The 104,688-nt window shown below is 41.3% G+C and overlaps 3 protein-coding genes across 6 annotated transcripts; 2 read left to right on the forward strand and 1 right to left on the reverse strand.

Annotated features, from left to right (window-relative positions):
- The first annotated feature begins 463 nt into the window (after nt 1-463).
- npas1 (neuronal PAS domain protein 1) lies at nt 464-64,371 on the forward strand. 4 transcript variants are annotated; one of them, XM_044354666.1, is made up of 15 exons: nt 464-548; nt 3,609-3,724; nt 3,912-4,048; nt 4,135-4,275; nt 34,827-34,994; nt 36,425-36,663; nt 49,372-49,439; nt 51,178-51,267; nt 57,635-57,809; nt 57,982-58,094; nt 58,526-58,722; nt 58,892-58,998; nt 59,216-59,363; nt 60,724-60,836; nt 60,941-64,371. In XM_044354666.1, the coding sequence occupies exons 5-15, from the start codon at nt 34,900-34,902 to the stop codon at nt 62,032-62,034; spliced, it is 2,439 nt and encodes an 812-aa protein (XP_044210601.1). In that variant the 5' UTR covers nt 464-548; nt 3,609-3,724; nt 3,912-4,048; nt 4,135-4,275; nt 34,827-34,899; the 3' UTR covers nt 62,035-64,371. The 4 variants fall into 4 exon arrangements, with proteins under 4 accessions (XP_044210601.1, XP_044210600.1, XP_044210602.1 ...); XM_044354665.1 differs by lacking the exon at nt 3,609-3,724 and having other exon boundaries at nt 466-548; XM_044354667.1 differs by lacking the exons at nt 464-548; nt 3,609-3,724; nt 3,912-4,048; nt 4,135-4,275 and adding an exon at nt 25,625-25,716.
- Nucleotides 64,372-67,786: 3,415 nt separating this feature from the next.
- Nucleotides 67,787-72,943, reverse strand: tmem160 (transmembrane protein 160). The gene is made up of 4 exons (XM_044354997.1): nt 72,614-72,943; nt 72,358-72,382; nt 69,834-69,926; nt 67,787-69,220 (listed from the first exon to the last, which is right to left on the reverse strand). Exons 1-4 carry the CDS (start codon nt 72,833-72,835, stop codon nt 68,892-68,894), a joined length of 669 nt encoding a protein of 222 aa, XP_044210932.1. The 5' UTR covers nt 72,836-72,943; the 3' UTR covers nt 67,787-68,891.
- Nucleotides 72,944-81,777: 8,834 nt separating this feature from the next.
- egln2 (egl-9 family hypoxia-inducible factor 2) lies at nt 81,778-97,281 on the forward strand. The gene is made up of 6 exons (XM_044353385.1): nt 81,778-82,066; nt 82,607-84,095; nt 93,764-93,883; nt 94,281-94,417; nt 95,561-95,628; nt 95,770-97,281. Exons 2-6 carry the CDS (start codon nt 82,827-82,829, stop codon nt 95,820-95,822), a joined length of 1,647 nt encoding a protein of 548 aa, XP_044209320.1. The 5' UTR covers nt 81,778-82,066; nt 82,607-82,826; the 3' UTR covers nt 95,823-97,281.
- Nucleotides 97,282-104,688: the final 7,407 nt, after the last annotated feature.

Genomic DNA, 104,688 nt, shown 5'->3' on the forward strand with positions numbered 1-104,688 from the left:
ACCAAAGGAAATCCATGTCCATGACCTTTGTGGTGCATCTCTCTTCACTCTGGCACAGAAAAAAAAAAAAGAGCGGCTGATTGGGATTGAAAAGGGCAGACTCGTGTGCACACAGGACACACGACCCTTGAACTCTAACCTTTAAGAAGTGTCATGAGGGAGAGGGCAGCGCGGGATTTGATTGGAAGTCAAATATGGGGATCTTCAACGTTGCGTTACTGGCCACAGTGGGGATGAAACCAGTTGCAGACATGCATGTATGAGGTGAATTTGCACACTTTGTTCCTCTATAATTTCATTAAATCACAATCATCCAACCTTTTTTTTCCTTTGGATTTATTATAATACTTGTCTCTGCACTGGCATATTGCTGTTTTGCCTTGTGCGTACACACTTCAGCCGCTAGGAGGCTCACTTGTCCCACACTACCCGTCAGAGCCTGCCCTGCTGTATCTGAGTGAAGGAGGCAAACGCAAACCATGGACCTAATTGATTAGGTCAAGATTTGGATGTCAGGAGTGAGACGACGTTTTAATCCTGCTCTCACAGTGAGCTGAATGCGAGAATATGAAGGCCTTTACTCATTGATGTCGAGCTCCCACTTCCCCCTCTTACAGTTTGAAGTTGAAGGGGGAAATAGGTTTGACTAAACTCCAGAGATAGCGGGGAGGAAGATGAGGGGGTGCTCTGCTAAGTAAGCCGCAGAATAAAGACAAAGAAGTTAATTTGAAGTCGTTGTTGCTCAGCTTTAGAGGCGTGATGTGCTTTTTTAGTGCAAGCATGCCCCAAAAAAAGTTCTGAGGTAGACATAGAGGAGCAGGGAGACATATATCATCTTATGATGAGTCGAGGCACGTATCTCCGCTCAACCGTGTCTTTCTGGGCTTCGAGCTCGCAGCTGCGGCGGCGGGTATTGAATTCAGATGCGGCCTGTCTCTGCGCTCCGGCCGCTACAGGTGGAAATGCTCTTATCAGTACGGACTGTCCGAGTCTGACTGCCGGCCGATCAGTCTCATTGATGATTTCAGGTGCCCCTGCCCTCCCTCTCCTCCCCGAGGAACCCATTGATTAATGTCTGGGTCACAGTGGTATTTCCATATTGATACCTCGATTGATGACGGCACTCCAGCAACAAGCCGTATTGACCAGCTGGAGAGTGATACGTTTCAAACTGTTTGGTTGATGTATTTATGCATTATGGGCATAATAGGGGGTTAGATACATGTGGTTGGAGGCACAGGAGATCAAAAATTCAGCAATGAAAATGATTACATCAATGTTTCTACTATAACAACAACCAATCTGTTATATTAGTAAAACCACCCCTGCTAATTGGATAATATTAATAGCATATTGACAGGGCAACATACAGTGTGACTGCACTGTATGAGATGTTAGTGATATTACTATTCTTCATGGCATTTTTAACCTTTCCTACATTATTGCCAAGGTAGAATAAACCTTAATTGATCCTCAAGACAAGGCCACAAAAATGGAGGTGAAGAAGCTGGAAACAGGGTACAGAGAAGTATTATTTGCATAAAAATAATAAATCAAAGTTATACAGTACATTAGTCACCATTAGGGCTGCAACTAACAATTATTTTCATTATTGATTCATCTGTCGATTGTTTTCTTGATTAATCAATTCGTTGTTTGGTCCATAAAATGTCAGAAAATAGTGAAAAAATGCCGAACACTGTTGTGATGTCCTCAAATATCTTGTTTGACTCAAAGATACTAAGTTTACTATCATGGAGGACTGAAGAAACCAGAAAATATTCACATTTGAGAAGCTGGAATTAGAGAATGTGGACATTTCTTTCTTAAAAACTGACTCAGAGTGATTAATCTATTATCAAAATAGTTGGTGATTAATATAATAGTTGGCATCTAATAGATTAATTGACTAAACATTGCAGCTCTACACACTTTTGTGTATAAATGTAATTTATTGTATGTGCAATGTACAATATAGATAATACCTAATGGAAATGCATCACGTTAATTCTTTTGGTCCCTCGCTAAGTGTAAATCTAAGGGGTTGTGAGATTATCCAAGAACAGTAAAGAAGTAGATGCAAAACAGAAAATGATGCTTATTTTTTCTCAAATCTTTGATTTTTGTATTCATACTAGAGAGTTTTACATTCTCAGGACGCCAAAAACTTTTAAAAGGAATCACTCACTTTTTGGTTGAACATCTCACAGCTGATAGACATCTGCAACCTGGGATGAGAGGTTGCTAGTGGGCATTGCTTGGCTTTAAAGGGTCACAAGCCAAAAATGTTGGGAACCAGTGCTAATTGGCTAATACATAATCATGGTTTAATATTATTGTGCGTCATGGCATCTTTAACATTTCATATATTATTGCTACAAGATAGAATAAAGCTTCCTCAAGACAGAGCCACAAAAAAGATCAGTGAGGAGGATAGAAACAAGATACAGATAAGTATTATTTGTATAAAATATATACAAATAATAATATTCTAGATCAGTGTTCATAAATGTGATGTACTGTATGTGCAATGGACAAAACTACAAAATAGAAATGCCTCATGTAAAAAGACACCATGTTCTTTAGGTTAGAGTTTTCTCAAATTGTTCCTTTTTAAAAATGTATACTGGAGAGTTGTTTAACATCTTCACGACTCCAAAAGCTATTAAAAGGCATCAAAGCGGCAAAGGAAACCTCACCACCTTTGGTTGAACTTCTCATAGCTGATAGCCATCTGCAACCTGTGATAAGAGTTTGCTTGGAAGGTTGGGAACCAGTGCTTTAAGTTGCAAAATTGGGGTCACAACAATGTTTCCTAAATAAAGTTGCTCTGCACAAAAGAACTAACCACTTTTAATAGATAAATATCACTGCAAAATGACTACAAGGAAGGCAGAATCACATACAAATACCTCATGAAAAAGCACTTTGAAGTCACTAAATCATCATTAAAAACTCAAAACTACAAATATTAGGTCATATTAGGCTGCGTGCAAATTAGCAGCATTTGTCAGCTGCACCAGAGGCCTGGCAATCAGTACTGATAAATGAGTTTTTAAAGCAACGTGAGACAGCTAACAGAGCTTCAAATAAGCCAAATCATCAGTGCCCAAACTGCAGATGCAATGTTAAAGAAAGCAGCTGTCACAAGAGTACGGTATGATGGACACACAGTAGTGTACATGGGTTTGACAAGTGCTGCTAATTGGCATGTAACCTAATGTGACCTTTGCTGCCGTCTTTGCAGTGGTGATTTAGTTATTTCAGTTTTTTTCATGAGGTATTTATGTGATTTTGTCAGCCCCTTTACTGCAATGTGATCATATTGCTGTGATGTATCTGCGGTATCTTTCTAAAAGTGGCTAGTTTTTCTTTATTGGGTCAAGTGCACACAATGCATAATGCAGAACAACTCCACAGAGAGCCCAGAGTTGTGAACCCAATTTTGCAGACATCCTAATTTAAAGGACAGGGAGACAACAACATGATTCTGTGGGACTTGTTCTGCTTGTTGTGGAGATTACTTTGGAGGCAGAGGGCATTGTGTGATAGTCAGTGAGAGAAAAAATAAAGCGTTGAGCAGAACTGATCCCACTTTACGCTTTTAGGGTCAGTGGTCGAAATGGGTGCCCGGCCTCCAGGTCCCTGTGACACGGATCAGGGGCCCCGACGTATATATCTGCTGATTACATCTCCTGAAGTGGAAAAAATGCAAATAATAAATGTATGAGCAACGTGCTTGTTTTTTTGCTTGATTAATTATGCCGTTTAATTCCAGATCCACCACGCCGCTCCACCGTATAATTTCCCAGTGGTCTTGGCTGTTTCTTCTCTCACATGCGCTCTCTCCTTTTTTTTCCTCATTGCAAAATGAATCATGGATCCAACCGTCTACACCCGGGGGAGAGCAGCGAGCTGGCGAATGGGCTGACCAATCATGAGCATCAGAGGCAGACACACAGACGGAGGGAGCCTTTTGTTGTGCGCCGCACTCATCAAGTTAGAAGACAACTACCGATTTGGCCCGGAGAAAATGAAAAGATGGAGTGTAAGGAGACAAAATAACCAACTTCATTTGCTTTTGTCGGTCTGTTTTTACAATAAATGTCCTCTTCCCTTCTCCTTGCTCTGCAGCTTATCCAATCAGACTTGTTGGTGTGTGTTTATCTGAGTGGGTGGCAGAGTTTCAGTGCCATTCATGATGTCAACAGGGACCCTGACTGCTCTTCTATTCCCAGCCTGGCCTACCCTCTCTCAGCCTCCTGACAGTTCCAGGTTAGCCCTCACTCCTCTCTCTCCCCTGGCCGTCCTCTTCTCTCCCCCTCAGCTTTCCTCTCCAGCTCTCCCAGGGGCCCCACTGAGAATACTGCTCAGATCCAGGCCTCTGAGCCCCAAAGCCGGCCCTAATCCTCCGCATCGATCGCCCTGAGAATTTCCTCCCCAGCACAGCAGGCCCCGCTCCCCGGCACTCACACTCCTCGACCCTGAACAGCCAGCACTTCTCAGTCCAGGCACATTACCTGTGTCTTCTCAGCAATGTGTGTTATTAGGTGGTCGGTAGCAGGCTGCACGTTGCTCCTGAGAGTGCCAGTGTTGTTGTTTCTTCACTTCAGTTAGACTTGGCTGTGATTGGCTCAATGAACATCTCTCAGTTTTTCAAACTGAGCTATTTATAAAGTTTTTTTAACACAAGTTGCAGTCGGAACATGCCATCAAATTTCTAATGAACGTAGCGTGCTAGGTGTGTTGTAAATATACAGTTCATTGTTAGGAACTGAGAATTTTAAAGCACAGATCTCTTGGCATAAGGATAGGCTATATTTCCATCCATCATGCTGATGAAGATGGATTAATAGATGGTGGTATACGTTACACAACTCTGCTGGAAAGATGAGAAAGCATCATTACTAGAGTCCTCATGGGAAGACTCCCAACCAACAGTCTATCCCGTGTAACATACTTGTTCATAATTTATTTACAAGGCAAGCTTCCCCTGGACTCTGCTGTGTGTGTTTTACTGCAAGTGTGGAGGTATTCGAGAGGTATTTTCCTCTATATCTTTGTCTGCTTGTGAACCAGAGCAGCAAGGTTGTGCATTCAGTACAACAGTGTATGATTAAACCTCATACTTTATTAACACATTCGCTGTGTGGTGGGCATGCTAAGTCACTTACAGAGTTAATCCCCGATCATGAATGAGAGGGGAAAATCTGGAACATTTGGCCCTGTCAAAATGTTGCTCTGTGGACCAGTTAGAGCATCTCTGTCTATACTGGCATTTAAGAGCCAGTACAGATGGTAATGTATCAATACTCTGTTTAAACAGGGCTGGGAGCCACATTTCTAAATCAGCCCCAGAGATATTTTTGGCGAAATCTGTTTCCAGTCATTCTTGGGTAAATTTACCAATTTCGTTTTGGCTTTGCGGTTCGGTGCGTCAACCCAATATACTGCAGATGCATCTTCTATCTGCATTATAAATTCATTCCTGTATCCTTAACTCCCTCTGTCTGTCATCCTCGACCTCTTTGTACTTCTCATTTATTAGCTTTTTTCTACCTGAGCTGACCACACACCCTCAGCCTTTCCACACACACGCACTCTATTTTAGCAGCTTCTCCCTCCATTTCCTCTCTTCCAGCTCTCTGTACTTCAGTGCGTCACTCTTTCCTCTCACACTTCGCCTTCCCTGCCCTTTCCTCACGCCTGCTTCCTCTCCCCCCGCTTCCTTCCTTCCCTCACTCTCTTCCCATTTTACCCTTGCTCTCCCTGCTCTCCTCTTGTCCGCTCCCTCCCCTCCTTCCCCTCCATCTCTCCTCTCTCCCGCTTTCTCTTTATTAATTTATTGGGTTGTTATTCTCCTTGCCTGGCTCTGCTAATGAAGGCAGGATGCAGATGAGGGCGAAGGTCGTCTCCGTAGCGATCGACCCCACCGCCCCGCAGCATGGCACTCTGACTGGCACAGGTCAGTGGCAGCTGTCAATCAAAACACACGCACTCACACACATGTGCACGTGCACGCATGCACACACACCCCCACTAAAATAATTTCATTCACAAAGATAACAGACACGTTTTGTGACAATTACCAATTTATAATTAGCCATACAAATTCAGATACTTTGGAGCACATAATATGACAGTCTTTTGCTGCAGTGCTTCCCACCTTTTTGGTTTATGACCCTTTAAAAAAAAGCAATGTCCAAGTCAGTGAGCAGTGAGCTGATCAACTATAGTTGATAGTTTCTTTTTAATTATTTTTAGAGGCCTGAGGATGTAAAACTATCCAGCATTTCACAAGAAAAAAGCAAAGTTTGAAAAATAAACAGAATTTTGAGTAGCAGAAATACACTCAGTTGCCACTTCATTAAGTACACCTCGCTACCCTCTGTTAGTTTTACATTAAAAACACACAATACAAATCAACATCACCACAAACCACAACCTTGTTAAATCAACATGTCTCTAAAATTTCTATTTTTTAGTCTGCACTTGTTTTAAATAATAAAGTGGCAACTAAATTTATGTATAAACCAGCAGCATGGTACCTGTATGGCAATGTTGATCTGTCGCTCAGCTGGTCCACCACTTTGGTTCAGACTGAAATATCTCATAAACTATTGGATGGATGCCATGAGATTTCGTACAAACATTCGTGTTCCTCAGAGGATGAATCCAACTGACTTTGGTGGTCCCCTGAAATTTCCGCTAGCACCACCATCAGGTTGACATATGTGATTTTTATTGAAACTCCTGGATGGACTGCCATGAAATTTGGTACAGATATCCCCAGTGCCCAGAGGATTAACCCTAATGTCTTTGGTGACTTTTAATGCAGTGCTACTAGAAGGTCAAAATTCTCACTTATCTATGGCTGCAACTAATGATTATTTTCATTATCATTCAATTTGTTGATTATTTTCTCAGTCAATTAGTTGTTTGGTCTATGAAATGCCAAAAAATTCCCGAAGCCCAAGGTGACATCCTCAAATGTCTTCTTTTGTCCTGACCAACAGTCCACAGCCCAAAGGTATTCATTTACCATCAAAGAAGACTAAAGAAACCAGAAAATCATCATATTTGGGAAGCTAGAACCAGAGAATTGAAAATAATGAAATGATTGGCAATTAATTTTCTGTCAGTCAACTAATCTATTAATCAACTAATCGTTAATCAACTACTCTTATCCAGTGATATATCTCTGCGTCTGCCAGATGGATTACCAGTTAGTTTGTGAAAACATTCATGGTTCCCAGATGATGTATCCTACCTGATGATCCTCTGACTTTTACTCGAGTGTCACTAGCAGGTTGAAATTTGCGGTTTTGAGTGAAATGTCTTTACTACTATTGGTTCACACATTCATGTCCCCCACAAGATGAATTTTAATAACTTTGGTGATCCACTCACTTTTCATCTACCAGCAGGTCAAAATTTTAATTTGTCTGTGTACTTTGGGTTTAGTGCTAATTAGCAAATGTTAGCATTCTAACATGCTAAGCTAAGATGGTGAACATGGTATACATTATACCTGCTGAACATCATTGTCATTGTGAACATGCTAGCATTCTGACACTAGCATTTAGCTCAAAGCTCTGTTGTTCCCAAGTACAGCCTCACAGAGCCGCTAGTGTGCCTGAAGACTTGTTTCTTCTTTTTTATCTTCTTAATCATCTTGCGACCCCTTTGAGGGTCCTGACCCCCAGGCCGGGAACTGCTGCCTTATAGTACATCACATGTATCCAAAGGGCAACATATATGCATACAAATATACTCACAGGAAAATTCTTAATTTAGCATATTAGCACATACATGATATGTGTGCATGTCTGAGTATTATGGCAAAGTGTTTCACCTCTGCCCTGCCATTCATTGGCCTCTACTGTACACGGTGAAAACCTCTGAGATATGCTCCTCCCTGCGTCCTCTATCTCTGCACTTGTAGCATTTACAACCTCTGCTCTTCATCACAGCACATCAACATATTGTGTGTGTGTGTGTGTGTGTGTGTGTGTGTGTGTGTGTGTGTGTGTGTGTGTGTGTATGTGTGTGTGTGTGTTTGTAGATACACTGCGCTCAGACATCTTGTATGCATGTTGATTTTTGTTCATGGTTATTGTTGTGGGTTTATTTGTGTGCTCAGCCATGTTCATGAGTCTGTTCACCTGCATCTGGGTGTCTGTGAATGTGCATGAGCGCACAGCAACCACATACACACACACACACACACGCACACACACACACACACACACACACACACACACACACACACATATCTCTATTAGCAGTATAGTAGTGTTAACAGTGTTATGCCATGCGTGAACCTCCCCACCTTTCCCTCATATCTATGCAAAGCTGAGGTCCTGTCAATCAGTCACCTTGGTGACATAGAGCCCCACCTCCCCAATTAGAGCTGACAGGGCAGGATTAGGAGGGGGGCGGGCCCCCGCCGACCTGCCTACGTGTCAATCACGCGCCGGGCATCCACACGCCTGTTTACTGTCAGATCCCATCTCCGTCTGTCAGATTGCGCGGCAACCATCGCCCAGGGAGGAGAGGAGGAGGGTTGGGGGAGGCGGAGAGGGGGGAGGAGGAGATCTGATCGGAATTAACTATGCTTCTCCCCACAGACCGGCCGTGCTTTTAATTCATGAAAGGGATGAGAGGAAAGTGGGAAGAGAGAGGGAGTGATAGAGGGAGGAGAGCATTTAAAACCCAGAGCAGGGCCTTCTTTAGAAGTTTTCAGAGTGATGTTTCTTCTTTCCCTGACAATCACTTTTCTTCTCTCGCTAACTCTCCCTCCTGTCTTTCTCTCTCACTTAGACTTCTTTCGAAGGTGTGCTTCCTGCTGCTTTAGAGCTGCTAAGATTTATCAGCAGCCTTCCTCTGAAGTTGTTATTTGACCCTGGTTTTTAAAGTTGCACAGATATGTATTAGTATTTTTTTGAGACACAGAGTTAAGGTCAATTTGTTTAGTTCTGCACATGCTCATGCAAATTTGTCTCTGTTTCAGTGCATGTCTGGGGATGAGGGTCCTACCTACACACCTACAGTATGTGAATACATAATGCTGTTATGCTCCTCAGACTGTGTGCTTTAAAGCAGTGTCATGTGTGCAGAGTTCACACAATGCTAATGTGTGTGTGTATTGCTGGCTCTGTGGTCCCCAGTGTGTGTGTGCATTTCTTCTTTTTTAGGGTCTCTGGTGGTGGCCTCACTTTGACCCCAGTGCCCCCGCTCTAATCCTTTAGCAAATGAGGGCTGTGTGGGGCTGAAGGGGGTGTTTGGGGGTATGGACCAACTCGCAGTTTTAGGATTAGAGGACTAGAGTGAAGGTCTCGGGGTTATAAGGGATGAAGAGGAGGGAAACAATAGATTGTACTGGAGGAAAAGGGAGGGATATTGTCAGCATTGTGTTGGCCACCAGTGGTCATATGGGATGTCTCATTGCGTCTGCCAAGAAGGTCGTATTCTTTGGTCCCCTTATGTTTGTTTGTTTTTTAGTTAGGAGGATCAAAATCTACTTAACAGATTTCAGTGTAGTAGAAAGTTAGAATGTAGTCATAAAAAGGTTTTATAATTTTTTGCTATAGATAGTAAAAAATATTCCCACATTCCTATGAATATATATTCCCACTTTAACTTTTCACTCATAACTATAGAACTGTGTGGCGAACAAGCAAGATGCCTATAGATTCCTGAGTTCAAGACAAACGTTTTAGTTTAGACCTTTCTGCCTGAATAGAAGACACATTTCATCCAATCTTCATCAAGTTTAGTATTTTTGGATGACGCCCAAAACATTTATTGAATTGCTAAATTGTTGCCAAATAGTTGTAGACATGGCTTACTTGCACATTACCTAAACTGCCATAACATTGTGCAATATCTACCACATTTAAATAACACATGAACATGATAATTCCAAACAATCCTGCAAAATTTGATGGCATATCACCTATAGGTGGTGCTACAGAAAATGCCATATTTACATGGCCATAACTCACTGGTCATGAGTCAGACATGGCACAATTCATTCTTGTGCAATTAAGCCCTCATATTCCCCTACATAATTTAGGTAATGTCCACAAATCAGCATGATTTAAAGAAAAAATGTATATCAGCATTTTTTTCCCCCAGTTTAGATCCACATAGAGACTAAAACATCTTAACATTTTGTGTTAATAAAATGAAATATTTAGGGCATTGTGTCAGCCTTGGTGGAGATATCTCTATTTCTTGCTCCCACTCTGCTTCTTAAATACATATTTTGCATTTTGGCTGTATGATTGTCAAGGTGAATTAATAAACAGTTTATTTTGAATAAACTGTTTGTCAGCTATACTGCTGACAGGCATACATGTGCCATGTCATTTCTGCTGATAGATGTACTGTATGTTCCCAGTATTTGTTGGTACCAGGCATATGTGGGTTGAACACGTTTGTGTGTGTGTGTGTGTTTGCATTAGAGATGCGTTCCGGGGTTGTGTCTGAGACGCAGCTCAGGTGTCTGTTGGTGTCTGTTGAACGACCTCGCTGCAGGGAACAGGCTATCAGGCTGAGAGGGAGGCTATCATGTTAATTACTTTACACACACCCCGCCAGCCAAGCGTGCAACACAACTGCTGAGCTCACACACACACACACACACACACACACACACACACACACACTCACGCATGCACCTAAGCACATACACACAAAATCACCCGTCTTTCTCTCATTTTGTCGTTTTTCTGTCTTCCCACTCTCACTGTTGGAAGGCCTTGGACGTCAATTCCCTTTTGCTTTCAAGAAAGATTGTTTTATATTCTAATCAATTCAACTCCGTTCTGTGAAATTAATTGACATTCATTCAATGATTTTAAATTCCTCCGAGGCTGTTCTTTTGTTTCAGCCTGTCAGTGAGCTGCAAGTAAGATCGGGCTAAATGTTTTGTCATCTCACACTCCAGGGTAAGCCCACTCCAAAGCATGAGCCTGAGGTCAGCTTAACCTCCTCGCAATTCCGTCTTTACCGCTCGTGAAAAGACGGGGGGGGGGGCAAACAATACAGATTCTTGATCAGAAACTTGGATGAAGTTCATTCTTCTCTGGCAGCCTTCATATGTCTCCTCAGGAGGATTTCTTTTTTTTTTTCAGAATCATGTCAGGGGTTCGAAAGGCGGAGTCCGGCGCTCTCAGGCCGGGGAAAGAGAATAGTGGTATTGGCTAGGGCAGGTTGATGCCTTTAGTTAAATGATGCTGGCACGCAGAGGGATTGCTTTGGGAAGTTGTCATCCATCATGATTTTAGAATGACTCAAAGCAGCACTCTGCTTTTGGGGTTATGGTCTGGGATCTATGATTGATGTGAAGTGGATGTGTGTGTGTTGGAGGGAGGGGTGAGAAAGACACTGCGTATGTATTTTGAGTGTATGTGTGTGCCAAAGATAAGTAAAGATAAAGATAAGATAGAGATAGTTAAACTGTTCCTCTGGGGAAGTTTGTTTAATTTCCCTCTGCTCTTTTTTGCGTTGTTAATGGGAGCTCCATTAATTAAAGTTACTCTAAATCAGATAATAAAGATCAATTTAACATTTTGTGAATTCTACTATGTGGCAAAATATCTATACGGACTTCTCTTGATCTCCTCCAAATTTTGTGCGTGATCACCCGTGCATGGGAATGTTGAGCAATGTGCCTGGATGCACCCTTGTGTGTACGTTATCGTATCTCTTTAAGCTGAAGCATTTTGTCTGTCTTTGCCTTTCTCTCGTTTTCTTTCTCCAGGTCCGAGTCACACCTAAGTTAATTCTTCAATTAGTGTGATCCCGATATTCAAGAGAGATCATGGAGAGGGTCCCGCCAATCGATGTCCAATTAGCGAGGCTCCCTGGCCCAGAGGAAAGGGGGACGACCGCTGTGGTCATTTTAACGAACAGGAGGTTGGGGTGGGGTCCAGAGTTGAAGGTAGAGGGAATAAAAGAAGGAAGGGAGTTAGGAGAGGAAGCATGAAAGAGAGATGAAAAGAGGGTGAGAAGAAAACATCCGAGGTCTGCAAGTGGGTGGAGGTGAGGAGGGAGCATCGGGGTCTGAGGAGGTGGGGTGTAGATGTTAGATGCTCAATCAAGCCGTGTGAGGACAGTGTAATTAATCCATTGAAGATGTCTGATTGCAGATGACTTTGGGAATACCAGAGTGGTGGCTGGGCCTGAGGGAAGGGGTTGGAGGGGGGGTGGGGCAGGAACAAGATGGATGCAGGGATGCAGAGAGAGGAAAAGCGGAAGGGCAAACAGAGGGAGAGAGTGAGATTAATTGAGACAAGGGAGATACAGTACCTTTTAAATGAGAAGGATGAGTTTCAGTGACAATGTAGAAAGAAAAAAGAAACAGAAAAAAAAGAAAGAATTGATCATGTCAGGGTCAGGTCGAACCATCACTCACAGCAGTGCAGGGATAAAGACCTCCGCCAGATGTCACGTGTATGTAAAGAAAGTAAGAAAGAAACACTAGGCTGCTAACTCATCCCTGAGTTTCTGGCTGCTAAAATGCTTTCTTATGAGACAAATGAGTGTCTATCCTGTTCTAATGCTAATATGCTTTTAAGGCACTATTAGCTGGCAGAGTTTTGCTTTTATTTAATGGACTATTAATTTGTTTGAATGCATTTTGTCTCGGTGCCTACAGTACAGAAAAGGCTCAGCTTTAGCTCAGCTCCTGAGCAGCATGTGATTTACTTACCCACAGCTATTTCCAAGCTAAGCCCTCATAATCTAATTAAATTTGATAAAGCAGAGTAATCATGAGAGTATTATGGCGAGTACTCATCATACCGATATGGTGATTTGTTTCTGTCGTGATTGAATGTTTTCATTAAAGTCTTTTTTTTTTTTGCATTCCTGTTTGAACATGTTTTTCTTTGTGGCAGGTTGCAGTTGATGGTAAACCAAATGTGCATTGTTGTCAGGTAGAAAAAGACAGTAAACTGTGCTGGATTTCAGAAGGCATCAAATCTTGCGCACACAGGCAGAAAATGCTGACAAAAGTTGGATTCTCTAAATGTTTTATTTCTTTCATGGCAGAGAAGACAGACAAGTGGATTTTGACAAGTTGAAAAGCACTCATGGCTCATGGCATTTTTTCCTTTTTAAAAAAAAAATTCAAGTCAAACGGGTGAACACACCTCTACAAACAGTTCAGTCTGGAAGCAGTGGGACTTTGCTGTTTATTTTCTTCATTAGCATCTGAAATCTGTGTCTGTTGCTTCTGTCTGTTATTGTCTGGTATTGCAAATCACCTTGTGCCGTCTGTTTTAGGAAGGTGCTGTATTAAACTTACTCACTTAAAATCTAGCAAATTGGATTTGAAATGAAACAATCGCTATCAATTACTAACCGATCTGCTTTCAACTTTAATTTAAGTGTTTACATTTATATTAGTGAACAGTGTAACAACATACTGTTGTTGCTGAATAGTGGATGTAAGTAATTGCAGAAGTTAAAATAAATGAAAATCAAATCATCATATTCATTATAGAATCATCATATAATAGCTGGTGTGTAATCCTAAGTGGTCAATAACTGTCTGAAGTCAACAACCCACAAACATCATTTGCTGTCTTCTCTGATGATGCTCTGCCTAGCCTATAGGCTACTGCAGCCATCTTCAATTCTTGCTTGTTTCAAGGGCTTTCTGCTTTCATTCTGGTCTTCAGCAGGGGAAACAAGTGCACATACTGGGGACAAAGTCAGGTGACTGACTTGACAAATAAAAAATATTCCACCCCATCACAAAAAAAGATCCATCTCCTCTATTTTCCAATGTATAAAATTATGAATATTCTTAGCTAGCTAAAAGCTAAAAGCTGAAGGTCATGCACTCATTTCATGTCCAATGTGCTTCTACTTATAGACTTCACAGTAGGCCTACATTTATCCCCTTGCTGTCATCTTTTAGTAATGATAAGCATATGAATGAGCAGCATATTTTTCCTCAGACCATCTTATGATCCAAGAGAAGGAGATGGAATTTAATATTTTGGTTTGGCTGTGCTCATCTGTTTTCCTTCTTATTTACAGCAGGAATTACATTGAATAATTCATGCAAAAATAACCTCTAATACATTCAACAAATAATTGAAAATGAACGTGATACTCAATGGATTGCCTTTTTATGTATCTGCATGTATGGAATGGTCAAGGCTGGTGTTTATTAAAATCACCATGGCAACAAACAGGGAATTTGCCATCCTGAGATTCTGACTCAACAGCATTGGCATAGAATTCAAATTTAAATTCACCTAAATCCTCAGATTTCGTCTATAATAAATTTGCCATTTTAATCAAATTATCAATAACAAAACAAAATGGCTAAGCAGAGTCAGTGCAAGCATATTTCACCATTGTGTAGTTTGTGTATGAGTGAAAAGAGGCAGTAGTAAAGAAACTGCACAAAATGCTTGTTTATATTTGGAAGTATCTATTTAATTCCTGCATGTTACTTAAGAAGAACTTCTAAGCTTCAAGCACACACACCTGCCAACATCATGATACACTACGCAGCTTCACGACTCACTGCTGGCCCTCCTGGCTCGAGCAGTTGTGTTTTCTCAGTAGTGAAACGAATCATTTCTAAGGGGGAGCGAGGGGCACACGAGGTCCTGAATGAGAAAAAAGAGGTGAAGAGAGAAGGGGCAAAATAGAAATTAGTGGAAAGAAAGATGACAGTGTGAGACAGAGTGATAGGGAGATACGAGAAGACTGCAGAGGAAAACTGTCCAGAGTGGAGAAAAACAGTGACAGGCAGTGGCAGAGTAGAGGGAGAAATGTAACAGACAGACTCCGGGAGAGCGAGGGAGAGAGAGACAGGCAGAGACAGACAGAGCGAGAGATAGACAGTGACAGAAGGAGAGATAGACGAGCTGTGTGAGGATGCAGAGAGTGTCCCCCACTCTCGGCTGCTGCCAGAGGCAAACAGACAGCCTCTCTGCTGGTGGAATGCTAATGCAACAAGCTGCTCCTCTCTTGTCTTCCCTCCCTTCTTTACCTTTCTTCTTCTTTAACTCTCCTCTGTGCAGAAAGTTTAGAGACCAGACACAAGAATAGACTTTGATAATGGATAGACCCCGGCGCTTTCATATTATTATGTTGGTTCTGAAAATCATTTTCAACACATGGCAGAGTGTCTTCTCATCACAAAATAATTATTGTAATGGGAGGTTAGTTGTGTGTGAATATGTGCACGTGTTGAGTTTTTATTTGACCTTTCTGCTGCACCTCGCCCCCCCATAAGTCCTATACTGACATCATGTTTGTCTGCAGCTCAGTAGCCATGGATACCAAAGATGGGGGTGGGGGGGGTGGGGGGGGGTTGCCATGTCAGGGGCCAATCGCAGGTCAGCTAGTAGACCTTTCTCTGTCTGTGTCACAGTCGACTGACCTCTGACCCCCAGCTCTGAGCCTCAACGTGACAGAGAGACACAAAGCAGTTGTTCAGGGATGATAAATGTCTCCCGGCTTTATCGTCCAGTCAGGTTGTTAACTTCCATCATTTAAGACATTCACATCACATCACACAGAGAAATGCCCGCAAGTAAAGACGATGGTTATTTTCCCCCTGAACTCTGGCACATTTTCCTGCTGTGGCGACAGTCATCAGTTCTCAACTTCAGGCAGGACATAACCTTGAGTGGAGCAAGCCGGTTGAGCCTGTCTCCCCCTACACCCACCCCACCCCACCCCGCCTGCCTGTCTGCCTGTCTATCTGTGTGTCTGTCTGCACGGAGATGGCAGCTTCTGAGAAATGGTGGCACACTCTGAAGTGTGATCCATTTAGATAGCGGCGAGGTTCTCTCCCTGTGCACATGCTCACATGCATGCACACTTAACACTAAACACATACCACACAACAAACACAGGCGAGGGCATGTGTGCGCCGGCGAACACACAAACCTGTGTGCACACGGACACAAAGAAACAGAAACAGATCTCTCTTCTCTCCACATACACATACAAACACACACACATACACACACACACACACACACACACACACACACACACGACAGTCTCTTGACATGCACTTGCTTGGTTGACAAGTCATCTCAGATAAGCTTGAGTGACAGGTAGGGAGTGTTGACTAGTGTGTGTAGAATTCTCTGTGAGATATCGCCACCTTATGATTATTGTGTAGTATTTATTTAATCAGTTTTGTATTATTTACTCCTAAAATAACAATCTATTTCTAACAGATAATGTATGGGGCAGATTCATTTTTGCTCTTTCTGTAGAGTTCATCTTGTATCAGCACTGTTTTTTTTTTTAAGATGTTGCTTCTCTCTGTTTCATTTTGGTTGTTAATTTCCCTGCCACCTTTTTCTATCTCCGTTCAAACATATTGCACTGCCTCTGTCATCTAGAGAGAATCTTGTCAGTTTTTTGGCAGCAGATGTATGTTCAGGCTATATTTTGAGGATTCAGGCCTTGTATACCCGCTCGCTTACACTACTCCCCCTCCACTCCCTCTTTCCCCAGGCCTCTCCGTGCTCCATTCCTCTATTTTCTTATCTACTTTCTTCTCCTACTTGCTCCTCTATGTCATTGCCAAATCTCTCCTGTCTGCTCTCTCCTCCTCTCTTTCTGTCTTCTCCTCTCCCTCCCACCTCTCTGTTTCTTTTACACACCCTCTTCTCTCTCTATCAGTCTCTCTATTCTCTGACTGCTGTGGCTGGTCCCCTTGTGGCACACCGTGTCGTGTCCCTAATTTATTTATAATTAGTGCTCTTTGTCGGGATGCGCAGGGAATGTTAAAGTACACGCTACCTCGCTCTGGGTACAAATGGGGCTGGTGTTCCTCCATCCTTTCCGCCCACCCCAACTGCCCAGCCGACACGGCCACTGGGATGGACAGAGCTTACATCCCAAACCCAGACACAGACTCTTAAAATTATAACGACTCCACAGAGAAACTGGCTACACACTGCAAAAAAAAAAAAAATCTCCATCTTATCAAGTTTTTTCTGTCTACAGCTGAGTCCTAAAATCACTGTTTTGTCAGAGCAAGTGAGAATATTTGTTGTCTGTTTCAAATACAAATTGTTTTAATAATTTTCTAGAAGTGAGAGTTTGCATCTTGAAACAAAAAAGAAGAAGTCAGGTTGTTGCACTAGAATCAAAGAAAAAAGCAAATTCTGAAAATTTTTGAAACAAGTTGAAATAATCTTACTGCACTAGCAGATTTATACATTTCTTTTAAGAAAATAAGACTTAAAGATAAAAATGACTTAATAAGAAGGAGAGTTTGCACTCTGAATGACACCTGCTGAGATACAGATACACACATTGGCAGTGCACTCACCTGTGCAACGGCTGAATGCAAAACAGAATAACAAGATGGGACAACATGTAATCTGAAAGTGTAATTTATTAAACATCCTGTTGAATTTTAATGGCCATCAATTTTAAAGTTGAGTTGTTTTGGGCGTTCAGGTTGCAGGAAAAAAAAAAAAAAGATATATTTTTTTTATCGTGCCACATTAATGTCAACGCTCCTGTCACACATAACGTACATGACCAGGAATGACGGCGCTGACAGGGCCTCGCTGTGTGTATGTGTGTGTGTGTGTGATCAGCCAGGAAGAGCTTTTGTCCTTGGGCTGAGAGGGCACCTGGCTCCTCTTCCCGTCCTTGTGATCTCTCTGTTCCCTCTCTCTCGTGCCGCTCTATCCCTACTCTATCTGTCTCTTCCTCTCTTCTCTCAGCTTGGATCCCTTCATCCCCCCATCTCACGTTCTCCCTCTTCTCTGCCCAAGGCGATGCCGTCCTGCAGGCTTTGATCAGGGGGCCAGGGAGGAGAGAGGAAGTGGGTCAGAAAGTTGTGCTGGAGACTGCAGGCGAACAAGGCTGGAATATCGAGTAGGTGAGGCCGGGAGAGGGAGAGGGGAGCGAGAGATGGGGTAATCTAGTGAGAAAGTGATAGAGTGAGAAAGGGTGAGATAGTGGGGAATAAGAGGAGGGAGGGAGTGGGTAAAGAGGAAGGAGGAGGGGGGTGAAATGGGGCAACCGTGAGAGGTAGAGGGAGCGGGAAAGAGTGAGGGGGGGCTGCCTGAGCTAAACAAGTAGAAGAAGATAAAAAGAAAATGAAGACAGCAACAGGAGGAGATAGAGGAGAAGGACGTGGGAAAGGAGAGGTGTCTTCATTTACTGAGAGGAAAAAAAAGACAACACATTTGTCTTGAACGTGATGCTCAGCATTTAAACAGCAGGTTGGAGGATAAGGCCCTGTTTTAACTAATCTACGCCATGCAGGACAGATAGTTCAGCTCAGTGTGTGTGTGCAGGTTTGCATAGGCCTTTGTGTGTGTGTGTGTATGTGTGTGTGTGTGTGTGTATCCCGGCAGTATAGCGTTTGACTGTGGCTCTTTGTTTTTTTTTTAAAGATCATTAAGATGCATGGTTTATTAATATTCAGATCAAACCATTAATATTCGCCGAGTGTTTCTGCTCTCCTTGTGTCGTCAGCTCACCTGGGACTGGGGAGGGCAGAGGGGGGCGAAAGTGGGAAGAATGGAGGAGTGAGGAAGGGGGGGAGATATGGAAGGAAAAGGGGGGAGCAAAAGGAGGAGTTTAAGGGGTAAATGAAGGAGGAGAAAGACAAGATGATGGTAGAAGAGGGACAAAGTGGGAACAATGGTGATGATTTAGTGAGACTGCTGGAGATGAGAGAAGCAGGAGGTACAGTGGAGGTGGTGGAGGTCCTGTGGGGGGTCGGGTGTATTGTGATGGACAATCTGGCCATGCAAGGCGGGGCGGGGGGTGGAAGATTGGGGTGTTTGGAGGGTCCACCACTGGGACTGTGAGGTGAGAGGGGTGAGGGATTTTCGGGGTAAGCAGGGAAGCAGAGGGGGTTTGGTTCTGGAGTAATTGGGCCAATGGGAGGAAAACCATAAACACACACACACGTATTAAAAATACAAAAAACACACATGTGCACACATTAAGTACACACATATTCACATTTCTATGCACATAGTTGCCCAAATATTTGTGAAACGTACAAAAAAGGATTTATATTAGAAACATTCACACATCTTTTTATACACACATGCAAGTAAATGCATTTTTAGTAAGTGAATATAAGTATAAGTGAATAACACGCCTATTTATACACACAAACATTAATGTACACAAACAGTAGTTACATAGTGCAAAACCTTCATATACTCACATTTAGGGTTGCAACCAATGATTTCATTTTCATTTTTCATTTTTGGTTCAATGAATTTTCCCAATTAATCTTTTATTATAATCTTTTATCTTTCAAACCAACAGTCCAAAATCCAAACATATTCAATTCATAGTAATATAAAACACATAAAAGCAGGAAATCCTTACGTTTGAGTATCTGCAATCAGTTATTTTTTGTTATTAAATGACTTTAATGATTAATCAACTATGAAAATTGTTATAAGTTCATGTCTATCAACTAATCAATTATTGGCTCATTGTTTCAGTTCTACTTACATTTATATGAATGCATACACTTCATTGCCTCCTGTATGCATAGTACATGTGATGTACCCACACACACACACACACACACACACACACACACACACACAGCAAGCACTCCAGTCAGTTACAGATACACTCAGGCATGCACAAAAGCGGACAGCAAATTAAAGTGGTAATTACTTTTAAGCTCAGAAAGGTGAAGGATTGTATGGCAGGGAGCAATGGGTCACTGTTGAATAGAGAATAGCGGAGCAGACAGACAGTGTGAAAGGCAGATATGCATCTCAATGACATATGGAGGAGCATACTCAACAAAAGGCGAAATGGCTCCTTAATGGCCACATGCCCTCAAAGAATTATTGTCTGATTGATTTGGAATATTATCTACTCTATGGCAGTTATCTTTAAACACCCTTTCATACTTATCATCCATGTGAGCTGCTGCAGGGGAAGGTGAAGAAAATGTTGTGTTCTGCTATGCTGAATTTGTATGGTCTTAAATACTACGTTGACAGCTACTGAATCTGCTAATGTATTTTATTTCCAGCCAGAAAGAGATGTCTGAGGGAAAAAAAAAACAACTTTGCTGCAAGATTGCTGCATCATATCATCATGTATGCACCATCATCGACGATGATCTTAGACAGATTTGTATCAAGGTTTCCTTTTATTGTGATTAAAAGGGTATTCCAGTGATTTAGTATTGCACCTCCATAAAGCTTGGGGCCTACAGAGAGATTAATAAAAAAAGGTTGTAAGCAGAGGCTGACACATCCTAACTGAATTTCCCTAGTACAGGTCAAGCTAAAACAATGCTGGATCCTACACTTCCCACAATGCAACTCGATAGCTTCCTTTCCATCGAGTACTTTCCAAGACATTTAGACTTAAACATTTATATCTTGATGTGTAAAATTTGTGGATTTTCTTGACTCTTAAGAACAAAAATCCCCAAATCTTCTAATTATTCAAGATTATTCAAAATTTAAAACTTTAGTTTAAGTGATTGACAGTTACTGTTATCCTGTTATCCAAAGAAACATTATTATAAAAAAGAAGAATAGACTATATGGTTATTATTATTTATGTTGTCTGTGGTTTTCCATTGCGTAGTCTGTACACGTATGTTAAACAAACAATTCAATATGTGTATTTCTGATGTACCCAGGTTTACAGTATTTTGCAGAGCAACTTCATTCTCCTTCACTGCACTCACACACACACACACACACACACACACAGAGTTTTTATAGCCGTAAAAACATCTTCACTGTGTTTACTTCCTAAGAAAATCTAAAGGCGTCTGCAGTCGTACAAAAGACCCATTACTGTATAAATCTGCTAAATCTTTAACCTAAACCTGCCAGCGGTTGTCCCTCTATCATTTAGGATGACGGCCTCAGTTTAAAAAGAATTGTGAAGTTCTCCGTTTTTTTACTTTAAAATAAGTGAACGCTCAATTCAACTCAAAATCCACTCTCTGGAATTTGAATGAAGATTTTTTGCATCAAAGTACAGTTTCCAAGGTTAACAATAAACTTTCACTCAATTTCCATTCATGCCTTAAAGCTCAATTTCATTCTTTGTTGACTTTAGAGGTGGAGCTTAAGTAAGTGCATATTTAAATACTAGTCAGTATTTCTTTAAATATAAAATGATGATAATAATAATATAAAACTCTGAAAAGGGAAATTCTGCATAATGAGTACTTTAACTTTTGATACTTATTTAAAACTTAGATATATACCTAGTTACATTTTGCTGAAAATACCTCTTTACCTATACTTGACTTCAGTCAATTTTGACTGCAGGATTGTTACATGAGTATTTTTACACATGTTACTGTATTGCTACTATTAAGGTGGTTTTCTGTCACTACATCAAACTGACCGCAGCTGATAGCATGTGTAGACAGGCTGAGAAACATGATCAGCATGGGTGTGACTGTCTCACTGACTGCAACATTCATCATACGCTATTCCACATGCATGTACACACACACACACACACACACACACACACAAGAACACACACACTGACTAAGGATTTCTACTCTTATTTACCCACTCAATTCAATTACATTTCCCATTCATCAGGCTGAGTTAATTCTCCAGCCTGAGGTTGTGGTTTTTGTTACTTTCAGGAGCACCCTGATTTGTGAAGGGAACACCTGTAATTCTGCTCCGCGAGGCAAGCCTCCGGTACTAAACTAAGCCTGTGAGGGCTCAAACACACACAGACACACACACACTCACACACACAGTCAGATATTCCCTGCAAGTCTCCTTCAAGGACGCCTGGGGAAGACTTGGAGGACAAAATTACACACTCCCTCTCCCAGTGTCTCAGACACGCTGCACTTCTAATGCAGACAGAAAGCCTCCTCCAAAGAGACTAAGCACACACTCTCTCCCACGCAGACACACACTTATGCTTACACACACTTAAACACACAAATAGGCCCTTCCACCTCCCCATCCATGAGAGAAAAGCAAAACATTTTCTGTCTGTGTTGTTTCTCCTATTGTAGCTCTACCCTGCTCTCAGCTGTTTCAAGCTGTTGAGTGTGTGTGTGTGCATGTGTGTGTGTGTGTGTGTGTGCGTGTGTGAAGTGGAGGGGGCTCACTGGGACTCTTTGACGACCTCATTCACTCCCTTCTTCTCCCCCCTCGGCCGCGCCATAGCCGACATGCCCAACAATGAGGCGGGAGGGTGGGAGTCGGACAAAAACACTGAATGCGTCTTCATTTGCCTGAACTTTTCACACGTCTTTTCCCTTTTGTTGCCGGCCGCCCGTTCACTACAGTGCTGTGAGCCGCTCGGCCAGTTTCCGCTGGCAAGACAGCCAACCAAAGCAGCACTTTTCCTGCCCCCCTCCTCCTCTGTCCCCCTCCTCCCCTCCTTCGCACAATGTTAAGCCCATTTTTGGCTTGACATAATCTGAAATGGTACTTAAGTGAATTTATGTCTACCTCAGTGCATTAACTTCTGCTATTTCCTCCTTTATGTTGCTGTTTTTTGTAGCGGGTGCAGCGACGGAGGGAGTGTGAGGGAGGGAGAGATTTGAAACTCAGACCACGGAGTAGACAGCCTATCAGTATTCAGCAGAGAAAGTGAGTGATGGAGGGAGAGAGAGAGAGAGACGGAGAGAGAGAGAGAGAGAGAAAAAGGAGGAGGGGGTGATGTATCAATATTCTGAGTAGTGTTTGAGGGCAAGGGGAACGAACAGAGGAGAGAGAGGAGGAGGGAGGGAGATTGGTGGGAGAGAGAGTACTTGAGTGAGTCTCTGAGTGTGATTATTTGTTCACGTATACACATTCGCGTGTGTGTGCGCATCTTCAATCGCATGTGTTGTTTGTCTACGTGTATGTAGTTTTGTGTCAGTACATGGTTGTTCATACAGTAAATACAAAGTAAATTTACTTTAGTTTTGAGGTACTTGTAATTTACTTGAGTATTTCCATTTTATGCTACTTTATATGCTATGGGAAGGCTCCAGGCTCTGATGGTCTTACTAGTAAATTCTATAAAGCATTAAAATATTTATTAACAGAACCCACAACACACCCACAACACATCTCACTACAAGACCAACATTTAGGGAAGTGCCTTTTTATCTCTGTGAGATGGGTCTGTAGAAATGTTATCCAAAGTTCTGGCAACTCACCTGGAAAACATTCTGGCTTGTGTAATTGAAGAAGACCAAACAGGCTTTGTTAAAGGCTGCAATATATTACTATCAGAAGATTACTAAATGTTTCAGATATGTCAGCGATAGGTCTCTGTAGACACTGTAGATCATGTCAAATGGCCTTATCCATTTTACATCTTGGAGGAATTTGGTTTAAACAATAATTTTATGGAATGGCTGAAGGTTATATATTGGTAGATTAATGTCCAGAAACATTTAGATTTTTAGGGGCATCAGGCAAGGATGCCCACTGTCTCCACTGCTGTTCTTACTGGCAATGGAGCTCTTAGCTCAGGTCTGGCATGATGCTACTTTATAAGGGAAATGTTGTAGTTTTTACTCCACTGAACGTATTTTTTTAAGTTATAATTACTTTGCAGATTAAGATTTTAGATACAAAGCATATCAGCTTTTAAATGTGATGTTTTGTTATAGAAATGCTGCTTACATGGTAATGCATTAGTAATAATAATCCAGTAATATAATGTAAAATAATACAACACTCACAGAGGCTGCATGAGTACTTCTAATATTTTAAGTGTATTTTGCTGATTAAACCTATGTACTTTTAAATATGATTTTCAATGTAGAACTATTATTTGTAATGGAGTATTTTTACACAGTTTTATTGCTACTTTTACTTCCTCCACCGACCACTGCTACAGTGTTGTTGTGTGAACGGCTACAAGGTAGAGTGTGTCTGTCTGCCAGTGTGTGTTCAGGTTCCCCTCCTGTCCTGGCTGCTTGTCTTGCAGCTGCTCACTTGTACAGTATGTGTGATATGGGGTTGTTTGTATATCTGCACTTGTATTACTCATATTTACACAGTCACATTTATGGGGACTCACCTCCCATTTAGGGAAGAAAGTGGGCAGTCCTCACAAGAAGAATGAATGCAGTCTTCCTTTGTTAAAATGCATAAAATGACCTATGTTCAAGTTTACCTGACAAGGACCTCTTGTGGCCATGGGAAGGATGTCTTAAATGTATCAGAAGCAAAAGCAGAAGAAGTGTGGCAATATTATAGATTCTAGACGACCTGGTGAACAAGTTGTGTGACTGACATGACAGAACATTGGTCTCTTTTAACTTCACACTTAACTTTAACTTCCACAATCTTTTTCTAATCTTTACCAAGTAGATGCTGTGCCTAAATATAACCAAACCTTACCAATAGTGGTGTCGGATCATAAAAATATTTCACTAATTTTTTCAGTCAGTCATTTTTGTAAAGGTTTTGGGCAGGCATTGACAAACAATATCTGACTACTGGTAGAGGTGCATCAGAAAACGCCCAGATGGGATGTTTTGGAAGACACTGACAAATGTCATGCTTTGTCATTAAGTTTAGAGGACTTGTTGGACAAAAATTCACGAGGTATGCCCTAACATTTTAGGGGTAGTTTTTTGGTTGTGGTTAGGTTTGGATAAGTCTCCAGGAATTAATATAAGTCAAAGCAATGTCCTCATAAGTGACAAAAACAAGTTTGTGTGTGTAGCAATGTGTGTTTGTACGGGACGGGAGTCACAGTTTACAATACATTTGGATGTGATGGAATCTCCCACTTGTTTCAGCCGTTCTCCCTCTCTCTCTCTCTCGCTCTCTCTCTCTCTCTCTCTCTCTCTTTTACTCCGGCTGCTAATCAGCATTTGAAAGGCAGCTTTGACAGTGAGAAAGAAAGTGGGGGGGGGGCACATAGAGGTGGGGGTAAACGAAAGCATGAGACACAGCGAGTTAGGGAGGGAGAGCCAGAGAGAGACTGAGGCGAGGGGCTGTACAAGCATGCCTTTTATATTTACTAGTGACTGAGAGAGAGAGAGAGAGAGCGAGAGAGAGAAAGAGAGGGAGCAGCTGAAGGCAGAGACAACTGGTGTGCATGGCTTTCCCAAGAGGAAATGAAAAGAAAGAAGCTCAGCGAGGAGAGTGAATGAGTGAGCGGGAGAGAGGAAGGGTGGGAGGGAGCATGCCGGCTGGAGAGAGAGCTAGAGAGAGAGAGAGAGAGAGAGAGGGAGCGAGAAAGAGATTCTCACACTGGCTGTGTCCTAATCTGAGTCCATCTCCAAGAAGCAGCGGAGCAGAGTGTTAGTGAAGTGAGTCTGAGAGCCAAGGAGAGCTACATCAGCTAGCTCCACTGACACACACACAAACACACACTCTCTCTCTCTTTCTCGCTCTCTCTCTTTCACACACACACACACACACACACACACACACATAGACACACACACACATACACACACTTGCAACGGGAGTCCACGATGTGTCCGGCTGCACGGCCACGGCTTTTGTGAAAGTGAGGGGATTGACGCTGCCCCTGTCCCAGCCCCCTTGGCTCACACACACAGTGTTTGTTTGCTGTGTTTAAGATCGAGGTGGTGGTGGTGGTGGTGGTGGTGGTGGGGTGGGGGGGGGGGGCACCGCCAGGGCAGAGCAGGGGCACCGGAGAGGAGAAGAAGAGGAGGAGGAAGAGGAGGAGAGAGACAAAGTGGATCAGATCAACAGCAGCAGACTGAACGCTGGAAATGCCCTTCAGGTGAGTAGATAATGGATCTAACAACTTATGCTCAACACACACACACAAACACAGCACGCATGCACACACATGCATGCTTGCATGTACACACACTTTCTCACTTTCTTAGTCTGAATCTTTTCATCGGACACACACGCTCATAAAGTTGTTGCCTTTTATCCGATTTGGGCTGTTGGATAAATTTAAGTCTGTTAATCTGTTGCCATGTCTTTGAAAAAAAATCTTGATACAGATTAAATCTTGTGTTTTATTGTAGTTTCTTAAATCTAAACCTGACATTGTTTTTTTCTTTCTCTGAGATAAAAAACAGCATGTATGAAGCTGTGATAACTTTTTGCTATGTCTCATTTAGGACAGAAGAGAAATGTTAGAGTTATTACTTTTATCTGACTAAATTGGTACAGCAGCAATTAGTGGAAAGTTATTTATTTTTCTTAAAGTAAATAAACGATGAAGTGAAAATAAAATAATGTGAGTTTTATTTTAAAATTGAACTCTCCTCTACTTACTGTGCTCTCTTTTTACTGTGTGACAAAGTGTTACACGTTTGATTAAAGAAAATACATTATTTTGCACAAAAGCACAGATTTATGAATGTTTCATGTGATCCGATAATTAGTCCGATAATGTTAGCTCGCCCTTGAAAACACATTTCATCCACATGTGGCTTATTGCTTTTTTACACAAACTTTTGAGTGAATCTCATCCATTAAATTTTTGATTAACAATTTCAGTGCAAATATTCCAATCTTTGCTTTCCAGATAAGCCAAATAATTATGTGTATTTATGCTCTGTGCTAAATGACCTCAATCACAGCGGCCCACCACTTTCAGATAAATTGTATGTGCATGTGTGTGTGTGTGTGTGTGCAGGAGTTTGAGATATTGAAGCAGAGAGTGAGCGGCTGCGTGTCCGTCTCCACCTGCAGAGGCAGAATTGGTCACAGTTTACTGGCTCAGTAACATTCGGTGCCTTCAGGGTGTTTGCAGCAGGTGGTCCAAATTGGCAGAATGACTGTGACAAACGCAGAGTGTTCACTGCTGCTGTAAAGTAAATAACATCAAACCATCACATAGTAATTTTAGGTTTTCAGGGTTTTTTTTCATAATTTGTTGTTAGTGTATTTGGAGGCTTGTCACTTGAAGTAAAAATCAGTCAGAATAGTTTTTCACAAAGGGGAAAAGTGTGTGAGAATGCGCAAGTGAGCGTGTTCACATATACATCTTTCTATATATAGATGTATGTGTTAAGTGTTTGTGCATGTTTCACATGCTCTTCCTGAATGTTGCTACAAACCTGTGTTGTTTGTTTGCTTTAAATTGTGCTGCGTTTTGTACGTCGCCAACAGGATCATTTGCACACACACCTGCTGAGATGGCAGGTGCTTCAGATAAATTCACACCAAATAACTACCTGCAGTATGGAATAACTCTTTCAGGCGTGTCAGGATGAGGTGTCAAAATGTTACTGTTAGTAAAAAGGAGTTTTTTGCAGTTTTTTTTTTAGTTCCAAAATTTTAAAAATTTGACTTTAGTGTAGGCAGTGAGAGCTTCAGTAAAGATTGAATAGCGATACTGACATGAAACAGACCCGTGTCATCGCATTTGTGCATGGTACAGTTTGTGCCCCGGCCCACTGAGCCACTAAGCCTCTCCATCCGTTTCAGTTCTCGCATGTGCAGGACGCTTTGGTCGTGACCTACCTTTAGGCCTTTTTTATTAGACCCAGACGAAGGCTTCTTCTTTGGCTGGGATTTAAGGAGCTGCGGTTCATGCCAGCAGGCAACTGTGTGACAGACCATGACTTGCATTGCTTTATGAAAGTGAAAATGTTGGCAACGAAGTGTCCCGTTCAACGACTGCAGACTGAACGAAACTGAAGGAAATTTAATGAACGGTAGTTGGATCTGTTCTACAATCTATGTACTGTTGATGAGCATCACAGTATATTTTTCTGCCCATCAAAAATCAGCGCTTGGGTGTATTTCTGATGATGTTGTGAGGTCTAGTTTTTTTGCCACTACTTTTTGCAAAATTAACTAATAGAAGTCATGAATTCAGGGATACAACAGGGAGCAACCATGACAAAAAAGGAAAAGTACAATGACTTCATCATATTGCTTAATTTAGAAAATTTTCTTGCTTGGTAGACAGAAGCAGAAGCATTTTTTTTTCATGACTCATTGACAAGTTTGCAAGTAGACAGATACCTAAGCTCACTCTCTCTCTTTCTCTCTTGATATTTTTGTCTCTCTCTGTTGCTCTCTTACACACACACACACATACACACACTAAGGTGGTCAGTGTCTGGTGTGTTGACAGACAGCCGCTCACACACTTCTTGCTCTCGCTGTGCGTGTGTGTGTGTATGTGTGTGTGTGAGGAGCGTTGACAGACAGTGTGTGAGTCTGTGACAGAGGGTGTCAGCGCTGTGTCAGGGAGATGTGTTTAGTGTCACACTCTGCTGACCTGATCTCCGGTCGGACTGTCCACTTCGGCCCCGCTGTGGCTCCTTACATAACCCCCGCTGTCATTCACACACCGGCCTGAAGGGATCCACCAGCCTGTGCATACACACTCATACACACACATGCATCTACTTAGTGACGTGCACACAAAGTATGTACGATGTATAGGCATCCTTTCACCTTCTAAACTTGATCTCAGCTCAGGTGATGCTCTTCCCCACTGTCACTCTTTGTTCTTCTTCATATTTCCTCTCTCAGTATCTAATATATTCCATGACGCAGAAGTTACATAAATGAACGCTACAGTATATCTGGAAATATTCAAACACGGCGTTGTGCTTCAAGCAGTGTGTGGGAATATAGTATGAGACCAGTGGGTATCCTGGTTTCCCCAGAGTGCTACAAGACACCTACACAACTTGTGCAATTCTTATCAAGAGTTTGACACTGTTCTGAACTTTGACATGTGCATCATGCTAATTGATGTGACTGTATTAGCATGTAGACTTCTCTGTGCTTGTGTTCAGAATGAGAGAGTGCTTTTATGTCCTGTATGTGCGTGTGTGTGTGTGTCGGAGAGAGTGAGTGACCCTGTGTGCTGTGCTTTGGCCTGTGGTTATTTGGAGGTCAGTGCTGATGTGGTCCCTGCCTGCGGGAGTGGATTTACCATCTTCAGCCTTATAGAGAGCTGCATCCACTTAGCTGACTCTTCCACATTCAGAGGGAGAAGTTCCGTCTCCCTTCTACCTTTACTGTTTGTTCACTGATAACTTTTTACAATTTTGGGGAATATTAGAAAATCAAAAATACCGTATATGAATATTATATAATATTATTAGTGATTGCCTGACTCTATTGTTGTCTTTTTTGATTCTCTTGTAAGTCCCTCGATACTGGGGTTGAGGTATTTGACTCCAGAATAGATTGCACCTCTTTCCAGCACAGATATTCAAAGTGTCAGGGACTTTTTTGACTTTTTTTTTTACCCAATTATTTTTTAATTTATTCATTTAATTTCACTGGTGAACCGTTTGAATGTTTAGCTCATCATTTTGAAGTTGAAATTTACCCAATATCATGCTGTAACTTCTCCCGTTTATCCTGTGTGTCCTCATGCCGAGTGTAGTTTTAGTAGCAGGAGAAACTAACCACAGAGAGTTTTGTATTACTTCTGATATTGGCTTGACAGATTTTATAAAAGCATATAAATTTTATTTTTAGTGAATGCACTTGTCTACTCTGTTTGGACGAGTTTGTATATCCGGCTTCTCCGGCAGCGATAAATAAGATGTTACCATGTTAGTCCGTAAAGCTCTGAAGTAGGCACGTTGTTGCAGCTTATGGAATAAAGTCTGCATCCTTCTTCAAGTTATTAAACTTGTGGTGCAGCTTAAATGTTTTTCATCACTTTCAATACTGAGCGCAGATTGACATCCAGTTTATTTGAGAAAAGTCACTTGAGAGAATAGTTAATTTTTCAGGTAAATACAGCATGTATATTATAGGTCCTGTGCGCTGATCATTTCAACTTGATATTTAATACCGTGCAGGTGAAGTGGAGCATTTCTTTTGTGTATATATATACAGGCTGAGGTAGACGGTAATTATGACAGGCATGGATTGGATTCTCTGTAGCTCCATGCCCGTGAGGAGTGGACATCAAAGCACGGCTCACCAAAGCCCTCTGTAATAAAAGAGGAGGAGGAGGAGAAAGATATTGATTACCAAGGGTGAACATTAGCAAATCTCTTTCTCTCTCCTTTTTTTCATCTATGTCTTCATCCGTCCATCATTTCTCTCCCCCCCCGTCTCTCTTTCTTACTGCCTGATTTGCCTCTATCTCCCTCTACTTATGCTCCCTCCATCCCCCATCTCCTCTCCAGCCCCCCCTCACACTCCCCCTCTCTAATCATTTATTTATCGCTGATCTCTTTATTCTGTATTCTTCCAGTTTAGGGACGGTCCACACTGTGACTGTACGGTTGTATGGCTGTTATCATCATTCCTTTACACCTTTCTTGAACCCTCCTCTTCCTCCTGATCACCGCAGAGATACCTGGGGGCGGGCGGGGTCACACTGGTCCAATCTAACGCCATATTGATTCCATTAGATAATTAATGACCCAGGCAGGGGCCAGGGAGGAGCAAAGAGGGGGTTAGAGGAGGGGGGGGGGGGGGTGAGGAAGATGGGAGAGGCGAAGGGGATGGAGGAGGGAGAGAGGAGGAGGGGGACGCCAGGGCCCTTGAGAGTTGGAGAGAACCTTGGGTTGGGAATGATCCAGAGTCGTCAAGGTCAACCGCACCCGGCGCTCCGATACGGAAGCAGAATGCCGAGCAAGTCGGAATATGGAATACTGAGAGAGAGAGGGGGAGAGATCTTCATGTCCAGCAGCTGTCGATTGATCAGAGGCTGAAAAATTGTACATTAAAAAGTCTTTTGACTTCCAAATCCTGAGGTCCAACCAGGGCCGTAATGCATGATAAGTAGTTTTCAGCCCTCCAACCAGAATACCAAACTTCATCTCCCCAGACGCTCCAGACACTCATTTACAACTACTCAACAACATGAAAGGCAAGATAGAAAACTAGCTACATCAAATATTCTGTTCATGTTATTTCCAACCATGTTTTCTACATCTTCCATGATATTGAATGTTCTCTATTTGATAAAATATTATTCACAAGAATATCTTACATCGCTGTTGTATGTGCGCACCAGTTTTACCTTAAGTTGAATTAAAGTTAAGTGGGGGTTGGAGAAAGAGAGAAGAGCTGTCTAAAAAACTGTTCTCAGTAAACATTTATTTGAGCAAGCACTGCATAATGACCAGAGTGAGTGCTACACATATTTTTGTGTTCAGGGGAAAACCTTTTATTTGCAAAATGTCAACTTACTCTTAGGATTTTCTGCCTTTATTCGACAGTGGTCAATTGAGAGGTGACAGAAAACAAGGGGAGAGAGAACATAACAAAGGTCCCCGACCAGAAATGAATGGGGGACATTTGGATCAGAGTATTTGGTACATGTCTTAACCACTAGACCACCAAATGTCAGCTTTTAAGCAAGACAACGGCCTCATTCACTGTATTTTTTTAGTGAAAAGGAAAGCTCAAGCTCATAGATCCTTCTAATTCTTCAGAGGATGTCAAAAATAATAAAAATCCTCAGATCTGGTGCTATTCTATTATTCTTTTTGTTATAAACCTATACAAGTCTTGGTCCAGCTCTTTACCTTTGCATGATAGCAGCATCCATATCGTGTCCAGTGGGCTATGAGAGCTCCTCTGCCGCCACATTGACAGTCTTGGCCAGGCTCTGTATTGGGCCCCAGGGGTTGGGGAGATGAGGCATAAAACAACCATGTCTCTACCTAGGGGAGCTGGTGGCATGGCAGTGGGGCTATTGTCTGTCTGCGTGCTGTTTGACTTAAATGTGTTCATTTGCCTGATGCCTCTGACTCCCTACGGGGAGGGGCGGCTCGGGGAGAGGAGGGGCACGCTAACGAACCTCTGACAGCTGGAGGCCCTAATTAAACGTCCCCACTGAAAATAAACAGAGCAGGAGCCAAGTGAGCAGCCAGAGAAAACGCACGGCAAACAGCGGCTGTGAGCGCTCGCCGCAGTGCCCTCCTCTCTGTTGCTGTTGAGACCGTGCCAAGAGAGCATGGCTCTATAGGGTAGGGGTCTCAAACACACACTTACACATATACACACACATACACCACACTTATGAATATTTAGCACTGCAGCAACACATTGTGAACACCTGCGGTCACACTTGATACAGGTTGATCTCTACAGCTGTGGGCTCAGTATATTTTTACTCTGAGTGCTCTCTGAAGTCACACTTTCCTTTTCCATATATTTCCTACTGTGCCATTACGGAATAAGCCGACTCACTTCTATTGAGCGGATTGTTCCACGCTGAGTGTCTGAGATGACACGTCTGACATTCAGCCTGTTGTGCTGCTAGCTAGCTGGAGCATTAGCAGTCAAAGTGGCAGGGTCCATTTGGGTGAGTGCATTAATGGGCCGCCCAACCTGCGACAAGGTTATGAGGCTGATTGAATAATTACTGTGGAGGCCCTTGTCCATTACGCCCCTGTGTCTGCCCAGATAGAGGGAGCAGAGAGAGATGGAGAGATTGTTCGAGACAGAAAGATGGAGGGAAAGATTAGATAAGCACAGATAGGGTCAATGAAGAGATAAACATATAGGTAAGGGATGGATAAAGAGTGTGTATGTGTGTGTGTGTTTGTGAGGCAGTGAAAATTTGAGAGTAAATTGTTTCCTGTCTGTGTCTCCTTTTGATCTCCCCGTCCTACTGTACGCAGCCTACAGTAATTTGGCATGTAGGGCATTTATCCAGGTGAGATAGAGAAGGTGACAAAGGTGAAGTTGTTAGACAGAGGTGCACTGCCCTCTGCTCGACCCTGTCTTCCCTTCGCCAGACTCTCTGAAACGAGGACTGTCAATGTTGCAGACTGGAAGCTTGAAGGAAAAAGATATAGGCTTCCTATAGTCAAATGATTACAATATATTCTGCCAATTTAAATGTCCTGAGAAGAAGTTAAGTCTACATCTGGAATATTAACTAGATTTATTAAATTACCAACTCTATGAGTCTCCTACCAACTTAAATACACAGATATGGCAATCAACTTTAGAGTAACATTTCTGAATCCCATATAACTTCATGGTAAAGAGCTGCAGGTTACATTTTCGTGTAGTGCAGCCACTTTTTAACCATGCTAGCGGCGGTTTAGGAATGACAATGAATGGTGGTTGGTCAGTCAACCACTTTGCTCAAGACGGAAATATCTCAACTTATTTGATGGAGTTCCATGAAACTTTGTACAGACATTCATGGTCCCCAAAGGATGAAGTCTGCTAACTTTGGTGATCCCGACTTTTCATCTAGCTCCATCATCAGTTTGTGTGAGGTTTGTTTATGCCCAGATACTTGTAAAAACTGATGACATTCCCAGCTCATTAGCAAATGTTAACATCCTAACATGCTAAACAAAGAAGATGAACATGGTAAACATTATACCTGCTAAACATCAGCTTGTTAGCATTGTCATTGTGAGCCTGTTAGCATGCTGACATTAGCATTTAGCTCAAAGCAATATTGTGTCTAAGCCTCACAGGGCTGCTAGCATCTTTTTTAGTGGCCATTATGGTTGAAGGAGATATCGGGAGGTAGCCTACATATTCATAATATACCCACTTCTTAAGTTTCCACTGAGGCCAATCTTTCAATTGCTGACCTAGGAGCATGCTAGTGATAAAAAACATACATTTTTGCTTTACTATCGCTGCCTAAATACAGAATAAAACCACTAAAGGTGCGCAAATAACCCAATCTCTCCAATACAATAAATCCTCTCAGTGTCAAACCCTGCATTGACTCTGCTGCCTTTGAAATTGGTCTAGGAGTTTTTCATGCATACATTTTATGTTGGGCTGTTTTAACTCAGATTTGTGAAATGATATCTGCCAAACCTGCCCAGCTTCTGCTGACCCCTCTTAGCCAAGGTCAGCATAGCCATGCTCAAACTTGAGACATAATCCATTTTGTACTGCCCCGGCAAAGCTCTTCTGACTTGATTGTGCTGACCCAGCCAGGCCAAAGAAAGAGAGAGTTAGAGAGCGAGAAGCAGAAAGACAGTGAGAGAGAGAGGGCATCTCAGGCCCAAGGGCATGACACCACGGTGCTTGGGGCCACACTAGCCCTTTAAATGTCAACACAGCACAGAGGGGAGGGAGATGGGTGAGGAGCGGAAATCTGTTTGAGGATGAGGAAGAATATTGGCAACTTCCACCACAGGAGGTACAGTGTTGGTAGACTGGCAGAAGGCAGCAATAGATGTGGGAGAATAGGCAGCGGACTGCGTGTCTCTTCTTTGGAGATGTTTGCTTCAAACTCCAGTCACAGCCAAGTCTGATTATTCTCTCAGGGAAGAGGGCAGACATTTGGAGATCTGTGATTTTCAGTTTAATTGTGACTTCAAAGGAGGCTCAGTGTTTTGTCTCATGTCTATTACCTTGGGAACAGCCTCTGACCTTTAAGTGGGGAGGTACATACAGTACCTAATTGCTCTCTCTTAAGCTTATGTCTTTCCTTCTTCTCTCTTTCTCTCTTTCTTTCTTTCTTTCTTTCTTTTTTCTTTCTTTCTTTCTTTTTCTTTCTCCCCCACACTCTCTCGCTGCAGAATTAGGTCCTCCAACTTCGACAAGCTTTTTCAGAAATGCAATTTTTCAGATAGATGAAGTAAAAAATCATAAGATGAGTTTTCATCCAAGCATTTTAATGCAAATACTCTATCAAATTAAAAAGGCTGAATGGAAACTGCAAATGGAGATAAAATGTCATAATGTATCTTTTATTGGAAAAAAAACCTCTTCACGGTCACTCCCGGCTTAGGGTAAAAAGTATACTTTGTTGAAAAATAAATGTGATGGAAACACGTTTATTCATTAAAAAAATGAAAGGCTCCCTAAAACGTTCACGACTTTTTATAGCTATTACATGTATTGGTGAATGAGAATATTTTATGTGCATTACAAGGACACCTTTCTTAATTCACTGGCTCTCTTTTCCTCTTTCTCTCTCTTGTACCCTCTCTTATGGATCTCCAGGTCTGAGTCTGTCACGTCCTCAGCCAATCAGAGCCTTCGTTAACAGCGGCGTCGGCACGTGATTGGGAGAAGGATGGCAACCATGCCGTTTGTCAGTGAGGGGAAGTGTGTGAGCGTGGAGTGGGATTTCTTGCAAGGACTGCTGGCCAAGCCTCCCACCCTGCCCTGGTGAGACACGAAGCACACACACACACACACACACACACACACACACACACACACAAAGTGGCTGATACTGTATAAGCCTGCGTGCATGCCAATGAATTAATCTGAGCAAGGTGAAATCCATACATTAACACCCTTGTACACACTGACAGCCTGAAGAAGAATTTCCTATCAATGAAACACAATCCAGAAGACATAAGCCTGTTCTCCTTGGTGCCACGCATAACCTGTATTGTTGCTCACCTGCCAATCCTGTCAGACCCGTGAACCCCCCTCCCCTTAGTGGGAGATTAAGTAAATTTGGCTGGAATTATTAATGGGCAGTCATTTACAGGCGGATATAAAAACTAAGCAGAATCAATGTGTGTGTATTGATTGTTCTTGGTGGCTGGGGTCGAGGCAGTATAATAATGAGATGTTACAGAGGCTGGCAGCATGAGTCCACAGCACACACACACTCACACACACACAGAAAAACACACTGTTTACACTTATTAGAGAATAGCAAGGAGAAATACAACAGCTGTGTCAGCTGATTAAGATGTAAACATATGTACACACCCTATGTGCATGCTTTTTCTTTGTTCTTTTCTCTCTCTCTCTCTCGCTTTCTCACACAAACACACACACACACACAATACTGGTGGTCTATCTTAGGATGAGAATCAACAACACAGACACGAGGGTGAAATGCTGCTTCAATCCCACACACACAGATTCACACACACACACACACACACACACACACACACACACACACACACACACACACACACTTTATTCTTCCGCAGCACCGACACAAATTGTGAAGTGGCTGTGACAACATAATTCCACCACTCAGGCCCCATTGAGGAGAGTCAATACCCAATCAGAAAGACAGGCTACCTGAGCCCCGGCCCCCCTCTGTCACTCTGCCCCTCCCTCTCCTATTGATCCCTCAATCACGGCTCCAGCTCACCAGCCCGGGACCAGATGAGAGAGAGAGAGAGAGGGAGAGGGAGAGAGACGGAGGGAGGGAAAGTGAGAGATAGGCAGAGAGATTGTGTGTGTGTATGTCTGTGTGTTCACGTATGGATTTTGGAGCAAATGGCATTATTAGGACTCTGCTCAGCCAGATAGAAGAGGGGAGTTTGTCTGTAATTACCAGGCCAATCTGCAAGTGATGGGTCAGAATGGAGATTGTTTCACTTGAATTGCAGGAGCCATTACCATTATATGTATTTATGAAATGAGTTTTTCAAGATTGATGCTTGGATCATTTATACAGAGCATGGATCAATCAACAGGTGGTCACTTAAATGGCTACTATGTGATACCCTCACCAGTTTCATCTTACACAGTGCTGATTCATACTGTTTCTCTGCCCTTTCTTTCCTCTCCTCTTTGCTCCCCCTTTGTCTTTTTGTAATACACCCTCCCTGTTCACCTCTCAGTCTTCAGAACCTGCGTAAAGAGAAGTCTCGCAATGCGGCTCGTTCGCGGCGGGGGAAGGAGAATTTCGAGTTCTTTGAGCTGGCCAAGATGCTGCCTCTGCCCGGGGCCATCACCAGCCAGCTGGATAAAGCCTCTGTCATCCGGCTGACCATCAGCTACCTGCACATGCGCATCTTTGCCAGCCAGGGGGACCCGCCCTGGAGCCCTCTGCTGGAGGGAGACAGCAACTGCAGCAAAGGTGAGCGAAAGAGACACACCCAAAAGGAAAGATTAAAAATGGTTCACCTAAATTCACTGTAGATGAAAAAGAAATATTTTTTTTTTACATACAATAAGAGAATACATTCTGTCTCATGACCACAGTAATTTTAAAAATCCTGGCCACTGTGCAAGTATGCAGAGTTAAATGAAACATGGTTGCGATGGATCATTTCTCTGCTGATGATTCATGCAATTCAGCCTATAAGAAAATTATACAGCAGAGATGAATATGTTGATTTGTGTTGCCAATGAACACAAACCGCTGAAAATCTCATGTTTAAACTCGCATCTCTCCTTCAATCAGAAGCAATCCTCAGCTGTCTGATCTGCCCACTGATACTCCGCCCACAGAGACACCCAACACCACAAAAATTCATTTTGGCCTAGGACAATTACCCAGTCCTCTATTAGTGACCGTAATTACTTGTGTATGTGAGCACGTGCTCAACCACCAGCCTGTAAACATACATTCATGGGCGCCTGGTTATGGGGTTCTGGGGGTCCTCTGCCAGAAAAAAAATTGTAATTTAAAACAAATTTCCTGCATTTCTACACCACCTAACCTCTTGGATTAAGTCAAGAAACAGCCACCTGCACTAGTCTAGATTAGTTAGATTGGGGGTGCTATGAAAACCAAGAACAGTATATAATTGGGTGGATCAGGACAGGGGATGATTATTAGAAGAATGGCTATTTCCTATTTACGGTATGAGAGGAGAGGGAGAGACGCTGTGCTGCTGCTGGAAGAGCTGCTGACTGAGATTAGTCTGAGCAGCATGCATGGGACTAAATTACAATATAATAGATTTGTGTATATTTCTCGCTTTCCCCCTGATGGTCTGAATAACTCAATGCTGCACGGTGCTGCTGTTGCACTATGCTGCTCTGTTTTGTCTGTCCATGCACTGTCAGTGTCCCCTTTGCGCGCCACGATGTTATCAGTTATGAATTTGTTTTTCACTGCGTGAGAAAATGGACATGTGGTGTGAGAGTGTGTAAAAAGAGTCAATTGCATGAGTCTCACAGTCAATGCATGAGAGTTGGCAGCCCTCTTAATAGCCACATTACATTTAAAAGAGCCGACTGATTTGGCTCCTTCGTGAATGTCCCATCTCCACAGTTGAATCATGTCCAATCATTGAGCTAACGTTAGGTGGGCAGGCTGGCAAAGTTAGCTAACGTTGACCTGCAATTTGGTTTGACATTTTGGCAAGAGTACAATTTTTTAGCCAATTTAAAGTTTGCCTGGAGTCATTGGGCCATGCAGGTTCATTCAACGTATGCTGGCCTATATTTTCCTATGTTCTGTTTTCAGTCAGTGATCACAGTTAAGCTGAATGGCATGTTTCTCACCTTGGTAAACAGTCAGATTCCTGTGTGGATTGACAGACTGTGACTGACAGCCAAAGCATGCTGTGGCAAATGATCAGCAACAGGTTCGACTGAACCAACTTAAAGGGTGGTCCAAAAATGTGTGATTTTTTTATTACTTGTTTTAGTCAGTTGCTGAAAATGTCCATCATTTAGTTGTGTCAAATTGGAGTACCTTACCAGCACTCAGATTATTGTCTGTTATGACCTGTTATATACAGCTACGAGTAAAGTAGAAATTGTTTCAGTTATTATCTATAATTTCAGTCAATTGAGTCTTTCTTTTTTGGGGAAACATTACATAAGTGAAACATAAATGTCCATCACTCAGTTGTTCATCATCAAAAAGTTGTGTCAAATTGGTTTACTCACTTCACTGTCAACCTGTTAAACAAATAAATTAATTTTACAATGTTTTGTGTTATTCTGACATAGATTTAATATTTTTTTAACTTTACCTAAAGAAAACAATGACCACTTATAGTGACTCATAACCAGCTTGTAATGTATTATATCCACCTATGCCTCAGGAATTTCATTACTTCACTTAAAGCACCCAATCACCACTGTGTAAATTATAATCACATTATAATGCATTATAACAGTGATTATAATGTATTACAACTATGAGAATTATAATACACTATGATCCTCGCAAAAAAACCTGCCCAGCAATTATGAAGTATTATGATATTTGACCTGATTATAAAATACTTTATAATGTGTTATGATAATTATTATAAAGTATTATGAATATTTATGAGTGCTTATAACTATAATTATACAGCGCTATCAGCAGATTATAATGCATTATAAGTATGTTTATAAAGCATTATAGACATAGACATCATAGAAAGTTTTTCTCTGGCAGAAAAGTGCTGGGATGAAGCACTTGTGTGGTGAGACAAAAAAATACTGTGTGTGGGTTTTGTTTCTATGACAACAATATCTCAACAATTTCTATGACAACATATCACCACTCTAACCGCCATTGTATCACCCCTTTACTTTTTATTGTTTTCTCACCATGAGCACCGACCGAAGGATGCTTGCCCTCATACTTTGTATGGATGAGCTTAATAATGGTGATGTCCCCACTGTCACTGCTCAATTTGACAGCTGTAGAGCAAGGAGGGTGTGGGTGCATGACATGATCCTACTGGTTGCCTGAAAAGGAGCGGCAGTGACGACACCAGCAGCTTTCTGAAAAGCTCAGAGATTTTCAACTAGAAATCAGAAATCAGAAATCATGATTTTGTTGATGCTTAAGTTTTTTCAGTGATAATTTTCACCGTAATAGCACCGACTATGATCCATTTTCTGCTCCGTATGAATAGTATTTATTTGTGTGTTGTGTGTGTAGTGTGTGTGTGCATGTGTGTGTGTGTGTGAGCCAGAGAAAGCGAGAGAAATAGATGATACACAAAGAGGGAGGAAACTATTGGTGCAATTTGTAATTACAGAAATTAACTATATAATGAGGACAGTGTAATTATACAGCCTGTCTAATTGCTACTATTACTGAGGGGAAACGATGCAGCTACAGTACAATTAGAGGTGTGTGTTTGCGTGTCTCTGCGAGTGTGTGCCTGTTCTTGTCTAATTGGAGGAAATGTGAGCAAAAAACAGTTGTGTTAATGGCATGTTTGTGTGTGACTGTGTGTGGCTCTGCCTACCACAATGTGTACTGCACAGTCCAGCTAAGGCATAATGGTTTAAATAGTATAATAAGTTGGGCTGAGTGTAGACAGTGGTGCCAATATACCCACATTTTGGCACTTTTCTCAAAATCCATAAAGGGCCACTCAACTGATTTTACACATAAAGGTTAGTAAATAATGTTTTCTGTTTGGTTTGGAGATCACAAATCTATAAGAAAAAGCCTGAGTTACAAACTGGGAGTGTGGAGTTTGGAAGATGTGGTATTTATAGGTATAGACAGGTATTCTCTGATGAAAAAACACTATTGATTGCATTATGGGAAATGTAGGATCCAGAGTTTATAGAGCTTAACTCATATTAGAGGAAAAAAGTCATGAGATCTCTGCTGCTGCATAGATTTTGACCATTCTTTTCAAAATCAGTTTCTTATGAGTCCCCCAAATTAATGGAAGAGCAAAATTAAATAACTGGAATACCCCTTTAATATGAGGAACATACAGTTTTGAGTATGTAACGTGTTCACATTGGAAAAGTGACAAAATTACACTTGATCACAGTGGATAAGCTACAAAAACAAAGTTACAGATTGTGGCAAGACAGAAAGAGCTAGGAACAAAAAAACATTGTTTTCTTTGCCCAAGAGAGAAAAAATAAAATAAAATCAAGCTAGCTTTTTCTGAAGTTTTCAACAGCATCTCACTGTCCTCATCAGTGGATAAAGTTTTCTTAGTTGTTGTAGAGATGGCTCCGTTATCACATTAAAGATGGTCTCTGATATTGGATGTGCATGACCTCCTCTGATCTCTTGGCTGATGACTTTGACACCTTCCCAGATGATGCTGTGACCAGTTTTGGTCTGGTTTTCACAGACAGCTGATGTTGTCTGTTGCTGGTGTTCAGACCAGACACTTCTCATCCACTGATGATGAACATTAGATGTGATAGAATTTCTGGGAAGTTGGTGGATCTTGAGTCACATTTTTGTATACTAACTGCAAAACACATACTTCATGGCATAAGAATTTCGCAAAGCATTAGATACTTACTTTTGTTACTTATAAGTTTTTGATGTTACGGACGCATTTTCTGTATTTAAAAATACTGAGTTTTGAATATATAGTATAGTAGTAGAATACAGTGAACAATAGCTCACTGTAAAACAAAAGTGTCCCACTGAGTGTGCTCATATTGCATAAAACGTACATTGTGAGCCATAATGTAAAGCCATAGTGTCAGAATATATATATTCCTAAGGATGAATCCATTGGGATCCTTTGATATCATATCAACCATCCGCTGTACAATCTGAATCTCTGAGTGATATCCATACAGTAGCATACTTATACACAGCCATGGCCTTGACTGTGCTATACACATAGTGAATTGTTTTGCCTCTGTGTTCCAAGCTTTTCTTGGCCTTGAAAGAAAATACCCGCTGTTTTGAAGAGTAGGTGTGCAGGTACAGTAGTTGTGTTGTCCTGTGCATTAACTGGAAGTGCAGTGGAAAGACAGATGCGGTATGGTGCTTACACCACAATGAGAAGCGTGTCTTGTACAAATGTGAACCGTAGCTGTAAATATATAGAAGCCTGCAGCAGCTACGTGAAGGTCATGTGAAATTGTGAGGCACTTGACAAACACAGTGAATTGCAACATGTACCAGGTGCAAACTGCAGAGGGTACTACGGTCTGAGTTATCTTGAGCATTTCTTCCATCAGATTAGGCTCTAATATCTGGAGTATTTTATTAAATGTTTGGAGATTTTTACAAGCAGGTCACACAGTCTTGGCGAGGCCAAGGCTGAAAATGCAAGGCTAATTTGGACATCAGTTTGGACAAGTCTAGTACCCACAATGCATTGGCAGGGTTTTAAGTGTGATGCATGACTTTAATTCCGTTAGTGGAATGTGGTCAGAGATCCAGCTGAAAGGGGACAGGATGGAGAGGAGGGGAGACCAGGGGAAAGGGACAAATGTTGAAGGAATAAAAAGAAAAAAAGGGGAGGAAGGAGGAAGGAGAAGAGTCTGAGGAAAGAGAGAGGAGGGGGGTTGCATTCCTCCACACTCCCTCTTGTCCGAGGGTTTTTGGACAGGGCGAGGGGCAGCAGAGAGGGAAGGAAGGTGGAGGGTGGAGGAGAGGAGAGGGATGGAGCCAAGGGGAGGGGCCAATGTGGCTTTTGTCTGCTTCCCACGTTTCAAAGCCAGTCTTGAAAAATGAATAGACAGAGGAAAATCAATTGCATGACCTTCACAGAGAGAAAGAGAGAGAGAGATTGAGAGAGCGGAGGGTGGGGGGGTGGGGGGGGAGGGAGAGAGAGACAGATTATGGAAGGAAGGAGCAAACGAAAAGGAAAGGCTGAAGGGGGGAAAGTAAAATGACCCATGATGTTCATTCCCATTTGGTGTGTGTCTGTGTTTGTGTGTGCACCTATTTGCTCAGTGCATGCAAGGACTAAACCCTTTTCATTTGAAATCATTTATATTTCAAAACCTCTCTGTATTGAGTAAATTTTTCTTTGGGGGACAGTTTTGTTTTTTCTATATTTCTCTACGTTTTTAAATGTCCCGTTAAAGGATAGTTCCAGTTTATGTCCACTGCAGCCTTATTTTTGTTGCTTTATTGTGGCAATCATTTCTATTACTTACGATAACACTGCACTCACCACTAACACTGGGAACACAGCGACCATGCTAAAAAGCAACCTGACAGGATAAGAAACACAAGTGGTTAGATGATCAGACAAGTTTTGAACAGGCTAACAGTTTTACTAGATTAACTAAATCACTGTATTTGGGTCATCAGTAAAACTGAAAGTGAGGGCAACTACAATGTCAGAAATCACCCATCCCTGCACATGAAAACTGTGTGCACACAGTTTCGGTAAGTACAGTTTCTTAAACATCATTAAAGCCCCTTTCACACATAGTTCCCAGTAAATTACTGGGATAACCTTTCAGGCACCACTTCACTATTCACACATGTAGCTACATTCAGGAACATTTCCAGCAGTCCAGCAGATGGTGGTTGCATACAAACTGCCATAAAATTCAACAGAAGAAGAAAATGGGGCAGGGCCCAATATATGTGTAAGTGGCGGAAGACGTCTCTTATTATTTTCAGGAACAGTGCCAATGTTCTTGTAATGCATTTTATATTCAACAAGTTTGCAAGACAAATCACCGGCAAAAGCATCGACAAGGCAACTGTAAACAAGTTGCGGATTCACATACGTCATCACCGGAGTCTTGTGATTGGTTCGCTCACTCCATGTGAAAACGTCTTTTGTCAGACGGATGTAACCTTTTACGTGTTTGTCCCTGCAATGTTACTGCTTTCATTCACCACACAGCCATACCGGCATTTTCCCTGAAATGTCACTAGGTCTTGAAGTGGGAAATTAGCGGTACAAATTGTGATGGATGTTAACGACTTCTAGTTCGCTGCTCTCCTTGGTTTAAAGTTTCAAGTCTTTTGCACATCTGACCATGATGGTGTGGTTGTGTGTAGTCAGATGTGTACTCTCTTGCACCTGTAGCCACGCCCAGCAGTGATGTCACTGTGTACTGAAACATCCTGGAGTACACGTGTACATCACTGCAGCAAAATGAAAACAGTGGAGGTCAGCAAAAACAGGATTTTCAGCTAATTTTAGGTTGCTCATTAAAACCTGTGATCATCTTTTTGTAGAGCCTGGCTGCTACTGGTTTTTTTCAGGCCAATTCTAATATTGATATTTGAGAGTAAAAAAATCCAATAATGACATATTGGTTGATCTATTGAAGTTTTCAATAAAAAACGTAAAATAAACAAATATTTTTGATAAGGATCTTTTTAAATGTAATTATTAAAGATTGGGAGCAAGATATATACTAAATTTTACAGTTGAAAAATAAACTTGACATGTTCTCTGTAATGTAATGGAGACACTAAGTTCTAAGTTACCTCAGACATACCTTTGTCATTTCTACTGCAATTTCTCATCCAGCATATACGTGATACAGGATATCTGCGATAAGCTGAATCACATAAAAATCTGCTAATAATATTAGCCATGTCGATATAATATATGTGCTAGAGCCGATAGCCAATCCTATAAAAAAAAGATCTAAGTTGTAATAAACCAGAATTACCCTTAAAAGCTTCCATAGTTTGTGAATTTGAAATTAAGCAGTCCAGCTGATTCATTTAAGGTAATTTTTTGAAAGCATAAATTCTCTCTTTCTGCAAATCTGGAGCAACTGAACTTTTAACAGGTGCAGTATGGCAGCTGGAGAACCCCACAGTCTTTTACAAGGTACAGTACAATGACAACTCACCGCCAGCAACAGGGCCAGCTGAAGTGTTTTACTGTCTCTGTTAGTGAGGTCAAACACACCTCTCTCCTCCCCAGTGCTGGTGACATTGACTTTCATTCCGCCTCCACTCACTCCCTCTCTCCCTTCTCTTTTCTTTCATTGCCACCGTCGTCCTCACCTCCCTTCAGTCTCCCCCCACCTCTTCACGTGTCTCCCTGCGTCTGCCTCCCCTCTAATTCACAGTGTTTAAAGCAGCCGGGGCTTTTAAGGGAAGTTAATTGCACTCAAATTATGTTCGACCGCAAAAGGAGCGCAGGAGGAGAGACAGTGAGATAGAGGAGAGATAGAGGGAAGGAGGGAGGGATGGATGTCAGAGTGAGAAGATAATTGCGCCAGAGAAGGATGCTGCGATTAGGGTCACTCTTTCACTCTCAGCCAAAACGTCACATTTGGATGATTGTAAACAACTTGGCAGGTGATCAGGTTCCTGGTTTGAAAGGGTGAAACTATGGCGGCGGAGCCAAACTTAAGAGACAAAGACGGATAAGAAGACAAAGAGAGAAGGGGGCTTTAGAAAAAGAGAGAGGGGGCCTCTGTGTCTGTTATCTGTTTGGTTCCCATGGTAACATCCTAACCTGGTTAAAAAGGTTGACAATGTGGGGGAGGAAAGGAAGACGGTGTGTGTGTGTGTGTGTGTCTACGTGCATGTTGGTAGGGGTATGTTTGGGTGTGTGCTCGTGTGTGTGGCCGTTACTCATGGACTTAACTGGGACTAAATTATGTATTAGACAGAGGTATAATGAATATCATTCAAATGAAATTTCTATCTTTTCTTCTCGTGGAGCGCTGGGGAGACCCCGAGAATTGACCTGCAAGTCAGACTATAATTAACGTGTCTGATCGCGCCCCGTCCCATTCTGTCTCCTATTCCCACAATGAAATTAAACCTTGCAGCAGAGTCCTGGGAAGCCAATGAAATGGGAGTGTGACAGAAAGGAATGATCAAAGATTTCAGGTGCACACACATACACACGCACATATTGCATGCGTGTACACACTGCAAGCACAAGGGCAAAATATGTCCGAGTGTTCACATGAACCATTTTAAAAGATTATTACAATTTGGGTCTTATTTTCTTGGTTTCGCAAGATAACATTGCACTCTGTACTCACCAAAGTAATTGCTGAGATTTGGGAACATGGTAACAAAGTTACAGCAAAGTCAGACAAGGCAAGAAATGAGTCATCAGATGATGAGAAAGGTTGTAAACAAGCCAACAGTTTAGCCACATTATCTAAACCACTTTATTTGGAGGTAAAAAAGAAAGTGAGCTCATGTTGACTCACAAAATATTGCTAACAATCCCTTCAGTTAGGCCAGCATTCACAGGTATAGATGGCAAACTAGATTTATGTCAAGCTGAAAACTGTAACTAATTTCTTAATACTGCCACTTTTTAATTACCTTGCCAGGCAGCTGGACTCATGAGATCACAAGATGATGTGAGAATCCATCTTCAGCTTCAAGTTATGCGCTTGTGGCCGAACCACCAGTGGTTTGGACCAATAAGTGTCCTAGAATTACTGGCAGCTATGGGCATGGTCGTGTGACGATAGCGAGATGCGATAGCCCATAATAGACAGTGATAGACAGTCTGCCAAGTATTTTTTGAAAGTGCCTGCCCTTTTCCAAACAGTTGCCAAGGATGTCTTCTCACATGGTTCTGTGTAACAAACCATCTGGTGCGTCAGGTTAACTTTTTAATGAATGAAGGGACTCATGGTGCATTTACTATAAGTGTTGGTCAAAATATGTTTTCTGCTTGAAAAAGCTGTGTGTGTGTTCAGTATGAAAGCTGCTGGAAGATAGTTTAGATTTCTACTAGCGCCTCCAAAATATTCAGTATATAAATGGTGTGTTATATATATATAACCCACATCGTAATTTTCACCCTCAAATTAAAGGTACCCTGTAGAGCTTTTTAATCAATAGTAGCACTACAGAGCAGTGTTTTTATGAGTGGGTTGCTGCTTCCTTTTGTATCATGCACACACTCATGGACGCATGGTAGCACACGCTGATGCGATACACATTCCTGCCGCCAGTTTCATAGTTTTTATTCATAAAATCTGCTCTGCAAATGTTTTATGAGGCAGGAAATGCATTCAGCACTCAAGGATACACACAATACATTTGGTGAGATTCATGGCACAATTTTTATTACAATTCAGGCACTACTTATTCCAGATAAAAATTGTGTGCACGAGCAACTACGGCAAGTGTGATAGATCAAATTTAAACCAGGAGGTCAGTCTATAAACTGTGATGGATATTTACAAAGGACAGTTTGGGTGATAATATTCTCTCTTACAAATAAGTGTGGCTCACCTGGATTTGTTTAAAACCTGTATGATCATCAAACTTCTTGTGTTTCTTGCCCCATCTCACTTCTTTTCAGTGATATTGCTGCATCCCCATTTTATTATTCCTGATAGGAACTACAAAATAAAACAGCATACAGTTTGCCTGTCCAATGAAGAATCATTACCAACCTTTTGGGTTTCATCACATTTGCTTTAGGTAATCTGGCTTAAACGTTGTTTAGAAACTGTTACTTGCCCTGTCTGACATTGGTTGTAGTGACATTGATGAGTTCCCAGATCTCTTAAGTAGAATGAGGGCCAAACCTACAAAAATGAGAGAGAAGTAAGAATCAGATTGTAATGAACTGGAATTATTTTTTAAATGCTTAATTTTAAGCCACTTAATCTAGTTTATAATTTGGCAAGATTTTGTAAAAGTCATAATATGTAAAGATACAAATGGAGCCATGCAAGGTACTCGCTCACACACACACTCACACACAGACACACACACACACACATACATAGAAGTAGGGGTTCACAGCCCCACTACAGAGGGATCTTTGTTCTAGGGGTGAGATACCAACACCGCTGTGAGACTCTCTCTCTCTTCACATGTGCACATGATTGTGCATGCATCCACACACACACACACACACACACACACACACACACACACACACACACCAGGTCCAGTGTTTTGGTTTCCTGGCCGCCCTATTGTACCCTGGCAGTCTTTTAATAAATGGTCCTCTGTGTATTTGTGTGAGTGTGTGTTTAGACTCATCCGTCAGCCCCCCTGGCCTCATGTCACATCCAGCATTTCCTTCGCCCCGCTGACACCACTCAGCACTACTGATCACCCACCATCACCTCCACTCCTCCAGGGATCTGTGGCATGAAACTCCAGACACACACACACACACACACATACACATAGTCCATGTACATATTTCTTTAAATTCTTGCGATATGCACATACTAACATCCCAGTGTATGTGTGTCCTTTTTGATTCTTTCTCATATGGTCATGATGGGGGTCGCTTCCTCCAGACTCCCCAGCGCCTGCAGCTTCATCGTAGCCCCACAAGGGAGCCTGACAGGCAGGCAGAGAGCGAGATGGGCTCCCCATCCCCCTCCAGGCAGTGACTGGCTAGGCTGAAGGGTCCCAGCACCAGACCCCCTTTCATAGCCTTGAATGGACTTGCCTTATTTATATTCACACTCTGTCACACAGGGGGACCCCAATCTCACAATGCCACTGTGGCTTTGTCCGGCAACTCTGTATTTATGTGTGTGTGTGAGTGTGTATGTGTGTGCGCGGGTATTTGTGTTGTTTAATCGGAGGGCATGTTACCGCTGTGTAGTCGGTGCATGAGAATTCATTGCTGTGTGTATTCCTGAAGTGTGTGTATGTGTGTGTGTCTATAGCTCTAATGGAATGCCTCCCTCTTCTATTCACCGAACCCACATCACAAGCAGGCAGCTGGGCGATATATATATATGTGTGTGATTGTGTAAGTGTGTGTGTGCGTGTGTGTGTGCGTGTGTGTGTGTGTGTGTGTGTGTGTGTGTGTGTGTGTGTGTTCCAACCCTCCCTCTGTGTTCAGTTGTAACCCAGAGCAGCGCTTTCATTTCATCATAACGTGTATTGATTTCCCTCAGCCTCGCAGCGACACACACACACACACAGATATCCGATGATCCCTAAAGTCTAGCACATAGACTCACACACATGTACACATTCATATGCTCTTTCAGACACACACACACAAACACACACATAGTTTGTCTTTGCTGGATAGGGAACATGGTGTTCAAAAGCAGCCCTGTTGGAGTGAGATTAGTTCTCACATATGGTCCCCACTTTTGCAATCACATGCTCGCAGGTGCGCACACACACCGTCACATACTCTTTCTGACATAAAACAGTAAATACGGCTGATTGCTAAATTAATCTTCCACGTCACTGCAGCCCCTTGTGCCCGCGTTTGCTTGGGAGAAAGTGATCACTCTCGCCTTCCTTAGTGTTTTCTCATTTTCCCTGCCGTACCCTTTCTGCTTTTCTCATACCTATCTTCACCCCCCTCCTCCCCTACCTAACCACCTCCAACTCTATTTGTATTGTAATTGCCTTGGTAAACAGCACCACTTTGGCACTGAAGCAGCTCTGATAGCTTGTGTTTGGGATGCATTAAGAGTGGCGATGCAGACACCATGAGTGTGTGTGTGTGTTTGTTTGCGTGTCTGGGGGAGATTGAGTGGTGTGCGTCACGTAGAACCTCCTTAAGCTCTGGGGGGGTTTTTTTGGTTTTTTTAGATGAAACCATTTTGGTCGATTTTTCTGTTTATCGGCCATGATTGGTTCATTTTCTATTTCAGAGCAGATTTAAATATGTCACAGAGATGCAACATTATATCAAAACCCCACTGCTGAACAAGTTGTACTTACAAATCACTGTGTATAATTATTAATATCTCATAGCTGTATTAATCAAGTCCAAAAGTGGAGTCATTGTAAATGTCCACAGAGTAAATATACACAGCTTTTCTTGGAGTTTTTCCACCTCTCATATTCATTTCCTTGTCCAAAAAAGTGAGCTTAAGTGTGTAAGAAAACAAGACCCATCATTTCATGCTGGGATTTTTCTTACACTTCAACAAAGCAGATCTTTGGAAAGTGTTTTTATATCATTTTATTAAACAACAAAGCTACTATATTTTCCTTAGATATTTAGATATTATTTGATTTAACTCCAAGAAAATTTGTTGTCTCTGCAGTATGTACTAGTTTGACAAATTTGTTCTTAACATGGCAAAACAAATTTTGTATTTGAGTGGCAACAGTGACCAGGAATCTTGTAACAGTCCCTTCATAACAGCGATGTCATTAAAGTCAAAGCTTTTGTACATGGAGGTTTGTCTGCATTGTTGATTATTGAAATCAGCTTTATAGTCACAATATGATGATGTTTGTTATTTCTCTTCGCAGTAAGACGATCAACTCATTCTCTGGCCACGGACATTTTTGAACAGCACCTAGGGGCGCACCTCCTGCAGGTAACAACCAAAACTCACACACCCCTTTTCTGCCTATTTCATGATTATACTGATAATAAGTAACTTCTCATAATTGACGTAAAAATGCTCTCTTTTTTAATGTTTATTATTTTTATGGCAAGTGGATCAACTATTTATTGAGCTTATCAGTGACTGAAACATGCTACAGTTAGGGAATCACAGTTTGCACCAGCTTTACTCTTCCTCCCTCAGTCTCTCAAACTTACATTTCCAAGCAGACTCCTAATACATGCACACATGTGGACACACACACACATCTCATGAACCTCAGATGCTCGGACGATATCGTTGGCTGCCAAAGCATGCCTCCCTTTTGCACTGACAGACGAACAGAGCCTGAGGGGGGATTCTGGGGCAGGAGGGCTGTGGGGATGACAAAATGCAGGATGTAGAGACAAAGGCTCAGAGGAAGTGTGAGGAACGTAAAACTGCAGATAGTACTTGTGGGCTACAGCAGGAGGAGGCTGAAGGGGGACAAGCTGGTTGGGACAGTAACCAGAGCAGAGGGGGATAAGGAGAAACTGTGAACATTAAAGAGAAAACAAGTATAAGTGGGAACAGGTGGGGAGAGAGAAAAAAGAGGGAATAAAGGTGGAGAATTTAGAATTGAGAAGGTTGTGGTAAAACAAAGAAACGTTACATATGTCTGCTCTCCTCCAGCCTTTTAAAGAGGAAGGGAGGCTTAGGGAAACAGCGCTGATAGAAATCAAATTAACGCTCCAGAAAAACTGTATGATTCTTTCCTCCCAGCCGTCCTCCCGCCGTAATAGCCTGATAATTGCACTTTAGTTCTCCGACATTCAGGCGGCTGGTTTCTCCTCGCCGCGACACACGACGCCCCACACCCTGGCCACACATTTGCATACTGGATGTGTCAGTTGCATAAATTACCACTGCCACTTTAAGCACTGGGCCGCCAAAATAGCAATCATTCTTCTAGAGCAAAGTGGCCCTGGTCTCTGTGTACGTGTGTGTGTGTGTGTGTGTGTGTGTGTGAGGCTGACGCTGTGTCGGCTCACTCCTGGATGCTTGTTATGACGATTAATATTATTCTCTGAAGCAGCCCTCTCTAATGGGCTGGCTGTATACCTTTCACTTCTCATTAGAATCACTGCAGGCTGTAATGACTCTGGTTCTATCTGTGTCCGTACTGGTGTCTTGGTGTGTGTTGGTGTGTGTTTGTGTGGTCACAGATACAGGACGAAGCTTTGGTTCTGAGTTCATTACAGCTGATTGAAACAGCTCTGGTCTATAAGCTCAGTTTCTCATTTCTCTTTGTTTATGTATGTTTGTGTGTGTACATCTAAATACCTAAGTGTGTGTTTGTGTGTACATGTGGCATTTTTATGTCTGGGTTGCTCTCTGTGTGTTTAGTAATGCAGGTCTTGTTGACAGGTGTTGTGTGTAGCTGTAGCCTGCATCTATGGGAGTTGTTTCATGTCTGTTCGCATTTATGCATGTATGTGTGTGTGTGTGTGAGTGTGTGTGTGTGTGTGAGTGAGTGAGTGCACTTGTGAATTGAGAGAAGGCCGAGGGGTGACGGGTTGTTTGTTCTCTTGCTCATTGTAATTTGTTCGATACACGCTAATTGCTCTAATTTGTCTGTCTTGTTTCTGTTTGCCTTTATGTGTGCATGTGTGTGTGTGTGTGTGTGTGTGTGTGTGTGTATGTTTGTGTGTGTGTGTATGTGTGTGTGTGTGTTTTTATATGTGCACAGTCTCTGGATGGCTTTGTGTTCGTGGTCAGTCAGGAGGGACGGTTTCTCTACATCTCAGAGACAGTTTCTATCTACTTGGGACTCTCACAGGTAAGACAAACTCATCACACACATACACACACATACACACACTAGAATAATCCTTTGTATACAAGTGCATTTGCACACGTGTACCTATCGTCTGCTTTCATGTGTCTGCGTGTGTGTGTGTGTATGTGTGTGTGTGAGTGTGAATATCTTTAACTGCACTCTTCACGCTCATCTCTGGAGTGCAACTCTCACGGGCGCAACGCTACTCTCTCTCTACCTCTCTCCACCGCCCTCTCTCCCTCTCCAGGTGCTCACCTCTGTTGATTGCCTGTGGCCTCTTGTACTGTGAATGTTAAGTCCTGCCATTTTGCCCAGATGCATAAATAATAACAGTAATTACTGGCCCAGCAATCAAAGTGTCGCCCCAGCGCGCTGGGCCTGTCTAGGGGAACAAATCGATAGGCATCTTAAAAGCCACATTGATTGTAGGGAGGGGGAAAAACACCAAGGGGGATGGGAAGATAGATAGAGACAGCCGGAGAGAGAAAGAGAGGGGGAGGGAAGGAGGAGAGGTGTGATAAGAGAGGGATGTTTTGAAGTAAGAAGAATCAGTACAGCATAAGAGGGAGAGAGAGATGTAATTGAGTGTTTTTTTGAATGTGGAAATTTGCAACATTAAAGGATGAGTTCAGATTTTTTCTAGTTTATCTTAGTACAATACTCACATGCCATTTGTAGGCTAAAAGAGTAATCAGTCACTGTAATCATTCCCCTTGACTATACAGGCTTCAACGTGGCAATTTCCTAATGTGACTACAATATAAGTGTTTGTTCGGTGTAAAAGTGTGTTTTAAAGTTTAGACAAAGCTAATATGAGGCTTAAGCAGTCTGAATTAAACAAATCAAGTGGGTATTTTCCTACAGTTTTCTTAAGAAGTTCATTCTTTGTGTTTCCACGGACAGTGTTTGCTTGCTGAGCCATGGCAGAAAAAAACTTCCTGGTAGCTGCATGTGGGTTTGTTTCCAGACACAAACAACAGATTTACATGACTACAAGAACTAAAAGTGAATACCCACTTGATTTGTCTAACTTACATTTGCTCATATGAAGCCTCATATTATGTTCAGCTGAATGCTTGTACAGTTGATTTTGTTTCCTATTTCTTGGGGATGTATGGACTGTCCTGCTGTAGACAGTTGCACTGGAGGTTTTGATTTATAGTTCAGCGTCATGCATTTCACCTGATGATGGCACACCCGCAACACCAGATGAATGTATTCTACATTATCTGGCCACATCTTTCTTTAAATTATATTCCCCACAGTAACTGTGGGTTGTGTGTTTGCATTCTTTCATCAGATTTATGATACAAAACAACAATGGGAATGTTAACATTGCTGAATAAGAGACTCCTTCAAGTGCTACAGTACAAAGTGCAATAACCATTTTTGCGACCTCTAATGTACTGTAAGAGTAGAGATGTTTTTGTTAGATTTGTTTTACTGAAAAGCAGCAGATTATTGAACATTTTTTCAACTTGCTGCATGTTGTCTTCATTCTCAATGATCTCCACCAGCATTGGAAATTTATCGAAGAAAACACAAGCAGCCTAAGCTGACCAATCACAGTTCTTGCAGTTTTCTAGTGTAGACTTTGTGGAGATGCACATCAGCTGTAGCCTATGGCGGCTATGTGGCACCACCGCCTAAACCCCTTAACATGCAACTATGAATGCAGCTTAAAACTGAAGTCATGTAGGAAGGGATCTCCTCACAGCCAGTGTGAAGAGGAGGAATGAGTACAGCAGAGTGTGGTATAACATAAAGACGTAGAAATACAAATCTGTCCTGTAAGCAGACCTAATGTTGCGTGCTGAGGATTCAATATGTTTTTGTGAATGTAAGAGCTGTTTGGGGTTTCCTTCAGTCTTTACCCACACACATGCACACTCACATCTACAGACTAAAAATACAAGAGCAAAAAAAGTTAAGACAGCCAACCAAAACAGTAAGATAGAGTGGTGAAAGCTGGAAGACAGCAAAAGGGGAGCAACAGAGGGAAACAGAGAGAACCAGACAGACAATTATGAGAGAGAAAGGGAAAATAGAGAGAGAGACAGTGGTACAGAAGAGAAAGAGAGAGAGAGAGAGAGTCTTGAGTGTGTAAATAGAGTTTAAATGTGCAGTAGGAATGAAATTCTCTTTGGAATTGCCTAGGTAAACAAGACAGCCGAGGCTTTGGTGGAGATGCTAATAAAACAGAGCTGTTCTTATCAGCTGAGCAGATGGCCTAACCCATCACATCTACTCAAACAGGGCCTAAGCCATCAGCATTCTAATAAAATTATTTATGATCGAAGATTACGCTCAAAACCTTGAACATACAACGCCACGTTTACCTTCCTGAAAAGATGAGAGCGGGCGGGGACGGAGGGGGTTTATGATGAGAAAGAGAGACAGCCAGAAAGGGCAGATAGAGTGAGTTAGGGGATATATGAGAGGGGAGAGTATATAGTGTGTTTATGGACACAAATGATGAGAAAGAAAAACATACAAAAAGAGAGAAAGGGAAGAGGACAAAAACACTTCGATGTACTTTGTTGGCGAGTGGAGGCAGACACTGGGGAGAGAGGAAGGACAGACAAACAAACGATGTTCTGAGTGGAAAAGTGTAACTGGTGGTTTGTTTTAGAGGGCATGTTGCCCCTGTGGACCACCCCTGCCGTCTCCTGTCCCCCCTTGTCTGACCCCTCTGCCCTGGCTTACACCCTGGGCCTCTCCCCTGACAGGGGGGTTGCTTAGCCGGCTTAGCCCAGGTCAGGCACCTTGACCAAGGGCATAGCCTACCTCCCACTCCCCTGGCACCTGCAGGTATCATTTTTCTTCTCACCGGGGGTCTCCTGGCTGGAAGCACGGGAGTTAAACCTGGGAATGCCGCACAGCAGATGAGTGGGGAAGTAGAGGAGGCAAGAGAAGGGTGGATAGTGGATGAAAGTGGCAGAACATGAAGAATCGGAGGGAGGAGAGACAGAAAGGATGGAGAAGTAAGAGTATCACAGAAGGGGCTGGGAGGAGAAAGAAAAGGGATAAATGGGGTAAAGAGAAGGGAGGAAGGATGGTAGATTGAGGGAGGAGAGAATTGATCTGGGAATGGTTAGTATGCAGCCCCCGCTCCCCCCTCCCACCTCTCCCCCTCTCCTCTCTCCCCCCCTCCCTCCCTCTCTCCTCTCCCATCAGTCAGTGAGGGCTGAGGGCTGAGAGTGTGTTGTGGACCACTGCCCGGATGCCTCATACATATTAAAGCCCCCTGCTATTATTTATATCATGTCTCTCCTTCCCTTGCTCGGTGCCCCCCCCCTTCCCCCTTCCCCCTCATCCCCCACCACACTGCCATACATACATGCACGTGCATGTCTGCACACACACACACATTCACGCAGATGCACTGACAGACAACTACTCACACAAACAATGACACACAATGACACAAAAACAGACAGTCTAGTCACATACACAGAGAAACACAGAGGCGCGTCGTGCTCTTGCATATACGCACAAACACACACACAAACACACACACACACACACATAGATTTGAATGATCTCGGTCTCTCCTCACGTCTCCCTTCGCGTCACATTCTATACCTGTTTTTACATCTGAGCCTGACTCATCCTCTCAATCGCGCCGTCTCTTTCTCATCTTTTCATTTCTGTCTGATCTTTTTTCAATCCCTCCCTCCTGCCTGTGATGGAGTGATACTATTCGGATAGGTCTTAAGCCCGGTAAAGCCCATAAGGACCTGTTTGTCTCTCTACCTTGTTTTCCAATACCATAGGGCCAGGGGATTGTGTCTCTTTCAGATGGCTCGTCCACTGTTCTGAGCAGAGGTAAATTTAGTCCTTGTTTAAAATGACAAGAAGTCCCTTTGCAGAAGAATTGCTATTCATAAAATACAGGCTCCTTGACCCCAGATAGATAGATGAAAAGACAGACAGATCTATCTTGATATACAGTAATCAGTAATAAAATATGCCCAAAGCAAGGTTCAGAAACCAAACCCAGTCCATTTTCTTGTCAAATATCCTGCGTCTTAATGCATAGATACAAACTCTTAATTTTTAAAGTTTAATGAAAAAGTCAGTTTTGATGTCAGAATCAAAAGGAATGCGGCAGAAAAATCCAGCACCTAATAATTACACTGCTGACGTTGTATCTGCATGGTTGTAAGAATGGTTTATTCTGTAGATTCAGGGTGTTGTGAAGCTTTTCATGTAATCCCTTCAATACTCAATATATTTTTTGGGCCTTAAGCATAATGGATCATTGAATTTAAAGGGTGTTATATGAAATTAATTTTTAAAAAATTGGAGATATACTTTTTCCTTTGAGTTACAGTACCATTCTGCCCCTCTCTCTGTTATTGCAAACAATAACTTACATTGATGGTGCTTTCCTTAATCTATGCTATGGTTAATAACTGCTAAAACACATTAAAGTCACAATGAAATGAAGTTAGAGTATCTTTATATTCTTTAATGTAGCTCATAGTGAAACTGAATATGCGTACAGGGTATAATTGCAAGAGGAATTTAAATCAGATCCCTCAGATTTGATTGGATCACTCAAACATGGGCGTGGCTTTGTGAAGATGGTGAGATATGGAGCTGTAGAGTTGGCCTCCACCTGGCCACACCTCCCTCACCTGAATTCTTAGATCAGGCAGGGGAGAATGAGGGAGAAATGAAAAAAATAGAGCACAACTGTGCAAAGTTTTTGCCAGCTGAGACCCACACGTATGTCCAACTATGATGATGGTAGCTGCTACAACCTATGCACTAACGATGTGATGTTCTATGTGATAGGTGGGGTTAAATGTTTGCCCCAAATCTCAATTGACTGGATACATTTGTGTATATATGACCCTGAGATCAAGATGAGTCATATTTCATTCATATTTCAAAGCTTTACAATGAAGAGAAAAGAGGAGCTTTAATATAAAAATATTCAAAAGTGACTTGTTCAAATATATATTTATCATATAACAAGAGATAACTGAACAATTAACACAGGGATTAAGAGATTACATGTATTTACTGGTTTTTGCATTTAAACATTTTCACACATTTCATATGGCCTCTGTATTCAGTGTTTGAAATGATGACACCTTTATAACTTTTTGTCTGTTTCACCACTGTTGGTATAAATAAAAGCAAAAAAACCAAAATAAATGAGTAAATAAATGAAAATCAGTCAGTAGGCATTTTTACATATTTTCAAAGTCTAGTAGTAGCACATTTTTTCAGGATGTAAGAAAATTGCTCCATATAATGCACACAAATCTAGGATTTTTATAAAGTTTATTACAGGTGGCAAATTTCCAGGGCAACAGGGCAACCCCTAAGAAAATTAAACCCTGTATGTCTGAGACTAAGAACCTCTATCCCTTCACTTATCCTCCTTCACTCAGTGGGGGTTTCCTCCATCTTTACCCCTCATTGTCCATCGCTCTCATTCCTCCACTCCCGCCTTCCCCGTTTCCTTCGCTCACTCCCTGGCTGTGATGTCCTTGAGGGCCTGCTGAAGCTCCCATAAAGCCTGCAGTAAATGGCTCTAATCCGGTAATAAATGGCTGTGTCCTACAGACAAGGGTGTGAGGCTGCTGCAGCCACGGCTTTATCAGATGGAATAGTATTGGCATACGCATGCACAGACACACACACACTTTCACAGATGTAATAGAAGCTTGCATACATGTGTGTAGGCATGCATGCTCTCCAAACCCCCCCTTCTATTTCTCTCTCACACACACACACACACACACACAGTGGCATACACACGCTCATTTATACAGCTTCAGATGGAATCACACCTGCTCCAATTGTGCTCCTTTTATGGATGCCATGCAAGAGCAGAGCCATTATTACCTTTAAATGATTAGAGATGCGACTATGATGCATTATGATGATAGGATCATATAGAGCTGTATGAGCTGATGCACTGCTCTTTATGCCTGCTGGGATAGACTGCTGGCTGTAACTGAATGAAGTAGCAGGGAGGGACACGGGAAATAAGAAGAATAGTAATGTGACCTTTGGAGATACTTGGAGTTCACCTGTTTTTAATCAGCAAATACAATTGATTTTTATCTTCCCTGGTTTTATTTGTGTAATACTGTAGTCACTTGGTCCTCTGAGACTGGACTTGAATGTATGTACGTGTGTGTGTGTGTGTGTGTGTGTGTGTATGGGAATGTCTTGCAACCTCCACTCTCCTTGTTGAGTTGTAACCCAGAGCAACATTTTCATTTTCCTGTCATAACGTATATTGATTTTTATTATGTGTGGGTGCACGTGTGTGTTCTTGCTCATGTGTAGGTAGTTGTGCTCCCAGCTTCTGTTTTTGATCAATGCATGCACCACTCTTCAGGTGGAGCTGACCGGCAGCAGTGTGTTTGATTACATCCACCCAGCGGACCACGTTGAGATGGCAGAGCGGCTGGGGATCAGGCCACATCTGAGGGCCGAGGCTGGCTGCCACACGGCCCCCGAGAGCGCTTCCAGCTCTGCGTCCACCTCCTCCCTAGCTGGCACCCCTGAACCCGGTACTGATCTTGCAGTCAGTTTATAGAAAGAAAATGAAAGAAAGAAAAAAGTATACTTCAGTTACTAGATTGAATTTGCGTTGTCAAAATTTAAAAAAAGAAAAAAAAAACAATTCGATTTCTGACTAATTATTTGCCTCTGAGATGCATATGGTTGCTCTGTCATCCTCAGCTCCATCTAGTCCTCATTCTCCTGCTGATGATCCTCCAGACCGCGGTTTCTTCATCCGCATGAAGTCCACTCTCACCAAAAGAGGCCTGCACGTCAAGTCTTCTGGATACAAGGTACAAATGCCTGAGGAAAAAATAATTAGAAATTCAAACCATTTCTTTTATAAATTCACATTTCCTTGTTTACCTGCTTGTTCTTGGCACGGTGAAATAACAAGCAGACCCTTGTCACTTTGTTTTGCACCAACAGTGTTTCATAGCACTGTCACGTTGGTCGTTTTATGTGTTTTATGGCTGTGACCTTATTTCACACTGGACTGCTGCACACAACAGTTTACTGCACTCAGTGCTGTAAAGCCAGTGCTGCTGCATTCTTTGAATCTAAATTTGTATTGTCTTTATGTTAATATGTATGGATGAATGTTTCTATTGAGTTCCTCTTAATGCTGCTGCACTGTGTTACTGTTGTAATTCATCAGGAAATGCAAAAATAACCTTGTGTGTCAGCTTACATATACATACTGTTGCATTCTTCTTTTTCTCAGGTGATCCATGTGACGGGACGAATCCGCTGCCGCCCTGCACTTGTTCCAGGCTCCACACGTTCAGTGCGTCGACCTTTGGGTTTGGTTGCGTTGGCACACACACTTCCGCCTTCCACTCTTAATGAAGTCCGCATGGAGAGCCAGATGTTTGTCTTCCGAGTGAACATGGACCTACAGGTTACATATTGTGAGAACAGGTAAAGGGTTTTTATTTTGTGTGTGGTTAATGATTTTGGAGCGCTTCTACTTTAATGTTTTTTCATGAGGAGTTGGCAGAGGAGTGGTGGGCCTGTTGGTGGTTTGAGAAGACACATCTGCTCCTGATGAGTGCACAAATGTTTTTTTTTTTGTTGCATTTCTTTACAGGATCTCAGAGTATATGGATCTGACCCCAGCAGAGGTGGTGGGACATACCTGTTACCACTTCATCCATGTAGAAGATCTGGAGAACCTCCGGCAGAGCCATGAAGACTGTGAGTCACATCCACTACTGCCATTGTACACATTGTCTGAACTTGAGGGCTTAATGAATGTTGGAGCGCCTGCTGAAATCATATTCTGTCCTGTTGTGATAGGCGCCCTCTGCTGCCATCATCATGAACTGCCAAACTCACTCTGGACTTCTTTTCTTCCCTCCTCTCCTCTTTCTTTTCCTCATATACATCCTTTTCTTTCCACTTTCCTCTCCAGTGCTGAGGAAAGGCCAAGTGGTGACCGGTTACTACCGTTGGCTCCAGAGGAGAGGAGGCTACCTGTGGATTCAATCCACAGCCACCGTCTCAATCAACCACAAAGCCCCCCATGAACGCAACGTCATCTGGGTCAACTACGTTCTCAGGTCAGCTCAGCCACAGCAGGACTGCCAATGTGAAACAAATGTAAACATAGACGCATACTGTACCTTTACTGTGCACAGAGATTCTTTGAAGGGATAGATGATGAAATGGAGTGGGATTATTGGAAGAGTTTCACTCAGTGCAACATACAAGAAAACTGATGAGGACATTTACAAAATTGTGACATCAAAGGAAAGCACATTACCAGTGCCTGTTAAAGTTAATACTTATTATATTTTATATAAATTTTAAATATAATTATAATGATGATGAAAATTTTAAGATGACTGAAATGACAGCCAACACACAGCATGTTATTATTTTTATTTAAAGTAAGTCAATTGTGGAACATAACTCAGCTTTACAGGCTTTTACAGTGGATAATGTTATGATGGGCAAACCATTTTTAATTTTTAAAAAAAAATGAATCTCTTTACTTATTGGCTTTTTAAAAAAAATGAATTGTACTTAGTTTATTTATTATTTATCAAACTTGCATTTTTGGGTTTTAGAGCTGCAGTAAATTTAAGCTCTGTTGGTTTGTGTTTAAGTTGAAAAATTACTCTTTAAATACCTTATGACTTTTGTCTAAGGATTTGTTTATTTACTACACAGATACAACAACTGCAATAACCTCGGCAAAATATGCTTTTCCCTTATTTCTCTCTTGTATACACATATTCACCCAGACACTAATGCAAATATACTCAGAAGAAGCCCCATGCGCATACACACACACGCATCCACAAACACAGTACATAACAAAAATGCGCGCACAGTGACAGAGCAGTCAGACAAAAACAAGAGGAGTAGGCTGAATTTCAATGCTAATTGGACAGAAGCTATATAATTACAACAAATGGATGTCAGAATTTTGGGGCTGAATGGTGTTTTAGTTAATTAGTGCTGTAATTACAAGAGCTCATTAACTTCTCCAACAGCCTCCTCCTTGTCTGAGCTTAACTGTGTATAGGTGGGCTGCTGAGTGGGGCATAGTGTGTGTGCGTGTGTGTGTGTGTGTGTGTGTGTGTGTGTGTGTGTCTTGAGGGCGGGGTCTGACTATCTCTGTTTGCATGTGTCAGTGCTTGTGTATGTGTGATAAGCGCTGTTGTTTGGAGATTTGGGTGTGTGTTAGGTGGAGGTTACAAAGGTGTGAGGCAGTTTGGCTATTGGAGGTTGTTATTAGGCTGATTATATGTTATTTCCATCTCTAAGTATTCACTCAAATCAGCACAGCAATAGTTTTTTTTTTAAAGCTGTAAGTGGCTTTAAGTGGTAGATGTTCATTTGTGTATATGTCCACCTTTTCTCCCTCCCTTTCTCCTTTTTTTCATTTTCCTCTCCATTAATCCATCCATCCAGTCGAACAGAGTTGCCCGACACACCCCTGGATGTGCTGCAGCTACCAGAGAGCATAAGAGCAGAGCGACTTCGAGTCAGCTCCTCTCCCACTGACAGCTCCCCACAGACCCGAGGTAGGAAACTACACACACATTACTACCTTCCCATGATGCCCACTGACACACAGAAACACCTGCCAACACGTCTTCTTATCATATAAATCTTCCTTCCTCCTCAGGCTCGCAGTCAGTGAAGAACTCAGTGGGGAAGAGTGACCCTGACACTAAAGGCAGAGAGAAATTCACCGCTGCTGCCATCCAATCAGAGGACAGGAGGAAGCGCCTGCTGAGGTCCGACCCCGAGGGCGCTCCACCTGAAACCCGTCGCAGGCTGGAAGAGCTCCGTCACACCGAAGAGAGCGTATCAGCCTCCTCGGACCTGGCGAGTGAAAGTGAGGGGGAGGAGGAGGAAGAGACAGAGTGGGACCAGGGGGGAGACAGTGACAGATTGAAACAAGAAGACGGCGGGGGAGGAGGCAAACACAGTAGGGGAGGAGACACCCCAACTAGAGGGGAGAGGGGGGGCAGGGTGCACAACGGCCGGGCTGTGATCCAGCAGCTGAAGAGTGTAGTGACCCCGTCTCCCCTGCCTGGCAGCCCCAGCATCAAGACTGAACACGAAGCCCTGACCACTGGGGGGCGCTGGGGGTCTCACACGCAGACCACCACCTCACACACACACACCACCCAGCCCCAACCCTCACATGCACACACACCCTCCAGCAGCCTCAACGGTGACAGCCCCACCACCCCAATACCCGACTCCTCATCCAGCAGTGAAGCCCCCCCAAAAGGTTTGTTCACTCCCCCGTCTCCAGCTCTGTCCCCCGCCATGTCCGTGTCCTCCCCGTTGCCCCGTGAAGAGAGGGTTGTGTCGGGGGTGGTCAGTCGATGCAGTGGGGGTAGCAGCGGTGCAGGTCCTGACTTTGAGCTGCTACAGAGACTGGCTGCAGGCGGTGCAGCAGGACGGGTCCTCTTCCACCCCCTTGCCCTCGGCCCGCAGGGCCCTCAGAGCCTCTACGCCCCCAGCACTATCCGCTACGCTCCACCTGAGCTGCCCCCCTCCCACCACCACAGCACAGGACACAGCGATGGCCTGCAGCTACGCTCGGACCACCACAAGGGACCCCCATCGGCCTTCTTCCCCCACCTACAGCGGCTAGCCGGCTTGCCACCCTTCAGTGGTTTCTCCCCGTCTGACAGCCCTTTCTCCTCTGGCCTGCCCTTCTGTATGAATGGACTGAGGGGGGCTGCAGGCTCCGAGGAGGACTGAGACTGAGAGGGGAGGAGGTGACAGGAGAAGAAAATAAAAATGAAGGACAGAGCGGATTGACAGAGCAGAGAGAGACATTGAAAAGGGCAGAGGGACTGAAGTGGCAGGACATTAAGCCTCTAAGGACGTTACTGATTGGACAATGAGTTGAATAACTAAGATTTAAAGTATGTGACAAGCCACTGCCGTAGGGAATTATTGTGTCTGCGTATTGTGGACAAGTGACAGTGACTCTCAGAGAAAACAGAACATGGAAACTTTTGATTGGTTCTCCCTCAAGACTTTCCGTCTCTACAACAATAATGAACTCTGTGTCTTTCTCTAGATAACTGTGTTGATTTCTGTGTCTCTTCCACTCAGAGAAGCCATATTGTATATAGAGACAAAACCATAAAGACCCTCAGCTCACATCCTCCTCACCATCACCCCAATTAACCCAATTAACCGTAAAGCCAGTAGAAAGAGATGGACACTTGTCTGTAGGAACGAAAATGACTTTGGAATATAAATTTTTATTATTGCAGTATTATATAATTCATCTCTTATACTGGGATCGAGGTGAGAATTTGATTATAGGGTTTCCCTTAAAAGAGATGGAGGCAGCCCTCGCCAGATGTTTTTGTACTGAGATTCAAAAATATTAAATAATTAAAAAAAAAAAGTATTCATCAGTCCGCCATACTTAAAGCACACTGTTGGGGACAAAAATATGAATAAAGTAGTCCCAGACATTCCATAATCTATAAGGGAAGAAAATGCAATGCAGACAGGAGATGTTATTTCTGTTGTTTGATTATAGGAAGGTCATTTGTTTAACTGAGTGAGAATTAATTATAGTATATTCTGATGCTGCGGTTGTGTTTGTGTATGAAAGCCATATTCTTGTTGTTTTTTTTAAAGGTTTTTTTTAATTATTTTTGATTTCGGATAAAACAGATGGCAGGACGGTATGAAAAACATGTCGAGTTAAGCAAAATAACATTGTTTTATTGAATGCACAATATCATTCAAATACCTTTTTTATTATTCTTTAAAAAAAAGAGATATTTCTGAAAATGTTTTTAGGCAGGAAAAGTGTTTATTATCATTTAAAACCTCTGTGTTTTTCTGAGCACTTATTGAAATGTGTTCCAGTGTGAACTCAAAGCACTTCATCACTTAACACTCTCTGTGTGATCCTGTTAAAACAGAAAACAATGCAAGAGTGGTCACTAATATCATAGCCTGACCACGGTGGAGTAGAGGGAATAAATGGTCATTTAAAAAGGCAGGTGTGTGATAAATTAAAAGACCTGGTGTGGTCGTAAAAAGAAGACCATTAGAGGTCAATAAAAATGAACTCTGATCAGAATTATGCTCATATTGGTTTCAGTTCAATTCAGTCAACTGTGGAATAAAGCTCTGAATTAAAAAGTGGAAATGTAAAACACTAGTTGGAATTCCTCTCAGGATTGAAAAAACAAACACAAAACACTTTTTATATGAGAAAAATGTAATAACTTTTTTTTTCAAATTACTGCTCAGAATATTTAATCTCCTATTTGAACTGGTTAGTTCACAAAAAAATTAGTTTTTGTCTAAAAGACACTCAAAAAAACTCTGAAATTTCACTCCAAAATGTGACATGACATTTAACATTTTAAAAATATTTGCTATCAATACAGCAAACTAATCATAATTAAACATCTGTGAGGTGATTTGCAATTTTTAACCTTTGGCTGCAAAATGGCAACATTATCAACAATAATAATCCATGATATAAATACTCAGAAACATCACTTAATTCTTTAGCACTTTGGAATGAAACCCTTAAAATGGAGCTGCCAAGATACGCCTAAATTCATATTATCTGTTAAAAAACAAGTTATCCAAATGAGTCATGCCATACACTTTATGTAACTTTTTTTTCTTCCAAATTGAGATTATGGTCGACCATCTGATCCGAGGGCTCAGTTTTTGTGGGAATGTCTGATGTTCTAATGTCTGACAGAAAAAAGAAAAGAAAAAAAAAAACATTTCTAATTGTTCGGATCCAATGTGCACTACACACCCATACTGTAGCTGTCACATACAAATATGTGTGAGCGCACATATTCTCGGGTGTTTAATGGTATAATGTGTGTTTGCGTGCCTGCGTGTGTGTATGTTGTGCGTGTATTTTTTTTTTTTTTTTTGTTGTTGTTGAATTAAATAGCTAACCCTTTGCCCATCACTGTGAATCTAACGTTATCCTCCCATCTTTGTGAATACTCCACCCGCTCATCAAATAAAATGAACAAATGTAAAAAGAAAAACAGTGATACAGATGATGATAACAATAAAAATATTCCAGTAGAGGAGCACAGCTTAGGGTTTCCTTGTTTCTTTTCTTGCTTCTGTGCATGATTTCAACACACACCCGACGATGAAAAACTCATTTAAGATGCAGGATTCTATTAATTTTTTTCATAGTTCCACGTGTGATTCAAACAGATCAGTTAAGTTTGTTCTGAACTTACATTTGCATAGCATATATTATATTTGTTACGTCTTAATATTAGACTAGCATTTCTACACAGCCTTTTCACCATATGTATGAGACTAACATAACTTAAAACAACACACAGCCGAGAGTAAAAAACACATGGGACGAATCAGTGGTAGAATAAATATAAAAGATGTCTGTGTCACAGAAAATAGTTATGTGTTATAAACAAATCAGGAGGGCGAACGCTGCAGTTGTCATCTTTCATATCCCTGGAGTAGACAAGACACAATAAAACACACAATAAAACATAACACTATTGATCCTTAATAAAAAAAAAGTGAAGTGTGGAGCAGGTGAGATCGACCCTGACATGAAGTGATGCACCAGGACATTATTTGAATGTGTTGGATCCAACAAAGGCCATAAAGGTGTTTTAAAAATGAAGACAAAAGCACAGCGTATGTGTGTGTCTGTGTGTGTATATATGAGTACATTATGAGCGTCTCACTTATGAGAGACTATATGCAGGCGTGCATTACCGTGTGTGTGTGTGTGTGTGTGTGTGTGTGTACATTGGATGGTTTGCTTGTGTGTGTGTGTGTGTGTGTGTGTGTGTGTGTGCGTGTGTGTGCGTGTGTGTGCGTGCATCTCCATGAATTCGTGAGTGTGTGTGTGTGTTGTCTGAAGCAGCCCCAGGGAGGGGCTCTGACATTGAAGACGGGTTAAATCCTGTTTTACATTCAAGTGGCAGGCCCTAGTTCATTAGAGTGAGGATCATTCCTCCTCAAGACCAAAGGAAGCGCATACTAAACAAGAGCAGTTGTTGGGGAGAAAATGCCATTGTACGTGCAAAAGTGTATGTAGGCTACTGTATAAGTGTGTGTGTCTGCACGCACGCTGATGTGCTGCGAACAAAACTGCGAAATAACCTCTGGTTTCTTCTTTATCGCTATCTTTTTCTGTGGAGTACAGTCTTTACATAGCAAAGTAAAGGTGCGGCTTGTACAGTGGAAATCTGTGTGCACTATTTGTGCGTGTGTATGTGTGTGTGTGTGTGTGTGTGTGTGTGTGCACAAGTCATGGCAGCTCTCCTGACTGGCTGTCTTCTACTCAGCCTGTCATTGAGTCACCCATACGCCCTCTCTGTCAGTGACTTTGATGGCTTATCTTACCCCCTGAATTGGAGTCGCGCTCCCGGGGGAAATACCTTAGCACATGTAAATGCATTTGAAAGAGTAAAAATATGGGTAGGAATAATAGAGTGAGGGATATAGGGAGACACCCAGACAGCTTCCACCTTACATGGGCTTACTACACCTCCACAGCTCTCTCTTCCCTCCATTCCTCCACTACTATTTTCATCTTTGTCATTGTTTCCCAACAATCTTCTTTCTCCCCTCAGCCAGGAGAAGGCCAATCCATACTTAATGCAGTTCTCAAGGCAGATCCTTTGATCCATACGCATGGCATTTAACACCTGAGAGCAGATGAGCAATCTGCTCTAAAAATGAGCAGAGGTTATGGCTCTTACTTTCAGAGCTGAGAGTGCAGATGTGAAGCTACAGGTTTGGAGATGCATGAGGCCAGACATGGACTTGGAGATGGGTCTGTGGCTGATGTTTTGGTTTCTGTAGCTGCTCGGGGTCTGGGGTAGATGGTGTTTGTCAGTGAGGGCGCGTCTCCTGCCTCTGGGCGCCCTGCCCTTTAGACGCGCCAGGCCTCAGGAGCCTCCTGCATGCCAAACAGACCTGTGCAGTCAGATGCAGCCGCGGAGGAGAAGAGAGGAGAGGGAGGAGGTGCGAACGTGAGGAGGAGTCCAGAAAGAAAGGACTCGAGGGCGAAAGGGTAGAAGAGGATCTGAGGGAGAGAGAGCAGAGGAGGGAGGAGAGGGGCTCGCAGGGGAGGAGGTGGGGTGCTGGTCACACTGCAGCAGCCATCCAGACACACCCTGCATGTGAAACACAACTGCACTGAAACGCCATGGGAATCAGAGAGGGAGAGGTGGGTGGAGAGGAGAATGAGAGCGAAGGACAGAGGAGGAGAGGAAGAGAGGGTGACTCTGAGGTGAGTCTCAACAGTAACACTGTGTGTCGATGGCTGGGAGATATCACAGACCTTTGCCCTAACCCAGTCAGAGATAGTTATCACAGACAAAGCCCCCCCATCACCAACACTCCCACACATACACACACACACACACACACACACACACACACACACACACACACACACACACACACACACACACACACACACACACACAGCCACATGCTGCTAAGTCCAGTTCATATATTCATACATGCTCACAGATGAGCACCTCATTATAAAAATGATGTATGTACTGCATGTATGTGTGCACAGCTTATACATCTTTTGACTCCTATTGTAGGGTGATGAACTACTAGCTCTGACAGTATTTACCCATTATATTTGGCCTTATTTGAATAATTCCAAAATATGACAACATCTTAAAAGGGTGCTGACTTATTTGTGTTGATAATTTGCCACAACTTAATTTTTTTGGCCATTTGTTTTTGGCTCTGGGGCAGAAATGTTTGCAGGTTTTGCCTACATTTCTATAAGAATGTTTGTGGAGTGTTAATTCTTAATAATTGGGCCATAGCCACAGTGCCACTGATAAATGGCACTGTAGCCACTGATAAAAATGTACATGTGGTTGGTGTTTTATAGGCTGATTCCCAGATTTTTTAGACTTAATATGGACAAGCTTTAGGCTGAAAACAAAGAGAAAGAAATGATTCTGTGTCAACTATTTTCATTCCTTCATGCGAAGAAGGCTTTGAGACAGCATTTACACCTTCATGCTGGAATATAAATGTTCTACAAAATATAATTGAACGGTTAACTTGATAAACAAAGTATGAGAATCAATGACTTGAACAATTTTAAGAAGTTGTCCTGGTGTCTGCACAAAATTCTCAGAAAGGGGTAAAGAAGTGTGTTGGTGGGAATCATGACCTCAGTATTTCTATAATCTTATCTATGGCCCACGCTGGTACCCACCAAACGAGATGGGTATATTGAAATTTTAAAAAATGTCAGAAAAGAAATTTCTGGTCAGATTTGAATCATTTTTTGAAGGACTCAAGGTAAAACTATCCAGTATTGCATTAAAAAAAGCAATGATTAGTGTGGAGACTTTTTTTTAGTTATCTCATGACCCCTCAGATTTATCTTGTGACCGTTTGGAGGAGGCCAGAATCTTGATCCCCTGGCTGAGAATCACTGTTCTTTTTTAAATGTGAAAGCAAAGAAAGCACACTCTTGCTTTTTGACTGTTGCTGTCGCTTTATTACTGTATGTACAGTAAGGTGCATTGGAAGTGGTGCAAATGCAAAGAAAAGTAAACAATAGTGAACCCCACTCCCACATACAAACTAAATATTACCAACTTTTCTTTAGCTATTCTTTACCACCATTAAACAGTAATTATATTGATGACCAGACAGTGTGAAATTCAATCAAAAGGTAAAATAGCTCATGGTTACATTTAGGTACTGTACATATGTTTCAACAATACAACACAAAAAATATAACCACAGAATAAGCTGTGAAAAATACTCTTTGTTTCCAAAAGTCTAGATCTACTATAACCAAAAAAAAAAAAAAAACTGACAAAAGTGCTATTGCCCTTATCAAAATAAAAATAAAAAGTTTACTTTACAGGGTAAATTAAAACCTCTGTAAAAAATAAATTCTTAGCCCTCATTGAGTTGCAATTTAAAATAAAGAACAGACACAGAACCTGAACCATGCACAAAATATGTCCATTCTGTCAAGATGTCACAGCATATAACCACCAGCTTGTTTTATTTCAAGACTTTTACGAAAACTTCAAGTAGTCAATCACATTATTATTTATGTTGAACAAGATGATAAGACAACAACAGTTGGCTGAGAAAAAGCCTAATAAATGGCCTAAAAATGATTGCATACAGTGCCATGAAAAGTAAACTTACAAATATGTGACGTTCTCAATGAGGCTTTGCAGTGTGTCTGTGAATGTAAAAAATAATACAATAAAAACACACATTTCAGACAGATTGATAATGTAAGTGAAGCAGTGTTGAATATATCTGATTATAAGAAATCTTACAAAAAAGCTGATTTATTCACCTCAAGTGAATGCAGTCAAACTACCAAATTACTAACAATGTTTCTGCTTTTTCTCTGACCGGTTTTCCAAAAGGTCTAAAAGTCTTTCTTCATCTTCACATCATGAATAACAGGTTTGTATCTATAGCCTCACATACTGCCTACACATAAACATGCAGGCTTGCTTGCGCGCACACACACACACACACACACACACACACACATATGAACAAGGGGAAACCCTACTTCAAAGCAGCACACACTCCTTTACACTCTACTTGTTTGACCCCTTGCTGTCACTGTCCTCAGTGTCATGTTGTCTGCTGTCATGGGAGCCGCGGTACCCTCTGTGTTCACGCCTCTCGCGGCACTCCCGGCATTCTTCCTCATCCTCCTCCTCGTCCTCGTGGATGATCTCCACCTCCAGCCGGCCGATGTAGAGAGATACCGCGCACAGCCAGAAGAGGGCGACACTGCCCACCACAGCGCTTTGGAGCAGAAACGCTGGCACAGACAGCAGCATCATCCTCCGCAAGGCAAAAAGGCTGCCGATGTACGAGGCACCGCCAAACGACACACACACTCCTCCCAGGATAAAAAAGGCTGAGGAAAAACAGGTTGACATGAGATCCCATTAATTTTCTCACAGTAATTAAATAATATTAACCTCATAACTGAAGTCAACCATGTAAGTTTTGTTTTCAAGGTTTTCACACTCACATTTGGATCACATTTAATGATTAATTGATGATTTAATGAAGGTCTTGCTTAATAAAACTTTAACACTCGAAATGCCAGTTTCGGCTGTTAAAATTATATTAAACGAGACAAGATGCCACTGGCTTCAACTACACATCGGTTACAGCTAGACATGAAGGATTTTGGCTCCTTTTTTTTTTTTTTTTAACACATCACCATTTTAGTCAATTGCAAAAATCCTTGTGAAATTATTTATTTCAAAACTGCTGCTGAATCAAAGCATATATCCAATACAAGGTTCTCTTAGAAATTGATTGATTTTAGGACAAAGAGCGGTCCAAGGAGCTGAAGCATATTGATGTATTTAGGCGCTATAATAAAAAAAAGATTCCATCTGTAATTTATTCCTTTTAAATCCACTAGTTCTGCAGCAAACTTTTGTAAATAAACTGTATCACGTGTTATTATATTAGAAGCTGGGTTGCAGCTCCTCTGTACATAAATTGTGAGTTTGTACCATATGCTGCTTCTCGTCCAACTTCACTCTGGACAAATGCGATGACTCCAATCCCTGTTGCCAGCAGGCCGTTCCTGAACCATGAGAGGAATCCTGCAAAACAGTCGTAGACCAGAATCAACAGCAGCCACATTACAACTTGACTCCAAGTCTGCACAAGGAGCCTGAATCAATGACACTGTTTACATGCATTCAACAATCTAATTACTGTCCTTACTCAAAACATTTAAACAGTTGGATGTGTTTATTATGTTCTGTTATTGTTCATTGTCATGGAATCTTAACCCTGACATTCAAATTTGACCCATTTGTACATTTGAGAGCAGTAAAAACACCCTAAACATCATTGAGTCTGAAATTATATGACTTTTCCTAAAGTGCACCAGAATAAATACAAAAACAATTTTTTGTGTAGCTGATACAAATTTTATTTGACCCATATTTATTCAAAAAACATTTAAAAATGTTGTTGCATTCTTCAAATTCAATAAGATTTATTGAACTCATAATGACTCTTGTGTTTTAGGTAACATAGGACCATAATATAGTGTGATTGTGAATGTTTTATTCTCATAAACAACTGAAGAATGCACTCTGCTCTCTGAACCCTCAATTAAGGATTAATCACCCATTTATTAATGACTGATGAGGTGTTTACTAATGAAATATAGACTTGTGGTTCAGAAATTTGGTATAGAGACTAATTATGAGGGGAACCTGTGAAGGGTTAGAATATGAACAATATGTAAGGGTTAAATGGTCTGATATTAGCTGCCTTTGTTTGATTTCTTGTTATTATATATGTAGGCAAACATCGGGTCATTCCCTCTCTCCTTTTTGGACTGCAAATCTGATATCAAGTAAACTGATTTGACTGAATAGGCCCTAATTAAAGGCCCTGCAAACCCACACAAGTGTTTTCACTTATTCTGGCTGATTAGACCTTTGGTCAGATTGAAGATGGCCAGAGTTACACAAGAACTTACATGATGTCACCAATCTCTATGTACTAATAAGTAGAGCTTCAACGATTAGTCAATTAATGGACTAGTGGATCAACAGAAAATTAATCCTCAACTACTTTGATAATCAATGAATCGTTTTGAGTAAGTTTTTAAGAAAAAATGCCAAATTCTCTGGTTCCAGCTGCTCAAATGTGAATATTTTCTGGTTTCTTGAGTCTTCTATGACAGAAAACTGAGGATCTTTCAGTTGTGGACTGTTGGTCCGAAAAAAACGAGATATTTTAGGTTGCATCCTGAGCTCTGGGAAACAGTGGTCGACGTTTTTTTTGACATTTTAGACCAAATGACTAATCGATTAATCAAGAGAATAATCAACTCAGATCAAATTAATCAATAATGGAAATAATAATTAGTAGCAGCCCTACTAACAAAAATAAAACTGATCAGATAAGGGTAATAAGATAATGGTGTAAGTTGTATCACCGTACATATTCAACAAAAACAGCAGGAAAGACACACTGCCTTAACAATACTGAACTTTCATATACATTTTTAATCTCGGTATTATAAAAGTCAGACTGAAATGACAGCACAGTCATGTATGTGAGCCTGTGTGCTACCTGCTCATCACTCCATACTCCTCTCCCCACTGCAGTGCTGGAAATAATGTTCTCACCCACATGACAGACTCGTGTCAAGAAATACCTCAGTCGTGCTTTCTCCACTAAATGACATATTCTCAATACTCAATTGAATTCCTTCTCACTCTCTCCTGTACTATTTTTCTTCTCCGGGGATTACTTCTTCCTTCTGTGGTCACTCATGGTTTGGCTCCCTGACCTTTGTGTGTCTTCCTGGGGCTGGGTGATAATTCAATATTATTGCTAATCAACATCAGTGGAATAGTATGATTATAGAGTTATAATTTTGCTAATATCTGTCTTCTTTATAAGCAAGAGGGGATTCACTGAAAACCTGTGAGATTATCTGAAAATGCCTTGTCAAAAAGCTTAAAACTGGGCTTTGCAATGCATTGACAACAAATCAGTGAAATGCAGGTCATTGCAGTAAACATTAATTCTATGTGTTATATATTAAATATTACATACATACATTTACCATATTGTGATATATACACATTGCACAGCCTTATTCTTTACTATTAGTTTCTTCTTACCATGAGCTGAATACTTCAAAGTCTAACTTAACACTGAACTACATAAGGTATAAAACGGTGGCATTTTCAGTGTGAGCAGTAAAATGCACAATAGCTGCTGCACGGATGTGAAATCTTCAAGTCATACTCAATCTCTGGCTGCAGTCAAATGATGTCAAAAGCTGTCTTTTCCCATTAGCTGTCAGAGGCAAAACACCTGCTGTACTGTCATAAATTGGGCTGTTACCCAAAAGACATTTTCTGCTCTCTCACTCTTGCAAGTGTGCAACACCTACCAGGACAGTGCAAGAAAAATACCACATCAATGAGGACTCTGGTGTGTGAAGTTAAAGGCTTAATTCACACAAAAGTTGAATTCCCAGATGAAATTAAGTTAAATTACCTGTTTCGTGAGACTTCCTCAGCATCTGCAAGATTAAAGAAGAAAGCAATCAAGATCAACCTCTAATTAAATGAGTATTTTGAGTTTTCTGACGAATATTTGTCATGATTAAAGACCAAATATTGATGCAAAATGAACAGCAGTGAATGCACAATGTAATATAAATGAAAGTAAAACAAGCTGGGACATTTAACAGCTGCTTTTCAGGAGGATCCCTTCATGACCTGATTATATTTTCCTCCGAGGCTGAACCTACCATCGCGTCCGCCTTGTCGAGGTCTGTCAGCTGCAGCTGCTGCTGCTCCGGCCCCCGGCTCTTCCCCCACGGTCCCTTGTCCGAACTCCGCAGCCGGGCCGAGCCGTGAAGCCTCCGCAGAGGGGCTCCGGCACTGGGAGGCCGGACCAGCTTCACGACCCGGGCGAAGTGGGACACTGCCGGCGGCAACTGCCGTCTCATGAACAAACTGAGGAAAGCCATCACATCACTGTTCACGGCTGGCTAAAAGCATAAAAGCTGAAAGCAAAAGCACAACACGACCTCTGCATGCCCTGTGAACTCTCACACGGCAAACGACAACCCGGAAGAGCCACCAGTGAGCTATTTTTGTTTATTTTCCTAGGACGGCAAAGTCATGACCCACCCTATTCTGCCTCTGATTGGCTAGTACTCGTTGCCTTCGTTAGGCATAAGGAGTAGGATTGGTTAAGATTGTGGTAAGAATATCTGGGTAAGCCAATTAAAGGCAGACTAAGGTGGGTCGTGACTTCGGCATCCTAGGAAAAAAAAAAATTGCCTCCGTTGAAACACGATGACGGAAAAAAGTCAGCAGAATCAATACAGCGCCATCGTGCGACCAAATTAAAGGCAGTGGAGTCAGTCAAATGTAATTTTCTTTATAAATGACAGTTGAGTTTTCTTTTTTGAGTTTTTTTTGAGTTTTTGGTAGCCTATTACATATACAGTATAGTGGTTAGTAGTCATAGCAGTTCCCCACATTCCCCAAATCAAAGAAAACTACCTGCAATTCCGCATTATAGCCACACGGGAGCGCCACAGCACCAGACTATAAGTTTTAACATGTTGACATTTATTTATTTATATACTGTTCAAATCAAGGCGAGAAACATCAAAAGAGCCAAATAAATAAAATATAAAATTCAACCTACAAATATACAGAGGTAAATTAATTAATAATAGCATAATCATGAAAAGGAGCACATGAATAAAAACCTCTATTTTTTATCTTTTAAATGGTCTAGTCATAATGGACACAAAAACACACCTAACTTGACTCAAAGCCTTCAAGATTCCATTTATTTCATGGACTTGTTGATTTTCAAAAGCATGCACAACCTTATTTTATTCATTTTAAATCCAATAAAAAGTACAGTTTGCAGCAAACCTTTGTAAATAAACTGTATGACTTATTGCAAATTATATATCACAAATTATACATTATATTTACATATTACATTTTACAAAAGACAGATTGGGAGATTATCTACCCATAACCAAAATTAGGTCGATTGAATGTGCTTTGTTTGTTTCTACCAGACTCAGATAATACAAACTATTATTCTAAGTGATTTTTGGACAGCTACCAAGCTTCAAAGAGATCTAACTGGATGTAAAACCAGTTTTTTTTTCTCTCAACATGAAAAGAAGTTGAGTGGTTTCAACACATTCCTGCATAAAATCATTCACAAATATATACAGTTTATATCTGTCAGGATTTTTGTGTCTTCTTCACTTTTGAAGCTACTGAGCAACTAGATAGAAAGAACAAGCTTTAGCCCACATCACCATCAATATAAGCTGGAGAGAATAAACAAGAATCAACATTTAAATGCTGTTTTAATGATAAGTAAAAACTCTATTATTGCATTCATTCATCTGTAAGCCCTATTGCCTTTATTGTTAGGGAAGGAAACTATAGAGGTATTTGGAGTTTGGGAAAGCTACGCTGTGAAAAAGTTATGTGACATTTAAACATATACTCTCCTCCTCCCTTTGCAAATTATGTAAAATACACAGACACACAGGATGAGACTGTATAACCTTGTGTTTATACCCAGTGAAGCTGTGTGGATATATGAGCGTGCACGCGTGTGTGTGTGTGAGAGAGAGATCTGTGCTCCCACGTGTCCTCAGTGAGGATGAGTGGACGGCCTCTTCCTGAGGGTCTTTTGTCTTCTTTGGCCCACCGGGACCCAGAAAGACCACACCTGTCATACCTGATTGTTTAGTGTGAGGAGCATGGAACGCTGCACAAGGGTCTCAGATGGGAGTTTGTATTTGTGTGTGTTCACGTGCAAGTGTTTGCGTGTGTGTGTGTGTGTGTGTGTGTGTGTTAACAGTGGGGTCTTTTACAAGCGGCCAAATCTTTGATGTGATGCGCAGCTGACCCTCTGGTCGCTCTCACGCTACTGTCCCCAACACAATGGGAGACTGATGTTTGTATACACTGACATACACACACGAACACATGCACGCGCTTACACACAAGAGATTTTCAGTTTATAATGGTTTTTTTTCAATAACCTTTGAATATATTTTCCTAAAAAGGATATTTAAAATTCATATATTGACATTCATTTAAAACTATATGTTTGTCAATAATAAACATTTTTATACAAATTACTGCTATTTTTCATATATTGTAAAATGTATTATCATATGTTTTCCATATATTTATCATACAAATGTAAATATAACACCAGTAGGTGATAATTATATTGTGTATGATCTTCTGGAGGAATAATGAAAACATACAGTAGAGTACTAGCATGTTTTTGCAAAAGACCCTCCATATATTCAAACATGCTGTAATTTTTTAATATGTAGTATTGTCAATATGCAGTATGTTCCATGTATCATAATATTAGATTTTCTTTTCCTCCAAATTCTGTCAAATGTGAGGTTAAACAAAATATTCATTAGATGTGCTTTATAATTACTGTTATAGTGTTTCTTATCATTATCTACAATGATGATCAACCATTATCAAAGTTATGATTATAGCTCTAACCTTCTGCAACTTTGTGCATCAGTAACTGACTCAACCACACACACACACACACACACGCACACACACTCACACATAGGTTCATTGGGTGTGGTCCACGGTTCTGTATCTGTGAAGGAAGGGGGACAATGATAACAGGAGTCATGTGGCAGTGTACGTTCAGTCTGGGTCCTGAACACACAAGCATGTTATTCTGCGTATTCATGCACACATGGGAGAGTGTCAGATATTAATAAAGCAGGAAAAGATATAAACACTTCAAATACATAGAAACTGTGTAATTTTCTTCAGTTTGTTCCACATGTTAAAATATCTGTATGTCAGCATCACTACAAACTTATATGGCCTTTCTAAAAATATATATTCTGAACACAAAGTGTGCAATGGCTGGTGTGTCATCTGTGTGGCAGATTATCAGTCTTGAATTCAAGACTCAGTGATGTTAATAAATTCTAAGTTTCAGAAATCTCAAAATCTCCATTTCAAACCTCGATGACTAGGCAGATGTTTCCATAACTGTAGAATAAAATTATCAGCAGCAAAACAAGATGAGAAGTTTTGTCCCTTGTGCTTTGGGCTTGAATATGTGTTTATAAAATGGGTGCAGCAACATAGTAATTATATGAATCAGTGCTGAACTGTCAGTTTCAGATAGATAATAGATGAGAAAATAGATAATAGATAGATAAATTGACTCCCTTACTGGTCTTCCTCTTGCACAGTCACTCAGTGTTTGAGTTGCTAGGAGTGTTGTTTTGTCTTTATGGTGTAGGTTTTGCCATAATACTGGGTGGAGTTATACTGCAGATACAGATGATTTTGCACTACAGTCAATTGAAATCAATTGACTACCCACAATTGATTTCCATTTAACTGATTATGTGACTTCAAAACCACTTAGTTGCACCAGTGATGATTTAGGTGTGCCCTATTAACGTGAGTAAACACTCATGTAAACATCATTTTGTATTTCACATTTGTAATTAATTTAGATCACATTGTAGAGATCTGTTTCCACTTTGACAATACAGGGTCTTTTTCTGTTAAGAATTCTAAAAATGCCATATCAGATCTACTTTGATTCAATGTTCAAATTACAAAACATGAAAACCAAGGACTACCTTTTTATAGGTCCTTTAAATGAATAGATAATTAAAATTGTGCAAAAACGTTTTTTTTGTTCACTATTGTACCAGTTTTGAAAAAGATGTAATACTATATATGAAATGTGTACACAAAGATGCTCCAAAAAACACTTTGCAATTATTGTGCATGATCCTGGGGTGAGACAGTGAAGTAATGTCAGATGGAACATATTTCACTTTGTACAAACAGCAGATTTTAAGATGAAGTTACAAACATCAGATTTAAACCATAGTTTTGAGAGAGTGAGAGTTTTGTTGCAGATCCTGCTAATGTGTGGGATAAGTGGTATTTTTCTGTTGTTTCAGGGACAGTGCAGCACGGGCAGAACAGTTTAGACATTTTGTCTGAAGACAGAAAATTCCTCCATATCTCTGTATGAGCTATTTTAAGGAAGGCCAGCGGCACAGTTGATCCTCAAATTCCCCTCCCTGACCACTTCACTAACCCGTATCGCTCTCTGTCCTTGCTGCTATCATTCACTGTCTTTTCCTTTTGCTCTCATTACCTCACTTTTACACAACAAATCATCCTCTTCCTCCCTGTCTTTCTTTATTGTTGTGCATTGTGCAGATCAGGATGATCAGGTTTTGTCTCATGATGCTTTTAATGTCTGATTTCATCATTTCATCATTTCCTTCATTGATTTTTTTTTTCTCATAAAAGAGGGTATGATGATGTAGTCCGGATTGAAACTGTTTTGCAGATCTTTTATAATTCATTCCTGATGCTTATCCTACCCTCCTTTCTTTTCTCTTTGTTTTCACACACTTTCCAAACACACTGGACCCTCCCCATCCCTGTGTCTCGGCATTTTTCAGGATCTGTCTTCCAGATTCTTTTGCCTCATCCCTGTTCTCCATACTCCATACCAAAAATCAAGAAACAAACTGTCCATGACACCACAGAGCTGCTGCCTATTTTTAACATGGTCATCTGACTGGCATGACCTTTGTCATTTGCGTTGTCATGCATCCAGCAGCAGTAGCAGCAGGTCTTTCATTCTCAAATCTGCCAGCACAAGTAAAATGTTCAAAACTGTACAATTGTAATACTCTTAACAGACGTTCAAAGCGTAGGCTTGACAGGCACATTGAATAACACCATAAAACAATATAAGCACATACAATTTAAGGAAGAAAATGTTTTGTGTACAATAATAGTTTCCTGAGGCGACTTTTAAAAAGTGGAAGACACAGAGTAAGCAAAAATAAGACAACCTACTTATAGGCCTCAGCCCTCTGTTAACTCTTTGTTGTCCTCTCAGCTTGATTCCTGTGGTGTCAACAGAAAAGAGGGAAAAAAGAGAGACAGATAGGGAGAGGGACAGAGAGGAGGAGGAGATGTATACGTGCAGAGCTGCACTAGTCTGTGTTACTCGGTCTGGGGGATTCCAGCCAGCTGCGTTGGGAGCACTGACCTTGGCAATGAGCACACTGTTTTTCAGTCCTTGGAACAAACAAGTGTTAGATACAAGTGTCAACTGGTCAGCAGACAAATGATTTATTGACATTAATAAAATGAGAGAAGTTACTGAGAAGTAACAGGAACATATACAAAACAAGAATATAAATATTAAACAAACAACAACTTTTTTATGAATATATACGTGTGCTGTTTTATCTAAATTATATAATTCTGTCATATTTCATTATGTAAACTGGGCATTGTAAGTTATTTTGGGGGGAAAATACCATAATGTGCAGGATACAGGATGGGAAGCTGTCGGGGTTATTTAATGTTGCAGGTGTGTGAATGTGTGTGTTTCCAAGCTTGTTTTTTCCTTTAATTATGGTACTGCTTTCCTTTTGATCTCCTGGTACATGGGAGCCCAGATTTATTTTGTTTTCTCTGACCATAACTCTCATGTCAGTGACATTGTTGGAGCCACCGTCATGGGTTAATGGTTTACACGTGTGTGCTTATGTGCCTGTGTGTGTTATATCACCTCCTATGTCTGCTGTAATCAAGTCAACTTTAAGCTCTATTCCAGATATTTAATATTTTGTGGGATGTTTAAATACTACCTTGGGCAATTTGGATTGCGTGGTGCATATTCTCCCCTATAATCAATGCCAAACAATGAATCATCATTCATCTTGCACTGCTGTGAAAACAATGGTGTCATTCTTACAGTAATATCTGACTGCTCTGGTCGCTTGGCAAAGTCAAAACTTGGAAGGATTGTGTTATGTTTTGTCAACTTTACTCACTGTTTAGACTGTATGATGTGAAAATGAACTCAAAATTGGAGGTAAAAGTTTCCCTTTTGATTGTTAGTGGCTTTGGGGGCGGGGGGACCCTTAATTAGGGTGAACGTACGCATACATTTAAATGCAGACGCAGATGATAAACTTCCTGGTCACATCTTGTTTTCAAAATCAACACCAATAAAACGTGTCACATCTCCATATCAGCAACAATAAAACACATGCTACATGCTGTGCATCCTTGAAACAAATGGCCTTTGACCTGTACACAGGCAGTCTTCTATAAGGTTACCTGTTGTAGTCATGGGGTAGCTGTGTGGAGATGATTAACAGAAACATGATTCACAAACGACCGAAGAAACATTTCACAAACGAGTTCTCTTTTCCTTGAAACATTGTGTTGTTCTTCATGCTGGTCTGAAAATATGTGTTCCTTTTGCTGCACGCACCCACGGACCACAAACCCAATTAAATACATAAGCGACTGATGAGTCATGAGTCTGTGATTTCTTGAGAAATTTAGAGTTTTGCAACATATAAAATACAAATAACCATGAAATTACAAGTCTTCACTACATGCTGATTTCACATAATTATGTGGGAGCTTTATTTTTGATCTCTGACTGCAAATTCTTCTTTGCTTAGTTGAGTTCAATGACTCGACAAGCATGCGGTCAGAGACAATCGATCCCAGGCCTGATGGGTCTGTGAACCTCAACGTATCGAACACCATCCTCTCTTCAGCTCCGCTACTGCTCCATATTTTTATACCCCTCTCCATCAGCACTGGATAGTGCTAAAGTTTGTCTGGTTTAGTTTTTGTATTATTTATTATTAGATTCGTTGCCTTTAACCATAGAGTTCAAGTTTATTGCCATTCGAACCATACATTCATAATATATAGCAGAATGAAAAGATATTTCTCTGGGGCCAAAGTACTAGATAATAAATAATAGTGCAAGATAGAGAGTAGAGAGAATAGAGAATTAATAACAAGACAAAACCCCTGAGAGCTTAAAAACTATATTTAAAACAGTTTATTAAGTCACTACTATTGAGTGGCCTACACAAATATATAGTCTGTGTGTGCATAGTATGTCCAGGTTTGCTTACTTTCTCTTATTATACAAAGAAAGATATTCAATAGTACCTTAACATAACATAAACTGATGACAGGCGAAAATAAAACATGAATACACTCATATCAGACAAAAACGCACACTCAAACTTATAATCTTATCTTCACTTTACAATCATACACACATGAACTTATAACCTTTACCTCCACTCTGTACATGCCTACATACATATTGTATACCTTTGCTGTACAGTGTTAAGCATCTATATGTATTTGTTGCATTACTATAACAACACAAAATACCTGCAAATGCCTGTGAAAGCATTGTCTGCTGGGTCAACAATGACCTAGCTGTTTATTTATGGTGAGTTTATGTGCTATCACTATCTTCCAGTGATGTGTGTCTATATGTTTGTGGCAAAGGCAGGAAGGGTGGCTGTTTATCTTCACTTTTATGTGTGAGGCGTCCATGCAACCTGGCACATGACCTCTCATTCATTTTTTTGATTTGCGTGTCATGTATGTATTTATATGTGCATTTACTTACATAATATTCTTGTATGGATACCTGCTGAGGAGTGAGAGGCCCCCAGCTGATAACAGTCACTACACATGGCTGCTCTCCAGGTCCATAGGCTAAGAGAGGGCAGCACCGAGAAGCGACTGATGCATGTGGCGTGCCACTGTTGTGTCAATACTCTGTCCCTAATCCCTGAGGGTGAGGCGCTAATCTAGCATCCTAACCCCAGTCCTGGCTTTATAACAGCACATTACATCACTTCCTCCTCCTACACAAATATATAGGTCGACAATATGCGTCAAATGTAAGCAGAGTTAAACAAGCCCAGGATTAAGGACAGACATAATGGGCTCTGAAAACAGACAGACAGACAGATTGAATCTCATTCACTCCTGATTCTGATTTAAATGTCTACAAACTATACATTAAATGACTCCTTCAAATGCACAATGAAACTTCACATTTTGAAAGGACACTAGGGCTGAACAATATGAGAATATATATATTGTGTGACAAAGGGGATTTGTCAACTAATATAGATTTTTTGTACTGTTTCTAAAGTGGCTCTCCTTTCAATATCTCTGGTTGTATTAGGCCATGGACAGTCTTGAAAATCAATAAACTGGATTGATTTATGGCAATATTGGATCAACAGGATTTTTGCTTTGATGGATAAGACATATTGAGGATAAAACAGACTGTGTGCATGTGTATATACAGTAGGCCTATGTGTGTGTGCGTGTGTGCGTGTGTGTGAATGTAAGTGTATGTAAGTAGCCTACATGACTAGTAGATCCATTCAAAACCTGTTCATATTTAACATGACTGTTGCTGTTTAAGCCAATGTTTCACTTTAACTCGTCTGATAGAAGATTTTGTCTCCATCACATAGTATAAATACTGTGCTGCTCTGCTCTCTCTCTCTAAATGAACCACTCAATCTAGTTGACACTATAAAATAAACTCATGTACAACGTAAAGCTTTCAAAAAAACAAGAAACTGTGAAAATAAAACCTCTCTGGCACCATTTATCTTAACAATAAATGCACATTTTAAGTTTTAAAACAACAATATTTATTTTAGCGGACTGTATTGAATTGCAAGGTTGCTTTATATTTTATTAGTGCAAACTGGCAGAAACATATTTTGGAAACGTTTAATAACTGTTCAACATGTAAGAAATTAATTCATCTATAATAATACTGAAAGTCATATCACTGCAGATACGTTGGTTATCACCAAAGACTGCCTCGTGCCATAGATTATATAGGGTAAAGGTTTGTTTAAATTAATGTCATGGCGGTTTCTGTCGGTGCAGCTGAAGTCGTAGTAGCAAGTGGTCACATGGCTTGTGCATGTAAATGACACGAGGGAGTCGAGAGAGAGAGAAAGAGAGAGAGAGAGAGAGAGCCGAGAAAGCGGGCTGTGGGAGGGAGGAGAGGGAGGAGGGGAGGCAGACAGAAACTGGGGGCACTCGCCGGCACAACGGAGAGCACTTTTTTTGGTGATTGAGGGGACCTTGTGTGGCTCGGAGCATCTCCCTCCGTCCCCCTGTTTGGTTTAATGTGTCAGGTCGGCGCTGGTTGCCGTCATCCCTCGGATATTATTTATAACCGACAAGAAAATTGGATGGGACGCACACACGGGCAAGACAATCCCGGAAATAACATGCGTACTCTCAGCCTGTCACGTACGCTCACTGTGGATTTGCATTGCTGTGGGCTGCCGTAGGTAAGCGGAGGAGCTGTGATCTCCTCAAGAGGGAATTTTCACTTGCTTTTAAACGTTGTTAGCTGCACTGATTTATTTCACAACCGTGAAACGTGTGTTTCAACTGAATGAATAGATTTTGCTAATAGGCGATTACATGCCATGACCTGATTACAAGTTGGTAATCAATAGCCGATGAAGACCAAATAAAGTCTTCTTATGTTTCATTACGGTATTATATGAATTGTAATTTACTTAAAACACAAAGATTACACTTGAAGGTGGTGTCTAATTTAAATAGGTATAAAAACTGTCAGTAAAAGTGAGTTTTTATTGGCTTTCGTCTTTCATCCTTCCCTCCTTTTAAGCATTGAACTCGGCTACAAAATAGCCTAATAAAAAAAACTTAGTGAAAACTTAATTAATGACAGTCTAATCTAATGATGATTCAACTGTATACCCACTATATAAATACTGTGGATTTATTTACTTCAGCTCACTGTCAAGTGGCCTGCACTGTGCTATTAATAGGTCTAAAGTGTATCATTTTACTCTCCACAGATCCTCTCCACAGCCTCAAAATGTTTATAAATCGGATGCAAACAGATTGAGATTATTAAATAAGATAAAGGGGTGAAATAAAAGCAAGAAGAACAAGACTTGGACATGAAACTTCTTGCGGCTGTGACAGAGCTCCTCTCCGTCAAGGAAAACAGCAGCTCAGCTAGAAAATGAAGCGAGGACGTGAGCTACGTGCGCATCCAGCAGATGACGAGGTGAAATGGAGAGCTTGGGACACACGGACCTTTTAAACCCAAGCTCTTCCCGCGGATGCGTCGCTGTTTCAGCCTCGCAGGAGAGAAGGACGAGCGGACAGCAGCTTGTGTGCGGACCGGCGGAGATTCATCACACGTACCGAGCGGACATGGGGCTTAACGGCTTCTGCGCGGCGCCCGTCGGGAGCCCAACAGCCGCGGAGTTACTCGCGGGTCTGGCCTCTCAGACCGACTCCCCTGGAATCACAACCCTGACGAAGCAGTCCAAAACCGGCGTGCCGATCTACAACGGTGGGGTGGTGTCTCCATCTGCCACCGTGGAAGGCAGCCACACAGGCGCTTTGGCTCACACACCAAACGGTTACCCTGCACAAATGAAGGGGATGGTGGGGGGCCCTATGTACCCTGTCACTAGTAGAGCCTGTCTGGTGGAGAACGGGGACCACACAGCTCATGAGAAGTGCCCTTTAGTGATGAGGAGGCTCAATGGTGACCTGAAAGCCAGACAGGTGCAACAACAGAAACGGAGGGGTGGGGAGAACCGGGACTTGGGGTCAGAGACTCTGAATGGTCTCACAAGTGGGTCACCGGGTTTGGGAAGTTCTGTGGACTCGGTTTTTGCTTCAGGAGACTCAGACTTAAAGCGGAGAAGGTTGGCAGATGTAAGTGTTGCTCACAAATCTTCAGAGGCCCCCAGGGTGGCCCGATCAGTCGCCCCGCTCACAGTCAACTGCAGCAACAGTTCCCATAGCAACCAAATGACTATCAATAATGTGCACTGTGTCACTCCCCAATCTCCCTTCACCCCTCCTGTCCCCCACACTAACCAGCACAACGGACATAATGTGGCATCGGCTGGTCCACCAGCTGCACCCAGCCAGACCTCCCCCGCGGAGGCTAATGGCATCCCCACCCCTCCACCTTCTTCAGGCGCTGGCTGGTCAGCAGAGTGCATAGCCCAGCAGTACATCATCCCCTGCATGAAGTACTACGGCATCTGTGTGAAGGACAACTTCCTTGGCCCTCAACTGGGCGACAGGGTCCTGGAGGAGGTGGAGATCCTAAACCGCAGTGGGAAATTTCGGGGCGGGCAGCTGGTGAGCCAGAAGAGCATTCCCTCTCGGAGCATCCGGGGCGACCAGATCGCCTGGGTGGAGGGACGTGAGCCCGGGTGCGAGAGCATCGGGATGCTGATGGCTCACATTGATGAGGCCGTCATGTACAGCGCTGCCAATGGACAGCTGGGGGACTGTGTCATCAATGGACGCACTAAGGTGAGAGGTGGCACATAATGGAAAATGGTGGGGTTAGGGATGAGAGAGGGTATGTTTTCAAGCTATGTGCCAAAGGGAGAAAATAGAGGCTACAAAAAAAGACGACATGGATGTATCAGTCTGATGACATCATTATATTTTGAGCAAGAGGTTGGTTGTGTCATGTCTGCTCTAATGCTGAAGTGTAGGCAGGCAAACACACACACTAACACCACAGTGGGATAGCAAACAGAACGTCAGGTAGGATGTTAGGATGAGCCCTGTTGTGTTTTTTGGCACATATGAGCATGATAAGGGGGGGCTGCGGGCTGAGCTTTCCTCCCAACCTGGCACTGTGCCTGAGTTTAGGCCTGGCCTTGTCCCTGCCCTCATTCCACTGGTACCCAGGAGAAGAAAAAATGCATCTGGAGCTGTATCTCGTTGGCCATCACTATATCTCTGGCTTTGAAGACGACTTTTTCTATCCCTACTTTCACCCATGCAAACATTGCACTGGCATGGTAGGAGAGTGTTTTGTTCCATTTACTCATATTTCATGCCATGTGAACCACAAGTTTTCTCTTTTATTTTTACCGTAACTAAACAACACGTTTCAGTTTATCTTTTCTGTTGATATTTTTCAAATGCCATGCACAATTACCGCAGCACAACACCTAACAGAGCGCAATACACACTAAGACTAAACAGCAGATGACTGTAATTCCCCCTCGTCATAGCCCACAGATGGCAGGCTTTTTGTCCTGCACCCAGCTGTGGACATTGTGTGCAGGACAGTGAGCCCCCACCCTCCTCCCTGTAATGACGCAGTCCTGGGTTATCAGAGCCAGGTAATGTCAGTGACCCTTTCTGACTGAAGTCTCCATCCTGAATCTATCTGTACTCCCCTCTCCCATTTTCGCTACTGTTTTCCTCTGTGAAATGGAAAAACAGTGCAGCGAAGTGAAAACATTAAGATTAAGTACATGTTCCACCTGTCCCTCTTTGCATTAATAGCCCTCAGTAACAGTTACTCAGTAAATATGAATGTGTTTTTCAGGATGTGGTGTCATGGTCTGTTTCCCTATCAGCTGTGAGTTAACCATTACATGCCAGTCTAGACTGTTACCCAACATGTTCTTAGTTTTTCCCCTATGTGCAATCAAGATTTGCAAATAGCAGATCCAGACAATACAGGTTGGTGTGGTTTAAAACATTCATTTGTTTAAACTGCTAATTTTGAAATGAAGAATCAAAAAAAAAAAAAAGATAGATGGTGAAAGAGTGTGACTGAAATAAATACTAATATTGTAATTCTTTACTTTCTATAAGAGGTCAGTTTGATAGGTGTACACAGATTTGATACAAGTGCGTCACGTGGGGTAAATATATTCCAGGAAGCATTTTGATGAACACAGCGTCTGATCTGATCTGAAAAACAGTCAACCTGGCAGCCCAATATAAAAGAAAATGTTTCGAAATATACGTAGAGCATTTTGGTAGCCAAGTGGAAATTCTTCACATTAACCATCTCCTGTCTTGTGTTGGTTGTGTCTTTTTGTCTAACCTTCACCATGTTTGATGTGATCATCTATCATCACTATTTTTCCCTCTCTTCCCAAACTATTGGCGCCACAACCTCGTTCACCCCATCTGTGTAACACCGGACATAGCAACTTGCCCTTCATGTCTAGTCATTTACATAAGATTGAGGCAGTGTTTAAACAGGGGCTGGTTGGGTTACATCCGCAGCCTTTGCTCCTATAGACCCCTGGCTGATTGTGCTGCTATCAAGTCAAAGTCATACTTGGTCTTTGTTGTGACAAAATGACAGCAAAATGGGACTAAAAGTGTGGTTTGAGGCAAACATGTTCACATTTTCTAGATCTTTTTAGTTCTGCTGCAGTGCTGGAGTGCAAAATACCACTTCTGCTCACTGTTGAGAGTTGCATTCTACTGCACACTAACACCATCTCACTCATGAAAAGATATAAAAATGCCCTTTTATCCTTTGACACTTTGAGCTGCAGCTTCCTTTCATGAATGAAGTGGTTTTAATCGGTAAAATCAATAACGCATCAAAGCTGTTGCCTCAATTCACAAGCCTGTTTTGTAGAGGAGGTAGATTCATAGAAAAAAAAACATAAGCATTGTAAGTTTATTTGATTGCGGGTATAAATTTCAGGGCAGACCTTAATGAAGTGTATTTAAAGTTTTTTTCATTGTTTCGTTTGGATAGATGCTTGTATGAGGACTGAAAACAATCAGGAGATGTGCATAGAAATAGTTTCCTAGGGAGGAACATGGTTTTAGAATAAGGAGTTTATTCTAGGGTTACCAGTTTTATAGTTATGGATGCCACTTGTTTAGATTTTCTATGTCACTCAGTACCTGCCAGAGGCTCATTTGGATGTTTACTGATTGTTCACTAAGTAATTCATTTTCTCTTACTTGGCATGGTGTGATTACCAGGTACATTTGCTACAGGTACACCAGCTGTTCCCCTGCCAGATTTCTCCATTTGCCCTTGGTGTGTTGAAAAAGTTCGGTGCTGTACAGTACATAATGTTTCTGTGGAAGAGTACAAGAGACTGCGTAGCAATAGATACAATGATGGAGTGTGCATGAGAGAGAGAGAGAGAGAGACAGAGAGAGAGAGAGAGAGAGAGAGAGAAGCAGTGATAGGAAATGGAAAGAGGAGGATCGAGGAGAAGTATAACCAGTCACTCCATCCTTCAAACCTTATTTAAATTTTTCACTTTCTTTGTTCTGACCTCCTTTTTCCTTTCCGCTGTCCTGTACTTCACTCCCTTTCTCCTTCATCTTATCAACCCCTTGTTTGCTCCTTGGACAAAATATTTCCCAGCCGTTACCTTGGTAACAGGCCCATACAGAGTAGAGCTCCGCATTGTGTCTGAAAGAGATGAGAGAGAAACGGAGAGGGACTGGCAATGCCCAAAATAATACCCTGTATGTACCAAAATGCCCGAAAATGCACCCTGACTTCTGTTAGTCAGCAGGATCCAGGTTTTGCTGTCTGTGAGATGCGCGGAAGGCTGGATTATAGTATTGACAAAGGACATAGTAATTCAGTTAATACAGTGCAAGGAAAAGTGTTGTGTTATGGGAAAGTGAGAAACAACTCGACAAAGGCAATGAGATACATGAGGGGGAGGGGATAGACTGGAAGTGAGACTGTAAGGCAGAGAGGGAGTTAGGGAGCAAGGAGTGGGAGGATGGTGGTGTTGAGTGAGTGAGAAGGGGCGATGCAGCAGAAGCTCTAGTATAATGAGAATGTCTACTGCAGCAGTGTGTCCTTATATGCCCCTCCTAGAGCTCAGCAGTGCCACCATGCAGACAGGAGTCGTATTCTAACACACACAATGCAGTTACAGTACAGACCACCTAGCTAGCTTGATGAAATGGATGATGGATAGACAAATTTGGTTTTAATTTAGTCTCCATTTAGACAGTTCAGAGGGTAAACACAAGCAGTGATAAAAATGAACATAATAATAATCATTACTAGCTAATATTTGCCTCCAAAATGGTATTCTGGATGATATTGTGCGTTTATATGGATATCCCCCCTGATGCAACCTACCTATTTTAAATGCAATGTAGCAGCATTCATGTACTTTGTAGCTGTTGTTGGAAATGTTACAACACCGTGTGATATTTTAACCCTCGGAGGCCTGAGGGTTTTTTCTCGATTTTTCTTAAATTTTCTTGATTTTTCTGTAATTTTTGTTGTGCATGGCATTTTGTGACATTCATGTACATCAACATCACAATCAAAAATTGGGTGAATTAAGTAATCCAGTTGATGTTTTTTAAGTATACTTCATTTTGTGTTTTTCCAGTCTAAATGTATGAATTTTATACTCAAACAGGGATTAGGATTAGTATAAGGTATGAAACCGGAACACAGCTACTGTTGAGTCCTTCTTACTTCATATTACTTTTAGTTTCAAATTTATTCTCATTTTTTGTGTTGTCGTATCCCAAAACACATTTACAGTGTGTGACTATGTATCATATAATAGCATATATACATTAGCAGTAGGGGACATCCCAAAGCCTACCCATTTTGAATTGAATTTTTTTTTAAATTTCATAAACTTGTGAATGATGACACAAAAATAAGTATATTGCGTACATGCATACACTAACACCTAAAGAAACACACACATTGCTGTGGTCAATGGTGACTTGTGCATAATTAGCAGGATTAGCTCATCATGTCTGATTGTAGTTTCTCACATTTTTAAAGTTTGTATACACACTGATTTATGTTACACATATAAAATAACCGCCACAACATAAGTATATACATAAACATTGCAAGTATTTTACCCCTTTTTATCACGTAATGCTGCAAACCCTGCGCTACCAACCTATGGATGTTATAGAAAGTCCTAAATATCAACACAAGCAGTCTGAGGCTGACACCTTGTAACCTTAGTGATGAAATCTTCCAATTGTAAAAAGTACAACTACCTTCTAAGGTTTAAACCAGTGTAGCACTGTTTTTGTTGTTGTTTATGTTGCAGTACATCCATAAATCTATTAAGAGACACACACGCACACACACACACACACACACACACACACACACACACACACACACACACACACACACACACACACACGCTGTTTAGATTGCAATCTTACACCTAGAAAACCAATATCTAGCCCATAGAGGCAGTGGCCTAGAGGTGAATCTAGCTGAATAATAGGCCATGATATGAACCTGCAGGAAAGGCAGCAGAGATAGATGCTAGTGATAAAAGACTTAATCATCATTCAGTTTAATTCACACAGACTTTTATCTTCTTCACGTCTCTCATATTCAATCTAGTAGAAATTATTAATAATGACTGAATTTTATATCACATCTTGTGTCATCCAGGCTGCTTGTAAGTAATCCGCAGTGGGAATTTAGTAAGATGGCAGTGCCGCCTGACAGATGGTTTCAACCCCAGAGATGGGGTCCTACCATGCCAGTGCTAATCCCACCGTCCACTCTCGAAGACTCACTGATTTTGATCCATGTTTTTCCGATTACAACAAGGGCTCAGGGCTGTCCCACTGTGAAATTGGGAAGATCTTTAGATTTCTCTCGCTGACTTTTTGAGCCTTTTTCTGCACACTTTTCATCCCTCTGCAACAGGAAATCACCACTAGGTCTAGATTTTTAATATGGCATCATCATGTTAATTTGTTTTGATCAAACAATTATCAATTGTTATTATATTCACAAAACACAATTTTATAAGACTTTTTAAGCTTCACACTTAATTAAAATCAGTCAGGTTTCTGAGACCTTAAGTTGAACACTGGGACCGGGTCAGTGAGTCTCTACCAGCTGTGGAGCTGACCCTGTACTCATGCCTGCAGTATTGAAATAGTATACCTATAAGTATCATGAGTAACCATATGGTCTGATCTGCAGAGTCTTCCCTCCTCCCTCCTCTGTCTATATATATCTGCATTTCATGAATTGCTGATGAGTCTCTTGTCTGTTTACAGCACGTGTAAGAGAAGCACACACTTCTTTCAAAATTCTAAACATTGTCTTCGTCTGACCCTCTATCCAGTGTATCAGCTACGCAAATAAAACAGTCTAGGTCATTTACAGAAAGAGTACATCTTGAGTATTTTACCACATGTACTGTATGCTCTTTTCAAAGCTGAGCTCTATAGTATATACTACACTGTTGTAGAGGGGAACTTGGCCCAGTAAAAGCCCATCTGTTTTTGTTTTCAACCAGCTTTACATCTTATATGTCTGTCATATGATATAAAGATTCAAATAAGAGACATCTTTAAATCACAACATCCACAGTTAGTAAAACTAGCCACAATTGCTTACAAAACCCTCATTGAAAAAAATAAAATAAATTAACCATCATCACAGTGTACCAACAACGTCCTCCTCGCTGTTTTAACCCCCACCACCCCCTCACACACACGTTCTCTTTCGTTCTTTCTCCTTGGCAAGCAGTAATGCCTCTATTTGTCGAGCCTTATCTAGCCCCCTCTCCCCTCCTCACCCTTCTCTCTACCATCATGCCTCTTATCAGAATATGCGTGCAGCATTGGAGTTTATTTTTGTTCTTGTCCAGAACAGCCTGTTCTGCCTACCCGGGCATCAGCTTGGCAGCCCGGGTATCTACTGTACCAAGCTCTGCCATTAGGCATTAATGCTGGTGCCTGGCATGCAGGTGGTTGGTGCCAATTAGACTTGAACTGACTGTGGGCACAGATCTCAGCAGAGATGAAGGAGCGAGGAGGGCAGAAATGACAGATAGGATCGCGACGTGCCGTGTCACGCTGTGTGACTAAATGTTTTGTGCATGTGTGTGTCTATAAGCTACTGTCAGAAACAGTGTGGCTGTGTATGAAACTGGTTTGAATGGTAGTGATGTCTGAAGGATTCAAATCTAGTTTTTTAATGCCTCGGGTTGGTTTAGCGAAAACATCAGCGCCCTCCTCCTAAATTATATGCCTGTCTTGTGTAAGCTTTGATATAGATATTGTGTATGTTTATGTGTGTGAGTATGTGTGTGTGTGTGATGTGTTTATGCTGCAGGCGAGGGCTGAGCTGTCTGGTGTGGCATAGTACATGTTAATTGTGGTTCATTACAGTTGTTAAGACTGTTACCAACTTGAAAAAAAAAAGCTGCTGGAAATTTCCTTGAATATGTACACAACAAAAACAAAAAAACATCACCCTCATAATTAAATCCATCCTTAAACACATTAAATTCTATATAAATTTATGGAGTTTTTCATTCTGAATATTGTGTCAGATCAAGGGATTGTATCATATTTTATCAAAATAAAGGAAAATATCCACTCTTTGATGTTTGCAATCATGAAAATAAAACTTATATTATGAAGGTTATTTTTTTTAACCCATAGTATTGACATTTTGTAATGTGTATATACATATATAAGAACTTATTTCCATGACAGCAGTCATTGTAACAGAGTAAATATTTCTCCATTGGGTATTTTGAATCCAATCTAAGAACCATCTCATAATGGGACTCTTGAATATTGACAACTACATATGTTTTTCTGAGACAGAAATTGTCTAAACTAGTTTCTGTCTGCACAAAAGGGCATTTATCCCTACAAAACAGAGCAGCAGCTGTTTTCAGTTTGATACAAGATCAGCAACAGCGGGACATATCTGAAATTGGCGCTGACAGCAGGTAGGGTATGCTAAAAGCAGACTCTTCTCTGCAGGATTTTTTCCTGCCACCACTTGTGATGATGTTGCAGGGTTGGCCAGAAGGGGCACCTTGGGATATCGCAACAGTTGAAACCAAGAAACCTCTTAACTGTAGCTGTAAAATGAAATGCAAACCATAATCATGCCTAAAAACATACCAAATGTCACAATCTTCCGCATACAGTTTTAGTAACCCCAAACTTGACAAAGCTGGTTTTAGTTCTTTGAAACTGTCACAATATAATCAGCTCTTGTGACTCTAAATCACATTTGGATTACAGTAATGTTTCTAATGATCACTATGTGAATGCACATGGTTTTCTGTTTTTTCCTTTGTGTACATTTGATAAGTTTGTTTTGACGCAACCGGTCTGGTTGTCATTTGGAGCCCGGAGCAAAAGGTCCGGGGGTTAATGAGCTCTGACTGCGAGAGTTAGTCAGTAATGAGAGCTGACAATGGCTGAGCGGAGTCACACACAACACAACCAAACTTGGCTGTGAATGTGGATGGAAACACCAGAGGACACAAAACATACTGTCATTTTTATTTGAGTTTCACAAACATGAGGAAAGGTGCATTTGTCTTAGAAATCTATGTGAACGTTGTTTGATCTCCTCAGGGTTAAGACTCTGATGCTATAGTACTACAGCTTCGGTGATAGTCAAGTAAGTTAAATCGATATTGCAGCAGTGTGGAACTTGTTAGTCATGAATGATAGTGTCCTAGAGGTGGGCTGAAGTGATGCAGTGACTCCAATATTGTAACTTTTTTCTTCCCATGCAGAACAAGATAAGTCAGAGCAGTTACAGTATTCCTTTGTATTCAGCCTGGATGGTAGAGAAGTTATCACTCTATGCCAACTATCCTCACCTAGAATCTCTGTCTGCCTGCGTAGGCTGATGTCAGCCAGTAATTGAATCAGCTGTGGACTCTGCTGAGACATAGCAGGTCTGACTGGAAGTCTGATGGAGACGCTTTGGAAACTATTTACTCTGGCTTGAAACATGAGTATGTTTCTGTGCCTCAGTATATGTCATACTGACGTGGGCTCAATTCATTTTGACCCTGGTACAGTTTTGTCAGTTACAGTCGTATGGTCTTGTAGTGGCCCTGGTCTGGAATGTGCATCGACCGGAGAGCTCTCACGCAGGTCTCGGTTCCCTCTGACTTCCCAAAGAAAGCAGCACTCTCCTGCTTCACAGCCTTGAACGCAGAGACGTCAAGCAGGGGAAATACCAACGCAAGACCATTGTTTTGAACATGGATACTCTATCTGCAGATCGTAGCTGGGAACAACAGCTGAACTCTGACATATTTCTCTGCTCTTTTTCCTTCTTGTGAGTGTGTATGTGTGTGTGTGTGTCTCACAAATTACAGTCTTTCCAGCTGGGAAAGAGTTTATTTTGGAGTGGTGTGAAAGCTGAATGGGTGGCACCGAAGGTTTCTGTTGCAGCTTCTGTACTCTGGCTGAAACCTCTAAATGCTTACTAGTCACCTATAATTGATAATAATTAATTGATCACCTGTAGTTCCTCAAAGTGTAACCACTCTAAACAGGTGAACTCATCCCTCACATGGTCCTGTAGGGCTGCAACTAACAATTATTGTCATTATCGATTAATCTGTCTGTTATTTTCTTGATTAAAATGATCTTGACTGAAAAAAATTATTCGATTATCAAAATAGCTGGCGATTAATTTTCTGTTGATCAACTAATTGATTAATCATTGCAGCTCTACAGTCCTGTTTTTCTTTTTTCAAATAATCCATAACACAATTCACTTTTAAAGGCATCAAAGCACATGAAAAAATCTCATCAACCTATGAGGTCCATTTAAGAGATTACTTGGGGGTTTTTTTGTAAACTCAGTTTTTTTAAAATTGTTTTTGTTATACTAATACACAAACAAATACTGTCAGAGGAATGCAAATAATAATACTAATAATGATAATAAATTAAAGGTGTGTCACTTTATTTTTCAAATAAAGTGACACACAAAGAGGATTGAATATTCATATGGTGTATTCTGGAGATGTTTAAATATCCTGTCCCAGAGTTTTACCACTAAAGGGCCGGCCCAAAATAGATGGTTTAAAGAGGCAGGTTCAATCTTACATCTAATACAGTTGGGATCAAAATTAGTTGCAATATGACTGGATTTGACCCTCTGTTGAAAAATGGAGTCTATTATGGTGGACGAGGATTTGTGTTATTTTGAATAAATTTCTGTCTTGGAGGTATCATAAGTAATGTTTAACTGGAAGGTGATATTTGCTTTGTAGCTGTGAAAATGAAGCAAAATGGTTGTTAACACACAGTTGTGATAGCGAGCTGAGGCCCAAAGTGTGCCAGGCAGCAGAATTACTTGTTATACTGTTGTTTTCAAGTGCTTATTGTCTAAGGCGGAGACAAATGCACAACTAATGATCCATTTCTTTTGTTTTTAGGCCATGGTTGCCTGTTACCCAGGTAATGGGGCAGGATATGTCCGCCATGTTGACAACCCCAACGGTGACGGACGCTGCATCACATGTATCTACTATCTTAACAAGAACTGGGATGTCAAGGTACATTTATAAGATGAATATTAATTTATTTAAAATGTTTTATTACACTTGAAAATATGTATTAATCTCTATTTGAATGAGGAGCAACGCAAAAAGGATTTATTATCAGTTCGGTGTCTTACAAAGACTTGAACTCTCTGGTCTTTCAGTTTACATGATTCTTCAAGTCTTTTTAAAGATTTGTTAGTCTTTGGTCATGTTTTTTCAAATTGTTCAATTTTACATAAGTAACTTAACCCAACACTTAGAACTCTTAGTGCCCAACAGAGAAAACATTCAGACACCCTCAGGAAACAACAATCCTTGCAAAATTCCACATTTCCAGAAATTGCTGGAATTTATGTTGCAAGTAAGAGGCTGTATTGTGTGTGTTTTGTTTGTGTATGTGTGTTTATAGAAACAAGGAGGGTTGCTGCAGATCTACCCTGAAGGCAAAAATGTGGTGGCCAACATCGAACCTATGTTTGACCGGCTGCTCATCTTCTGGTCTGACCGCAGGAACCCACATGAAGTCAAGCCAGCCTACGCCACTCGGTTAGTAACTCTTCAACTTGCTCGGGTCTTGTGTATGCAGTACACACACAAACTAATGTAACATTGTACCATGATTTTAAATTGTATAAAAAAAGACAGGGCATAGTGCCAATACTGCCAGTTATGTATATCTAGTCTATTTTAGTTTGCTCCCTACTGTATAATTAAGACCATGCACATGTTTCTTTGTTTTTAACATTACAGTCATTTACTATAAATTGTCAAAGACAATTGACAAAGAGATGAGCATATACACACACACACACACACACTCACACATACACACACACACACACAGACTCTCCAGTCAACAACTTTGTCAGTGATGCTTGATTTCTCATCACTTTAAACCGTGCAGTTAAAAAGTGAGGGAATTAAAATTTTATGGACTCCAGACAACTGTAAAAAGAAACCAGGATACATATTTACAAGTCCTTAAGTTTTCTTGATGCTCAAACGCAACAGACTCATCCTCTCCTCTCCTCTCCATCTGACTGCTGGGGGGCGAGGCGGGGCCCAAGGCAGGAAGTATGTGTTTCCTGAGGGGGTAGGCGGGAGGGAGAGGGGAGGAAGGTTCGATTGCAGGACTCGTGCTGGAGAGGCACAGACATGAGAGACAGGAATAAACAACACAGCCCCACAGGAGGGACAAGAAACTGTAGAGATTAACCCTCTGATGCCCAGGACATCAGCTTGCCTGACAGTCTGCTGTTCATTTCATAGGATGTGTTGTCTCTAGCTGGGTCAGAAATGATCTTTCAAGAGAGCAATTTTTGACCTCATAATCAGATTTTTTGTGAGCATTTACGTCTTTATCACAGACAGTTTAAAAAAACAACAACAACAAAAAACCCCTATTAAATCCAGCAGTTGCATTTTGGCACATAAAACCAAAACACACAACGTTATGCAACATAATACAATCATTACCTTAATAGAATAACATTAAAAGATACTTTGTTTATATGCTAATAAACAGCCATTAAATTGACTTTTATCAGCAATTTTGCCTCAAACAAGCACCTAGTTAATTTCTTATGCTAGAAAATAGCTAATTTTTCCACCAGGATTATATTCTGTACCCACAAAAGAGAAATAATTATTTTCTTATTAGTATATCTTTATCCTTCTTGTGTCTTACAGCTATGCCATCACAGTCTGGTACTTTGATGCCAAAGAGAGAGCGGAGGCTAAAGAGAAATACAGATTGGGTGAGTTTCTTTACAGTCTGTATTTTGTGATTACTTTTCCTTCCTGGCTTGTTTGTGCAGTATATCACCTCTGGATATATTTGGTGCCACTTCATATTGTATGTGACTAATATGCTCTTTCTCTTTTACCTGTGTCCATAGCAACAGGACAGAAAGGTGTTCAAGTGCCTGTCACTCAAAACAGCAGGACATAAATCTCATCTAATCACTGGAGAGCACTCTAAAAGTATTATGTGCCTTTCTGAACTGCTAATGGATGCCACGATCATAAAAGGGAGACACCGTTAAACTGTCAGTCATGTCCGCAGCTCCGTGCCACTGTTTCAGTGTCAACTGTCAGATTCACATCATGGGTTGTGATGTAATATTTTCCTGCCGTGTGATTAGCCTGCTGATCAAAGATGTGGCAGATAACGAGCACAACAGACTGGATTGTGTGACGGGTGAGGTCGGGTCAGAATAGTCTGCATGGCAAAAGAAGAAGACAACCAAGAGAAAGTATTTCTCTTCTTTAGACATCTCACTGAATCATCTATGAAGACAACTAACTGAAAAAAAAACTTTACTTTCTTTTGTTGCCATTTTGCCTGTTCAGTTATCAGTGATGTTGTGACGTATTAAGAAATCATTGTTTTACTCTGATCTGGTGTAATTTTCAATTCAAACACAATGAGCATATAACGTATGATGAATCTGTTGTGAAGTGGTCCCCTTGTCTCATGATGTGGGCGAGCATGTATGTGGGGTCAGTGTAAAGACAGAGGCACAGAAAGGATAAAGCTTGATAATACATCAAATGACTGTTGGTCATGACACAGTGGAAAGATGCCATATGGTACCCTAAGCGCTAACCCTAAACATTACTGGATGCACACTAAATAGAGTTCATAAAATATTCCTGGATGGTATTGCAATATCTGGCTATCTTTTGCAACAGCCTCAAAATGTTAGCGCAATAAAAAACACTGAGTAATCCAGCATGGACGTTTCATTTATTTCATTAGTTGCAATGTATGTATGCAACAGATTTTCAAGCACACAAAACTTTTCTACGTACTTGATGTGTTCTGCTCTCTGTTTGACTGAATGCATGGCCCACACTTGAGACAAGAGGTGAGCTGTCCAGTGAAAAGGGTCAAAACAGGGTTTGATGAAATTGAGTGTGTTTTCTGTGTTGGCGTGTTTTCTGTATTGGCGTGTATGTATGTGTGTGTGTGTGCGTGTGCGTGTATGCTCATATACCTGTATGCAGATTCAGCTTGACTTGTACCTGTTCTAAACAAGATGAAAACAGATGAACCCTCTGGCCAAACAAACACAAACACACACATATACACATAGACGGATGAATAACAACAGCTAATTTAAAAAAAAGAATAAAAAGGACAAAGTTATACTAAAAAGTACTTATCAGATAACCTCAAACAACCTGTACACTTAAGACCATTTACAGTATAAAGCACAGAGTAAAGCATACACTGTATGTGAACTGCAGGGTCAAACTACCGCCTGCTCATGTGTGGTGGTGGACTGAATATGTTTGTGTGTAAATGTGTATTTGCACATGTATGTGACAAATTCCGCTGTCTTAGAGAGGGTCACAGGTATTGTCTCAGTGTATGTGGGGTTGATTAAAGAGAAGGTTATTTTAAGGAAAAAAAAGCACTTTATTGTTTGAAATGCCATGTGTGAATGATAGAAAAAAAAATATATAACTAAAAATGTAGTTTAATGCCTTTATGATGTGGATAATATGGTCATTCAAATGCAATAGAAACTAAAACATTGAGAACAAATGGAAATTGTTTGCCTAATTCTTTTTTTTAATTTTTGAATATTTAATTAAAACTTGTTTGTTTTTGTACACAAATCATTTGTAATTGATTTACTAAGAAACATTTGCACTGCATTTGAGTTTTATTCAGCTGTTCTTTCAAAGTCCAAGAGCAGCACAAAGACAAATGGGGCAAACACATTCTCAGTTATACATGAAGTGTAGACAACAGTGTGTGTGACTATAGTCTGGCTGTGCACAAGTGGCCTAATTTCCTGGTTAGAGAAAATGCAGCAACTTCTCTCATTCAAATAAAGCATTTATTTCCAAACATGCATTTATTTCCAAGCATGAGGTGGTTGGGAATCGTAGCGGGTACAATGTTATGGTAGGTATATAAAATGTGTGGTTTGTGATATTTGCAACACAGAATAATAATAATTAGTTAACATTGGCATCAAATTGGGAATTTAACATGGAATATCGATTACATGAATGAAACATCATACTACCAAATAGTTACAAGGGGTTTTTTAGTTAAACACAAGTATGGTGCTGGCTTCAACAAGTAGAGGGTCACATGACCAGGCTAGACTGTCGGTACGCTACTGAGGTCAATGATTTCTTGCACTATCCTCAACAAGACAGGTATAAGGTACCTCAACTTAGAAAACAAACTTAATCAAATATACACTGGGTTAGACATCTGCTCATTGACTAAGTTGAGCACCTTGTGGGTTAAGCCAATAGCCTGCTAATTACCACATAAACTTCTAAACACTGCAGTGTTAACAATTAGTATTATAGTGCCATGAAGACATAACATCAGCTAATATTTATGATAACTTACATTGTCAACGATGCACACTGTAGTAACAAAAGATATTGATGACAAAGACTGAAGAACAGACCAGCCGAGTAACCACAAGGTAGACTCTATAACTGAATGAGTTGCGTGCACGTACTCAAAGTCTCTGAGGCAAAGTGGAAGCAATGTGTTGTGACATTGATTTTGCTCCAGCAGGAGATTTTATACAGCGCTCCCACATTCATATTTATGAATGTGTAGAAATACAACGTCCCTGCTGTTATAGGTGGTGTTGTTGTCTTCATCCTCATCTGGCACCTTAGGGAGCAGTACCAGCTTGGTGACTGGAGGGGTGCAGATTGTCCCTAAGATGACCGAATCCTTCCATTGTCACTGGGATGAATGCAGGAGACCTTTTCAATGGGCCAGACAACCCTGGGAAGCTGTGGGTCAACTACCATGATTACTTGGCCTACAGTAAGGTCAGCAATGGAGGGCCACCATTTCTAGTGATGTTGACGGTTGGGAAGGTACCAGAGGGTGAATTGGTCTATGCCTCCGACAGTGGCAGCCAAGATCACTGGAACCATATGCTGCCTGGGGAAGAGATGCATCCCGCCTCCCCATCAGCAGCAGGTTAGGTGTTATAAGGTCAGGGTCAGTAAGGTCAGAAGATGTGTATCCTAGCGGTTTAGAATTCAGAGTTCATCACTGAAGCATTGTTGTTAGCATCAGCTGGTACACAGCACTGAGGCAGGGTGATGTCCTGTAACTGAGGAAGCTCACCTTCCCATGCCTGCCATGCTGGAAGGAACTTGTCTGCAATAGGTTCATGCGATCATCTTTCTTTAATCCTCAAGGCCTGGACCAGGAACTTGGCAGATGTAGTGAAGGGAATTATGTACCCGAGTGGATCGTATTGGTTGGATCGTATTCAGCATGGTTGGTTGATTGGGTGACACAGGCCGATATTTATATCTCAATGTGTCTGATGGGCAGTGTCAACGCAAACCAACGGTGGACTCTCCAGGATCAGCCCTTTTGGCTCTTAGCCACAGCTCACATGTTGTTGATCGTGCCTCAGTTGGGAGATGAGAAATTACAGCTGTCATATTGGAAGCCCACTGCCTAATCTCAAATCTGCCTTTTGCAAAGAGAACTCTCAGTCACTCAAGGAGATCCTTTGCCTGCTGTGGTGAGCGTCGGGATTTAAGGAAGTTCTCCACATGGAATGAAGTGAGCACAGTCTCTGGAAGATCCTCATGGCTGCCTTGATAGCCTCTGACGTGACGTTGGACAGCATAGATGGCACAGCAGGGACTGCAAGCTGTGTCAAAGGATAGTACATGTCACTCATAAATATCAGGTGATCTATTTATTTACATATCATGCTAGATGAAGTGGAGAAGTGGTCAGTCTTCTGGAAGGAGTCTGATTTGGTGAAACATACCATGTATGTCTCCGCTGATTGCAACAACATGCTCTCAAGATCTGAGCAGGACTCCCAGTAGTGATGGAACAAGATAGGGCCCTGGTAGCAGGTTATCATTCAGGGCAGTCTGCTGGGGGCGAAAGGAACAATTGAACACCACCCTTGCCTTTGCATTGTGATGCACAATGTGATGAGTTATATACCAGGATTCAGCAGAACTGCTTGCCCCCTCCCTGGTGATTTTCTCTGCATATCCTGATTCCTCCAGCTTGTGTATTTCCTGATTATAAACATTGGCAAGGATATTGATAACAAAGATTGAAGAACAGACCAGCCGAGTGAGGGAGATTAACTATCCACACAGTAATGTCTATAACTGAATGAGTTGCGTGCATGCGCACAAAGCATCTGAGACAGAGTGGGAGGGCCATGCTTTGATGTCAATTATCTTCTAGCAGGAAATTTTATACATGAGGGATCAAAATACAAGGTAAAGCAGTTGCAGAGCATAATGTGGATAGCCAAGTTTATGTTTGGATATCACCTATGGTTAAAATCATTAATCCGTGAGAAGAGTTATCAGTTTTCACCTTCCTAAAATTGGTTAAAGATCCCCTCCATATATATATATATATATATATATATATATATATATATGAAGACATACAAAATTACTCTGCTTGGAACAATAATGTGAGTCTGATATATATATTTTTTTCCGGAAAAATAGTATAATTACCACATTAAAATCCTTAAAAAGGGCTTTACTCCTCCTTCTCCCTCATTAGAAATTCAAGAATCTATGAATATATAAATATATTTCATTAGTTTAACTGCTGGACACAAAATGTTGCCTACTGCACTGTTAAGTCCATTCTCAGTGGATGTGCACTGGAGGCTTCAAGTTTCCACATCACACATTTTAAGTTGAATATTGGATCAGGATTGGCTTCAAAACTAGTTGTGATGTCACAAATCATGCTCATAGGCCCACCCCTAAGTTAGTTTTTGATGCCAATTTTTAAGTAGATGCTGAATTGATATATGTTACTGTGCAGGAAGGTCAGGACAGTCAAGCATATGCAGTGCTGTATATATGGTTATTAATAAACCTCTGCATGCTCTGTGACACATGTCCTCGCCTCAGAGATACTTGGCAGGTGGCATGTTAAATATCATATCATAAATAATCAAATACGGGCACACGATAATTTTTTTATGGCTTAAAAGTATTAACATGAATTGATCCCCAAATATTTTGAAATGTAAATACATCTTTACAGTACATATCCAGTAATCTCCTTGTAAAATTATACTGTGGCTTTATTTTCAAGAGTTTAAACAACTTTTATGAACATTCAGAAGCAGCCTGCATTGTCTCAAGATACTGATAAAGCAGCTTAATAGTGCATGAAGGCAAAATAAGCAAACAGATATGTTAAATTTGCCATTTAATTTTGCCTTGACTCATAATGTATATGGTAACTAGAGTGGACCTCACTCAAGAAGGGTTTATAAAAAGTTTACAAAACATATGCTGTTGTAGTTTTGTCTTTTACTAATCAGTGTTTGTTTCAATGTCATATGAACCACTGTATTAGAAGACTTGGGAAGGATCTATGAACATTAAGCACAATGCTTTTAAATTTCCACTGCAGGGTTTAATTTTTGCTTTCATTCTCTGCTTATGATTCCTCTAGTCTGATTGGTAAGTTGATACAATGACATTCAACTACAAGAATGCTTTGGGTTTCTCACCAACCACAGATTCCAGTACGTGAGCCAGTGCAGAATAATGGACCAAAAACCTAAAATTATTAAGGGTTGAACAGCAGAGCATTTTCCAAATCCATGGATTCAAGGTCAGTTTGAAATGATAAATTGAAGAACCAGGACTGTTGATGTGGCCCAGCAGGATTTTGGGCAATTGAAACATTTGCGGTACATGTTTTGAATATTCTGCTATGTAGGATGATCATTCAGAAACTCTTCAACACAGGATTGCAAAGAAAAAGAGAAAACCCAAGAACTAGATCATTCAAATGCAGTGGACAATAACTGGGTTCCAAATTATTAGCAAGTATGCAAAAGAGGAAGAAAGAAGGAATGGAAACCACTGTGAGGATACATAGTAGGTAGGTACACACAACACCTAAAACCGAACTGAGGAGAACAGCAGACTGAACAGCAATAAATTTGCATACCGTAAAGGCAAAACAACGAAGAATTTTGATATAAAAAATACTCAATAATGATTACTTTGGACACATATTCAGCATGTAACAAGAGATACATGAATAATTAATACATGGACACAAGACCAGAGCTGTTTTCTTTTCACCATTTCTAAGATGCTGGAACACTTGAGAGACACAAATTAGGTGACATTTTTCTGTGAGTTTGATTGTATATAACAGCTGTTTATGGTTCATTACCAAAGGTATGCTATGTCTCTCTCATTAGTCATTAGTGCTGAAACAATTATTCAATAAACTGGTTCATCAGTCAACATGAAATGAATCAACATTTTTGATCATTGATAATTGATTTGAGTTTATGAGGATTTGCGACTTCTCTGTTATATCATTTTAAATTTAATATCTTTGTGTTTAAACTTAATATCCTCTATGAAGAGTGTTTGAGACTAAGACCACACATATTGAAAGCAAAGTTGAATTCCTCTCCACAAGGGTCGACACAAATGTGACACACACATTAACACATACAATGGAAAGATCTGACATTTGATTTTGCATGTCACCCTGACCCTCATGACAGTGCAGTGGTGGCCAAAAGGTTAGAGAAGTGAGCTTGTGACAGGAAGGTCATCAGTTCAATCCCTGGACCGGCAGGATAAATCTGGGTGGGGAAAGTGAAAAAGCAGTGCTTGGCCCTCCCTCATTACCGCCACTGAGGTGCTGCTCAGTGTACACATGAGACTGTGTACTGAGCAACTTCCAGGTGTGAATGTGTGTAACTGTGTGAATGTGATCAGGGTGTTCCTGCAAAAGAGGGGCTTCCTCTCAGTGAACCTTCCCTGAATAAGTAAAGGTTTAAAAAAAGATACAGCAGTATGCCAAAATAAATTGTTCCTTCAAAACACACTGATACTGGTACAGAAACACAGATGGTGTTCATTAATGTATTTACACGCATAATCAAACTATCTTAATGAAGTAAATTCCCTCTGTGGACTATAACACTGTAGCACAGTCCCACTCTTAACACAAACTTGCATGTGCATACGCATGAGTCAAACAAGTGAAAATTAGAAATAGAAACATCCGGATCAGACAAACACACACTAAAACAATGCTCCTTGTAACCCTGGCTGCTGGTTTGGAGCACTCCTTTAATTTCCTCCTCTACTTTGCACACTCCTGGATCCCAGCCGGACCTATGAACCATATAACAATTTGTCACAGTCCGAGGGGAATTCAAATGTCACCAAGGAGACCAATATGCTGCTATTCGGTTTTAGTTTCTGTACAATGTTTGGCCTTTTGGTGTTTGTTCAAATAAAGTATATTCAGTATTAAAATATATATATAATCTTTCTTTGAAATTAAAATGTGCCAGATGAACACTGGAGAAAACTCTTGGACACCTTGGCATTACACCTTGAAAAGTGTGTTGAACAGCCTAATGGTTATGCCCATGCCATCTTAGAGTATGAACACCTCTCTGCTTTGTATTTCAGTGTTGTCAGCATTAGTATGAAACCCTGGCTTCTGTTCTGCTGCTGCCAAGACTCTCTAGTAATAACAAGGGAGATGTCAGATGAGAAGCCTTTGCTCATAAATCTGCTACTGAGGCTGACACAGAGAGTTGTGTCTTTCCTGCGATGGTGTATCTGTTGTGTAGGCTGAATATTTAAATGACTCCAGACTACTTTAGTTCCTCCTCTGGAGCATTAACAATATAACACCCTTCATCAATGAGGTGTTGTTTTTTTCTCAAAGACACACAGAACTGGGGCTGCAACTAACGATTATTTTTATTATTGATTAATCCGTGTATGTCCTCAATTAATCAATTAGTTGTTTTGTCTATAAAATGTCAGAAAATGGTGAAAAATGTTGATCACTGTTTCCCAAAGCCCAAGATGACATCCTCAAAAGTCTTGTTTTATCCCAAACAACAGTCCATAACACAAAGATATTCAGTTTACTGTCATAGAAGACTAGAGAAACCAGAAAATGTTCACATTTGAGAAGCTGGAATGAGAGAATTTGGACATTTTTTTCTTAAAAAATGACTCAAAACAAGGAATTGATTATCAAAATAGTTGGTCACTGATCGATTAATCGACGAATCGTTGCAGCTCTACACAAAACACAGTGATGGTTATTAGATTCACTTTTCTCCTTGTGGCAGCAAAGGTGAAGACTTGACTACAGTATATGATGTTGCTGTCATCTCACCCCACCTTGTGGCGTATTGCCTTCATAGCAGTTTACGACTATTTCTTCCTGTAACGTCATGTCTGACCACCAGAGGTCAGAACATAACATGTATTACTGCTGTATCTGAATGGTAATGGTATGTAGGTGGAGTTTGACTTCATGTAAGCAGCAGTTCCTCCCTCTCCTTTTTTTGCGTGCCAGTGTGGCTTGTGAAGGGGGACACGCACGAGCACAGTACTGAAAACATACCAGGCACGTGAGATATTAACAGGTGCTGTCAAAAGCATGTAGACTTACATAATGGAAACACAGTCTGCACCTGCTTGGTTCCCAAAACTGTATAATATGAAATGTTAAACATCCTCCTCTCTTTGTAAACAGGCATGAGATCACGGAGGTAATAATTTTTATTTATTGGGGTCTTCGCTGAGGTCTTACATGCTATTTCTTACTCTTGTCATAATGATCTAATCCTTCCAAATGATTACTCCTTCTATAAATAGTTATACTATTCTGCGGCTGGGTATGCAAATAATGACTGCTAGTTCAGTATGTGTACCTGTTGCTCTCACTTTGTTCTCAGGTAAACGTTTTGCATTCTGCATGCATTCCCAGGTATCATTTTTTCCACAGGCCTATT

The sequence above is a fragment of the Thunnus albacares genome, chromosome 6, assembly GCF_914725855.1.
Source record: "Thunnus albacares chromosome 6, fThuAlb1.1, whole genome shotgun sequence".
NCBI classification, from domain to species: domain Eukaryota; kingdom Metazoa; phylum Chordata; class Actinopteri; order Scombriformes; family Scombridae; genus Thunnus; species Thunnus albacares.

Bases quoted from the DNA above. Each gene is read 5' to 3' on its own strand.
- egln2 (XM_044353385.1), top strand. From the start codon at position 82,827: ATGGAGAGCTTGGGACACACGGACCTTTTAAACCCAAGCTCTTCCCGC. The intron at 84,096-93,763 runs GTGAGAGGTGGC...TTTTGTTTTTAG, and splicing joins TCATCAATGGACGCACTAAG to GCCATGGTTGCCTGTTACCC. The intron at 93,884-94,280 runs GTACATTTATAA...GTGTGTTTATAG, and splicing joins ACAAGAACTGGGATGTCAAG to AAACAAGGAGGGTTGCTGCA.
- npas1 (XM_044354666.1), top strand. From the start codon at position 34,900: ATGGCAACCATGCCGTTTGTCAGTGAGGGGAAGTGTGTGAGCGTGGAG. The intron at 49,440-51,177 runs GTAACAACCAAA...ATATGTGCACAG, and splicing joins TAGGGGCGCACCTCCTGCAG to TCTCTGGATGGCTTTGTGTT. The intron at 51,268-57,634 runs GTAAGACAAACT...ACCACTCTTCAG, and splicing joins TCTACTTGGGACTCTCACAG to GTGGAGCTGACCGGCAGCAG.
- tmem160 (XM_044354997.1), bottom strand. From the start codon at position 72,835: ATGGCTTTCCTCAGTTTGTTCATGAGACGGCAGTTGCCGCCGGCAGTG. The intron at 69,927-72,357 runs GTAATTTAACTT...ACTGTTTTGCAG, and splicing joins GAGGAAGTCTCACGAAACAG to GATTCCTCTCATGGTTCAGG. The intron at 69,221-69,833 runs GTACAAACTCAC...GTTTTTCCTCAG, and splicing joins TGGACGAGAAGCAGCATATG to CCTTTTTTATCCTGGGAGGA.